At 38.4% G+C, this 144,179-nt stretch overlaps 3 protein-coding genes across 7 annotated transcripts in view; 2 read left to right on the forward strand and 1 right to left on the reverse strand.

Moving 5' to 3' along the window:
* Positions 1-5,507: 5,507 nt before the first annotated feature.
* Positions 5,508-37,365, forward strand: srek1 (splicing regulatory glutamine/lysine-rich protein 1). 3 transcript variants are annotated; one of them, XM_079814316.1, is made up of 12 exons: positions 5,508-5,800; positions 17,702-17,835; positions 22,580-22,695; positions 23,211-23,375; positions 24,092-24,270; positions 24,385-24,515; positions 24,612-24,717; positions 29,023-29,133; positions 29,231-29,362; positions 31,976-32,050; positions 32,137-32,251; positions 35,422-37,365. In XM_079814316.1, exons 1-12 carry the CDS (start codon positions 5,673-5,675, stop codon positions 35,575-35,577), a joined length of 1,548 nt encoding a protein of 515 aa, XP_079670442.1. In that variant the 5' UTR covers positions 5,508-5,672; the 3' UTR covers positions 35,578-37,365. The 3 variants fall into 3 exon arrangements, with proteins under 3 accessions (XP_079670442.1, XP_079670440.1, XP_079670441.1); XM_079814314.1 differs by lacking the exons at positions 5,508-5,800; positions 17,702-17,835 and adding exons at positions 20,399-20,650; positions 22,115-22,245; XM_079814315.1 differs by lacking the exons at positions 5,508-5,800; positions 17,702-17,835 and adding an exon at positions 20,521-20,650.
* Positions 37,366-40,642: 3,277 nt separating this feature from the next.
* LOC307124853 (interleukin-6 receptor subunit beta) lies at positions 40,643-71,161 on the reverse strand. 2 transcript variants are annotated; one of them, XM_079814313.1, is made up of 16 exons: positions 70,990-71,161; positions 70,836-70,871; positions 70,496-70,552; positions 69,894-70,002; positions 69,175-69,338; positions 68,785-68,942; positions 64,918-65,050; positions 64,488-64,585; positions 53,877-54,087; positions 53,532-53,708; positions 48,052-48,180; positions 47,351-47,497; positions 44,365-44,508; positions 44,084-44,177; positions 43,918-43,999; positions 40,643-42,211 (listed from the first exon to the last, which is right to left on the reverse strand). In XM_079814313.1, the coding sequence occupies exons 1-16, from the start codon at positions 71,024-71,026 to the stop codon at positions 41,615-41,617; spliced, it is 2,373 nt and encodes a 790-aa protein (XP_079670439.1). In that variant the 5' UTR covers positions 71,027-71,161; the 3' UTR covers positions 40,643-41,614. The 2 variants fall into 2 exon arrangements, with proteins under 2 accessions (XP_079670439.1, XP_079670438.1); XM_079814312.1 differs by having other exon boundaries at positions 69,894-70,023; positions 70,990-71,155.
* Positions 71,162-80,194: 9,033 nt separating this feature from the next.
* mast4 (microtubule associated serine/threonine kinase family member 4) overlaps positions 80,195-144,179 on the forward strand; it is a 170,279-nt gene continuing 106,294 nt past the window's right edge. For both annotated transcript variants that reach the window (XM_079814506.1, XM_079814507.1), the window contains exons 1-3: positions 80,195-80,686; positions 113,857-114,004; positions 123,833-123,960. In XM_079814506.1, coding sequence (XP_079670632.1) covers positions 80,423-80,686; positions 113,857-114,004; positions 123,833-123,960 — 540 coding nt within the window. In that variant the 5' untranslated portion in view covers positions 80,195-80,422. The remainder of the gene's footprint in view (positions 80,687-113,856; positions 114,005-123,832; positions 123,961-144,179) is intronic.

Consider the following 144,179-nt stretch of genomic DNA (forward strand, 5'->3'; position numbering starts at 1 on the left):
GTGGGCCGCGAGATAACTTAAAATTAATTTGAATATATTAATAGAATTAATAAATGTTATTATTGATACATTAAATAATAAAAGATAAATTATATAAATTAAAACTATAAATTACAACAAAGAACCACCTCGTACGTATTCATTGATTGTTTTGGATTCGGAGCTGCCCAAGGCATTTCTAATTGCGCTATGTAAAATGCAGACTGAACGGCGGCTCAAAACCAATACACCCAACTGCTTCATGAACACAGGATACGCAAACTACACATTTCAGTTGGATAAAGCAAACCAGTGTTGCTAAAAAGATTTGATGGATGACGGTTGTAATGAAGGTAAAGACGATTGCAGTGACATACTAGGCACCTGCATGTCCATTATAATTGATGCGCAAACCATGTATGTGCGCTTTCAAATGTATCCACTCTGGGACCCGGTTTCAAAAAATATCGGATTCATGCTCCCAAAACGCTGGATCCATGGGGACGAAACGCTGATACGGTACAAATTTTTTACGGATACAGCTAAACGCGTCTCTGTGTGGACGGGGCCTAAATCTCTCAAGATCTCTGCAGAGGAGGATTAAACAACTTCACAAACAGTATTGCCAGCTTCACTTATTACTAACCAGATCGACTTTATTTCTGTAATTTATGTTTTAAGGAAAATAATAGTTTTGTTTGAAGTCACCATGATGGTGATAAGTGTTTGCTTTAGTTGGCCTCTTGACCCGTGACTCTTAAATATTGTTTTTTCTCTAATTGCTTTCACCATGTGTTTATAAAACATATGTTTTATGGTAATGCTTTTTGAGAGAAAATGTGATTAGATTATGTTGGTTATTAATTGACAACATAATTATCATGTAGTGGCCTAAATCACTGATCTCTAGTGGTGCTAAGATGAAGTCTCATGAAGCATTGAAGGTTTTCAGTCAAATGGTTTACCAAAGGGTTTTTTTTTTTTTACTTAATTTGCTCACAATACCACCAGGTGGTCAAAGAGTGTAAAAAAGCAGGTACTTACAGATGACCCGATGTGATCTGTGATACACAGTATTTTAAGCCAGTTAAGGCTTAGATATAAGGGTGTAGAAAAAAATAATTTCCAGATAGACTAATCTATATTACACATAACTGTGTAATAAACATATTGTCTTGAAATGAATTGGGCTATCAAATGTGTGTAAATCAATTCTTAGTTCATAATAGGTAGGAGGGGCAATATTATTATTCTAAAATTGGAAATTGGCAGGGTTTAACTGGGCAGAGGGCAAGATGCGAACCGCTTCCTGAACCAGTTTGACTGAAGAGAGGCTTTGGACTTCATCAATGATGTCATTGGTCTAAAGCGATTCAAGCCTTGATAAGGGATTCACTGAAAGCTTCCGGGATTTCTCGACACAACGTAACATCACCACTGATCTCAGTCAGAGTCTAATACTCTGGATATAGAGGTAATTTGTTAGGCTATACATTTTTTATTATTCATAATGGTGGTTACGTGGTTCTTCAGCATGACTTTTATTTCTTTAAATCATTTATATTGTTCAATTACAAAAACCGATTAAATAAACCTGTTTCTGGCGTGATGACTCCGATCTTTCGAATATTCCTATTTAATAATTGTTTAATCGACACATCATCCTCAATAAACCCGTCTCTGGCGTGATGCCTCTGATCTTTCGAATATTCCGATCTAATATGACTTCTGACCTGTAAGGTTGCCAAAATAATAATCATACACTGTTTGTTAATTGGCCAGAGGAGAACTGGCACCCTGACTGAGCCTGGTTTCTCCCAAGGTTTATTTTTCTCCATTAGCTATGCCACCTGATGGAGTTTTGGTTCCTTGCCACTGTCGCCTTTGGCTTGGCTTGCTCAGTTGGGGACACTCAATTTTCAACTAAATATCCAAATAAATCTAATTACTAAACTAAATTAATTAATTACATCAACTAAATTACTGATCTGCCCACATTGTCACTATATGATAATTGAAATGAGCTAGATGACATCCCCGTTTTCTCCAGAGCGGCTGTACAGCCGAATCAAATTCTGTTGCATTATTTTCCTGTTTAACACTGTGAAGCTGCTTTGAAACAATCTGCATTGTAAAATGTGCTATATAAATAAAGGTGACTGACTTGACTTCAGTCAGATCAGATAAGGCCCACGCACACAGCCTCACGTGTGTGTGTGTGGGACAGGAAACCAGATGCCACCACCCGGCGGTGGTAAGGAGCTTATCAGGGGTGGTTCTCCCAGGTTTAGACTCTTTGCATAACTTCATCCTGCTGTACTGACCCGGTTCTTCTTCTAACTTTACCTCTTGCCACGTATGTTTTGTGTATGTATGTTTTATGTTAGTTTTAGTCTTGTCCGTGCTTTAGTTAATAAAGTTTGTGCACAATATATGTTTGGTCCTCACTGCCTGCAAACAAATTGTCCCTTAAATGATCGATCTTGTTATGCGCTCTAATCGCTTATGTAAATGCAAAGTAAGAATGATTTTTCTGTAGCCATGAATATGCAATGAATATCCTTTTCTTAGAATTAATTAATAATCAATACTGAACGTTCATAGGATGAACTGATTGATTGATTGTAGTGTATAATGTAGCCACATCAAGTTAATCTATTTAACTGATTCAAATATTCATAATTAATCATAATGAATAATCATAATGAGTTATGAATAATTATTCACATTTCCCCTCTGAGCTAATTCGCTACATAACCCCAGCAGGCACAGTATTTCAATGTGACGTCAGAAAGACGTTGGACTCCAACTAATCCAACGTCAGTCAGACATATTTTGGTTGAAAATTAAAATCAGGTTGATTTCTAAATCCAACGTTTGTTTGACGCCAAGCACCAACGTCAGAAAGACATTAATTTTGTGTTCAGATTATGTCAGATATTCAATGATGATAGAGATATGATCATCATGTAGTGTTTAATTCACTAATCACATTCTGGGTCTATTACTTTTTTAGATGTCATGTTATTAATATCCCATTATTGACTGTAATAGTCATGTGATTGTCCAGCAGTTTTCTAATATGAGAGATTATGCACTAGAAAAATACACACAGATATTAAAGAATCAGCGTATGAATCTCAATAACGGTGACATGCTTCATGCCGCAATGCATTCTGGGTGCTTCATACAAAACTAGTCTATGGCTCCCAGAATGCATTGTGGCATTAAGCATGTCACTATTGTTGAGATTCATATGCTGATTATTAATTATTACTTGCCATAACAAACACAGTTACAGCAGCCAGAGAAAAACTAATGTTAAAATGTCAAGTCAGACTACCCAACTGAAGGACACACTCTAAACAATTCTTTTCAATAAAATATCTTAACATCATAACCATAATTAATAACATCTGATCACATTTTTTCTTGGCTCTTTTTTTGCTACAACAAATGTGTCTTAGAAACACACGATTATAAAAGCCAAAGAAAAGCTATTGTTACAATGTCAAGGGTCAAGAGCCCAACTGAAGCAAACACTAATCACCATAATGGTGAACATTTTCAATTAAACATCAAAAGTTCATTTGATCTGTTAATTTTCAATAAGAGCTTCTGTAGATGTCTAACAGAAATAAAGTCAATCTGGTTAGTAATAAGTGAAGCTGGTAATGCTGTTTGTGGGGTTGTTGAATCCTCCTCTGCTGAGATCTTCAGAGATTTAACGTCTTCTTTTATTTTCAGTTGATTTCATCTAAGGCTGTGGCTGAAGTCAGTTGTAGTTCTTGTGTTTCTCTTTCCTTCAGTGGTTCTGCTTGTTAACAGCAGGTGCTCATCACTAATTCTCAATTATCACTTAATTAGTATCTTAATTATCTCATTAACTTCAACAATGCTTCAATTACTCTACATATACTCTACATTAAGTGTTCATTTAAAACTGAAATTTTGCTGTGGGGTTTAAAGGGTTAATGGGATTAGATGGAAAAAAAACTTAGTGAACCGTAAATTAACGGTAAGCAACTGTAAATTAATTTATGGGAAAAACAGCAATTTACTGGCAACCAGAGCTGCCAGTAGATTACCGTAAAATCAAAGAAAAAACAGTAATATACTGCAAAACGTAACAGTCAGATTTACCAGATGAATCAAGATTTTTACACTGAAATAGTAGTGAAACTTAATAGAAAAAAGTTGTCCGCAGTTAGTAACTTATAAGGAGAGTAAATATTAAAATGAACTGTTTTTATGTGTTGTTGAACAAGATGATATATAAGAGATCTTTTAGTTTAATTAATTAGTTTTGTAGGTTACCATTGTGCTGGAGAGTAGAGCCTGTGCTTCAGTCCAGGATGAGCAGAAAAACACTGATGAAATGCTGCCTGATGCTTTATTTAAAGTCAGTGACTGTGTTTGCTTATGCAGTTATTAGCTGTTTGTTGAGTAATTTATCACATACATGTGTGCTATTGCTAACAATGAACTGTACAAATTTAAGTTAAAGTCATGTTTTTAATTATTTCACTACTGCACATTATGCGTTCGCAGTTTATATTAAGAAATGTTCATTTTCAGTGGACTCAAATTAAATGTTTACAGTACAAACACCATATGCTTACTAGTTTTAAAATGAGAACTGTTTGAAGCAATCGTTTTTTCAAATGAAATTAGTTATCTTTCACGGTATTTTTACGGTAACATACTGTAAAAAAGGAGAGCTGTAAATAAACAGTACATTGCTGGCAACCACAGCTGCCAGTAGATTACCGTTATTTTACAGCACAATTTTTTACAGTGAGATCTTCATAGATTTAATGTCCTGCCACACATATTACCCTTTTTTACGATTTTTTTTTTGTTTTCTACAGTGCGGTGCTTATTCCAACCAAAATTAAATGTCTGGAGCTTGATGTCAAACAAACGTTGGGTTTAGACATCAACACGATTTAAATTTTCAACCAAAATATGACGTCTGACTGACGTTGTATAGTCCAACGTCCAATAGTCCAACGTCTTTCTGACGTCACATTGACATACTGTGCCTGCTGGGATAAAGCAGAAAGAGCCAAATGAGCAATTGCATCATGTCTAGAGACCGAAAGCAAATAAAGCCTTCATTCCAAAGTAAGATAACCAACTCATGCCAAATTTGATATTAGACAAGATCCCACACATCAATCCACAGCCAGGCCAATCAAGGTGTGGATGGAGGATGTCATAAAGGTGAGTAATTAATGACAGAATTTAAATTTTTGGGAGAACTATCCCTATAATAAAGCACATGCTACTACTTTGTTCTCTAGGCTCCTAACTGTTTGTTAGTAGATAACATACACATTAGCTGTTTAATATAGTAGTGTATAAAAATGAATGAATGAATACATCAATTAAATATGTTTAGTATCGTTATTAGCCCAAATATATTTCACCTCTAAACCAATTATTATCGAAATTATGTCATAATTTGGGCATCTGTACTATCCCTTTTACGCGTTCACTGGTTTTGTTCTGTAGCTTGAACCTCCAGACCAGCGGGCGGCGCTGTTGTGTAAGGAGAGCTCATTCCCTGGCTGCTGTCCGCAGCAGCGCTCCCTGCTAACGAGTTTTCCCGCAGGTCAGCGCCTATCCGAAAGCTGACCACTCTGGTGCATCGCTGTATTTCAGAGTATTGAACCTCAGTCTGTTGTGAAATGAACGGGATGCCTGGAACGAACGTGATTCAAATCACTAATCTGTCGTCGGCCGTGAGCAGTGATCAGATGAGAACTCTGTTCGGCTTCCTGGGGGACATCGAGGAGCTGCGACTCTACCCGCCTGAGTGAGTCACAACAACAACACCACATACGCATCACACACACACGCGCGTCTGAGAGAGTCAAAACAGCACATAATACTTCGTAGTGATGATAACACACACGCACACATTAAACATACTACTACATACATACGTATACATATCACATCACATTCGTACACACGCCATCGTACATACATATTAAAAACACCTGCACAACCAATATCATCACTAGAACACTTGCATAGATGCACTTCAAACACAGTTAATAACACACACACACACACACACTTTACATGCACATCAAACACCATGCATCCACACAGTATCAGAAGACAAGTATGACATCATACGAACGTCTCACACACAACAGTTTACATGGCAATAACTATGACTGGTGTGCACTACCATAAACCGTTACACATTGGTCAGTTACTCAACTACACGTATACTTACATACATAGATTTAAATATTTGTAGACGCACAGTTTTGTGACATAGTCAAAGTGATTTCATTATTTGTATCTTAATTCTAAGAGAGTTCAACAGTATGGTTCAGGAAGTAAAAATCCCATTGATTTTCTCCATATTTATGGGAATTGATTTTGAATGTTAACTTGGTATATGGTTTTGTTGAAGCCATCGGCCCACATTTTTCCAATTTTTTTTTAATATGAATGTTCAACAGTGGAATTCATGGTGAAAATCTACACGCTTTAGAAAAATGGTTACAGTGCCAGATTACAGGGTTCCTAATAGGGGTGGGAATCTTAAGGCACTTAACGATTCAATCCGATTCCGATTCTGGGAGTAACGATCCGATTCCCAAAGCAACTCTTAACATACATTTTTGTTAACTAATTATCCTCCTGTGCAAATACATGAGCTTTACATTTTAACCAAAATTTTAGCTAATATTTGTGTTTTGTTTTTAGTTAGAATATCTGTTTGACAGTATTGCCATATTAAAAATGATTATAAAGATTTCTTTCAATACTTTTATTTTATTAACAAAGTTATATTCAAGATTAACAAGCTCTAATGAAACATAGTAAGCCATATAATTGCAAAGAACAAATCTTTAAAACATAGGCTAATGCAGAAGAAAAACAACTTTAGCGCATGCTGAGAAGCCAAATTCAGTGTGTGCACATAACATCTCACATGAGAGAACTTGCCGAGTTGCAACAGTCATGTTAGAGACATTTATCGAATCACTCGCCAAAACGAAGTCTTTGTTCAGAGTTTTCCACTCGTTTGAAACATTGTGCAGTAGTTCAGCAATATTCGATAAGTCATTCCAAAAATTATGCAATGGATGCTGGTTTATGTCCCGGCCACCGCATTAGAGACATAGGAGTGTTATTAAGCATTAATGGCAAGGAAAGCGCCTTATAGCCTACTTGAGCACCACGTCGTTATTTTGGCTCAGAATTTCGTTTGTTGGAAATATGAACTTAATTCAGAAATGCTTTTGAAATTAAAAACTTTGCATTTAACAAGCAAAATACATTTTTGAAATGGGGAAGCAGCCGCAGCGAGCGCAGACACAGCGGCCAGAGAAACGGAGGAGCGACTGCTGTAAGGCGTTTGAGCGAAACTGCGGAAAAACTGCATAAAACGTGCGGGTGTTGAACCCTCTCACCGGGAAAAGTGTCCCCACGGGTGCGACGCCCCTGAGCAGGTCGTAGTGTGTCTTAAACTAAGCCAATTCACCAGCATACGAATGTTCGCCTAATCAACGTTTGGCCGGTGACCCCGTGCACGCTAGAATTGAACACAGAATCGATTCTGAATTTTTGAGAATCGATTCTGAATCGTTGGATAACGAATCGCGATGCATCAATGCATCAACCTTTTCTCCCACCCCTAGTTCCTAATAGCAGAAGCCTTTTTGGTGCTTAAAAGAACCCTTTTTAAGGTTCCACAGGGCACTACATAGCAACCATTTTGGGCGCATTTGCGCCTGAAAATTACTGCGTGCGACTGTGAAAAAATATTTAGGCACACCGGTGCGAGTGACCCAATCGATTCTCATGAATAGATGTACAATACAATCGGAATAATAACTACAAATGCCAAAGTGCATCAACACTGACTGAGCAACAGTTACGTTTCGTTCTGCGATCGACTGCTTGTCGTGCCTTCTGTCAGCAGAGCATGTGCAAAAAACGTGTGCAACGGACTACACTTCACAGATTGTTTAGATTGTGTGACGCAGCCATGCGCACTTACCAGACGCCTCACGCTGATGTTTATTTGCAGCCAAATCCAAATTAACTAGAAATACCACATTTGGATTATCACAAACAAGGTAGGAAGGGGGCTTGGGGCAAAAGTGCCACCAAAAATGAATTAATAAATAATAATTTAAAAAAGCCCCTGTATGAGTTCTAGATTTAATCTTCATCAGCTGCAGTCCACAACTTTTATCGTGTTTAAAAATTACTAGATGTATATATGAGAGAACATCATAAATCCATTTTCCAAACCGTGTTTTTATCTTACCCTGAATCACTACGGTACACATAAGTGTTTATATTCTGACTATTTTATTCCAGTTAGGTTCTTCCGCAAAACGCATGCAGTTCTGTATTAAGCGCCAAAAGTTACGGACTGCTATTGCTCCGAGTTGGCATGATTGCAAATGTGATACTTATCTTGTACAAAAGTCCAATAGACAAGATGATGTTAAGTAACAACGTTTTAGCCACTATACTGTTTATTTCGTGAAAATCAAAACTACACCAGAACTGTTGCGCATCTCCAAGCGGTTCGATTCAAATGAATCTGCGTTTGAACGATTGAATCAATGACTCACACATAGACTTGACGCCACCTACTGGCGGTTTTATTTTCATATACTTTGCATTAACTTTTTATTTAAAATATCAAACTTTTAAGTTTAACTTGTACATAGCCCATTTCTAAATTCAAAAATGTATATTTAAAACATTCATACAACATTATTTACCCATGAGCTGCGCGCGTCCCGTCATCTTAAACAGTCTAAACACCACTTCAGAGCTGCTGTGCCACTTCTACAGTGAAAAGATGGATCTTTTGATGCTGATTTAATTAGAATGGTAACAGTCTGATTGTGTCTTATTGCTCTAACTGAATTTATTGTTTAAATTAACATTTTAAAAACAACTTTCCTATTTTAATTGAAGAAATTGACAAGATGATCCATATATTTAATAAGATTAGAAAACATTGCTCTTATAATGGTAAAAATGCCCCTGGACATTAATTTAAAGGGACAAAGATAGTCCTGTAATGGGAAAGTTATAATTGGAATGCGTGTTATTGATCAGAAAGTGCTCCTAAATTTTTGACTGTGCTCCTAATTTTTTTAAATTAGGAGCACAAGTGCTCCTCAAGAAAAATGTTAGATGCGTAGAGCCCTGTTCCATGTTACACATATTAATATTATCACAGAAGTACATAAATAAAAGTAAAGTTTGGATAAAAACACCGATGTCTACTAGGGGTGGCAAGGTTCACAAAACCCACGGTTCAGTTCGTATCACGGTTTTAGGGTCACGGTTTTTGGCTCTGTACGGTTCTTGTTGTTTTTTTTTAATCGTTAACACTCCAGAAATTTACTTCAGCATATGATATATATGGCTTAATCATCCAAAATTTAGGATACAGTATTAAAAAATTGTTATATCAAGTTGTTTCCTAACTGGCTGTCTACCGAGTCCGACACATTGGCGTAACATTTTTCATGTTAATCATATCAATTTTGATCAGAACAATGCACTGTGGCTTTAATTCAGCTGACCTGATTAACAAATTTCACCATGAAGTGTTCCGTGTGTTTCACAATCACCATATGACATCCAGCGTTGTGAAAAAAAAAAGCACAAAAAAATACATGAAAACACAACACTGCCAGAAGTTTTTGCCCAAACTTCAAAGGCATGTTTAAATTATTAGAACTAGAAGCATATTTTAACTTTTAAATGTTACATTTATCATGTGAACTACTTATATACAACATGTTATATATGCATGTGTGTATGAGACAGAGGGGAACACGGTTGCATTTGCAGCAGATATATGCTGCCCATCATAAATTAAAGCATGAGACAGACAGGGATCGGAGGAGAACACTGAAAAATGTGACTGAATGGACAATATTTGTCTGTATTTGCAATACACGAGCCGCGGTTCAGCTGCGCGAGACAAACACTGCCAGTGTGTGAATGCACAACGGGCGCGCGCGGCTCCCGCTCTCCATCTGCCCTGCCTGCTATACGACGCTGGCGCATCCTCCAACTCCGGGCAGCCTTCCTTATCTCTCCCACTTGCATTTCTACACGTGACGTGACCTGCAGCACTCCACTTTTACTTTACTGTATGTCCACACACACACACCTCTTATTTCGCGCGAAAAGGACACCCACTGTCTGAGGTAACATACGGGCACGAGGATACATTGCGCATGCGTCAAACCGTGCCACGCACACGCTCCGAACCGAGACAAGCGAACCGAACGGTTCGTTTTTTTTCCATTTACCGTGCCACCCCTAATGTCTACGGAAGCAATCAAAATAGAGTAAAACAACTTTTGAAAGTAACATTTTCTCCAACTTCTCCATTGTTGTTCAGTCGTTGTACAAGTAGGATGATCGGTCAGTGTAGTATTTGTCCCGCCACCCCTCCAATGTGATTGGACGGCTGAGTAAAAAGTGACAGTGACAAGCGTTGCCTATTAAAAAAAGACAGGGCAAATCAACTTGTGAAATATTATCATGGTACATAGTGCATCGAATTAAGCGAGGTCGGTCATCGGTTTGCCTAAATTAGAACACAGAACGTTCAAATGTTTTACGCACCATTTACAAATGGTAGGGAGCAGAGCAGGTTCATGAATCGACAAACGATTTACACAAATTCCTTCTGCTCGTGTTTCTTGAATGAGGCCGATTGTTTATAACATTTATGACAGTATTTGTATTATTGTAAGTCATTGAATCGCTCAGTTAGTTGATTCATTCAAAAACATTCTCACAATTATGTTCTGAATATCTTCACGTGCTGTTATTCAGAACTACAGCACTCATGTGATACTACATAAATTATGGCGGCATTTTAATGCCATTAATAACCGAGTGCAGACGGCAGCCCGCAAGCTCCTTTTAAACCCGCACGCATGACATCTCCTGCGTGCAAATCAAGCCCTTGCAAGCTTGGACATGACTCGCAGCACATGCATCATTCCCCACACTCGCGCTCGAGCTTCTATTTTGCTCGCGCAAAATCTTTTTATTTTTGGCAGTCATGGGTTGGGACTTTACTTATTTTATTGTAACCTAAAATGTCATTGGTTAATTTCGTGTTTCCGGAAGTCAGTTGGGAATGGACGCCTGTTGTTAAACGATTAGACATGGCTTCATCAACGGACCAGATGCAAGTGAGTTAAACTTTATTTACTGACTGATTGCATTATTAATATAATATGTCCTTATCAGATACTATATAAACTTTATTTATTATTTTTATGTAGCTGTAGCTACTGGGGAAAATGAGAACACACGGATATATTTGCTGTAGTTCACCAGTTATGTATATCAGTTTTATATCATTATATCATTATATATCAGTTCTGAGAACCTCAGAAATGTGAAAAGTGTCCATTAAATAGTTGTAACTATGATTATTATTTTTTTTTTTAAATAATAATTTGTTCAGATGTGGCCAGGTGTACTCATACACATCTGAACATATTATTATAAAAAAGAAAAAAAAGAAATGTGTCCTATAAATAAAGATTAGTTTCTAAATTGGGTTTCAGAGGGGTATGATCATTCATGCTGTGTACTGTAACTGTAACTGCAACCTTTCAACGGGGTAAAGTGCTGAAACCCTTTTATACTGTATTTCATGGAAAATATATTAACCACTCAAAACTGACAAAGAATGATAACAAAAAGCTTACACAACAACTCTTGCTTAGAGTTCTGATATGAACAAGTGATTTATCTTTCATCCAAAGCCACATGAAGCAATTTTGAATTTAGAATCATAGTTACAACTATTTAATGGACACACTTCACATTTCTGAAGTTCTCAGAACTGATTTAATTGTGGCTGGGTAAACATAGATACTGTTTAGTGGAAGTATAGTGGTAATGTAGCGGTGAACTACAGCAAATATAACTGTGTTCTCGTTTTCCCCAGTAGCTACAGCTCCATAAAAATAATAAATAAAGTTAACATAGTATCTGGTAAGGACATATTATATTAATAATGCAATCAGTCAGTAAATAAAGTTTAACTCACTTGCATCTGGTCCGTTGATGAATCGTTTTACAACAGACGTCCATTCACAACTGAATTCCCGTATTAACTAGGGGTGCTCCGATTGATCGGCAACCGATCTCGATCGGCCGATAATCGCTTTGGGATGATTGATCGGCGGTCTCCAAAAAGGCCTATCTCATGAACCGATCGCATGCTGACGACACATAAACCCGCACCTGCCGTGAGAGCGAGGGCATGATATGCAGCGACACCGTCTCATTCTCTTTCCAGCGCGGGTAAAATAATTATAATGCTGAAGGTGAGGTACAATTCATATTTCTATATTAAATAACTTGCGCAGTCATTTGAAAACTTTCTGTGGCACGCAAGTTCACAAACAGCGCGCACGTGAATCACCGCGTACGCGCTCTCTCTCTCTCTCTCTCTCTCTCTCACTCTCTCTTTCCCTCTCAGAATGCTCAAATGGCTTCACATCAGCGCATCGCATCTGCACTAAAATCGAGCTGCACAGTTGACACAGGATTTGCCACTTTGCACAATCGAGGCAGTGTCGCATCGTCACTAAAGTTTATCATTTGCATTTATTTTTGAGTCTTGCCAGTGTTCAAACCGCTCAGCACTCGCGCGCACGGTCTGGAGAGACGAGTGAACGTTTGTGCAACTGCATGTATCCGTGTTCGCTCTTAAAGTGACAGCTGTCGAATAAACTGCTGCTTGATGAACCTTTATGACACTCGCTGCTCTTGAATGACTAACTTTTGCAACCTTAAGTGTAAGGATTAATCTAATTTAATTTATTCAGGGAAGACCAATATTAATTTACATTTGATTTCTTATTAAATGTCTTTAGTATTTCTTACCTCAATACTAATGTTAGACCTACCTGAAAAATTGTTTTTAAAAACAAAAATGCTCTGCATGATCAAATATTTAGGTGAGATAATTATATACATTTATTATATACATGTATTTGGGTAAGATGGCCTACAGTAGCCTTAAGTTATCTCATTTTCTAAAATTAACACTTTGTGGTTCTTCAAGATCTTGACTCAGTTAATTTAGAGTTAGTTTCATTTCTACAAATGGTGCAAACTCTGCAAGATTATAGATAAAAGATTGCCATTCTGTGATCGGCAGTGATCGGCAATCGGCAGATCATGATCTTGGTGATCGGTAATCGGTGATCGGCCCCAAAAATGCTGATCGGAGCATCTCTAGTATTAACCAATGACATTTCAGGTTACAATGAAATAAGTAAAGTCCCGCTCCACGACTGCTAAAAAGAAAAAGGTTTTGCGCAAGCAAAATAGAAGCTTGAGCGAGTCGTGTCCAAACTCGCAAGGACTTGATTTGCGCCCAGAGGAGTTTTCATGCGCGCGTGGGTATAAAAAGGTGCTTGCATCGCGTGTAGATCTGTTATTCTCTCGCAGGAGCGTTTTACTGTGCGTGAAAGCATCATTCGTGCGCTTGGTTAGTAATGGCATTAAAATGGCGCCATAATAAATATACTAAAAAGTAAACGGAAACTAGAAAAAACAGTCATAGAGTAACACCGTGTCCTAACTAGATGCGATAAGATTTCAGCCTCAAGCAATTTGTCCACACCAGACGCAATGCGACAATGAGAATGCGACAAATCAATCAAAAACCACAGCCAATCAGAACAGCGCGTGGGCGGGCTCTCGCGACAAGTGTATGGCACCAGAGATTAATCTTGACGGCGCTCGCAAGGAAATGGATAAGTACATAATCAAATTCACAAATATTACACCATTTAAACATTACAAAAAATACATAGAGTTACTTAAACAATCTTTGTCATAGAATATACTTGTTTGTTCACAGTTTGAACGTTCTTTTTCGATATCTGAGGTGAATTATCCATTTTTGCTTTTAGTTTGTCTGGCTATTACCAGACCAATCTCAATCTTTTAAGATTGAACATTGGTCTGGGAAGTCTGCTCTGTATTTTCTACTGCACAAGAGACGTGATCAACGGGCATAGTTCAAATGACTCTGTACGCAATTGGATAGTCCTTCAACCAATCGGACCACAAGAGACGTGATCAACGGGCATAATTCAAATGACTCTGTACGCAATTGGATAATCCTTCAACCAATCGGACCACAAGAGACGTGATCAACGGGCATAATTCAAATGACTCTGTACGCAATTGGATAGTACTTCAACCAATCAGACCAACGATCCATCGCTTCTCTATCCATCATCGTGTTAAACCCGCCAATAGCGCGTCAGGTGGATAAGCCGGTTTGTGATTGGTTCCTGCAAATTTGTAACAGAACCAGGATAAAAAGATGTACAGGTTTCCAGCCTGAGCTGCAGGGCGAAATCAAATCGCTGGCAGTCGGGCTGGGTTTACCCAGTCTAGCTTTTAGAATGACTACGTTACAAAGCTGGGAGCACTAAGTGATATCCAAAGTCACATTATACACATTATATAAAGCACGTAAACATTACCTGATATTATCATTTGCATGTTTTTTGTTGTTCCAACCGCGAGGTCGAAAAAAATAGAAAACGTTTCTACAATAGGATCATCGCGTGTCGCCTTCGGGGCTGGTTAGGACAAAAACTCAAATTATTAACATGGAAAAGATACCTTTTATAATTTACAAAACTAAATAAAATAAACTAGGGCTGGGTGATAAATCGATTTTATCAATTAACTCAAATGTGTAGTTTACGTCGACTTGTTTGAATGAAAATCGCGCAGATAGAGCAACCACATAGTATGTTTTTCCTTACTATGGTAGTCAATGGTTGCTTGGTTGCTGCTTGGTTACAAACATTCTTCAAAAAAAAATTTTTTTTTTCAGCAGAACAAAGAAACTCATACAGGTTTGGAACAACTTTCAGTCACAAATCATCAACATTCACCATGATTTACTGTAGTAACACCACATGATTTACTGTAGTAACACCACATGGATTTAATGTTGTTGTCATTATTCATCTCAGGGTTCGTACAACCTTTTGAGATTGAAATTCAAGCACTTTTCAAGGGTTTTCAAGTGCTTCACACTTTTTCCAGCACTTCAAAACTCTAAATATTATCCAATTTTAATATTTTTTAAAGGGGTGGTAAAACACATTCTTTTGAAGGCTTGATTGTGTTTGTGGGGTGCACTGTAACATGTGTTCATGCTTCGTTTTAAAAAAAATTGCCTTATTTTTCATATATTTGACCTTTATTCTACACTGCTCTGTCCCTCCTTGTAAAACGGTCTGATGCTTTCCGGGTTGTATGAAGCCAGTCCCTCAAAAATACGCAGTGGGCTCTGATTGGTTAGCTGGCCCAGTGTGTTGTGATTCGCTAACCGCAGTGCACGTCGGAAACGTCACGCCCCTTACCTTTACCGGAGGCTGTTCAGTATTAGAAACAACGGCGTCAATAAAACCATATGAGCCCGAATCAGACCCAGAACATTTGAGTGAAGATGATCGAGCAGAACCTGTTCAGTCCTCGAGAGTAAAGACTGCGGATCTATAATGATCGCTACTGAATGGCACTGTTACTTTTGTATTTTTAGAACGATTATAGCCAAATATCTGTCACAAGAACTAACCCAAAACAAACACTAAGCACTGGCTTTAACTAGTAAGTTAGCCAAATCACACACAGAACCATGTTTAGCATGCCTGTAGATAAACAATACATAAAAGCTCTACTCAAAGAATCATTTACAGTAATGCCAGGTTCGCTGTTGAGATTTTAACGTTAGTGTTTATAACGATAGGTGTTCGTCGGATAACGTTAAGTATGAATGAGCATTTAACAGACTGGTTTGCAGAACAGCGTTGTCATCTGTTTACTTCCTTGCTACAACCTATTACAGGAAAACACATCGATGAAAAATAAATCAGACTTACAGGTTGTGGCCCGTAAACAGCTTCTGTTTGTAAATCCAGCTTTCTGGACAAGCCGTTGTGCATATCCTGTATTGAACTCGCGAAGTTTGTGGAAGTTTGTGTTGTCCTCCGTGAAATGTGCAGCGTGCGCGTCGTACATCCACGCACCGGCAGTGTTTTTTTCACGCAGCTGACGTTGTGCAAATCTGGCATTGAAATCGCGAAGACGGTGGATGTTTTCCTCTGTTAGATGTGCTTAGATGTTAGATCTCCTCTGCAGGAAGCCCTGCGCGCGCCTGATTCCCCGCTGACTCAAACACACGTGCATATAACATGCTGTATGTTAAACGCTCTGCAACGCACCCCCGTCCCTATGAAGGCTGAACAGAGCAAGTACCCCAGACCTGCAATCCGGATGAAAATAACAGCGTTTCTTCGACATTGCGGCAAAAACACAGCCTACTAACGCTTCCCCGCGGCGATACAAAATTGCCTCGCCCCCCTTATTTCATATTCCCCGGAGGAGGGGTTTATGTAAATATTGGGCCTGGTGATGTCAGCAAAACCTGGGTGAATGTGTAGTAGTCCCTAGCGGCCGTTTGCTGTAGTCCTTAGAAACTGATTTCTTTAAAAGCAAATATCTCCCTTTGCTTTAAACTTTGAACGTTGTAACTTTGCAGATGTTGTTTATGCTCAAGCAGCAACATTACACGTTAGCTAAAGTTAGAATAGGGAAATCGTGGTTTACCACCCCTTTAAAATGTCATTTTGTAAAAACTAAAAGTTTAAAGGGGTATTGTGGAAGAAATAGTCAAAAAAAAATGTTTTATGTGTAGACCACTTTGTGGAAAACAAGCACTTTTATTTAAAAAAGATATGAAATTACCACTATAACCAGTAGATGGCAGCAGATGACCACTTATTGACTTATTAGTCATTTCCACTCCCTAATATATGGACTCCCTCTGTAGGAAAGACACAAAATCTCATGAAAAACAAAATTTTTGTTCAAATTGTGACTAAATTACCCGGAAAATAACGCTCCTTTAAAGGGATAGTTCACCCAAAAATGAAAATGCTGTCATCATTTACTCACCCTCAAGTTGTTCCAAACCTGTATGAGTTTCTTTTTTCTGCTGAACACAAAAGAAGATATTTTGAAGAATGTTTGTAACAAAGCAGATAGAGCAACCACATAGTATTTTTTTCCTTACTATGGTAGTCAATGGTTGCTCTATCTGCTTGGTTACAAACATTCTTCAAAATATTTTCTTTTGTGTTCAGCAGAACAAAGAAACTCATACAGGTTTGGAACAACTTGAGGGTGAGTAAATGATGACATAATTTTCATTCTTCAATCCTTCAATCTTTTCACTCCTTCAATCCCCCCATGTTAATAAATCAGATTTTTTTTTTTTTGGGCCATATCGCCCAGCCCTAAAATAAACCATAAATAACTCTGCATTTAAGAGGATTTCATTGCCTAAACACGTTTATGTGTATGCAAAAAATAAACTTCTTTGAGCTTAATTAAGAACATGTAGTTGCTTTGGACGGCAGCTGAACCACAGAGAAAACCCTCTACATTATTTTATTACTGCACCATTTTGGAAAGCATTTTAACTCCACTTACGATCAGCCTTCAAAACACAGTGCTGCTGACTTTACAAAGATTATATCTTCCTTTTCATAATTGACCAGAAAAAAAACAATCTTTTGTAACATATTATTCAACAACAACAAAGACAATTAAATCCCTTGTTTTTCTTTTCTTTCAGCAATGCACCTCTTTCCTTTTCATCCAAAGTTTGTTACATAAAGTATCGAGAGCCTTCCAGTGTTGGTGTGGCACAACATTTAACCAACACTGTTTTTATTGACCGAGCTTTGATTGTTGTGCCCTGCGCTGAAGGTTAGTACGTTTGCATGCGTGTTACATTCGTGTGCCTGATTGTAGAATAACACTGGCTATCTGACTGCAAATCAAACTTTTGAGAAGAACAAACCATAATTGGCTTCCTGACATTATTTTGTGTGTTTTTGTGTCCCAGATGTGTATGATAACCATGAGTCTGTGTGCTGAGGTATCACTGCTATCAGCTCTGTTTTATTTTGTGAGTTCAGTGGAGGTGGGTGGAGTGACACTAGCTCTCTTGTTTATCAGTTTTTGAGCTGTAGGATGTGGAAATGATGGAGGTGATTAAGATCATACATTGTGTTATGTAACAGCATCAGGACTTTGTGAGCAACACGCTTTCAGTGTTTTGCTAAACGTTTTTTCCCTTTTAAATAGGGGTTTAACAATGAACTGAAATGCAGAAAGGATGCCAGCATAGCACAAAGACAAAAAAAGTTGTACTATTTATATATATATATAAAAAAAAAAAATATATATATATATATATGTATGTGTATATATATGTATATATATATAAATATGTATATATAAATGTGTGTGTGTTGAAAAATCATGTCACTTTTAATCAATTTAATGCAGATCAGTTTTACTTTCTGGGGGAACCTTAAAGACCCCAAACTTTTCAACGTAAATATTAAAATATATAAATTAATAAATCAAATCAATTGAAAGTATGAATTCCCATTAAATGTTTGGACAGAACAAACTGTTTAAAATATGTGTATTAATTTGGCAGTTTAAAAATGTTTTTATTTACATTTTAATTAACATATTGATTATTTCTTTAAGTAGCTCTCCTGTCTAGGAGTGTGTGTGTTTTGTGTGTGACTAATAATTCATTGCATTCTACCAAAACTTGTTGACAAAGATTTTTTTAATTGTCATGATTTTGTTTATTCTATTTAATAAACTAACCAATGGTCAACTTAAAGATTTCAGGTTCTTAAGAGTGAATTGTTACACCCCATTATTTTAGTGGCCCTTGGTTTAGCAGTATGCGTTCAGGAAAATAATTATATTTAACTGCATAATTGTTTGACGCTATTATTGAAGAGACTTGCTTGCCATATTGGTGAATATAGCTTTGAATTTTGAATGTTAGTTGCTTGCTATATGTGAATTGTGAAGAGGTTTCGTTTGCTAAAGCAGATTTAACTCAATGTTTCTCAACTCCAGTACTAAGGACCCACCTGCCAGAATGTTTTAGATGTCTCGCTAGTTAAAACCTGATTCAACTCGTCAGATTCAGCTTATTAGTGTGTTGAATAGGGAGACATTTAAAGCATTCTGGAAGGTTGGTTCCCGGGGTTTTACCTCACAGGAACTCTGGCACTTAATTAATAGGGTACAGATTAGTGTCCCTTGACGTTTTTAACACTATAATGGCACAGTGTCCAGCACATCAAATGTCTGTACACAAGTTTTTACTCAAATTGTTGCCTTCATTAATTAAGCTTAAATGTTTAGTCTTGTTACTAATGTTAATGTTATTAAAACAATACAACACATTTGATTTATGGGTAATTTAATTATATATATTTGTATTAATAGTAATATAACTACTAGGGATGTAACGATACATTGTATATCGAGATATCGCAATATAAAAATGTGACTATATTATCGTTGATTTAAACGATATGATATGCGATATAGAGTTGGTTTTATCCAAGGCTCAGCTTACTGTATTTATAAGGTATAATTCCCTCAAAAATTTAAATTCTATCATCGTGTACTCACCCTCATAATGACAATAATAATAACAATATTATTATTTCAATATTAATAAAAAGACTTAAAATATTGCTATAAATACCGTATCGTGAGATTATTATCGTGATAGTATCGAATTGTGACATGAGTGTATCGTTACACCCCTAATAACTACAAAGTCATGTAATTTAGCATAAAATTACAGCTGTGTTGCTTATTCTTGCTTATTCAGTAAAAAAAGAGGTTGTATACATTTGATTTGCCTTTTTTGGGGGGGCTAATGACAGACATGTGCCACGACCACATATAAAGTAAATAGAAAATAAAACCTTCCTGAGGTAGATGGTTTTCTGAAGGTTAAGTGCCTAGTTTCACTGACCAAGACACATTCAATCACTTCAAGTAGGTTTAAGTCCCATTTTTTTGTACCCTTTCCATGCAAAGTGTAGATTATGAAAGCATTCGTAAGCAGAGTTAGGCTACTGGGTATGAGGTGAAAGGGTGAGGTCTTCTCAAGTCTACTGTGCAACCACTGGCTAACCACTTGTTTGTTTCACTGTAAACATCCGTATTCATGAAAACATGGTATCTAAGAAAGCTTCCCTCTTGCCTGAAATGCTTGTCCTCGTGACTTGGTTCTGGATGGCTTACTACGTTGATTAATTTGGTTTCTGTATGTTTTTTCTGTGTTGATTATGTGTGCATATCAGATGACTAGAGTGACCCAGGCTACACTACTACACTAGCCTGACTCAAGGCTTTGTTTTCCAAGCCACTATACCCGCCGGGGCCCACGCTGCCTTCAAGGGGGGAATGTGACCAGGAGCGTAGCCGCTGAACCTTCCGAGATGGACACCTTGTCTCTTTTTATTTTATTTTATTTTCATTTCCTTTTTTTTTTATTTCTCTCTCATGTTGTCCCTTTTTTGCCTCTTAGAAGAGTTGCATATTCATTGTGTTGTTTTTCTTTTTTCTTTTTTTTTTCTTTTCCTGTCCCCTTGTCCCTCGCCCCCAATCCCACAGTTGCACCCCTTTGCCTGTCTTTGAAAGCTGTCCAGGTTGACTTGACGCCCAGTATTGGAGGGAAGTTTGAACGGTACAAGGGCAGCTGTTACTGATTTCTAATGCATTAAGATCTCCTCCTCTCTCTCTTTCTCTCGCTCCTCTCCACTGATCTGCTCAGGGTTTTACTTTTGGAAAATCAAATAATATAACCACACAGTGCCTCACAAAAGTATTCAGTCATCGATTTTCTGTTTTTACTGAATTATATGTTCTTTGTATTTCAAAGCATTCAATTAATAAAATGACAAGTTAGAAAATACTCTTAAATGTACTTTTCTTATTATTCATAAAAGACTTGCAATGACAGCATTAAATGTCGTCTTTAGTTGGTCAATGCTCAAATATAGCTACATTGTCAATGTTGTATTGAGATCAGGACTTTTAACTGTTCTTCAGCCACTAAGATGTTAATTTGACCTTGGTTTTGGCATTGCTGTCCTGCCAAAATAAAAGCAAGCTTCAGGTTTTAAGCTAAAACAGGTTCTATTGCTGTATTATGCTTTTTTTTTCAATACATATTTTCTAGGGCTGCAGGATATATTGAAATAAAATTGACATCACGATGTGGCTTAATGCCAATATTAAATGGCAAAGGTTGTGATTTAATAAAATAAAATAATGTGCAATGAGTTTCAGAGTGAAGCGCAACACTGTTTACACATGCCGCTCATGTGAAAAAAAAAAAAATTATGAAATATTTATTTTACAGTATAATAGCATTATTGTAATATATTTCTTATTTTGTTTAAGATTTTTAATCATCACTAAAATCATTATTATGATCACTACCCTAAAAGCATGGTTCGTATAAAAAAAAAAAAAAAAAAAAAAAAAATGTAATACACTCCTCTAAAAAATAACCCCAATCATTGTTGAATTATAATTTTTTTAAATTGAGCTATTCAAGTCATCTGGTGAAAATACCTGCATTTTTCATATTGCAATAAAAACATTGCAATGTCATTTTTTTCCAATATCGTGCAGCCCTAATATTTTCTAACAGTGCCAGTATAGGATCTGTAATTCAGTAAAATAACAGAACTACTAGTAGTGAGTGTTTAGAATTCCTTATTTTTGCAAGGCACTGTTATTCAGGTTACTTTAATGACAAGGAATAGAACAATTCTTATTAAAAAGCTCGTACCATTGCACATGTTTAACTCCATTGCATGGTTTTGGGGAACATTGTCTTTAGAGTAATACTGAAGTGGCTGAACGTCATATTTGAGGTTTTAATTTAGTTCTTCACTCATTTAAAAGCACAGATATACAAATAGTCAGTTTACCCATGGGTACTATAATCACTGTGAGCACAGAGCATGCGTATATATATATATTTTACCAACACTGGCTGAAACGTATTTGGAAAAATGACATTTGTTGTTAACTTTATTGTAAAGGCAACACTTTTCAGGGGTGACAGTTTGAGGGGGGATTTCTCAAAGACACTTAAAATGTTCTTCTTTTCTGTATCTGATGTTCTATGTGCTATTAGTGTGATGCAGCCAACATGAACGGTTGTCTTGTGTTGCACACCCTTTCCAACACTGCGACACGATCGCCCCAGGGAGAAAAGCGCCCATGCTTGATATCGTATGGTTCATGACCAATATGTTTCCAGTACAGGTGACCCATACCATAAAGTGTTAACTCATTCTCTACATGTTCTGTTCTGATCTTTTTTTTTAAAAGAGAGAAAAGGACAAATCACAATGTTCTTTTCTCTGTTTTTTTGTGCAACAGTCATCCTGTTTACAGTATGTCTTTTGTTGATAGTAAAAGGAGAGTAGCTATGCTAGTTCAGTTCAGTTTTATTGTTCATGGTCGGGGTTGGAGATGCTCAGGGTGGGTGTTAGAGCACTAGGCTGTTGGAGGACTCTCCTCTGAATCTTGGGTCGTAGGAGAAGCAGCTGGAGACGTCTCCATTGGCCACCCTAATGCCAGTGTTCTTGTTCTTCAGGAAAAATCCCTGAAGAGGCAAAGGCGCTCTCGCTTTTGGCCCCTGCTGCACCCGTAGCCAGCCTGATGAGCGGAGGAGGACTTCTGCCCATTCCCAGCCCTGCTACGCTACAGAACGTAAAAACACACTCTCATAAATTAAGGCTGGAATACACTACACAACTTTTTCACAGATTTCGATGTCTGATTTGCGTTTGGATGAGTTGACACTAGATGCCAAAAGTCATAGCAATCTGCATATTTTGGCCAGTCAGAGTTGACAGATTTGACTTTTTTATATATATATATATATATATATATATATATATATATATATATATATATATATATATTGAGCTGATTTTAGAAAATATAGTTTTAATTTGTCATGCGTCTCCTAACAATGAGGTGCGTTTCTGTTTTTGTAAAGTCGTTTAGTGTATGAAGCCCAGTTTTTCTCTATAACCATTTACAAAGTCGACAATTGTATGATGCCTAGTGTTTTGAAATCCGCTCAGATAAAAAAAAAATCGTGTAGTGTATTCCGGCCTTTGCTCACCTACTTGCTCATCAACTGCATGCCACAGATGTACTATTTTTAATTCTAAATTGTCAATTGTCAAGACACTAATGTGTGTCGTATTTGGGGGCAGCGAGGTCTTCCTTTAGCTAATCTGGGAGTCCTGAAGTCTAGTTTGGACACGTCTGTGGCGGCTCTGAGTGCAATCGCTTCGCAACCTCCGCTCATGGGTAATGTTGATCCCTCTAAAATTGACGAGATCAGGAGGACGGTGTATGTCGGCAATTTGAATTCACAGGTATGTGATAATGAATTAGAATTTATGGCAGAGGCAAATAGTTCTTTACCCGAAGTGCAAGTAGCAAAAAACTAAGTGTAAATAGTTTTAGATGCTATTTATACTTGCATCATGTCTACGCCACAACAGCTAGAGGCTGTCTACACTGGATGCGACAAAGCAATTGTTGCATGTCCATTTGTTCCCTGTGTCAGAAATGGCAAAAGTTCTTGAAATACGTCAGAAATAGAATAGGACATTAGTTTACATCTGTCGGGGGTTCGTGTCGCACCGCATCCGGTGTTGACTAAATCAAATTTTATAAAGGATGTTGCCTTATTGGTTCCTTATTTGTTTCTATCCCTAATGCCCACCCCTAACCCTAATCATATTCAACCTGCTGATCAGTAAAAGTGTGTTTCAAGGTCCAGGAAAGGAGCCGTGATTACATGGTAACAATATGAGCTGCACGCATCAAAATGGTGTGCCAGCCATTCCGATCAACGCGAGAAAACTACATTCAATTTCAATTTGAACTACCCGTTCTACACTTTATTCGCACTATGAAATTCTCGTTAAGCTCTTTATTTCCAGTTTTTGAATATTTACTTATATTTGTACTTATATTTACTTATATGCAGTGAACTTGATGTAATTAAACTGGATATCGAAACTAACGCAAGATTCTCTTTTGTCTTTCAAGCACATGTTGTACTTGTTTTGTCCTTCTCCTGTAGAGCACCACAGCAGAGCAGCTCCTCGAGTTCTTCAAGCAGGTGGGAGATGTGAAGTTTGTTAGAATGGCAGGAGATGAAACACAACCTACACGTTTTGCTTTTGTGGAGTTTTCTGATCAGGATTCAGTGACACGAGCACTTACATTTAATGGAGTCATGTTTGGCGATAGGCCGCTCAAGTGAGTGTTCTCACAAAGACAACTACTTTCAGTGCATCCTATTTCACACATGTGCTAGCATTCAGTGATATGCATTTAAATAGTAATTAATCAACATAATGTCATCTTTTTCAGAATTAACCACTCCAATAATGCCATAGTGAAGCCTCCAGAGCTCACGCCACAAGCTGCAGCCAAAGAGCTGGAGGACGTCATGAAGAAAGTCCGAGAGGCTCAGTCAACCATTGCTGCTGCCATTGAGCCAGGTCTGCCCTCTCAAACATAGACACACGCACACACAGTAATACTTTCTCAAAATGTTTTTCTTTTTAATTGATGAGAGTTTTGAATGTTTCTTCCAGACAATACAAATCGCTCTTCCAGTAGATCCAGACATTCCAGAAGGTCAAGAACTCGCTCTCGCTCCCCGTCACACTCACGAAAAAAGCGATCCAGGTCGAGGCACAGGTAGGTTACACACATCCTTAAACATATTACTTACCTTGTTATCTCATTAAAGCGCTGCTAAGCTACAAGATGGGTTGCTAAGCAACAACCCTCATTGGTTATTGTGGAAGCTCAAACATAGAGACAGAGCGACACGCGTCATAATCTGAAGGCCACGCCCACCGGGGGGGAAAACAATCCAACGCTCTCCATTGACTTTGCATTGCGGGAGGCCGCCTTCTTGTCATTTCGGACTTATAACAAAAAACTGAACAATGTATAAAAGCTGATATGTGACAAAGTGTACAGCAAACAAGCTAAACAAAACCCAGAAGCAAAAACCCAGACGTTTTTATAAGCTGTTAACCCAAAAAACGAGCGTTTAAGGACAAAAAAGTGGAATCGGGCCATTGAGACAGAGCGCAACGGGTCATATTACACTGAGAACTACGGCGACTACAGGGGAACGTGATCAGCGACAGTAAATATAATATATAAAACGGACATTTGGATATTTGACTTAACAGTGACAAAATGTTTACTGCACACATAGACATAGTGAGGCATACAGAGTGTCAGGATCCCAAAATTGACCCATTCTTCCTGCTGAAGCTTCACTTCGTATTGCCTGAATCCACTTTTATCTTCTTAAACGCTCGTTTTTTTTTGGGTCGACAGCTTATAAAAACGTATTTCTGTGTTTTTTAGCTTGTTTGCCGTACACATTGTCACATATCAGCTTTTAGACATTGTTCAGCTTTTTGTTATAAGTCCGAAATGACAATGAGGCAGCCTCCCGCAATGCAAAGTCAATGGAGAGCGTTGGATTGTTTTCCCCCCCGGTGTGGGCGTGGCCTAAATATGCTCTGTCTCTATGCTGCGTTAAACCATAATGATCCTAATTGGTTCTTGTGGAAGCTCAAATGTGCTGCGTAACACACGAGAATGAACCCCATTGGTTCTTGCAGAAGCTCAAATGTGCTGCATAACACAATAATGAACCTCATTGGTTATTGTGGAAGCTCAAACGTGCTGCGTAACAAGGTTATTTTCGTAAACGAAAACTGAAACTAAGACTAAAACTATTGGTCAAAAATAATTTTCGTAAACTGAAATAAAATTTAAAAATCATAATAGATGAAAAACTAAAGCTAAACGAAACTAACAACAGTTACTGAAAAACGAACTGAAATAAAATAATAATTAGCAAAAATTAGGGGTGTAACGATTCGTTTTAACAACGATACGATTCATATCACGATTTGAGGTTGTCGATACGATTCAAGGACGATATTGGTTCATTTAGAACGATACGATCCGAAACGATTCAGTGACTTGAAATCGATTCAGTAACTTTTTAGCCAAAAATTGTGTGACTGAAATAAATATCTGGATACTGGTCAGTGCAGGTGAAGTTTCCTAGATTCCTGTTGTTTCTTGTAAGGGAATCCGGTATATCAATTAATTATGGATATAAACAAACAAGTAAACAACAATTAATGGCAAATGCATTCAAATTTTATTTGAATAAAGTGCAACCAACAGTTTAGGTTGAATTAACAGGAAGTTAACCTTTTGTGCTCTCATTTTCAATATTCAATACATTTTCAATAAAAGCACAGTAAGTGCAACCAACATTTCAACAGTAGGTTAACCTGCTACTTCTGCTTTTGTTTTCCAACGTAAAAATATTACAATATTAATATCAAAAATAAAGTGCAACTAACTTCTCTTCAGGTTTAATTAATAGTAGATTTACCTGCTACTTTTGCTGTTGTTTTTCAACATTAAAATAATACAAATACAATATTAATATCAAAAATAAAGTGCAACTAACTTCTCTTCAGATTTAATTAATAGTAGGTTTACCTTCTACTTTTGCTGTTGTTTTTCAACATTAAAATAATACAAATACAATATTAATATCAAAAATAAAGTGCAACCAACATTTCTTCAGGTTGAATAAACTGGCTGAACCTGCTACTACTCTCAGTTTAATAAACAAACAATATTTAACAAAAGATAAAATGTACCAACTACTCTTCAATGACTCTACAGATTTCTTCTTCAACAATATCAACATGATCTGACCGCAGAACACTTCTCTGTGCGTTCACTATGTCGCCAGCAGTACTAAAAACTCGCTCTGCTGGCACACTGGTGTCAGGAATGCACTATGCACAGGTAACAAGCAAGGGTTGAAAGTACAGGTAGCTCTTTCTCTTGGTGGCTTGATAATTTCTCGCTCGTTGGCTTCTCCTCTGCCATGCGCCATGCTATGTTTTGTTTTCTCAAGCCCCGTTCACACCGCCAGCGACACGCGACACAATCCCATTCATTTCAATGAGCGCTGCTGCTGGTGCGTTGCGATGATGTCACAGATAGGCAGACTGAATCGAGTAACGTTTAACGCCTTTATCATTAAAAGTGCTAAGAAAAAACATCCATATAAAGTCTGACGTGCTTAAATCCAATGCGTTATTTTCTATGATCGATACAGTCGATTGATTACCTTTTAAAACGATGTTAGATCGATATATGTCGTCCGGAAGGCCAACTTGCCGAGCACAGATCAATGTAGTTAGATCATAAGAAAATAAATAGATACATCGATGTAGTAGATGAATCGTTACACCCCTAGCAAAAATAAATATTCGTTTTTCGTAATGAATAAGCTCTTTATTGTGGCGGAAAATCTGACCTGTGGCCGTTTAGGGAAATATCTGTATATGGCGCTTCATGCACGTGAAGTTAGCTGAGGCGATTAACCGCTGTCACCTGAAGCACTCCATGAAGAACCGAAATGCAGAACACAACGCTATTCCTAAGCGGCTGTTTACAAAGAATGCGCTTGTGGCAATGAAATGGAAAATAACATAATGATACGCAAGTTGAACCACTTTTAACTTGAGTGCACTGCTTTTAGAAGGACGTTTCATGCGCGACGAGAGATGCGGGTGGAACTAATGTTACTAGTAGCAAGTAGCCTACTACTAGGCTACTGTATTTTTACTGGATACCTATGTCCTGGTATCCCCTACGTTGTTGGAAATGTCTCTACATGGATACACTGCATATAGGCTATACTTCACAGCAGGTTGTGTTGGCTGTAGTCAGATGACTTTAGCTCTATTTTCTATAGTGGTCACACTGCCAGCCACCATTGTACTGCTAAAAAAACAAAACAAAAAATAGGCCTGTTTAACAAGATTTCATCTTTAATATGAATGAGTTTTTCTGGTATTTTCATAATTTTGACTTGTATTAAGATATCTGCACAAGAGTTAACTCTAATCTGTGATTAAATGAAAAATCTTCCTTTGGTCTTCGTTCTGGTAACTGTGCTAAACTATAATTACTAAAACTAAACTGAAACGAAATATATAAAAACTAAATAGAAATGTGTTCTCAAAATAAAAACTAAACTAAAACTAGCAAAAAAAATTATGAAACAATCTAAAACTAAACTGAAATTTATAGCAAAATTGAAAACGATATTAAAATAAAAACTGATTTAAAAACGCAAAACTATAATAACCTTGCTGCGTAACACATGAGAATGAACCTCTTTGGTTCTCGCACGTCAAGCAAACATGCTTGGCCTTCCAGTTACCACACCTGATGTGCGAGTTGATTAATATTTATATGTGAATAAAACCCTAAATTCAATCTGTTCATCATATAAAGCAATCGTGTCTCTTAAAATAAATTGACTGAACCGCTTTTTACTTGCGTAGGGATAGGAAGTGCTCAGATTTCATTTAAAAAGATCTTCATTTGTGTTCTGAAGATAAAAGAAAGTCTTGCGGGTTTGGAACAACATCATAGTGAGTAAATAATGAATAATGAATTTTCATTTTTGGATGAACTATCCCTTTAAGACTTGCAGTGTAGATTGTACCTCTTTCAGCACAATAATCTGTTTGTTGTCTTTCTTTACACATTGTTATCATATCAGAAAATAATCTAATATCAATCTCTTGATGTACTGATTTAATGGTACCAATTTCAATATGTATAAATTGAATCAAACTTGTCTTGAGTATTTTAATATTGCAGTTACCCTGTTTTGCTGATATAAGCAATATTAAGTGTTCATTGAATAAGATACCCAGCATGTTGATTTAAGTGAAATAATCTGAGATGCATGATTTACTTTGAGATCGTATGGCTTTGTTCTGTATGGACATATGGTATTAATTGTATTTATTCTGCTTTTAAAAAGGCCTTGATGCCTTATATTTGATTTTAAAAACTGCAGATACCCTGCATTATGTATTGCTGTAACAATGGGAAAATAACTTATTTGATCAATGGTGTTTAAAGGGGACGCCCATCCCAGAGATCACGGCAGAGGGTGAACGCCTCACGTGGGTCCCATAAGAGGCGCTCACGTTCCAGAGAAAGGAAACACAGCCGAAGTCGATCTCATTCCAGGTTAACCTGCACCACCACACTGGCCACTTTATCTCAGATTTGATGTTGTCCTAAAAAAAAAAGAACATTTCAAACTAATGTTGTCTCCTAAACACAGGGACCGAAGGAAGGACAAGGACTGTAAAGTTAGGAAGGGCGATGAATGGGATGAAAAGAGGCCGCGGGACAAAAAAGGAAGGATGCTTTCCAAAGGCTACGTTGGTTCCAGACGTTCCCCCAGTACAAGCAGGTCAGAAGAAAATGTGTCTTTGTTAAACCTGCAATAAATCTGCTATGAGAAAATTTTTTATTTATAGGGCTCGAAATTAACATTTTTTTTATTTGGTAGCATTGGTGCTCCTAACTTCAAACACCATATGAGCACCAGCAAAAATGTAGGAGCACCACAACTACAATGGGTGGGTCACGGATTTCACAGTAAAACTTTTATTTTTTCTTTCAGTTTCAACGACAACATATAACTCTTCAGGGACAAACAATCAAGGAAAACATGAGCCCCTCCTAGTGGTCATTATATAAAACACAAAGGAAAAGACCTACATGAGATCTTGCTTAATAACTTAAAAATATACTCAATCGTAAACGGAAATTATATTGATAAAAGTGTTTTCCAACATTATGTTGGAAATATTAAAGTTTTTTTTGTCAGGCACTAATTTGCAGACTCATTAAACTATGCAGTTGCGGGGGTTCACTTGTTTGTGCAGCAATAGAGGCAAAACAGATCCAAGAGGAAATTCAAAAAAACAAAAGGAAAGAAAGAAAGGTATAGTGTGGGACCGTTTTAGTGAAGCAGGACGAATCAGGTGCTGGGTATGTGATATGTAACAGCTGTGAAGTGCTGTATGTAGGCGTTTATGATAGGGATGCACCGGTTAACCGGCCAAAAATCGGAACCGGCCGATTTTCTTTGTATTTTTCCGGAAGTGCACCCGCGTACACATACGCCTATATTGCAATCATTCGGGAACATGTCACTTGTGTGTTACAAACGGAAACTGGAGAACTGAGGGAAGAGATGAGATACCCTGAAGGGAATGAAGAGCCGCTTTCCTGCGCGAGCTGAAGTTGTGCGAGCTTACCGCTCCGCGCCCTGCACAAGCGTAGATAGTGAGCGTTTGTTCAGCTCAGCTTCTCACGTGTTGGATCAGATGAGAACGAAAATAACTTGTGACAAAGCCGAAATACTTATTTTTGTAGCCTAAAGAAGAACATGCATGCACTTTTGAAATGAAATACTATCAGTTCTATAGGATGATCATTTTTATTTTACCTTAAAATTACATTGACTTAATTTGATTTAAAAAGCACCTGCTGTAGCATCTGAGTTTTTTTCATTGCACTAAACATTTTGGAACAATTATATACTTTGGTTTTATTTAATTTCACTGGTAAAGAATTTTTTTTTTTTACACTGAATTTAAAAACAAATGCTGATTTAAGTAACATCTTTGTTTGGATTGCAGAATATGCAGTTGTTGCCTTTAATTTCACCTTTCAGCCTTTTCATTTCCAATTCAATTTCCCGTTAATTTCAGATTGCGGACTTGTTTTCATTAGCCAAAAGCCAATTTAGACTGTTAAATACCAAATAAACATTTTGTTCATGTATGCTTTCATTCTTTTATTGTGTAAAAAAAGGTAGTAAAAAAATCGGAAATCGGAATCGGCCAGTTATCTTGAAAAAAAAAAAACGGTATCGGAATCGGCCATGTAAAATCATGATCGGTCCATCACTAGTATATGACAAACTAATAAAGCCCATATCCAGACTTTGCTTGGGCTGAATGTATTTAATGTCTTGTGTGTGTTCTGGAAGTTGCAGGGACGGAAATAATGATAATTGATAATTTCAGTTGGAAAAGAGTAAATCCTGTGTTCAGGTTATTAAAGGGATGGTTCACCCAAAAATTAAAATTAGCCCATGATTCACTCACCCTCAAGCCATCCTAGGTGTATATGACGTTCTTCTTTCAGACGGATACAATCAGAGTTATATAAAACAATGTCCTGGCTCTTCCCAGCTTTTTAATGAATGGCAGCCCAAAATTTGAAGCCCAAAAAGTGCATCCATCCACACGGCTCCGGATGGTTAATAAAGACCTTCTGAAGTGAATCGATGGGTTTGTGTAAGAGAAATATCCATATTTTAAACTTTATAAGGTAAAATATCTAGCTTCCGCCAGACCGCCTTCCCTATTCAACTTACGAAAAAATTTGATGATTGATGGCTGATATTAACCAACCTAAAATCTGCTTTAAAGTTAAGAACGTAAACATGAAGTTTAATTGGTTTGTGATATCGAACGTTTTGTAGAGAAATGAAAACAGGTCGCACCTCAACAATCCGTTGCACTCGCACAAATGCTCCCAAATATATTTTGAGGTCGCACAGATTCAATTTCGGGAGCATATGCGACCAAAAATCGAGACTTGATTTACAGCAACAGTAAAAAAAAAGCACCTGCTCATTCTCAAATTTTTCAGATTTTAAAAAGAAAAAAACCCTCTTCATTCAATTATATAGTGACCAAAAATGGTATACAATATAGAGCTGTCTTATATTTGAGCTTCTTCAAAGCGGCCCTTATGGTTCAGCGGCTGAATGGTTTGGTTGCTATGATACATAATACAACACAGGCACCTCCCTCCTAATGAGTGTATATGCCCCTTACTGCTAATTGGCTACAAGTTTTGGTGCTCGGTCCGGTCTGCTTTTAACACAACTTTAATACAATTTTGTATCAATGTATAAATTTTTTAGGAAAGATGTTTAGATATTGTTACTGGAAAACAAGACCAAGTTTTTAACGATATTGCCAATTCCTTCTTTATCTTACAGAGGACATAAGAAAAGAAGTAGATCTCGATCCAGGTCACCAAAGCGGAGAGCCAGGTCACCATCACCATCAAAAAGGTTTACTGCGTGTGACAATTTGGGTCTGACACTATTGTTTTATCATGTTTATTATTAAAATCTTAATTTCTCCTGTCCATTTTCAGAGGCAAGAAAGATAAAAAGAGAGATAAAGGAAGGGACAGTAGCAGGGAAAGGATGGAGAGCTCAACGTCCTGGAGGAAAAGCAGGGATTCTGACCATAAACCTAAACCCTCACTGGTATGTCTGATTTTTATTTTAAACACGTAGCTCATTGACCTTCATTTATGTAGCACGAGCAGAGTACATTTTTATTTGTTGATTGTTGCAGAGCTTAAAGCCCTTAATACTAACGTTAAATTAACACCAACACATTTTACAGAGCTGTTCCTAGAAAATCTTTGTGACTTGTATTGTTATAGCACCATGGAAGTACAGTCACTTTATTCATGTTGTGAAACTGCATCATTAACAGATGCAACTAATATCTGGAGGCTGATGAACTAACGGTTAAACAGTGTGGTGGTAATCAAATAGTTGTGGGTTTGGTCGTGGGAGAATAGCTAATGTCAAATGTGTATTCTTTACACCACTGTCAATTTCTTCTGGATTCAACTCACTGGATCAATACCCAGTTTGCGTTGATGCTTTTGCAATCACATTAGTAATGTTTGAAAATTCTAATGCTCATAATGCAGGACTCCTTGCTCCCCACACACCTCAAAGAGCTCACTGTGCACGTTCAGATTAAATAATTTGCACAACATGTAGCTCAGCTGTATCACAGTGTGCTGCTCTAGTTTTCATAGATAAGAAACAGAGGATCACAGCTGATCCTTTCAAAGATTGACTTTTAAACACTTTTTCACGCCTGTCTGCCTCTGATAACAATCAATATGACTGTTTTTACCGTAAAGCTTTTGTTTCCTCTAAATGGGACATATTTTTGAAGTGTGAACCGTTCTTACATGATTTCTATTTTTGCCATCTGATGAAAACACTTCTGAAATGATTCATTAATACATCAAAGAATCAGTCTGACAAAGATTCAATGCATCAATTGCAGAACAAAAATAATTATTTTTCATCAAAAAATATTTTTGTAATACCTAGGGGGTAATAATTTCTGGATGCATTGATTTATATGCATTGTGATTTTAATAAATATGTGTTGGCTAATAGTTAATTTAAAAAAGACAGAAAATACGGTAAAAACTGTCATATTGTGAAATATTATCAAAATTTAAAATAACTGTTTTATTCTAATATACACTATATTGCCAAAAGTATTCCAGGTGTTCCAATCACTTCCATGGCCATAGGTGTATAAAATCAAGCACCTAGGCATGCAGACTGCTTCTACAAACATTTGTGAAAAAATGGTTTGCTCTCAGGAGCTCAGTGAATTTCCTCACTACTGAATGTTCCACGGTCAACTATTAGTGGTATTATAACAAAGTGGAAGCATTTGGGAACAACATCAACTCAGCCACGAAGTGGTAGGCCACGTAAAATCACAGAACGGGGTTAGTGCATGCTGAGGCACACAGTGCACAGAAGTCGCCAACTTTCTGCAGAGTCAATAGCTACTGACCTCCAAACTTTGTGTGGCCTTCAGATTAGCTCAAGAACAGTGCATAGAGAGCTTCATGGAATGGGTTTCTATGGCTGAGCAGCTGCATCCAAGCCTTACATCACCAAGTGCAATGCAAAGTGTAGACTTAAAAATTAAGCTTTGTCCCCGTTATGGTTGAATCACGGGACCAGACACCAGTTATTGTGCCAAGAGATCTCGTTTATTATTTTTATATGTCAGACATAGTAGAGACATTGAAAAGTTATAGTCTCACGCCAGTTGTATGTGTTTCTCCATTCCTCGGTTCCTCTACCCTCTCCCTTGCTCCATCCTTCCTCTCCCTCTCCCTCTGTCTTCCTATGCTGCTGTCTTCTGCTATCTTCTCTGGCAGTACACTAAAACTGGACATTATATACCTCTAAGGAAGAACCTATCTGAAATCTGACATCCTTGATATATATGCAGTGGAAAACATTCCTTTTCTTATATAGGATAGACTTACTGTACTACAGTCGACATACACATCTCAGCACACATGTACAGATAAATGATTATGAATATTAATAAAAAATAATAATACAGGAAAACCTAACACAACACAATAAACTAAAATTTTTAGTCTTCAAAAGCGTTGGATGCAGTGGTGTAAAGCGTGCCGTGAATCATGCTTCTCTGTCTGGCAATCCGATGAACGAGTCTGGTTTTGGCGGTTGCCAGGAGAACGGTACTTGCCTGACTGCATTGTGCCAAGTGTAAAGTTTGATGGAGGGGGGATTGTGGTGTGGGGTTGTTTTTCAGGGGTTGGGCTTGGCCGCTTAAATCCAGTGAAAGGAACTCTTGATGCTTCAGCATACCAAGACATTTTGGACAATTTCATGCTCCCAACTTTGTGGGAACAGTTTGGGGATGGCCCCTTTCTGTTCCAACATGACTGCGCACCAGTGCACAAAGCAAGGTCCATAAAGACATGGATGAGTGAGTTTGGTGTTAAGGAACCAAACACCTCATTTTTGCCGCGAGCACCCTCGCACTCTTGCGGACGCGTCGAGTATAAACAAGGCTTAACGCGATCATCCGCGCGCATCTTTGAAAGACGCGCGGACAGGGCTGCGCGTGTGATGCGTCCGGGCGCGGAAAGTGAAGTATACCCCGGGCTTAACTCTGGGGGATACGTTGAATAAGCTAAAGTCCCACAAAATGGCTTTTCTGAAAAAAATAAGAGTTTTTGGTGTAAATATAATTTATTTTCAAGCAATATTCTCATGTGTTCTATCAGCTATGACATACTTAAATCTAGCATATTTTGTGTGTATGAGCCCATACAGTAGCCTAGTGAAATAAAATAACAACTCAAATGAGAATATGTATATGTATTTTATTAAATATCAAGGTGTGCCTCATACCTGACACCTAGATGAACACTTTACAGTTGGTTTTATGACAGTAAGTCAACGTGTAGAAACGTGTATACCAATGTCGTATGTAACTATAAAGACGGTCCCTAAATTCACCGTCAAGCCAACTTTATGCCAGTCACATCAGATGCGCTATGGTTCTGCTGTGATCTTTGTTTGAAACTATTTTCGCTGCTGAAATAGAACAAAATCACTCAAACACTTTATGACGAATGAATCTCCTACGTAAATCGCACGTACATCTCTGCTTTGTTGTTTATGATGAGAGTGCAGATTTCAGTGAGTAAGAGCGTGTGATTGGTTATAATGTGCAACGCGATTATTACAGATGCCTTTTGAGGAGACTTTCTGGTTTCAGTCAGATTTACTGAATGGAAAGTGTTGTTTGCTCTTTTCTGAGTCATGGTTTGATTTTGCAGATGGAAAGGAGCTACGAGCAGGTGGACCAGGAGTATGACAGTGACGTGGATGGGTCGGGCTCTTTGGGTAGTGACGACAGATCTCCTCAAGCTCATCTCAACGGCAGCTACATGAGCACTTACGCTGAGGAGGATGATCTCTCTGCAGCTGAGTGATCCACATGTACCCATAATGCCAAGTACAGTGATGATGTGTCTGGAGAGCACAGCATCGTGTATCATACTGTAACAACGGTCTCGCTTTTTAAAGTGCTTTCTCTTGTGTCCATTGCTGTGTGATTGTAGGCTTTTGAAAACATTTTCTACTGCTGTGAATATGCTACCTGTCATATGATATTCATATGGATGAAAATGTAAAGTTTTGGATAGATCTAGACTTTGCGGAAAGATGCGGTATAGAACGGAGGTGCTTGTATTCAGGTCACTTTTTTAATCCGTTTTGCATTTGTTTTCTTTTGCATGTCTCTTTGTGTTTACACTCTTGTGGAAAGATATAATTTTATGCTTATTTTTGATCCATCTTACTAAAACAAAGCCATTATTATTAGTGTGCATCTCAAAAAAGTCATGTTTTACCTCAAAATCTAAATAATGTATTTTGCATAAAGACAATGAAGCCTATTTTTAGGATGTTTACTTGTGATTATTTTCATGACATTTAAGCCCAAATTCCCCACAATTCTAATTCATTGCTATAATGTAAAAACAAATTTTTGTTTAATTAAAAAAACATATATTTATAATATAGTTGTATATAGTACCGGTCAAAAGTTTGGAAACATCACTATTTTTAATGTTATGCTCATCAAGCCTGCATCTATTTGATCAAAAATACAGAAAAATTGTGAAATATTATTACAATTTAAAATAATGGTTTTCTATTTTAATACACTTTAAAATATAATTAAATTTTTTTATTTTCAAAGCTGAATTTTCATCAGCCATTACGCCAATCTTCTGTCACATGACCCTTCAGAAATCATTCTAATATGCTGATTTATTAATAAATTATAAAAAAGAAAGAAAAAGTAAAAAAAAAAACAGCATTTATTTAAAATAGAAATCTGTTGTTCCAATATAAAGTAGAAGTCAATAGAAGAAATACTTTTATTCATGTGTTAAATTCATAAAAAGTGATGGTAAAGATTCATCTTCTTAGAAAATATCTCTATTTTGAATAAATGCTGTTCTTTTTATTCATCAATGAAAGCTGAAAAAAGTATCACAGGATATAGAAAGGGGGTTGGTTGATTAATTGTCATGAAAATAATGTCAGAAGTTGATTTTGTGGTACCTGAAGATTCACCCTCTCTACCTGGTCTTTCCTATCATTTCTATTTACTAAAGTAAAAAACACAAACATGCAATTATTACATGTGTAGAATAACACTCCAGTGAACTGTGTAGAAGCACAGTGCATGTTGAAAGTGCCTAGACAGAGACTGTGGCAACAGAATATTTAACAACTTGAGTAAATCAAGTCAAAAGGGGTTATTTATCTAGCAAAGCTCATGTAAAATGCATAGTTTTATCTTTATTTTTAACAGTATTTTGTTTGAACCAGTGTATACAGAGACCTTGAGAAATCTCTTCATACAAGTATTGTTGTGTGGCATATTCAGATGTTTTAATAGGTTTTCTAAGAAGCCTTTACCTATTGATGAGCACAGTAAAATTATTAGCAGGGACTGCTGTCTCATTAACTACAATTTAAAGCTTCTGAATATTATTTATTTTTTATATTAAGTCTTTTTGTTAAGTCTAATTTTGTAAGTGGGTATATAGAATTATATACAGTACTTGTTAGCAGCAGAACTAATATGAATAAGAACAAAGTGACTTTTCAATTGATTGATTTGTGAGCGGTGTGTTTCTGTGTTTAGAGATACATGTATAAAAGATTTTCCCTAACATAACATTGACATTAAAGAGGGTATACTTCAATTTATCTATATTACTGAAGTATGTTTTTCTAAATGTGCAACTCTTTACATTGTGTGAAGACCATGCGAGTGGTTCTTGCGCATGTAAAACTCCTGTGACATGCCAGATTCCTAGTTGTAAGTATGTAAAACATGAAAAACTTGAATGCTAAAAAAAATTATAAATTGTAAAAATATGTTTATTATACAGTGAAAGTAAATGAGAACAGGTTTTTACGCACTAAAAGGTGGCATTAAAGTGGTCCAAATGACTTGTATGCTAAATTGCAAGTCTTGTAATAGTTTTGTGTGAGAAACAGACTAAACGTTGGCATGAAATGGAAATACAATCTATACTGTATAGCTACACTATGATGCGTCACAATACAGTACACAGAGAAAAAGGGTGTCAAAATTGTACCTTCAGGGGTGCAACAGCTTGTCACTGGGGCAGTACCCTTAAAATGACATATTTGTACCTTTTTTACTTCTAAAAGGTGCATATTAGTACCTAAGAGTAAAAAATACGTGCCTTAAGGTAAGACTATGAACCTTTTTTTTTTGTAATTTTGAAGAAAAAAAATAGTGTAGAACTATTGCCGCTTCCTTTACATTGCAACTTTAATCGCTGAAAATACACATCGCTGGTGTTTAAAACAAGGTCCAATGTTTGAATAACGCATCTACAAACACAGGATTTGAGAGGTATTGTGGAGGGAAAGTTTATTTTTTATTAACTGTTTCTTAAAAAAAAGCAATCATATAGCTTCAGAACACTTAAAATATAATGCACATGTAGCTACTGCAATATGAACTGGTTTTATGGTGCGTTTTGCTATTTTTGAAGTTTCACACTTTCAGGCCCCATTCATTTGCTCTGTATGGTTTCCGTATAGCTTTTCTGCTTATGTCACTTTCTCACGCCACGTAAAACCTAAATATGTCAGAAAACATGCTACAAGTCGTTGCCGAAACAGGGTTGTGTTGCTGTGAGGTGCACGTTGAGTTGGAAAATATAATATATAGACTACTGCTAGTCAGCGTGGTGTACACCTCTCTGAATTTTTAAACTGACGGAGACGGCAGCAGGAAATGAAGCCACTACATTTCTGCTGCTGCTTCATAAGACGTAGTAATTTAGCACTGCGGCTACACGTTGGCTGCGTCTGAAAACTTATCAGGCAATGACATTGCAGGCAGCGTTTGCGCACGAAGGTATACGCAAAACTGATTTCAGACAGACTTAGGGGCCTGGGGACCTTTGGGCTTGAGTTTATGTTTGGGCCCTAACTACGCTACAAATGACCTCAAGTCGAACATTATTATGGACTAGCACAAAATAATAATAATAATAATAATAACTTTAATTTATATAGCGCCTTTCACAAGACCCAAGGACGCTTAACAAATAGCAAGGGAAGGGATGGACAAGGAGGGGGGGGGGGGGAGTAAGGATAAGAAGGAGAGAAACCAGAGCATCTATGGCCCATAGGCCTCAGTGAAGAGGTGTGTTTTAAGCTGGTTTTTAAAGGTTGCTAAAGAGCGGATGGCATGAGGAAGCTTGTTCCAGAGTGATGGTGCACCCACACAGAAAGCTCTATCGCCAAATATCCGTAGCCTGGACTTAGGGACAGTGAGCAGGTCCTTGTCTGAGGACCGCAGGGACCGAGCTTGACAGTACGGATGGAGTAGATCCGTCAGATACTGAGGTGCAAGTCCATGTAGAGATTTGTACGTCAGTAGTAGGAATTTATATTTGATCCGTGATTTAACTGGCAGCCAATGAAGCTTCTTTAGGATTGGACTAATGTGAGAACGGAGTTTTGTGTAGGTTAGCATCCTAGCCGCAGAGTTCTGTACATACTGGAGTCTGTCAGTAGCTTTGCTGGGCAGACCAAACAGGATACCATTACAGTAATCAAGTCTGGAGGTGATGAAGGAGTGGATAAGGGTCTCAGCTACAGAGTCGGAGAGGCATGGTCGGAGTCTAGAGATGTTCTTGAGATGGTAAAACGCCGTTTTAGTAGTGTGTTTAATGTACACAAAGATTTGAATATGTTTTGATGTTCCTAGAACAATTAATATGCCTATATGCTTTAATGCCTAGCCTAGTCAGATTTTAGCAGTAATATTAAATAGTCATTATAATACAATAAAATGCAGGATGTGCACTCTCAGGTGAGAGAAGATCAAGACCCTGAAATAACATTGAGCAATAGATCCAGAGAACAGTATTTTTAAATGTATAGTCATATCTGCAGGCGGTTGATCCTTTTTATATTTAGCATCTAAACTCTGAAACAGTACACTTCCTAGTATTGTTCGGGGAACAGACACTCTTGTCATTTCAAATCTAGACTAAAAATGCATCTATTTTTACACATTCCAGGTCCACCATCTGATCTGGATATGGCCCGGATCCAAAATAGTGTTGTGTAACTAATGATTTAAACTTACTTTAGCTGGACAATAACTTTTTTCTAGAGGTGATGTACAGCCAAAACAATCTCTCTCACGTTAATTTCCTATTATCACTGTAAAACTGCTTTGAAAACATTATATAAATGAAAGTGACTTGACTTGAATTGATATGTGTCCTCTTATGCCCGTCTTAAATTTAATCAATAAATTCAATCATAATACAATGACACTGTATGGCTATTGTTACCAATAAAGTGAAGTCAGTCTTAATAAAATCCATCTTTGGATTATACTTAATGCAGCTCAGACGTCTGAGCTGCATTAAGTATAATACAAAAATTTATTTTATTGAGACTGACTGGAAAAGATGGATTTTATTTATGGATTTACACAGTTTATTATAATTGCATAAATTATATTGAGATTAAAGTTTTAAAATGTAACAGAAATATCAAATGATTGAAATAAATGAAAATAACAGAGGTTCTGTAGTTTGTTCTATTTTAAGGTAATTGCGACTTTTTAACTCACAATTGTTTGGCGCACCAAAAATATTTTTGTCGCTTTAATATTGAACCACTCTACTCACATGAACTGATTTAAATATGTTTTTAGTACATTAATGGATCTTGAGAAAGGAAATGTCATTGCTGGCTATGCAGGCCTCACTGAGCCATCGGATTTCAACAAAAATATCTTAACTTGTGTTCCGAAGGTCTTACAGGTGTGGAACGGCATGAGAGTGAGTAATAAATTGCAACATTTTAATTTTGGGGTGAACTAAGCCTTTAAATATTAGCGATTTTCTCAATATTTTTTTTTTTGCACCCACAGATTCCAGATTTTCCAAATATTGTCCTATCCTAACAAACCATACATCAATGGAAAGCATATTTATTCAACTTTATATGATGTATAAATCTCAATAAAAAAATAAAATAAAAAACCCTTATGACTGTTTTGTGGTCCAGGGTCACATTTTAGGTAATATCATCTGATTACTTTTAGATTTTTTTTACCTAACACGTTTATCACATTGATTTGAATAGGATAATCTTGTTCCATATAATTATAAAAATACAAAGAGAAAGAACATGTATTCCATTCTTTATCAACAATGTGAAAAGTATTAAATATCAGGGTTTTCCAAACTGGGGTGTGTGAGGAACTGCAGGGGGTTTGTAAGCTGATTAAAAAAATAATCATAAAAAAAAGCTAATTAAATTTAATATTTTTTAAATTAAAATAAATCATTTTAAAATCCAATCAAAATAAAACACTTACTAAAAATGATCAAATATTTTATTTGTTTATGCTGTGAGACCTCTCAATTTTGTGTGTAATTACAGCCAGCTGACTAGTGGCTGGCCTGTGTTCAATTCCTCAAAACTGGAATTTTGTAGAAAGGAAATATTTTTAGGGAGAATCAATAAATTATGTAAATATGTAAACGTGTAATCAATAAAAAAGTAACTGTAGTATCATAAGAATTTTAAAAAGTAATATAATCTGATTACGTAATCTAGATTCAGTCATATCAAACTCCAGATCAAACTCCAATCCAATACACAAATAAGTGGATTTGTACTGACAGTGTGAACCTAGCCTTCGATGGAACGTCCCTTTGAGGTACAGCTATAGGGCTGTGTCATTGATGTAAGAGTCTTGTCAGAATTCACTGCCATGAAAAAGTGATTTATTCCATCTTTAATGGGAGGTGTTGAGTAATGGCTAAAACTCAGTCGGAAACAGGACAATGAACGTTGATGCCCTTAAACAAGGCTCCTAACCTCGGGTTGCTCCAGAGTGATTGTCTTTGTAACTTCTGTAAATCACTGGATAAAAGCATTTCAGAGCACTGTGATTTCTGGGCTCAAAACTTCAGCACCATTACATGCCCCTGATGGGTTATTAGACTGTCGGTTACTTGCAAAATAGGACTGCCGAATGTAATCCTGCCCTGGATGTACAGGAACAAATTCTGCTTTCGCTGTTTGGATGGATGGACCCTGAATCCCACTCATAGTGACCTGCTGGAAAATCTCCATGGTGGTGTAATCACTCATGAAAACAACAGCTGGTTGGGATGCTGGGATGAAGTCCGATCGTGTCATGTTGGAGACGGTCTCTCCAGAGTCTTTGCTTTCTAAGTTTGTAATGTCATTGACAACAGAAGTGCTCGAAGTGGAGTCTGTCTTACCGAAGTCCATAGGCAAGTCTCTGGGGGGGACTTGAGTCGGGGTGTCTGGGGGTGTGATCTCCTCCAGGATGAATGGGCTGTCCTCATCTTCACTGAGGAGGAGGAAAGTGGACTTCACACCAGCCTTAAAAATGTGAGGGCTGCTGAGAGGAGTCACCTCCCTTTTGCGCTCAACGACATACACTGTACTGGAATCACATCCTTCACTCTCCTCTAACCTCTGTCTGTTCATTGGCTCCAGGATACCCTGCAGAACATTTTAGTAGTCATAAAAGATCTCAACTTACAGAAAAGTTCCATGGTGTGTCCATGGCTTTTTAGACATGGTACCATTGTAACAGTTTCATATAAATAACATAGGAACATGATAATGCATTATGATTAATGGTAATCTATGTATTAAAAAATGCAATTCATATACTACTTTTGAAAATCTTAATAATAATAATAATTAATTACATTTATATAGCGCTTTTCTAGGCACTCACTCAAAGCGCTTTTACATAGAAGGGGGAATCTCCTCAACCACCACCAATGTGCAGCATCCACCTGGATGATGCGACGGCAGCCATATTGCGCCAGTACGCCCACCACACACCAGCTGATTGGTGGAGAGGAGACAGGGATGATACCAATCGTATATATATATATGGGGATGATTAGGAGGCCATGATGGACAGGGGCCAATGGGCACAGTTTTTTTGGCCAGGATGCCGGGGTTACACCCCTACTATTTATCGAAGGACATCCTGGGATTTTTAATGACCACAGAGAGTCAGGACCTCGGTTTAACGTCTCATCCGAAGGACGGTGCTTGTTACAGTATAGTGTCCCCATCACTATACTGGGGCGTTAGGACCCACACAGACCACAGGGTGAGCACCCCCTGTTGGCCTCACTAACACCTCTACCAGCAGCTACCTAGTTTTCCCAATTTGGTCTCCCATCCAGGTACTAACCAGGCTCAGCCCTGCTTAGCTTCAGTGGGAAACCAGTCTCTGGATACAGGGTGATATGGCTGCTGGCTAGGGTCTTAGGGTCAGTAAGATTTTTTTTTTAAACAAAATTGATACATTTATTCAGAAATTTAGAAATGAATTCAGAAAAAAATTTGCGGTGTTTATCGCTTATATTTTTCTTTATTCTGATCCATTGTACAGCACTTTGGTCAGTTGTGTGGCTGTTTTATAAGTGCTATATAAATAAACGGAACTTGAACTTGAAATGATACATTCATTTGTTCAAAAGTGACAGTAAAATCTAACACTGTTACCAAAAAAAACAACAACCCTATTTCAAATAAACACTGTTCTTTTAAACTTTCACAGGTTCCACAAAACTATTAAGCATCACAAATCTTTTCAACATTGCTAAAACAAAATAAATGATTCCTAATAAATATGTATTTCAATCATTTCTGAAGGATCATGTGATACTGAAGACTGGAGTAACGGGTGCTGAAAATTCAACTTTGCCATCACATAAATATACAATACAAATATTAAATAGAAAACTGTTATTTTATTTTAATATTTCAAAATATTGCTGGTTTTACTGTATTTTTGACCAAATAAATGCAGCCTTGGTGAGCATAAAACTTGAATGAAATTTTTCCTCAAGTATTATTTCTTAGAAAAATATTTTAACAAAACTGCTTCACAGCACCGTTTGCACATTTTATGAAAAGGTTAATTTTATGATATAATAAACTATTACTTTTTTGAGTTTTTGAAAAGGAATCGTAAAACCTTTCTTGAAAGTAATCATTAGATCTGTTCACTCACATGCATTCAATGTGTATAAAAGGAAATATGTTATTACTGTTTTCTTTATGGTTACACCATTAAACTTTTCTTTTATAAAAGTTCTTCAAAACCATGAAACAACGTGAATACAATTTTGTATATCCTTATCAAAAAGTATTGTTTCATCATTATATTGTCTCTTGCTTACCAATTCATAGCCAATTTCAATTTTCTGAACAGCATTGCTATTCTCAGGATTTGGTATACTCGGCCACATCAGTTTCTTGGCTCTGTAAAAATGCACATTGAGTACTACATTAGTTATTGGTTATATATTGCCAGTCTTTCGGAAAGTGAAATGCATGTGTCTTTACCTGTGCAGAAGCCGACAGCTGATGTGAACCGCTAGTAAAAATATTATTATTCCCACAATCACCGCAGCTATAATGCTGCTCAAAGCTGTGAATTCTGTAAGAATAAACCATTTTCTCAATACATATGTGACTTTTTTTAATCCATGTAATTAGAAAACAAACCTCCTGACAGACAGACACATTCTCAGACACATTTACTGCGTATCATGAACAGCTGTAAGGCAGGTAAACTTCGAACAGCAATGACAGACACCAGCATTTTGTGAGAAATATGAATTTACCCGGTGGGTTTGTGACAAAGTGTTTGAAATCACTGCGCTCTCCTTCTCCAGCCGCTGTAAATGCAGAGAGCTGCACGTGATACGCACTGTTGCTTTCAAGATTCAGCAGCTCAAAACAGTTTATGCTGGGATCCACTTTAAAGGCTGTAAATGTCAGATTTAATAGAAAACAGCCCAAATAAAAAAAAAAAATCACATTTATAACCGTATTATCGAGCATTTCGCTGATTCTTGAGAACTGGGGCAAAAAAGGTTTCATTCATTTGACATTAATTTCATTCATTTTAATTTCTTTTTGCCCTAGCACTTGAAACTCTCTGAAAGCATGGACTAAAAGCCTCAATATACTTCAAGCGAAACCGAAGTTCATGGTGTGTTCACACTTGGCATGTTTGGTTAAATTAAAACGAACACTGGTGCGATTGCTTTGTTTAGTGTGCATCATTTGAATAAGTGTGAATGCTGCCATCCGAACCCTGGCGAGAACCAAACAAGCAGACAGATACCGCTTAAAAGATGGGTCTTGCTCTGCTAACAAACAAACTCTGGTCCGGTTTGAATGAAATATAAACGCGGACCAAAGACATGTAAACAAACCAAAAACAGGACATGATGTAACAAGATGTGACCCTAGAAATGTTTTTCTCGTAGTCACAATGCTGCCAATCACAGTTCGGTACAGGCATCAGAACCCCATCTCCTCGCAGCAGATCTTTGTGTGTGATGGAGGGATTCCTGCTGTTTTGACTGCATATTTTATAAGCATAGAGTTCTTAGCTGGTCAAAATACCATCATACACTGTTTTGCCAAAAGCATTGGGACACCCCCTCCAAATCATTGAATTCAGGTGTTCCAATAACTTCTATGGCCACAGGTGTATTAATCAAGCACCTAGACATGCAGACTGCTTCTACAAACATATGTGAAAGAATGGGTCGCTCTCAGGAACTCAAGTGAATTCAAGTGTGGTACCATGATTGGTTGCCACTTGCGCAATAAGTCCATTCATGAAATTTCCTATTAAACATTCCACGGTCAACTGTTAGTGGTATTATAACAAAGTGGAAGCAATTGGGAACAACAGCAACTCAGCCATGAAGTGGTCGGCAAACTAAAATCACTGAGCGGGGTCAGCGCATGCTGTGGCGCACAGTGAGCAGAAGTCGCTGACTTTCTGCAGAGTCAATAGCTACAGACCTCCAAACTTCGTGTGGCCTTCAGATTAGCTCAGGAATGGTGCATAGAGAGCTTCATGGAATGGGTTTCAATGGCCGAGCAGCTGCATCCAAGCCTTACATCACCAAGTACAATGCAAAGCGTCGGATGCAGTGGTGCTGCACTTGACTGGCCTGCACAGAGTCCTGACCTGGACCAAATGAACTAAGTGAACCGAACTACAATTGTACATACCCAAACAGTTTACGAAAAAAATCTTCTTTTGTGTGTCTTAGAAAAAATGAACTAGGTGCTGAATCCTGACACTTGGGACTCGGAGAATGTGTAACATTTTGACCAGTTTTCATCCATAATGTATTTTCCAGACAACTATTAAAATCCATATATTAATATAATGCATAATGTCATAAGACCATTGCCAGATCTGATTTGTCTTTTCTTGAAATAATTCTAGAAATTTCAAGAAATATGGTGTTTTAGAGCGCTGTTGAAATTAAATGTATGAAACTTAATTAAATCTTTTAATAAACTTTACACTTATAATTTTAAATCTACTGTAAAATCCAAAAGTTGTTCTTATTAAGACTTTTAAGTAAACTTTACTTAATGTCCAATAATTTGTTGAAACTATTTAGTAATCTGAACTATTTGCATGCTATGCCTTCATTACTTAGACCTTAAACCCAAGTAAACATTACTTGACTGGTTTGAGTACCACAAAAAATTTTTTTAAAAAAAACAAGCGGGCAGGCAAAGTGTTTTTGAGGCAGGGCAAAAACTAATTTCACTCATTTCCTCCACTTTCTCACCATAATTGTGATTAGTGTTCCCTTTGGTTGGGCAACTTCATTCATATTATTGAAATTATCTTCCTATTAATGCAGCGATGCAACAAGAAATCATAGATACCTGATTTCAAAAGAAGGGAAGTAATACATTTTATTTATATATATATATATATATATATATATATATATATATATATATATATATATATATATATATATATATATATATATATATATATATATATATATATATATATATATATATATATATATATACTGTATATATAATAGATGTGAATTAACTATATTTAATTTCAAGTAATGACCCTTTAAAAATGTTTTGCTAATATTTATGGCATAACCTTTTAATTGGGTTGATAAAATCCCTCTATATTTGTGACAATAGCAACTGCTTGAGTGAGTCACACAGACTTCCACATTCAGCATGCAAAACACAACAATGGTAACAAGGATTTTTTTAATTATTTTTTTTTTTTTTATTAATAAGACCTTTACAATTTTATTTGCTGTCGTTATTGGGGTTATTCTACACTGTAAAAAAAAAAATCAGGTCTCCAATTGAAAATGTTCTAGTGACCGATCACATTTACATTTTTCAGTTGGCCAAATTGAATTTCACTGCCGCAATGCACTCTGGGAGTACACTTCCTCAGATCACAGATAGAATTAAGTTGACAAAACTTAAACTTTTAAGTAAGAACAGCTTAATGCAATTAAGTAATATTTACTTAATTGAATTAAGGCCACGAGTTTGCACAATTGAATTAAGTAAACTGAACAAATTTGTTTTTAACTAACTTTATAATAAAACATTTTAAATAACTAATTAAACAGTTACATGCCACCTGACACAGCGCAGGTTTCCTGGTATACAGTTGAGAAAATGAATCACATAAAATGAAGAATTTCTCAACAAGCCTGTCATGCTTTGTCCCAGTTCTCAAGAATCTCTGATAAGCATTTTATGATGTTGAAATATATAAAGCTGACTTCTACTCACATATTTCATTATAGTCCTCTGTGTAGTAGATCTTGTAGCCTAATAAGAATCCACGTAAGTCTTCCTCAGACACGGGACTCCACGTGATCACTGAGGAATGCTGGGTAATATTCAAAATGCTCACATTCCTGGGAGCACTAATAGGACCTGCAAAGCCCAAAAGTGCTTCAATTCAGTCAGATATAAATAAACACTTTATTTTACAGTGTCCTTGTTACATATTTTACATGTACTTACCATAGTAACAACAGTACATTTTGCATAATTGCATGCAACTAAACCTCAAACCCTAACCCTATAGTAAGTACATGTTTTTAATTAATATTGCTTAATACTTAAATATATAATTACACTGTAACAATGACACCTTTAAAAAAGTGTAACTATTCTGACAGTATATGCTATATTTTCAGCGTTTTACCTTAATTTTAAGCTTGCACATATTTCGGTAGCACATAAGCATTTTAACTACAAATAAATGCTATTCAAATAAACAATTTAGCTTTTTAGATTTTAGTTTCTTAACTAGCTTAACCAGCACAACGTCCTTTGTCAATCAGCTTAATAGGGATGTTTTGCTAGCGAAAAGCACAGATATAGGCTACAGATCAATAAACTACACTCCCAGCACAAACCAATATATATCAGGTTGGAAATGTATTAGCAGTTCTATTAGTAGTTTAATGAATATTTGGACTCACTTCCTTCACTGAAATAAGCTTGGGCTGTGCCATATGTCATCTCACTGTTGTTCACATTCTTCAGGTTGCAGGTGTCCATGTATGTTCTGTTGTGCAGGAAGAAATAATATCTCGTATAGGGCTGAAAAACTAAATTCAAAGAAGACCAAAAAAAAGTGTAAAACACTGTTGCACTTCCTAATGCTGTTAAAGGGGTGGTAAACCACGATTTCACTATTCTATCTTTAGCTAACGTGTAATGTTGCTGCTTGAGCATAAACAACATCTGCAAAGTTACAACGTTCAAAGTTTAAAGCAAAGGGAGATATTTGCTTTTAAAGAAATCAGTTTCTAAGAACTACAGCAAACGGCCAGTAGGCGACTACACACATTCCTCCAGGGTTGGTGACATCAACAGGCTCAATATTTACATAAACCCCTCCTCCGAGAATATTAAATAAGGGGGGGTGAGGCCATTTTTTATCGCGGCGCTGTTGTGGTATAAGTTAGTTAGGCTGGAGTGTTGTTGCCGCGATGCCAAGGAAACGCTGTTATTTTCATCCGGATTGCAGGTCTGGGGTACTTGCTCTGTTCAGCCTTCCTTGGGACGGGGGTGCGTTGCAGAGCGTTTAACATACAACATGTTATATGCACGTGTGTTTGAGTCAGCGGGGAATCAGGCGCGCGCAGGGCTCCCTGCAGCACATCTAACAGAGGAAAACATCCACCGTCTTCGCGATTTCAATGCCAGATTTGCACAACATCAGCTGCGTGAAAAAAACACTGCCGGTGCGTGGATGCACGACTCGCGCGCTGCACATTTCACGGAGGACAACACAAACTTCCACAAACTTCGCGAGTTCAATACAGGATATGCACAACGGCTTGTCCTGAAAGCTGGATTTACAAACAGAAGCTGTTCACGGGCCACAACCTGTAAGTCTGATTTATTTTTCATCGATGCGTTTTCCTGTAATAGGTTGTAGCAAGGAAGTAAACAGATGACAACGCTGTTCTGCAAACCAGTCTGTTAAATGCTCATTCATACTTAACGTTATCCGACGAACACCTAACGTTACAAACACTAACGTTAAAATCTCAACAGCGAACCTGACATTAGTGTAAATGATTCTTTGATTAGAGCTTTTATGTATTGTTTATCTACAGGCATGCTAAACATAATTCTGTGTGTGATTTGGCTAACTTACTAGTTAAAGCCAGTGCTTAGTGTTCGTTTTGGGTTAGTTCTTGCAACAGATATTTGGCTATAATCGTTCTAAAAATACAAAAGTTAAAGTGCCATTCAGTAGCGATCATTATAGATCCGCAGTCTTTACTCTCGAGGACTGAACAGGTTCTGCTCGATCATCTTCACTCAAATGTTCTGGGTCTGATTCGGGCTCATATGGTTTTATTGACGCCGTTGTTTCTTATACTGACCAAAGCACAGTCTACCGGTAAGGGGCGTGACGTTTCCGACAAACGTGCACTAGGCGTTTAGCGAATCAGAACACACTGGGCCAGCTAACCAATCAGAGCCCATCGCGTATTTTTGAGGGACTGGCTTCATACAACCCGGAAAGCATCAGACCGTTTTACAAGGAGGGACAGAGCAGTGTAGAATAAAGGTCAAATATATGAAAAATAAGGCAATTTTTTTTTTAAACGAAGCATGAACACGTTACAGTGCAGCCCACAAACACAGTCAAGCCTTCAAAACAATGTGTTTTACCACCCCTTTAATAAATACAATTCTTAATCACCCTAATCAATGTAAAATAAATATGAAAGTATCTATGCTGATAGCAAAGAATTACATAATACACAATAGTGGCCAAAAGTTATGTCTAGCCAAGGAAAAAATTATTTATGAAAACATGCAAAAACAAGAGAGAACCAATTAAATATTTATAAATGATTATGTTTTAGTCAATGTATGGTTTTTTCTGTGAGCTTTCTGTTATTCTATGCCTTTTTTGGTATGCAAAAATCAGATACATATTTTAACCATGTTTAGTGTTTTGTTTTCCCCTTTACATTTAAAATATTTTAAAAATCTAGAATATTTTCATTGTTGTTGTTTTAAATAGTAACAAATCTATCTATTTCTATTTGATGTAATCAAACTGTGCGTGCTTCCTTCATATGACGCCGTGGAATCAAAAGCAGTAGGTCGACGCCGTGTGGTAGGGCTACTATCAGAGAACAACTTGGACTCTATGTCAGGATCTATCATAAAGCAACCCTCTAGCACTCTAAAACATTAGCTTTAGCCATAGCACGCGTAACAGTACACACGGGAAACAAAGGCGGGATTAAACTAATGCATTTATTAACATCAAAATCTGTCTCCTTCGTAACCAATTCACTGCTCAACTGCTCTAAGACGGACTGATTCATGTCTTCCTGTCTCTTCTATTTCAAATTTACGCAGCTCAAAATCATGCCCAAAATCAAAATTTTTGTACCTCTAAGTCAGGGGTAGGCAAGTTCGGTCCTAAAGAGCTGATGTGCTGGAGAGTTTAGCTCCAACCCTACTAAGCCACCACACTATAAAACTCATGACTCCCAGCATGCATTTCAGCATTAAGTATGTCACCATTGTTGAGATTCATATGCTGATTCTTGATATCTGAGTGCGTCTAAACTTTTTTCTCCCTAGAGAAAAGGGATTGTATTTAAAAATCAAAATTCAAAATGCCTGATCTGTGACAAGAAAGTATTTTTGGTGAATATTATTTATTGATATTTTTAGTCAGTGATGAGTTTAGTCAACCATTTTTCTTCATGACAATTTTTTTTATGATTTCTTTTGATTTGAACAGATTTTGTGTTTTGTTAACACTGTAACAAAAACCCCAAACTCGCATACAAATCTCAGAGTCAAACTGCCCAACTAAAGAAAACACTCATCACCACAATGTTGACCAAGTATTTTCAATAAAACCAACATCTAAACCTCTGTTAATTCTCAATAAGAGCTTCTATAGATGTCTTTCAGGGTTGGAGTCAAACTCTGCAGGACAGCAACTCACTAGGACCGAACTTGCCTGCCAATGGTTTAATTGTACCCTAAGGACCAAGGTACAGTTATACGTTTTGTTCTTCAAGGAACAAAATTGTACCTCCACTGTATCTTTTTTTCTGAGAGTGTAGCTGTGTCTGCCTTGATTGTCTAACTCAACCCCTAATCTTCATGCAGGTTCTGCGGGGGGTTCTTATGCACTGAAAACCAGTAGGTTTGTGAGGCAATCTGCAACAGACAACCACACAAGCTCCTACTGACGTGCTTCCAAGATAACTGCTTTCACAGCTAACAATAACTGCAACAACAATTCCCTGCGACACTATTAAAACAATAAAAATAGGTGAAACCCAAAGGGGAACACCTCTTCAGCCTACCAGGGGAGCAAAGGCCACTATCTATAAAACAACACAGTGCACGAGATAAAACACTTACCTGCATTTCCTGTGAGAACAATATAAAAGAGTTCCAAAAAAATATGAAATAGCCGTGTCCAATCACGCACATGCTTCCGCTTATAATGCGCCCTAGAGTTACGCACAAAATTCCCAAAAGCACAAACTGGAAAACCCCCTTTGGCAACTAGTCACTACCGTTCCGCTCGAAACAAAGCATGAACAGGAAACAAAGAAAGTGGCGGAAAATACACCAAAATCCAATTTAACCAAAACTTTTTGACCATATACAATGTAAATAATGAGTAGAGCTTTTTGATACTATAGCGCAAAGCGTGGCAGCTGGCAATTTAAACAATTCAAATCAGCTAAAACTGAAATCCGAAAAAGGTTCCCAACCATATAGTTTTGCTTCAACTTGTTTTGAGCGAGGCAAGCCCACAACCAGTTCTTATTGACCATTATGTGTGCTTCAATGCACTTTCCTGAAACTACCCATGCGTAAAATCACTACACCCGCTGTTGCAAAACCACTCATTAAGTTATTTTCACTGTTTGGACTCCCTAAGGTAAACCAACCCGGGGACAGTCTTTATGTCCCTGGGCTGAGAAGCATCACCCACTGCTTCTCAAGTGCTTACCACCCGGAAAGTCAAGGCACACTGGAAAGGTTTCATCAGACTCTCAAGTCGTTGGTCTGTGCCTACTGCCTTGAATTTGAAAAGGAGTGGGATGATGGTGATCTCAAGTCCAATGCTCACATCGCTTCCAAGTTCATTGTTCCTAAATACAGGATCTTCGACCTGGAACGCCCTGCCTGCCTTGTTATAGGCATTACTGAACTCCCTGCCTGTTTTGTCTCAGCTGGAGTGGTTGTTCTAAGCTCCCTTGCCTCAGCCAAGGAGGCCGCAATTGAATACTCTGCTTTCCTTGTCTCAGACATCACTCCTGAATGTCCTGCCTGCCCTGTTATGGAAACAGAGGCCATTACTGAACCCTCTGCCTATTTTTACATGGCTCCTAAGGGCAAACCCTTTCTTTTCTGTGCTTTTTGTAACAATTCCGCCTGACCTGCCCTGGTGGTCTTCAGCTATGCCATGGGGATCTTCAGTCCCGTCTGCTCTGCTGTGGTGGTCACCAGCTCCACCTGCTCCACCGTGGTGGTCCTCAGCTATGCTTTGGTGGTCTTCAGCCCTGCCAGCTCCACCGTTGTGGTCACTAGCTCTGTCTGTTCTGCTGTGGTGGTCTTCTGCTGTGCCGTGGGGATCTTCAGTCCCATCAGCTCTGCCCTGCTCACCTGCCCTGCCACTTCCACCTTGGCACCCCAATCCGCCTCAGCCTTAGAAACCCTATGGTTTCTTATGAGTTGATTGATCGGTTCCAACGCACAGTTGGAACCGATCAATCAAATTCTTGTTTTACCCCTCAATATCTTCTGTATTTATATTCCCCTGTTTGGTTCAGTTCTTTATCGTTTGTGTTTTTTGTCCCTGCCTGTATTCCTGAGTGCTTTTAGTCTTTTGTTTGGATTATTAAAGTACCATTTGCACTTAGATCCTCACCTTAACCAGCCATGACAGGTATAACCATAGATATGGGAATAACCAACAGAGTTTCAAAAAGAGAAATCCTGTAGATGATCATCAGTGTCAAAATCATCAAGTCTCTTACAAATGTAAAAATGTTACTGTAAGAAAGACCAGTTTAGGTCAGATTGTCAATGGATCTCATATTAATGATTAAAAATAATTACAAATAATTAAAATAATAGTATTTATTTGACTAAAATAAATAATTATAATTAAAAACAGTGAGAAATATGTTTGAAAACTTTCGAAAATAATGATTAAGAATAAACAGTCCCATTTATTAAAATATATTACTAAATATCTTATTTTTTGTAATAGTTTTTAGAGTTATGATATCAATAATTACAACATAAAAACTAAGATTACATTCTTAAGAACTTTTTTTTCTTTTCAACATTTTGTACATCTTTAGTGTCCATTTACCCATTATACGAATATACTGTTAAAGTTATTTAATCCTACTTATCATAGGAGAATAAAAGGGATCAGTACTTCTCTTAGTCTCAGTTATTTCTCTGTAAGCCTGCTTCGCGTAGAATGATTGGAAAGCTGGTATCTGTCCTTTGGCCCACCATTCAACAGCGTAACACACGCTAGAGACCGAGCTGTTCCATGACAGACTGAAACTGTTGTTTCTGGTTATGTTAACGCTGAACAGCCCAAACAGATCTAAAAAAGAAAAGAAAAAAGAAGTAAATAATGCACGCATTTTCAACAGCAGCTTAGCAATTTCCTCATTAAATGTTCAAATATTTAGTGTTCACTCATTAGACATACAGAAAAAGCTAAGCAGAGTACTCTGCATGTAGCATAAAACAAAATACGAAAGGAATGTACCTCTCCACTCGTCCATTTGCTCAATGGCTATACTGGAAACAGGAGACGATCCAACATTGTTCAAAGCCACGACGTTAATGTTGTATGCAGAGTAAGACAGGATCAGGGTGAGAGATAGATCTTTAGTTTTGAAACTGTCCTGAGTGCCGCGATCTCCAGATACTTTCCTCACGGTCACATTGTAGTCAGCCACAGCCTCACTGTTTGCATACTGGAAGAAAGGATGATCAAAAAATCCTGATGTGCACTCTCAGAAAAAATGGTACACAATTGGTCCTTAGGGTACAATTAAACCATTGGCAGGCAAGTTCAGTCCTAGTGAGTTGCTGTCCTGCAGAGTTTGACTCCAACCCTGAAAGACATCTAAAGAAGCTCTTATTGAGAATTAACAGAGGTTTAGATGTTGGTTTTATTGAAAATATTTGGTCACCATTATGTTTTCTTTAGTTGGGCAGTTTGACTCTTAGATTTTTATGCGAGTTTGTGGTTTTTGTTACAGTGTTAAAAAAAACACAAAATCTGTTCAAATCAAAAGAAGCCATAAACAAAAATTGTCATGAAGAAAAATGGTTGACTAAACTCATTACTGACTAAAAATATCAATAAATAATATTAGACTTTTAAATACATTCTAGGGGGAAAAAAGTTTAGATGCACACAGATATCAAGAATCAGCATATGAATCTCAACAATGGTGACATACTTAATGCTGAAATGCATGCTGGGAGTCATGAGTTTTATACTGTGGTGGCTTAGTAGGGTTGGAGCTAAACTCTGCAGGACATCAGCTCTCTAGGACCAAACTTGCCTACCCCTGACTTAGAGGTACAAAAATTTACCCTTAAGGGTACCACCCCAGTGAAGGCCACTTGTACCTTAAAAGGTACAATTTTGAACTCTTTTTTTTTGAGAGTGTGTTCAGGATTCCTATGGGAATTTCGGACCAATTTTATATTAGGTGACCTTAATACTATGTATTAACATTTTAATTAATCATTTGATACAATGCACATATTGTGTACATACATGTTTTTACATAGGACATACATTAAGTACATAGTAGTTAAGGCTACCTAATATAAAGTGGGACCGGAACTTCTTTTTTTTTTTTTTTTAATCAATCTCAAAAGATCTTGGTAATACTTTAGCATTTCCTTACACCATTAACGAGTAACTACACAGAAACAAATGTGTAATGCATTATCAGCATTCTAACAACTAATATTAGCTAACAAGAAACCCTGATTTGACACATTTCTCCATGCTTTGGCACAAAATGCATTCAACGACAACATTTTTCAAATTAATTTCTCACTCAGACACAAACACCTCCAAAACTCTCTTTAGCCCAGTTTTCTTTTAGCTTCATACATGTCTCAAATCAACTCTTCCATAACAATAGCAAAGGGTTTCACCCAACAAACACACTTTGTCACTAAAGACACTAAAAACACTAAAAACAGGTAGCAGGAATAATTTTGTACTGTAATGTTAATGTAACATACATTGAAGTGAATTCTAAACTGTAGAAAGGTGTATTTCTTGTTTTTGACATTTTACAAAATAAATAATTAGTGGTGCTTGTGAAGGGAAGAATTACTATTATTATCTTACATACATTTTTCTTCTTCTTCCTTACAAGTTTTGCAACCTAACTCATCCCGCAGCGCTTTGTCAAGAATAAGGTGTCAAATTGTGCAGCTTATTAAGGACAACACTGCTCTGACTTTTATAAGCCATCAGGTGTACAATGTTCATCCAGTGGGCAAAAAATCCCAGACTTAACATTGAACAGAAGTTTGTGACATCATAATTCCACATCAGAATGTCAGAGACTTGTGACTTGTCATTTGACTCTGCAGCCAATGAGTATTGACATAACAATGACAAAACCACACCCTAGGAACCAGTTACAGCACCATGGCAACCACATCATAGATATCCATTGAAAAAAAAGGTGAGAGGGTTATGGAGAAAACTGGGTGGCCTCTTTTGACTGACATGTAAAATACCCTAGTAACTTCCTTGTGCCGAGTTTTGCAAGCACCACTTCTTAAGAAAATGTACATGTCTGGTTGTGTAATGCTGTTGTTTTTTAGGTCATCGTTTTATGAGTGACAAAGTGTGTGTCATGTTTTGAGTTTCTTTGTTAAGCCCTGGACACACTGAATGATTTTCGGCTGTACCAGATGAAAGATTGCCATTGTGAAACAATCGTGGCGATTTCTGTGATCGTGGCTCCTAATCAGTGGTCCTATGTCATACAGTGAGATAAGTTCAAAGATGGCCATTTTCACAGTCTTTCAACCAGAGATAGCCTATGATAATTTTCCTCTCCAGTGTCGGCTCCAGCCCCTGAGTCTGCTTCAGTGTCGGCTCCAGGCCCAGAGAGTGCAGCGCTGACCACTATGGCTACGGCTATTTTATGGGGGCTGCACACACAGCTGTAGTTCCTCCCTGGATAGTGGGTTAGGCACGCCAGATCCAAAAAGTCCCGTGTGTGGTCCTCAGTGGGATTTTATAGCTTTCGTGGGGTGGGTGCTGGCAAATAATGAATCTCTGTTCACCATCTGCCTCACAGATGAGGCCAACTCCAGCCCCATTTCAAAGCCAGAGCCCAGACAGACACCAGCCACATCCACCATGGACCAAGAGCCTGAGCCCACCGCAGACTGGGAGTCTAGGCCTGCCACAAGAACAGAGCCAGAGACTACTGAGGCCATCTTTGTGCTGGAGCCCGTTTCTCATAGAGAGTTGGATCAGGGTGAGTCGGCACCAACGTCCATGGAAGCCGATATATTAGTGGGGGGGGTTGAACGTCGGGGGGGGGGGGGCAGTGCCATACTTGTACATTAATAATTAATGGATTGGAAAATTTGATTCCCCAAAGTCTCCTGTTGCCACTGGTCACGCTCAGCCCCAAGTCTTTTGTGTCTCCGATAGTCCTCGCCTGCTCAAAATCTCCTGGGTCCAGCCCACCTCCTCTACAGACAGTCCTTCGGCCCTGCCAACGCTGCCTCTTTTCAGTCCTTCGGCTCCCCCTTTAGTGACCCCACTCTGCTGTGTGGGTCTGCCTTGGGCCTTCCAGTCTCCAGATCCACCTTGGCAAGTAGATCCCCTGACTCCACCACCAGCTGCTGAGCCCATCACACCACCTCGTCCCATCGACCAGTCAGCTCCACCTTGGCTCCTCCTTCCCTGAGCTCCTGGAACCAACATCCTTACGGCTCCACCGAGCTCCCTTGTCCCTCTAGCTCTGCCTTGGTGAGTCGTTGCTCAGCCTGCACCACGTACTTCTGGGCCTTCAGCTGCGCTTTGTCCCTCCACACCTTTGGCACTGTCGGACTCCACCTTCCCTACGGTTCCACCTTGGTCCTTAATCACACCGGCTTCGCCACAGTCCTAAACCTCTACGCTCTGCACCACAGCTCCACCTTGGCCTCCAGGACCTATGGTGTAATTTGGTCTCATCGGCCTGGGTCTCCTCCATCTCAGTCTGTCGTACCCCTATTTTCGCCTACTAAGTCTGCACCGTGGCTCCTCCCTCCCTCGACTCCACTGTGGTCCTTCATCCTGGCTGTGCTCTTGGTTGGCATCTGGATCCTCCCTTCATCAGATCCTCTATGGCTCCTCCCTCCATAATCTCCTCCATGGTGATCAGTTCCTCCTTGGTCACATCACTCTCCAGCTCCTCGTCCTATTCCACATCTCCTCTATTTGACTTTGTTATTTAGTTACGGCATGAGGACGTGCCTTCCCGGTGGGGGGAGTAATGTCATGAATATGTTCGTTTCTTTCTGTTTTGGGTTGGTTCTGTTCTGTTCCTGTTAGTCTGTGTTCTCGATCCTTGTTTGATTCTGTGGTAACTGATTATGTTACACACCTGTCTCTTGTTCTTTTGATTAGCATCCTTGTGTATTTAAGCCCTGAGTTTTCTTTTGTCCATTGTCTAGTGTGAACATTATGTTATAGAGTGTAGTACCTTGTTTTCCTTGGTGTTCATTAAAAAGTCAGTTTGATAATTTTCTTGCATCCTCCCTTGGTTTAATACAGGTAACTTGTAACAGTTAATCTTGCATATTTATTCATTAATGACATAATAATGTATTCTAAAGAGTTACCAGTGTCCTAAAGAGATCAAATAATAAGAATCAAATAAGATTCTACAATAAACTAAAACATTTTTTGATTATCCAGTAGGATCTGATTCTTAGAGGATTATTATTGGATCCCATTAGGATACAAATATGCTCCAAATAAAATGGTTAAATAAAATTGCATTTAATACAAAAATATCTTTATTGAATCTTAATGAATTAATAAATGAAAAAAATAAAATAAAAAAATCTTGTCTGACCAGCACCTTAACCCATAAGAACCCGGGCCAATTTATCCTTTTAGGAAAATTATGGGGCATATAAAACAGGCTTAATGGACCACTTGTAACATGTTTCTGCAGTGGTTTTTGAAATACAACCCCTCCTTGTGAGAGATCTATAATGTTACACATATGTGACATTGGGCGTTTATGATACATTTTTTATGTTACATATATGTCACATTGGGCATTTATTTCTCAGTTTTTTTTGCTAAATAGCAGTTTTTTTTTCAGTTTCTTTTCTTTTCCACAACATTTATCAAAATTATGAATATTATTAAAAAATTATTAATAAAACATATCAAGCCATAGACGGATCTTCCAACACTTATCCCCTGCTTGCTGATTTTAAGAATCATTGTTGTCAGTGAAATGTAGAGATGCTAGTAGAGTCTGAAAACAGTTGCGTAACATTTTGTCAGCCACCATGGTATGTCATTTTGTCATTTTCCCAAGTATGCATGATTTCCTGGCATTTGGTGCAGATCATGCGCAGATCAATACCAATCAATATTTCAATTATATTAAACAGTGCTGTTAACATTTTTCTGAGTCCCAGATTTTATATAAAACATAGAGAAAATATTTAACACAAATTTTTTTTGAATCTGCTAAATTAATTGAGCAGCTCATTAATATTTTTCTTAATATGACAAATACATAACATAAAAATTCCACCAACTGTTGTAAGGTTAACAGCCCGATGTGACATATATGTCACCACTGTTTTAAGGTTAACAGCCCGATGTGACATATGTCACCACAATATTTTCGTAACTTGTTTTATATCAATTTGTTTAAGAAATGTATTAAAATCAGGTTAAGTGTAATCTATGATAAGTTATTAAAATGTTGTAAAATGTATAAAAAATTGTTGCATGGGTTGAAACATACCTTTAGTAACAAAAACAAGCGTATTAAAAAATTGCTCCCACTGCAACATGTGCTAACCAGACAGGCCACCATTTTGGAAATGTTGCCATGGCAACAAAAATTGCACAAATTGTCACATGACTGAACCTGGGTGTTCCTTATATGTCACTTAGGGTTCCCTTTCTAAAGGGAACTCTCGCTGCGTCTAGCTGACGCTATGGGGAACGCCCTCGGCGTGACTGGTGTCTGAAGCTACTATCGAATCACGGCAAAGTCTTTGACCGACGTCAGCCCATGACGTCATCAACGTGCGACCCGGAAGTATAAAAGGGCGCCGTGCCAACACATACACATCTTTCTCGTCTTCAGGGACTGTCTGTTTGAACTGCTATACGAGTTAAGGTAAAACAAATTCAATTATTAATACACACGAGTGTGTATTTACTGCCTGGGATCAAGAGCATGCACAGTCAAGTTTATTTGAAGTTGTTTGTGGGTGAGTGTGAGCGGTTTTCAATCTGAGATCGCTCCACTCTAGTCTGGCTTTTTTCCTGAGGGAAGAAAGTTTGGCATCTGGGACTGGATGATGCTGTCCCGCTCAAGCTGAGGCTGAGCGTTGGCATACATCATGGGTTCTCAGATGCAGCTCGCCGATCGTCGCGGCGATCTGGCGGCTAACGAGACTAAACAGCAAGTGCTCTTAGGGATGGCTGGTGAGAGTGGTATGAATCCTCTCAGCCACCTTGACCGTGTATGCTGAGCTGATGAATGTTATGGAACGTGCTGCGGGCAGGCTGCTGCTGCCATGTTGGCGCGTTAGAGGAGAGATCGCTCGTGATAAATTGCACGATCGATTTCTCCTTGGCCATAAACCATCAGCTCAGATGAGCCTTCCATTCCTTCTTGATCTTCTTACAGAAGAATCCATATTCTACCCAATGTTCATCAACATCAGCGTTTTAACTTCGCTGATGTCGAGGGGATAGGGGAATATGGATATGTGTTGGGGCTACCGACATTTCGTGGGCATCAACACTGAAGAGCTCAAACTCTGCCTTTCTAAATCACGTTGTGCTTTAATGGCAGGGGCATACACGGCAGCGGGTCAGGCTGGTGCTGCTTTTCACACCATGGCGGTGTTTCAGGCGTACCAGGCGGACCTGCTGGAGGATCTCGACCAGGGGGCCGGGCTGTCCCCTGAGGCGGTTGCTGAGCTGCGCCGCACCACAGATCTGTCTCTCCGGGCCACCAAGCAGACTGCTGCTGCTATCGGCCGCTCTATGGCGGCTATGGTGGTTACGGAGAGGCATCTGTGGTTGGGCCTGGCTGATATCGGGGAGAGGGAAAAGGAAAAGTTTTCTCTTCGATTCGCCGGTTTCGCCTACTGAACTTTTCGGCACCTCCGTGGAGGCGGTGATTGGAAAGTTCAGGGAGGCGAAGGCGCGCTTAGCGGCATTTAAGACATGCATACCGCTGAGATCCGCGCCCCCACCCAGGCAGGCGGGACCTGGTCCTTCACGGTCTGAGGACCGTAGGCAGGACCAGAGTGCTAGCGTCTCCTCTCGCCCCCCCCCCCCCCCCCTCCTTGGAGGAGCAGGGTACAGAGGAGACGGGATTCCCGCGGGAAAAAGTATCTAAGGGAGGTGATCCAGGACAAACGTTCTCAACGAAGGCGTTGGTGATGGATCACTTCCCTTGAGGGCGATTACATCATAGCCCTCTCCTTTTTCCTTTTTAATGTCTTTTTATGACTTTTACCCAGGCGCTTCTTACATCAGGCCTGAGGCGGGCCTATGGTGAGTAGAACTATGTTCTGATGGCCCGCCCGGACTTGCTTAGTGAGAACGCCCCTTTCAGGCATTCAAGGGCGGTAGAACATGGTGGTGAGAACCGCACAATGAGTCTTCGCTCAGCATGCCGCAGGTGAGAGTGGTCATATTTGTGTGTTATACTAAAAATATGTATTTCTTACAGACCCCAGGTTCCTGTATAGAGTTGGGTATTCATCAGAGAGAACTGTTTTTCCCCTGCTTAGTTAGGCTTTAAAACAGCACCATTCTCTGGGCTGTGTATGTGAGCGTGTGTTGGCTTTCCCTGGTTGGTCAAGATGGCGCCAGATAGGCCACCGCTTATGGTTATCAGAAGATGGGCCTCCTCTCATATTGAGGGTAGTGTTTAGGCCGCCGCTCTTTTCTTTGAAATGTTTGCGGATTACTAGGCGGTAGCACACTTTTCTGATAGAATGTAGTGTTTGTCTACCGCTTAGGGTTACTATTGTCTTCGGTTCCCTAAGCCACTGCAGGTTGGATTAGTTTGTCTCTGTTACAGCTGAGCGCTACGGCGTCAGTTGGTATGTGGATGAAGGAGGCGCGTTGCTGAGGCACCGTCACCTTTGGTTGTACACCACTTAGATCGGAGGCCTCCTCTCATTGAGAGTCATTGGTTTAAATAGCAGTCAGTTTGTTTGTCTGGCAGTTATTTCTCGCGAAACTCGTACAGCTTGTAGGCTTTTACAAGCCTCCCTGGAACGGGTCCCCATAGTAATGGGTAGCTATCATGTGTTAGGCCTCAGCAGGCCTCCATGAAAACGAGCCGTAGGATCTAATGTTACTACAACCCACATTTTGCAAATATGTCTGTCCCAGTTAGCAGGAAGGATTGCACCGTTTTCAAGATTAAACGGTGACAGTGGTAGGCCTTATCAGGCCTCTAGTAAGGCAGGTGACAATGCTTAAGCATCAAGGTACTACTAGCCTAGCTGGCTATCAGGTTAAAAAGGGGTAATTGCGCTCTCCTGAAGGTCGGCTGTCAATTGTAGGCCTCAGTAGGCCTCTTGAACAAGGCGCATTATCAGTTGGAAGGCCTCAAACCAGGCCTCACTGGAGGTATGTACCGATGTGCGCATCAGGACAGCTAGCCTGGAGGCTATCAGGTTGTAGGCCTCATCAGGCCTCCCCGAAGGCCCGCTGTTAGTTGTAAGGCCTTGCTAGGCCTCCCTGAGGGTGAGCTCTCAGGTTGTGATCACTACCAGAGACAGGTTGTAGGCCTCATCAGGCCTCCCTGAAAGCCTGCTGTTAATTCTAGGCCTTAATAGGCCTCCCTGACTCGAACAAGGTAGTAGGCCCCATCAGGCCTCCCTAAGGTGTTCCTGGGATCCAGTCATCTGATACAGTTAGCACGCATTGCAAACAGGTAGCAGGCCTCTCCAGGCCTCCCTAAAGGCTGGTTATCAGGTAGTAGGCCTTAATAGGCCTCCCTTGAGGGCGAGTTCCTTAATCAGGATGCTCGAAAAGCCTGCGTAGCTTGACTGTCGGGTAGTAGGCCTCAATAGGCCTCCCGGAGGGTGAGCTCCCAGATTGTGGTCACTCGAACAAGGTAGTAGGCCCCATCAGGCCTCCCTAAGGTGTTCCTGGGATCCAGTCATCTGATACAGTTAGCACGTATTGCAAACAGGTAGTAGGCCTCTCCAGGCCTCCCTAAAGGCTGGTTATCAGGTAGTAGGCCCTAATAGGCCTCCCTTGAGGACGGGCTCCTTAAACAGGATGCCCGACTAGCCTGCGTAGCTTGACTGTCAAGTAGTAGGCCTCCATTAGGCCTCCTTGAGAAAACAAGGGTAACCTCAGCAGGCGGTATTGCTGTCAGGTAGTAGGCCTCACTAAGGCCTCCCTGAGGACGGAGTCCCGAGCCTGGATGCTTGGGTTTCCAGCATGGCTTGCGGTTAGGTAGTAGGCCTCTATAGGCCTCCCTGGAATACCCGCTATCAAGTAGTAGGCCCACAGGGCCTCCTTGAAGTTGAAGTTCCTGAGCTAGGCACTTTGATTACCAGTTCTCTGTGAGAACTTGTGGTAGTTGGGCCTACAGCTGGAGGTTACTCGCCAGGCAGGCTCAGCTGCTCCCCTCAATGAGGGTCGTCTATGAGTGCTCAGCCGCCTGAGCCTGGTCAGACGGTTGTAGGCCTCTCATGAGGCCTCCCTGTTAGATCAGTCATTAGGCCCTTTCGGCCTCCCTACTGCTTTGAAACACAAGCACCTGGTAGATCCTTGATTTGAGCAGGCAGACTCCCCTCGATAGCAAGGGTTGAAAAGCACTACGCTGAGTATTGCTCTCTTGGATAACCCGTCTCTGAGTTCCGGGCTAAGTAAGACTGCCTGTGTTTCAGTCCCTTAGCTTGGACGCCCTTTGGGCACCATCCAGAGGCTCTGTTTTGAACAGACAGGGTTGGCTAAACCGAAGTGTCCATAACACTTAGGGCACCAGGTCAGGCCTCCCTGGTGGCACTCGGGAGAACTTTTTCCCGAGTAGTGACTGGCTGGGGTTCCTTCGGGTCCCCTAGCCACATTCCCTTGAAGGGACCCCTTCATTGGAAGTAGTGGTCCCGGGCCTTCGAGCTGTCTAGATGGAACTCCACGCAGTGCGTTAGGGTTCCGTTTAGTTGTATAGCTTGGGCTATGAACGTAGGGAGTGCTGTCACTGTCAGCCCAGGACCTGGGTGGGAATCGCTCAGGTTTTTCTATGAATTACTTGAGTTGACAGTTGTCACTGCCAATGGGCAGACACTCCCCTCAGCATGGCGGCGTTGGTATATCGTTCCCCATAGCGTCAGCTAGACGCAGCGAGAGTTCCCTTTCGAAAGGGAACGTCTAAGGTTACGTATGTAACCTCTGTTCCCTGAGAACAGGGAACGAGCGCTGTGTCGCGTTGCCATGCTTCAGGGCCTATCTGCCATACAGTCCCTTCAGACGAGAAGATGTGTATGTGTTGGCACGGCGCCCTTTTATAGGGGCGGCAGTGGTTCAGTGGTTCATGTAGGTTGTCTACAAACCGGAAGGTTGGTGGTTCGATCCCCGGTTCCACCTGACCAAGTGTCGAGGTGTCCATGAGCAAGACACCTAACCCCAGCTGCTCCCGACGAGCTGGATGGCGCCTTGCATGGCTGACACCGCCGTCGGTGTGTGAATGGGTGAATGTGAGGCAATGTGTAAAGCGCTTTGGATGGCCATTGGTCTGTTAAAAGCGCTATATAAATGCAGTCCATTTACCATTTACCATTCCGGGTCGCACGTTGATGACGTCATGGGCTGACGTCGGTCAAAGACTTTGCCGTGATTCGATAGTAGCTTCAGACACCAGTCACGCCGAGGGCGTTCCCCATAGCGTCAGCTAGACGCAGCGCTCGTTCCTTAGACGCTCGTTCCTTAGAACATACGTAACCTTAGACGACTTCCTGAGTTGAAATTTAGGGATATTGCTTTAAAAAGACCTTTCCAGATAATCACCAGTGTTTGTGACACCCGTGTCACTGTGGGTTCTTATATACATTGACACCACAGATGGCTTTGGGAAATAACATATCTTAGTACCTTCCACATCACGACCACTTTTCTTTGTCCAGCTGATATAACAGGATTTTGCATATGGTCTTGAATTTCCCACTGGATTGATGGTGCATCTGTGAGTTCTGGAGAAGTAAAATTTTGAAAATACAGTGGTCAATTAAATACTAAAGATAAAGTGTGTAATATTCCTGCCATCAGCAGCACAAGATAGAATTGTTTATTTGTGCGGAGCAGATGGGAACAACATTGGCTTAACTATTGCTGTGAGTTTGGTGTGACTCTACCCGTTTAATCAATCAATGGAAGATTTATGTTTGAAACAAAGAAGTGTTTATAACTTGAACTGTTTCATGACAGAAATTACACACTTCACTTAAAACAAAAAAGTATAGAGAAATCAGTAAATACCCACATTTGTGTTTAGCCACTTTGAAAACCCCTGTCGTCAACTCACCCTGTGGGACAGTGATGACCTCACTGAGCGGACACTGCATGCACTGTGCATTGCGAACACAATGTATTTGCAACTCGTAGGACAGAGAAGACGTCACATTCCACATAGCAAAACTGTTGTTTTTAGACTTTTGCTGCAGAGTAAAAGAGTACAGAATTAGAAGAAAAAAGTACATTTACATCTCTGGTGTCAGTTGGAAAAGGGCCAGTAGCTAATTTTACTATAAGTTTATGATTGAAATTTAAAAAAGTGTAAAAAGTTTGAGGGTTTAAAGGTCAGATTAGACAGATAGACAGATAGATAGACAGACAGACAGACAGATAGATAGATAGATAGATAGATAGATAGATAGATAGATAGATAGATAGATAGATAGATAGATAGATAGATAGATAGATAGATAGATAGATAGATAGATAGATAGATAGATAGATAGATAGATAGATAGATAGATAGATAGATAAAACCAAGAGATACATTTTCCAATTTTTTTTTAAGGAAACTTAAAGCTACACTGTGTAACTTTTTTAGTCTATTCTTAGCTAAAAACACTTAGTTCTTTCAAAAATATATGTGCTCATTAATGTATATTTACTTCTTTCAAGTAATAAAGTATTCTCGTAAGTTTATAATATGCCATTGAAAATACATAAGGTAATGGGATCTAACGGTGGTCGCCATGTTGCCCCCTCCATCTTGAAAGTACATTAGCCAAAGAGGGACATACCCGTAAATTCAAGCTTCGCCTTTGGCGTTTTAACCGGTTTTAACACTTGATGGCACTGTACAAAATTCTCTGCCTCGCGCATATGCGCGTCAACTTGTTCAGACTTGTCTGGTGCATGTGCAGAGAGTTTTCATCTCAGCAGCTCCAGTAACAGAGTTATATGGAGTTTTCCTGGCTTGTTTATTCCTCAAAAGTCTGTTTTTCCTTGTGTGGTATTTCTGTGCGTTCATAACTCCGTAAGTAATAATAGTTATTGTCTTTGTAGATGTGTTTCAGAGTGTGTCATCATGTAATTCAGTTGATGTCACCTCAGAAGTATTTTTGTACAATAGCGTAATGCTCACCTATTTGAATAGTCATTCAGTTATTAACAATGTTTATTCGTTTATAGAAAATATTTGCTTGTAATGTATGTTGATGGAAATATGTATCAGGTCTGATCGGCATATTAACACTTGTTATACAGAGCTAAACCTGCGCACACACTTTTGTAATCCGACACCGCTTGTTAGCAGCAGCGGCAGCTCCGCTCCTTTTAATGCAGCTGCATTTAGCGCCTATATATGGTACAATAAGCTCTGGTTTACGGTTACATTATACAAATGTAACTTATAAGTATAGTTATACAGTTCTTAACTGTGTATATTCTGTCATGTCATTATCATGTATATTTACCATCCTAATTTGTTCTCTCACAGAAACCACATTTATGTACATATCCATGCAAACCTGTTTATGCCTTGCAATTGGATGACTGAATAAACATTACTATCATCAAAGTTCACTCTGGATTAGCTGCAGTTCTTTCTAGCCGAATAATTAGGCCAGTTGAGTTCCAACCATCCCACTGCGCACAGAATATCCCACAGGCACCGTGTCGAATGTGGACGAGGTCGAACTGGAAGCCATATTAATCTTGGACTAAATCGGCCACCGTAGGAGTTAAAACGAAATCGGAATTGAACAGAACAGAAACTAAAATTCACTGGATGGTCATATACCAGTTCACCACTAGATGGGGGAAAATATCACACAGTGTAGCTTTAAGCAAGTTTGAGGCTTGAATTGAGGAACCGATTAAGCTGATTGTCACAGAGTCCCTCTCTCCCTGCACTCAACCATCTGTACCTGCCACGCCCCCTCGTTCTCAGTCACCGGGGTTCTGATCACCTGCACCGGTCCTTCCTCATCACCAGCACTATATAACCACGCTCTCTCCTCAGTCCCACGCCTGATCTCGTCTAGACTCTAGACAACACAGACCCAACCTGCTCACCCTGATCGTCTTTGTTTGTTCCCATCGTCAGTCCTTGGTCTTCATCGTCTCGTCAGCACTGTTCCCAGTCTCCATCTCAAGTCTGTCTACGTCAGCTAAGTTCAAGTTGTCTGTATCCACCCTGTGATTAATCCCTCTTGTGCCGTGTCTGCTCAATGCCTGCTCTGTTTAATAAACTTCACTGTTTTATCTCATCCACCATCTGTTCCTTCTGTGTGTTTGTGACACTGATACAATTTGTGAAAAAAGGCTACCTATTTATTTGAAGAGAATTTGTTCAATTATGCAGTTTTATTTAGAGACACCATTGTTATTTCCCAGCATGCTTTGCATATGGCTGGAAATGGAGCATTGACATTGAAATTAAGTGTTATTTTATGTGTTTTTGAGTGAAGGAAAACCTCTGTTAATGTTTAATGATCAGTTATGTTTGACTTTTGAAAGAGTTTCTGTTTTGTTGAAGTTTTGATCGTTACCATTGTGAAGAAGAGTAGATCTTATGGTTAGGTTGTAGATAACAGCATGATTAATATGTTGCATGTTCCTTTGTTCAATGAGCAAAAACTTTGTTTCTTACTACTTGTACTGTGCTAGCATCATACAGGCTATTTATTGTACATCATGACTCAAAGTTAAAAATAAACAGGTAGTTTCCATTCACTCTAATCCTCACCCCCTTTTTTTTTTGTTGAGTCAACTTAAAATCAAAAATATAAAAATAAAAAATTATTTGTTTCATAGACTAAATCATTTAAGACATTTTACATAAGTTATTCAGGTAGATTGCATTAAACAAATCAAGCCTTAAAAACTACTCAAAAATATTATGTGTAATATTGTTACCATAATTTAAATAAATAGCACATAACATTTTTTCAGTGTAGATAGATATACTTTCCCGCATACTTTTGGGGTTTAAACCCACATAAAGATTTGTAAACGAGGCCACAGATCTTTAACCACAAAGCCACACCACACCCTGGGTGGTGTTTTCTCAAATCTACACTGATCCACACTCTGTTACTGTAAACGCCTGGATCAGCACTTAACCAGTGCTTAGAACAAACACACCCAATATATTTATAATGGCAAGGGTAAAAAATGTCACCATTTTGCACTCATCTGACAGGACGGGTAAATTATTTAATGACCTAGCAAAGTGTAATTGATTTGATTGTATAGACATAATTATTCATAATGACAATTTATTTAAAAATGTGTGTATATAAGGAAATATGCGCTCATAAAGGTAATGTCTCTGAAAATCAATTCCACAGGGTGAATATTGTCCCAGAGCTTTACACCAGGGTTCCTTAGATCTGGTCCTGGAGGGCCACTGCCCTGCAGAGTTTAGTTCCAACCCTAATCAAACACATCTGAACAAGCCAGTCAAGGTCTACAGAGTTATTAGTAAATTGCGGGTAAGTGAGTTCAATCAAGGTTTGAACTAAACTCTGCAGGACAGTGGCCCTCCAGGACTGTATTTGAGGAACACTGCTTTACACTATTAAGTTGACAAAACAAGTTGCACATTATGATGTGTCTTATTTTACATATGTGGATATGTAGTATTTAAAAAAAAGTGTCAATGATTGTAGCAAGTGCATCCTGTGATACTCTGAAACTGCAGGGTGCAATTACCAACCCGATCTCAAAGGAGAACACAACTATTTTGTGAGGTGTCGATTTCGTATATGAATTTGTGTGAAACATACAAAAACATATCATTATTAGAAAAACTGTAAGCTTGAAGGCACACGGCTAATCCCACCTCTAAACATATCTGTATTTCACCACAATTTAAAATAGTTAAATTGCCATAAGATTGTGTTGGTTGTTACTGATTGTGTTGGTTGTTACTGACCTCTTTCCACATTGTAGTGTTGAGCTCTCTATACTTTACAGAGAAGGTTTTAATATGTTTTTTTTTTAATATTTCTTCTCTCCAGTCCACTTCAACAGACAAATGGCCTGAGCTTCTTTTAAAAGTTAGATCCTGTTCTGAAGGAGGACCGCACCGTGCTGAAATGAAAGAAAACATAAACATGCTAATGCAGAATCACATACTAACTTGCAGAAATTTCTGTCTGGTAACAGAATTGTCAAGCAACTTTTACTAATATTAGAATTTCTAGTATTTTTCAATTAACTGCAAGCAATAAATCAGTACATTTAGATTAAAGTCAGAGATTAGACACACTTAAAATTTTAATAAATAGAAAATTATTCATATTAATATTGTTGATTAACATACTTAACTGTGATGAATTTCCACTGAAATTTTTGTAGGTGCACCTGCTCTGATCTTCACTGGTTGCAATTACGTGAGCTGTCATAGTCAAACTTATCACTGAAAAGTCATTGGAAGCCCATCCAGTTGCATTGTCCTCATGTACGGGAACACAAGTGCATTTTCTCCTGCAGTAAACAAACAGTGTGGATTGTTTAATATAATTCTCAGTTATCAAGTGGATTAGTTGTACATTAACTTTTACACTTGATATTAGGAAACATTAACAATCAAATAAGGTACCAAGGTACCATTTATTGTCTCCCTTAGGAGAAATTTGTTTTGGATGAGAGAACTGCTGCACATCAACATACACAAACATACATTCCATACATACGTCAATTCATGAAAAGCTCTACTCTCCAAAAATGATCATTCTTATTAAAATACCTATAATAAAATAAAAAATATACACATAATTATATAATGTAAAAAAAAAAAGAATTTATTTAATACATGATTACCATAATTAGAGTAGCTCATTAAGCACTTTTATCGACAACGGGACAAATGAATGTTTATAGCGATTATGCTTGCATAGAGGGATCCTATATCTCCTTCCAGAGTTCATCAACGCATACTCAGAGTACAAATAGCAAACAATAGCAAGCAAGTGTGAAGCTCAGCCTCAGACTACAAATAGAATAAAGTTGAAATCGTCATTTTTCTAACTTCTTACTTACTGTTGTGCGTAGAGTGTGTATGAGGTTGATAAGTCTCCATTTTTCCATACACAGATGTACCCACGATTATTTTTCTTATATCTTATGAAGCATGTCAAATCATAGACTCCTAATAAATGAGAAATATCCACTGATGATAAACAAAAATGATTGTCACTTGTAGATACTGGTACAAATTAGGACTTGAAACTATTAATGAAACAAAGCACTTAATGTTTGGAAAATATTGTTCATCCAACTTAAGAGGTATGAGCGGATTTTTTAAAAATATTTTTTTTTTCCCTAAATAGCAAGACAGGCTATTTGCCCTTATCGTAAACAGACACTCTAAAGACAAAAACAGTAATCCTTAAATGGTATAGGGCAACTTAAACTAAGCCTCATCCAAAGAATAGCTGAATATGTTTTATTGAAACAGTGGCCTTAGATGTTTGCCTTGCCATGTCTTCAACAATTTAATAGGAATATAAAACCATAAGATGTGTCATTGTACACTTATTCCGAATACAAAAAAAGAGCACTGAGAGCAAGTATTCTAGTTTTATCCAATCGACCGAATAAAAAGACATAGCTTAGTATTTGTGGAAATGGTCATTTCTTACCTTCTGTGTTGTTACATTTATCTTTTAATAAGGCCAAGTTGTTACAGTTACAGGATCCTGTAAAGTTTAAATGATAAGCTGTGTTATTGCCTTCTATCTTGTGATCAACGACTACAGCATGATTTGAGAATGTATCAAAGAGCACATGGAGCAAAAAATGGAAACAAGGAACATGTTGTTGATTACTGACCTATTTACACAACAGAATCTATAGTAGCATTTTTTTACAGGTTTAAATACAAAAATAAAACTAATAAACACAAACAATATGTGAGATCAATGTGGACTCAGATTCAGACCCAATACACTCACACACAGCACTAATGTCCAACGCACTGACCTGTTGTCGCCTCGGTTGTACAGAGAGATATGAAACCTGAAATATTAATAAACCTACTGAAATGACATCACTTCAGCAATAATATCAATGAAATGCTATTCTATGACATATTTCCCTGTAAATACTTGCTTGAAAACACAGATAAAGCACATACCTAGAGTGAAGTAAAATGCAGCAGAGCACTTGCGCATTGTCGGATCCTCTTGACAGTCTGCTCATCGCATTCAAGCAGCCCACAAGCTAACGGAAGAGTGAGGGTATTCCCGTCACTCATAAAACTACAGCGCAACAGGTCCTCTTGAACTCTCATAGGCTGTCCTAGAAGTGAGAACCCAGTGAACTGCTGTGCCTATACCTAGACAGCATAGTTTAGACGCGCGCAGCATCATTTTGGCAATTATAGGCGTCAAGCAATGCTGGCACCTGGCAGAAACTCAGCTGATTGACGACAGCGTTCAGTTGCTTATGTGCTCGTGGGAAAGTGCTCTTTTATTTAGGCTATGTCTCAAAACCAGAATCCTTTTCATCACATTTTGTCGCATTTGAGAGATTAACACCAGATACATCATGTCAGAATACAAAAGAAAATATCTTGAACAATGTCTGTTTATGTAGGCCTATTTAAGAGAGAGAGAGTTCCATGGCAGAAATACATATTAATGAATCATCTTCATTATCAAATTGCAATGAAACTGACTTGTACACAGCGTGTGCAGAAAAACAGTTTCACTTCTGCAAACTCAGAATAGAAGTAACAAATTGTTGAACTCTGCAGGCTCTTGACACTTGAAATCACTTGAAAACTAATTTTCTCACTTAACTGTGGGTTTGTCAACCCTAAAACACGTTTTACAGCATTTTTATGATAAAAATATTGCCTGGTATAACTTGAAAGAATAAATTGTTCAGACTACTCTGGCGACCAAAATGTCCCCACATATTATCCGAAATCCTTGTGGGGACATTGTTTTGGTCCTCATGAGGAAAACAGCTATTAAATCATACTAATATTTTTTTGAAAATCTTATACTGTTTGTTCAGTATAAAAATCATTATGTCTATGTCCCCATAAAACATAAAACCCCAACATGCTTGATTTGTAGTGAAAAGAGATAAGAAACAATTCAGATGATCCAGTTGATCCATGATTATAGATTTAGGCAAAACATGAACCTATACTCTTTTTATATATATATATATATATTTATTTTATAGTTCCCCAGTAGTTTATAGTTCCCACCATTAAATGACTAATAAGTAGCAATATGTAAATATGCTATTTTTATCTCATGACAAAAATACAGTTGTTGTTTACTATGTTCACAGTTGTGAACATGCAGCATAACAAGTTCAAAATCTGTGATGGGAACTTGCTTTTAAGGGAACAAGCACTTTTCTTAGATTACTATAATGCCCTTGAAACTTATGAGAAATGAGTGAACGGTTTCACATGACTGATCTCAGAAAACCAAGAAGGAACTGTGAAGTAAATTCTTTGCTTCTGAAGAGCTCTCAAGGAAACATATTTTTAGCTTGATGTATGTACTAAAAAAAATCCTATGTTGACTAAATGATATGCCAATTGTTACCTTTCTCTATCTGAAAGGGAGTCGATGTTACTAATAAACTGCATACGGGAAGTGAACATAGACCTATTTTAAGCTTATAAATACCAGACAACCATATTCTTACACAAACAAGTCAAAATCAGGATGAACAAACAGTGCTAATATATTTGGCAGTTGTACAGTTACTAAATACTGTACTAGAGAACATGTGGTACGGGAACTGTGAGATGTTAAATATCTGTCTCTTTCTCCTATGTGCACACACATACATACAGGAAGAGACATGTTCACACTTCAGAGACTTCAACGTTGGGAGGCCCATAATAGGAAACACATTGCAGTGCATGTGACACTTAAAGTTTGTGACTCCTTAACAGCATCTACACATTTCAGTTAACAACGCAGAAGAGACATCCAGGCAAAACCTAGTCCGTGACATCTACACTGTTTCACAATTTGTATAAGATTCACTGTGTAATGTTGGAGACATCTAACCTGCAGCTATAGCTTTCAAGAGAGTTTTTACCCAGCTTGTTGCTAACAGCACATGGAACATGTGACAGCACGAACAACGCCAACCACACGATGATCAAGGAGTTTGATAAAATGTGTAGATGAACATCCTTTCATTTTGTTTACATTTTGATGCTCACATTTTGCTCGTTCTGAGAAATGAATGTGAGCAAGAATTAAATATTACATTTCCTTTGCATATTTCAAATTTCTTCCGACATTTTGGTATAGGCCTACAACTTCAAAATATGAGTCAGTCATTTGTGTAAGTCTGCTTGACAAAAACATATAGTGCCGTCAAAGGGGCATTTGCAGGAAACTGGTCATATATTGAGAGTGGTGTACAGCACAGTTTTAAAATCCCCCACCTGTATGTTTATCTATACTTTAACTACACATCGCTTTGATCACCTGACGAATGGAAGACGATGGTCTTGATCCCCGTCTTAGATAAGAGTGTGTGGGCTGATTTTCCTCTTGTGATGTGTTTAGCTGATTTCATGAGGGTTTTTTTTTTTTTTCTTTGTAAAGGTTGAGGCTGAATCAACATCTTTTCAGAATGGTAGAATGATAGTGTGATGATAATGAATGTGAGAAAGTATTCAGACCACTTCGGGTTTTTATTTTCTGTCACATTGTTATGTTACAGCTTTACGCTAAAATGCATTACATTATTTTTCCCCCCACATAAATTTTGCTCTGATATACATTTTCAGCTGTTTGACCTTATGTAGCAGGAGTGTGCAAATCATAGTTGAATTTGCCTCATGTGGATTCCAGTCAGTGTAGAAGCATCTTCAAAGATGACCTAGAGAAACAGAATGCTCATGAGCTCATGATGCTCATATTGCAATACCTATGCCAATGTGATATTTCACATGTTTTGCTTTTCAGTAAATTTCAAGTTATCACAAATTTGGTTTTTACTTTGTCATTATGGGGGATGGAGTGTAGATTGACGTACATTAAATCATTTAGCATGAGGCTGCAACAACAAAATGTGAAAAATTAAGGAGTCTGAATGCTTTCTGAAACCACTGTAAATATGCGGTGCAATTTGTGCTTAAAATAAATCTCTCATAAGTTAAATCATTTATTATTTAATAAACCCTAAACCACCAACCCTAACCCCACTGCAAAAATGCAAAAATGCAAAAAAAAAAAAAACGACATTATTTTATTTGCTCTGTATAAATTCAATATTTTTCCCCTGTGTTTTTATATTGTTGTCAAAAAATTGGACTTTAGATCACATTATTTGGTATAGCACAAGCCATTACAGTCATACAATCAAACTATTGTAGATGAGCGCCATCTGTTGTGAAGTAAGTGTACTATCTAACTTGAAGGCTACTGTTGTTGTTAAATATAACAGTATTTCATCCTTTGAATTCGATGTGTATAATGTTGGCAGTTGTTTTTGTTATATAATGTCCCTAAATTATAAATAATCTGATTTTAATTGTGATTCCAAATCAAGTATTTAAATGCGAGTGTTTATGTTTCTTGAAGTGTTTGACACAGCTACAGCGTGAATCTATAAATCCTTCACTGATTTATACGTTTTGGTTAGTTAGGTGTGGCACAGCTGTCAAAGTGCTGAATAATAGACCAAACACTTGCTGATTAATAGATGACAGAGCACCTCCCACTGATTTTTAAACTTATAAGAGACTTGGTTCTCTTAATACTGTGGGGATCTTAAATCAAAGAATATTATAAGAATCGTGGTTTGAGTTATAATCCCTTGAGTTATAACCACAAGAATGATCATCTGAGAGCACAAGACTCAATTTATAAAGTACAGTGACCACAAAATTGTGTATGATTTGAGCATGTACTGAAGATATACAGGTACTAATATGCCCATGGAGCCCAGGCTTATCCTTTGAATTACACAAAAGGAGGTTAATCTGAGGTTTGTATAGCTCTTCTAGCAGTCATAAAAATAAAATACACGTTGAGGTGGAAGGATTCTGAGCCTCCTGTCATCTCTATGTGAACTATAAGGAAGAAGGGGTGAGCGGGGTATACAACCTAACGCAGGGTTGTAACACACATGGTTTAAAACTTTCCACATGCCAGCATCACGAAACTTAGTGTATTTACTAGTTGCCATATCAATACTATAGAGGAAAAATTGCATCAAAAATCTTATCACTGAACATTGATTTTACCATTGCAAAAGTACATTTCCGAAGTTTTTTGTGTTTATTAGAGAAATCTGATTGTAATCTTATATCTGTTGTTGTAGATCGGGCTGGTTATTTACCTGTTTAGATTGTTCTTTAATGCTGATCTAACCAGCAGAAGACACAAGCCGGATTTAAATCCCAGTTGTGCAGGTGGGGCATGTTGTCAAACTGCGTTACAATGAGCCCCTATTAGAACTATGCTATTCTATTCCATATGAATTCTATTGAGAAACCACGAGAAAAGGGTGAATAAAGACTGAGAATCAATGTTCAGAAATTATTCATTATTATTATGCTTTGAATATGTATTACTGTGTTTTGCGGTGTGTTTGTTGTCAAATTCAAACATTAGTTTATTTTGAATTATTAAAATAAAATACATATTTATTATTTTATTTGGAAAAAGTTAATAATTGTATTTTATTGACGAAATATTTTAGTTTGTCTTGTATATTTTTTTTTTTATTAGATCAGATAACATTTTAAGCTGTCATATGTTCATGTTACAATGTACCCCTGTGGGGCATGTTGTCATATTTCACTTCCATTCTTTCGGGGGAAATCAAGAAAAAAGTAGGCTATACACTGTATTAATGAAACAAAACCATATAATTGTACTAGACGTGTGAAATCAATGGGGGAAAAATAAATACTCTGAGTCTGAACCCCAAGTGGATTTACACAAACTGAGAAAGTCAAAAAGCGCTGTGCCCCGCTCTCCCCTATCATCTTATATAGCTCTAAAAAAATATGTTGCTTGAAGAAAAGTCAGTATATGATTGTAAAACACTGGGCAATGAGCTAAATTATGCAAAAACATACTAGCAATGTGCTAATCATGCTGGAAACATGCTAGCAACTTGCTAAAACAGGTTAGCAATATACTAGAACATGTTAAAAAACTTTCTATTGACTTCTTTGAGTAAAATCTTTAAAGTTCAAGCTCAAAGTTATTTAAAAACTTTCAGACAACAAGGCTTTGTCAAGCCCTCTTGACAAACTCATCTAGTTTAAATGGATGGCCCCAGGGCCGTGCAGAGAGTTCGTCAGGGGCTCAAATGTAAAAAAGGGGCAATATGTAAATACATACATAACATACATACACATATACACATACATATATATATATATATATATATATACATACATACACATATACACATACATATATATATATATATATATATATATATATATATACACATATACACATACATATATATATATATATATATATATATATATATATATATATATACACACACACACACATATATATAGATATGTGTACATGTATATGTATATATATGTATATGTATCCTTATGCTCATCAAGCCTGCATTTATTTAATCAAAAATACAGAAAAAAAAGAAAAAAAAGAGTATCACAGTTTCCATCATGGACATTAAATCCTCATATTAGAATGATTTCTGAATGATCATGTGTAATGATGTAATGATGCTGAAAATACAGCTGTGATCACAGGAATAAATTATATTTTAAATTATTTTAAAATAGAAAACCATTATTTTAATATATTTCGTAATATTTCTGTTTTTTATCAAATAAATGTAGGCTTGATGAACATAAGAGACTTATTTCATAATGCTGCATAATATTCAAAAATAGTATAATAAAGTCCTTTCACGTAACCATTTCGCCAGCCTACACTTCACATAATAGGCCTGTAGGTGCCGATGGCACTTTGGTTTTGTTAACTTTGATAGTTTCATGAAATAGTAAACGGTGTATCAATATAGGATACATAAATACAAGTGAATTTAACACTACTTACCATTTATGCAACTTTTGCTGCTGTGGTTTTGTGCAGGGATTTGTTTGTTGTCTGTTAAAATCCATTTTGTCAGTGATGCAATTTATAAAATGAGCCAAACCGCAGGAAATTGTTCCACAAACGTTAGTTCGTCTGTCCATGTAATTTTCAACCGATTTATGAATAATAACAGAAAATTACCGCTTCACATCGCCCAATGGAATTTGAACTTGCTTTGCCCGATCACGATTGGTTGGTGTATAGTCTATACATGACAAACGGGCATTGGTGAATTGTGTAATACTTTAAAATATATAGCTAATATATAGCTTTGTAATTAAATCAACACATTAGCTCTGATTATGGATGAACAAAAAAAATATTGGTTTACTTATTTCCCGTAAGGCCACACACTCTCTGAAAGGACCATATTTGGCTCCAGAGCCGTTTCCGAACAGTGGAAAATCAGCAGTCAATCAAAACGCACGCGACCCATAGCAACGCGTTATGACAACGCCTCAACAGAAATCGTCTCGGTTACGTATGTAACCCTCGTTCCCTGAGGAGGGAACGGAGACGTACGTTAGTGACTAACGAATGGGGGTTTCGCTTAGAAGCCAATCATCTTCGAGTATTCAACAGCGCCCAATGGCAGTGCCAATGCCATGGGCATGCGGAATTTGCCTGCGTAACTCCGCCCCACCTCATGGGTATATCAGGAAGTACGCTGGCAACATCGCATTATGTTACTGCTGCAGGAGCCAAGACTGAACTCCGCGTTCCAGGCAGCACAGCTGACGTGGCAAAGGAAACGTACGTCTCCGTTCCCTCCTCAGGGAACGAGGGTTACATACGTAACCAAAACGTTCCCTTTCGTTCAGTCACTACGACGTACGTTAGTGACTAACGAATGGGGGTTCCAATACAACAACGCCACTCAGCTGTCGTCCAGTGCCCTGCGTAAGTGTGAGTACCCTGTCGTAAGACTAGTACGGACGAAGGACTCCCACTTATCACAGGATTACCAAGGTACACTGGGAAGCATATCCCAGTGAGGGAATGCCAAGATGCCTACCGTAGGGAGGGCTTAGAGAATACACATATGACCCGCTGAGGGCTGCATATGGAAGATCACTAGGGTACCAGCCGAAGGTGGATTTTTAACCCTAGGGGTGGCAGGGACTTGCCAAGGGAAAGACACCTGCTCACTGAGGAGGCTTACGGTGGAAATACTCGTGTGGGGGTCGCCGGAGGGAACCATGCACACGGAGCACCTGGCCGGACATGAGGGTCTGGGCTCGAAAGGGCAGACTGAACTGATGTCGGCGTAAGCAGTGCTGGAGGAGCTCAGGGCTCTCGGGGTGCTCACCTGAGGAAAATATCGCACGTATCCAGTCCTAGGAGTGGAATGGCGAGCAAGCGAAGACACCTGAGCCTGGCCTATTACCGGCCACCCGTAGGGGCGAGTACATAGTCGGACACTGGCTCCACTCGGAGATTGTAGAATCTGGCGAAGGTGTTGGGTGTCGCCCAGCCTGCAGCTCTGCAGATGTCTGTTAGCGAGGCGCCATGCGCTAGAGCCCAAGAGGAGGCCACACTCCGGGTGGAGTGTGCCCTCACACCAAGGGGACATGGTCGGCCTTGCTGCTGGTACGCCAAAACAATGGTGTCCACTATCCAGTGAGTTACGCATGCAAATTCCGCATGCCCATGGCATTGGCACTGCCATTGGGCGCTGTTGAATACTCGAAGATGATTGGCTTCTAAGCGAAACCCCCATTCGTTAGTCACTAACGTACGTCGTAGTGACTGAACGAAAGGGAATGTCCGACTTTTGAGCCGTTCGTTACTATTGTATGCATTGTCATGTTATAATAATCACATTTATTTAGTTTTATTGACCACAATATTATCATTGATATTTGCACTTTTGATTCATTTTGAAAAAGGGCAGGGGCTCGAGCACCCAAAGCCCTACCCCCGTCCCCCCACCCCCTGCACGTGCCTGGATGGCACTGTGGAATGAAGGATTGGGATGTGTGGGGTTTCCTGTAGCTCAAACAGTAGAGCATGGCGCAAGTAACGCTAAGGAAAGCAAGAACTGACAAAATGTAAAATGTGTACTTTGAATGCAATGTAAGTCGCTTTGGATAAAAGCGTCAGCCAAATGCATACATGTAAATGTGTTATAGGGTTGTGTGTAATGATCTGTTCTGACTCATATACTGATATCTTATAAAGCTCAATTAATATAATGTTAAAAAACGATTGTAGGTTGTTAGGTTGTAGATCATCATATAAACTATAAACATGATATACATTTGTTTGTGAACCAGAAAACACGTTTGTCAAATTTTTTAACAATGAATCAATTTTTACTATTTAAAAACCTAACAATTCTTCCATTATTTTTTTTCTTGACAAGAGAGACTGATCTTTCTTTACAATAAATGCTAATTGGTTTGATATTATGTAATCAAAGTAAAATAGCCTACATCTAAATTTAAAATCATGTATTTAAATTCAAGGAAAAATAAATACAGCGCTATATTCAAAAAAGAATAAACAGTTAAAAGTAAGAAAGGTCAACTCTCAGCATTTCCTTCAATTTTAATTTTTTTATTTTCCCCAAGATTTGTTTTATTTATCTAATTATTTATCTCCTCGCACATTTAACTATCTATATATTTATTTGTGTAGGAATAGGCCTACACTGTAAAATTTTTTTAAAAAAAATTTAAAAGTAAGTTACCTGGTTGCCTTAAAAATTTGAGTTCATTGAAATTGAAAAATTAGTTAATAGTCAATAATATTCAAACATTATTAAAAGATTTTGTAAGCATATTTCGTAATTGTGTTTTATTTGTAATAATGCAGTGAAACATGCAAAATTGTGCTATTTTCATGATTTATCACAAAAAAAATAATTTATGTGGTTCAGATACAATAATATTTTTGAGTTTCTATTTATTAAACCAATTTCCTTCATTGTATTAACTCAAAATTTTAATTTCAATGAACTCAAAATTTTAAGGCAACCAGGTTACTTACTTTTTTAAGTTAAACCAACAATGTTTTTTTTTACAGTGTATGTGGATGTATATATGTATTTATGTATTTATTTGCACATTTATTTCTATATTTATGTAGAATTTTGTGGATTTATTTGTTTATTTATTTATTGTTTTGCAGGTTTCTACACCTGTCGGTGACGGTGCTATTTGGATAAACCTTTTTCTAGCTCAGAAGTAATATTTTAAAAGGACTTGACCAGCGCGCTCTTTTCTCATTGGCTGATGGGCGGGATTTGCTTGACCAATGAGCGCAGAATTCAGTTAAAGACACTGCAGCGATGAGTTGAGCAAGACGCGCTACGGTGCTGCACTACAAACTTCACTTTCAATGGCTGATTAACACTTATGTTTGTTAAAATTACAGCAGCACAGTGAGGGAAGTTCTCTCGGGCGCTTAGCTGGAGCTCAAGTTGTCCTTCAGCATGTCATTAGTTTAAGAAAATTATCGAGATGTTTTAGAGCAATGGAGAGTGAGCAGTCAGAAACATTTGAAGGCGGCGGTGGAGACAATTCATCAGGCTCCGACACGCTGTCAGAGGGCGAGACGCGAGCCGAGGCGTATGAACCCGAATTACAATTTGAGGAATTTAAATGTCACTCCTCAGATTTTGTAGGTCTTGACGGAAAAGTGAAGGGAAATGATTTTGATGAATGCAGCGACGAGATAAAAGCGAGAAAAGAGGATGACCAAGATGAAGGAGAAAATGAAGGGGACGAGGACGAAATGGTAAAGTACACTGATTATAATAGCACTTCTAAACACTCATGAGATATTCAGGTTGTGTATGTTTGATCACCGCTGTTAGCGCGCGACTGCAGGTGTTTGTTTGAATGGAAACGCTCCGCAAAGCTGCCGTTGACACTTTGACAATTATTGCCCTTATTGTTACTGTAGGTAGGACGGGTTTAAGTTAGTTTTGGAGTCTGTTTGGGAGATACTACATGTGCATTTGTTTCCCACTCGTTTGTCAGAACGTGCATAATGAATTGCGATTGTTAGGCTGTTGGTCACATATATTGAGGTTTTGTTTTCGTTTTTTGAATTATTTGCATATTACATTTACATTGCTGTTGATTTTTCTTCTACATGTATAACTATCTACAAAGATAAAGTTGCTCCACAAATGCATCCACAAACCAAAAACCAGCACAAACCAGTTTACTTTATTAATACATGTACCTGGTCTTATTGTGAAAATGGCGCATTGGGGCATATTATTCTAATTTTTCATCAATGTAATTACTTGCATCTTTTCTTTCTGTCTCCATCCATCCATCCATCCAGCCGTCCATCCATCTGTCCATCACTTTTCACAATTAATTCTTATTGGATAAAAGTCTCACCCTAAACTATTTCTTGTTGATTATCTTGTTTCATATGGAAACATGCCACATTATAGAAATAAAATGACTTGTGAATTTCATGTTGTTATTAGTCTTTATACAGTAGGGTATCCCAATGCTTGCAGACTCTTTGAGGGAGTTTCTAACATTCAGCTGTAATTTGTGGCTGCTTGTTTACACAAACTTTCTCACATGTAGTTTCATCTTTGTTTCATTCAGCTGTATATGTGGTGTTTGTTTCATAAAAACAAAAGCTCTTTTTGCTTGTTTCATACAATAGGTTATTAAAATCAAAGAGGGATGGTCTAACTTGAAAAGTAGGTTAGTCATTGTCAAACTCTTTCTGACTGGTTTTTCCAGCATTACGTCAGACCTTTCGCTGGGAGTGACGTCTAATTGCCTTGCCTGTGGATTAGATGGCTTTGTTACTCCAAATCAGATACCTGAGATTCTTGTCGTTTTCACAGCCATGTCGTCTAATGTGAGTGGGAACGAGTGGTTGGAGAGACAGATACCCTTTTGCCACCGTGTTAGGAGACTTAAAGGGATAGTTCACTTTCAGATGAATACAATCAGAGTTATATTAAAAAATGTCCCAGTGAATGGTTGTTTCTGTTTTGAAGTCCATAAAAGTGCACCATTCATCATAAAAGTAATCTATATGAGGCACTTTTATGGACTTCAAAACAGAAATAGACCATTCACTGCCATTATAAAGCTTGGATTAGCTAGGACATTTTTTTTATTTAACTCTGGTTGTATTATTCTGAAAGAAGAATGTCATATACACCTAGGATGACTGGAGGATGAGTAAATCATGGGCTAATTTTCATTTTTGGGTGAACTATCCCTTTAAACTTGCAGAAGACAGACTTCTGAAGAACAGCGCGACTTACCTTCCCCCGCTCCTATTTGTTTACATAAAGGCATTCCAACTACTGCGTATTTATACACTCTTCATATTAACAATCATTAAATTTTCTCGATCTGCATGTACTATGATGTTGTAGCCAGCAGAACTTAGGACATTTTAAGTATCTGTATTTTTGACCGTATATTGTTGTTTTAAAGGATATCAATAATGTACTTTGTACTACCTTCGAAATGGACATTATAGACTTCTTGTTTGAAGTACCATAGAGTAACATTTTAAAATGCATTAATATAGTAATCGTTCAGTACTATGTGTATATACCATCACAATACTTACTCTTATGGGTAAAAAGAATGTTGCATGCACCAGTCACACATGTTTTACCATGCAAATAGGGTGCATGTTGCTAAATTTGTCTAAAACAAGCGGGTTCTCATGAAAAACTGCGTTTTATCCTAAAAGTATGTTCATGCACAAACAGCAGATTTTTGCATGCATAAAGATGTCTAAACCAAAGGTTTGGTTCAATTTTTATTTTAATTGTTACTGTTTTGACAGTATGCGTCTGGGTACACAGAAGAAACAAATTCTGAATTTATATTGAATGATGGCACCACTTTTAGCATGAGAGAAGAATTATTTACTGTTCTTCAAAGAATATAATTCACTGCACAAAATGACCCTACTTCTCCAATTTGACAGATCATTGTAATATTTACTATTGTGAACCGCATAGAATAGTTGTGGTGGTCGGTCTCAGCCATGTGCATAGCAAAGCTGTCTTGCGCAGTTACAGTAGTTTGACCCAAACCTGAACGCTTTCACTCATCAACCCCATTTCAGGTCTCTTAAATAGCCTCTTTCTCTTTTCACCCTTCCCTCATGAATACTGCCCCAGAAAAGTAAAGGCTGTGAATGCAAAGACAGCAACACTGCAACACTGTCCTGAACGTGTCTTTGATGCCTAAAGGTGCGACTGGCAGCTTTCTGGGACTGTGGTTGTGGTGATCAGGGTTTTGGTTTTAGCCACACTGTAAAAAAAATCTCAACTCATTATATTTTGCTTCTTTTTTGCATGGGCTTTGTGTTTTACTTCCTCTCTATACTTTTTATTTTTTAAATGTATTTATTTATTTTAAAATGAAATGGACATTGGACAAATAAATTGGATAAACATGGTAAATTAAGTTTATTTACTAAAATAAAATAAAACAATTAGTGCAAGTGTCACTGATTTTTAAAAGCTTTCTCCTTTCCAGTCTTAAAGGTGCGGTAAGCAATTTCTGAGAAACACGGTGGCTATTTGAAATCAACCCAAACAAACACAACCCTCCCTTCATAGCTCTGCTCCTAAAATGCACGAGCATGCAATTCAAGTCATGTCTCTTTATCATAACTGAAGCGAGGCAAAAAAATAATGCTAACTGAAAAATAAAGCAAAGATGACAAACGAACGACAAGGGAGAACAAAAAAACAACAACGTTTCTTGCATATGGCGCAGAAACAACACAACCTCTGCATCTATTTTCAGGCCTTCCTGCTCGGGTCGTTCTAGCACTGGAAAGGTTTTCCAGTATTAACGTGGGTCCTAAAGTTCTTGCCTGATCATATCACCAACCAATTATTTTTTCATTGATTATTCATTAGGGATGCTCATATTGACCTTTTAACCGTTAACCGAAAGTAAGAATTTTGACCGATTAATACAGTTAAATGGTTTAAAAGGTATATATATATTACACGCATACACACACACACACACACACACGTTGTGTTTTCATGTTTTATGGGGACTTTCCATAGGCATAATGGTTTTTATTCCATAAAAAACGTATTTTCTATCCCCCTACACTACCCCTACCCCTAAGCCTACCCATCACAGGAAACATTCTGCATTTTTACATTTTCAAAAAACATCACTTAGTCTGATTTATGTTTTCCTCATGGGGACCAAAAAATGTCCCCAAAAAGACAAGGATTTCGGATATTGCCATCTTTGTAGGGACCTTTTGTCCCCGTAACGTAGGGTTTACCAGCCCCCCCCCCCCCCCCCCCCCCAACACATACAGGTGCTGGTCATATAATTAGAATATCATCAAAAAGTTGATTTATTTTGCTAATTCCATTCAAAAAGTGAAACTTTTATATTATATTCATTCATTACACACTCTGATATATTTCAAATGTTTATTTCTTTTAATTTTGATGATTATAACTGACAACAAAGAAAAATCCCAAATTCAGTATGTCAGAAAATTAGAATATTGTAAAAAGGTTAAATATTGAAGACACCTGGTGCCACACTCTAATCAGCTAATTTACTCAAAACACCTGCAAAGGCCTTTTAAATGGTCTGTCAGTCTAGTTCTGTAGGCTACACAATCATGGGGAAGACTGCTGACTTGACAGTTGTCCAAAAGACGACCATTAATGCCTTGCACAAGGAGGGCAAGACACAAAAGGTCATTGAGCTCTGTGCCCAAGCACATTAATAGAGAGGCGAAGGGAAGGAAAAGATGTGGTAGAAAAAAAGTGTACACGCAATAGGGATAACCGCACCCTGGAGAGGATTGTGAAACAAAACCCATTCAAAAATGTGGGGGAGATTCACAAAGAGTGGACTGCAGCTGGAGTCAGTGCTTCAAGAACCACTACGTATAGAAGTATGCAAGACATGGGTTTCAGCTGTCGCATTCCTTGTGTCAAGCCACTCTTGAACAACAGACAGCATCAGAAGCGTCTCGCCTGGGCTAAAGACAAAATGGACTGGACTGCTGCTGAGTGGTGCAAAATTATGTTCTCTGATGAAAGTACATTTTGCATTTCCTTTGGGAATCATTGTCTGGAGGAAGAGAGGAGAGGCACACAATCCTCGTTGGTTGATGTCCAGTGTAAAGTTTCCACAGTCAGTGATGGTTTGGGGTGCCATGTCATCTGCTGGTGTTGGTCCACTGTGTTTTCTGAGGTCCAAGGTCAACGCAGCCGTATACCAGTAAGTTTTAGAGCACTTCATGCTTCCTGCTGCTGACCAACTTTATGGAGATGCAGATTTCATTTTCCAACAGGACTTGGCACCTGCACACAGTGCCAAAGCAACCAGTACCTGGTTTAAGGACCATGGTATCCCTGTTCTTAATTGGCTAGCAAACACGCCTGATCTTAACCCCCTAGACAATCTATAGGGTATTGTGAAGAGGAGATGCGATATGCCAGACCCAACAATGCAGAAGAGCTGAAGGCCACTATCAGAGCAACCTGGGCTCTCATAACACCTGAGCAGTGCCACAGACTGATCGACTCCATGCCACGCCGCATTGCTGCAGTAATTCAGGCAAAAGGAGCCCTAACTAAATATTGAGTGCTGTACATGCTCATACTTTTCAGTTGGCCAAGATTTCTAAAAATCCTTTCTTTGTATTGGTCTTAAGTAATATTCTAATTTTCTGACATACTGAATTTGGGATTTTCCTTAGTTGTCAGTTATAATTATGAAAATTAAAAGAAATAAACATTTAAAATATATCAGTCTGTGTGTAATGAATGAATATAATATACAAGTTTCATTTTTGAATGGAATTAGTGAAATAAATCAACTTTTTGATGATATTCTAATTATATGACCAGCACCTGTATATATTATATCAACCCTCTACAATGCGAGTAAAACACTCGCATATGCAAGTAAATTATCACTGTGGGCGATTAAATAATATCTATCATTAGCCATTGGCTAATAAATTCTCAGATTTTACTCGCCAGTGCGTGTGTGATGCTAAGGATAAGTTTAGCATAAATATATTTTTACTCGCTGAACACTCTGAATGAGCGCTTGAGAGTTTTGCTTGCGTAAACACGTGCAACCACATGTGCCTACACAGACATATTTCGCAAAATGAAGCGAGTGAAAAGAACTAGGCCTACTGTGTGGGACCATTTCAACAGAAAGGGCGATGAAGTTACTTGCAATATGCTACGCGGTATTAAAATACAGCAGTAGTACAAGCTCTTGACTGGTGGAAAGCAAATGAAAGGCGCTTATTTCCGGGACGTCAGTGCCATCTGAGGGTGTTTTCTGCCGCGGGTCTAACTGTTAACAGGCTGCGTTCCAGACTAACCCCATATCACGTAGACCTGTTACTAAAAAAAAAAAAAAAACATTGTACTAACGCGATCGATCATCTCTTCCTAAAGAATAATTGTGAATGAACATCTGAAGGTATGTTGAGGATACATTACAACTTACTGTCATCTACCATATGTGGTGTAATCGCTCAATCAGTGTTTCAACGGCGGAAAGACCTCAATATAACTGCTTGTAAACTAAACAATGTCAAGTAGCATTACATTTACCTCAGGCGGTCATTTAATGTCCACAGAATTTTATTCACTAGAGAAATCAACTCTTTCAATAAATATATGCTCTATATTAGCCTATTCATATTCTTCTTAACCTGTTAACGATGTAACTTGTTACGTCTTGATTATTTCATGTATGTTTAAATAAACCTGTCATGAAAATGACAGACACTGTGTAATAAATCATTATATTTCAACATCGAATTGGAGAACTATTTTATAATTTAGAAGTTATTGCAAAAACTGCCTTATGTGAAGCTTTAATTTTTGCATACAATGTTATTTGAGCGTTGATTATTATACCTAAAAATAAATAGCAACTGAATTTAGGCTAATAGTTTGGGCTCTGTTGTTAACCTTTAATATTAATGTGCACGTAAGGGCTCCCTATATAGTTTACAGTAATATCTTCAAGAAACTTTTAGTTATAATTTAATTAATTTAAGGACAGACTTTTTCAGTAAACCACTGTTTTAATAAAAAAATAAATAAAAAGCAATTTTGTAAAACTGCTGTACCGAACCTGTACCGTGACTTCAAAACCGAGGTATGTACCGAACTGTCAGTTTTGTGTACCTTTACACCTCTATATAACACGTATCTGAATACCTCTTAAGCAAACTAATACTAACTTAATACTGCTCCGGAGCAGGTTATGTTCAGAGAGTTACCTCTGTTTTTGGAACCATAAGTGGAAGTTTTCCGCTTACTTGCCCTTAAAAAAATCCCAGGTATGTCACATAACCTGCTTTCTGGAATACCCCCCTGGTGTTTTTTCTTTTCATCTTTTGAAGAAATATCGGCTGCAGTGCACATTTGGTCAGTTGCACAGATCTGTCTTACATGCGTTTTTAAAGCCTTGCCAGTTAAACATTGTTTGCACTCTATTCTGAGCATGTACATCCGAAGCGTGCGCACACTAAAAGCCTGTCAAACAGCGCTTGACTACTAAAAGTTCTCTTTTGCATCTTATTGCACATTAACTGTCAAATACATACATGGTTCACATAAACGCAATCTATGTCTTAAGTGAACATAAACAGTCAGGAGAAAATCGGATGTGTGTCTTTATATTAGAGCCGTGCATGAGGTCATAGTGACAGCAGCCAAATATACCTGCTGCCGCTTGTCATTAATGTTAATAAAAAAACAGAGAATATCACTGCTTTTCACTGAATAACTTCCTTATAGCTTTAATAAGAATCAATGTATAAATACAGTGAAGACTGTCTTTTTTTTGTTTTGTTTTTGTTTATTCAATTTCTTACTTGAATGCAAGTTGAAAAATGTAAAGCGATGTTTATTTATTATATTGTGTTTGTCCTATTATTTGTAATTTGCTTCTTTTGTTATTTTTGTTATCTCCCCTACTTTGGTCTAAATGGTCTGTCTTTTTTTTATTTATTTTTTTTATTTTATTTTTCTTTACCTTGTAAACCTACATTTTGAAAATAGGCAGTACTGCTCAGTGACAATAAAACCAATATGAAAAAGAATTGTGATAATCATGATTTTCCTAAAAAAAAAAAAAAAAGGTTATATACAGTGGGGCAAAAAAGTATTTAGTCAGCCACCAATTGTGCAAATTCTCCCACTTCAAAAAATGAGAGAGGCTTGTAATTTTCATTATAGGTACACTTCAACTATGAGAGACAGAATGAGAAAAAAATCCAGAAAATCACATTATCTGATTTTTAAAGAATTTATTTGCAAATTAGGGTGGAAAATGAGTATTTGGTCAATAACAAAAGTTCATCTCAATACTTTGTTATATACCCTTTTTTGGCAATGACAGAGGTCAGATGTTTTCTGTAAGTCTCCACAAGGTTTTTACACACTGTTGCTGGTAGTTTGGCCCATTCCTCCATGCAGATCTCCTCTAGAGTAGTGATGTTTTGGGGCTATCGCTGGGCAACACGGGTTTTCAACTGCCTCCAAAGATTTTCTATGGGGTTGAGATCTGGAGACTGGCTAGGCCACTCCAGGACCTTGAAATGCTTCTTACGAAGCCACTCCTTCGTTGCCTGGGTGGTGTGTTTGGGATCACTGTCATGCTGAAAGACCCAGCCACGTTTTATCTTCAATGCCCTTGCTGATGGAAGGTTTTTACTCAAAATCTCACGATACATGGCCCCATTCATTCTTTCCTTTCCTTTAATTTTTGCTCTCTCTTTCTTTGAATGTGTGAACGAGCAGTTTTGATTATGCACTAGAAAGCATTATGCTGATGCTTGCGTCATTTCTTTAGCAATATTTTGATTGCGCTGTCTGAATGAAGTGGTCTGATTTAATCACTTGCAAAATATACAAAAAAAGCTTTGTACTAAAGTCTCAGAGACACTGGCAGTTCCGCACTATCCTCAAAATGATATTACATTAGCAAGCCTAAAAGAATTATTTATCCTTCCTTGATTATTGTTGTAATCTGTTTTTAATCTTTTCTAGTCGTATTTTGACCAGTGAATCATTCATGACCTCATGACGGTACATTGCTCTCAGAATTATGAGTACTGTTCTGTGTGTGTGTGTGTGTGTGTGTGTGTTTTTTTTTTTTTTTTTTTTAATCAGTCTGAATTATCTGTTGAGGAGCTCTCGATAGGACTCAGCAAGTGAAAGTCCATTTCCGGGGTTATAAATAACCATCCATTTATTTTAACAGGGTTTCTCGGACCTGTAAAGAGGATGTAGAGTGTTGGTGAATGGCTTACTTGCTAAGAGGATTTGCCTTTGATCTGTTTAGGGTTTCTCCTTTGTCCATTATGGGTGATGTCATCCTCAGCATGCCTGTCTGTTTGCTGTTGATTTATTGGTTTTGTTTGGTCCACTGTTGATGAGACTGATATCATTGGCTTTTGGGGGAACCTTTTAATGGAACACCAATGGCATTGAGAAGGAATTTCACATCACCTTCTGATGGGTGTAGGGTAAGAAATCCTTAAACATTAACTTTAAGAGAACTGAATAGAGTAATCATATAACTTTGGATATTGGCAGTTAATGTATTAATGTTATTGTCCATACCTTTGCTTAGGGTTACATCAATATTGCAGGTTTTGCATTTAGTTACTTTATGGCTAAATCAGGGCTCGACATTAAGCCGGTTCATGTACTTGTAAATCTATCACTCACTTGTCCGAGTAAAAAATTTGCTTGTCTGGAATTTAAATTTTTTTTTGTGTTGTAAATATAATTTTATTCTTAAGCAATATTCTCACCAATGTTCAATCAGCTTTGACATATTTAAATCTGCATATTTGTGGCATTTTTTTCCATAATCTTATTAAATATAGGCAATGCTTCAGCTTTCATTATTTATTTATTTTATTTGATCTAGAAATTAAATTAGAATAAGACACTATAGGGCTGTTGCTAATCAAATTAAATAATTTACACACAAAAAATTACAACTGCTTTAAATAATGTTATGAGATTGTTTTAAATATGTTTGAATATACAAATAAGAAATGTTGGAAAGATGAAAATAAAACACTAGTAGGTGGCAGCAGGTGACCGTCTTAATGAGTGAGTCATTGAGTCATTCATTCAGACGGATGATTCATTCAAGAATGAGGCAGTCTTTTACAAATAGGTCATTGAATCTTTGATTCAACTGATTCATTCAAAACGCTGAATCATTCATAACACACTGTTGCTGTGAGATGCACTTGTCCTGGACAAGCATTAATGTCGAGCCCTGACTAAATCAAAATGATCTAAACCCCTAAAACTCAAACAATAATTTAACATATTCACAATTGTGCTTATAGGTTTTACAGTATGGGTTTGTTCTAGAACGTGTTGTCTACAAAATACTAGTAAACTAAAGTGGTTTTGAATTTGAAGCTGCTGATTATATAATAGCAGACAAACAAAGTTGTTTGATTGGTGCTATTATAAGGGTACTGCTTAATGTTATGCCAGCATAGTTTTTTTTTTTTTTTTAAGTGCCAGCCTATTATCCCCTGAAACTTGGCTGCAGTAAACCATTTTGTAATGTATCTAATTTAAACTATGGTGTCTGCTCTTCATCTGTATCCGTATTCAATCTTGTGATGTTATAGCGCTGTTGGTGACAGATTCTGGTTAGGATACTGGATAATAAAAAGCTAAGCTTGAGGATCCAGGGAAAGTGGAAGGCTTGGCAAACACATCCGTTTTTTAAGGAAGTGTGTCCTGGTTGCTCAACACTCTCTTGTGCACTGTCTGCAGTTTGTGCTTTGATGTCCATTGTGCTTGTAAGGTACAATGCTTATTATAATATAAATTTTGTTGGAATTTGCATATTTATACCATGGTATTGGTGATGATTTGGTTGTGTAGTAACTAGGCCATATCAATGAATTGCATCAAAAAACAGACCCCTTTGTTGCATAGTGCTGCAACAACTATTGATAATGAATAATCACATTTAATGTATTAATTTGCTGGCTGAGCAATGTGAGCATATGCAATGAGAATGCTAACGGATATCTTTAATAGACCTTCATGATTCTCATTGTAATTCACAAATACCTGCTTAATTCATAATTAGTTTGAATTGAATCACATTCTTAATTTGTTATATATTGATTAGGTGTTCTACTCCTTGTCCCATGGTTTGCATGTTAATGTAATTGTCTAATTAACAATAATTGAAAAAAGTATGCAAGGATGGATGCATTAAAAGTATCAAGGCATCTATGGATTAATATTTTCAGTCTGTACTATGATTTGGGAAGCACTAATCTTATTTTGCATACTATTTTATACAGATATACTGCCTAGTTTAACTGCGAGCAAACAAACATCTTGACAACTTGATCCTATTATATATCCCCATTATAACCACAAAGCTGTCTACACTGCAAGTGTGATCTAGTTTTGACACATTGTGCAACAGCTTTGTTGATTTTATAACGGGAATGATCCAGTTTTATCCTGCTGCCTGCTTTCTCTATATACGGTACACACTTTGTCTCAATTCAAAAAACAAGGTTATGTTGAACTTTCAATGGAAATGACTGGAGTTTTAAAAACAGAAATGTGATGCTTGTAATTTTATATAAGTTTTTTTAGTCTAGTTAGATTGTTTTCTAAGCTAAACTTTTGGCCTCATTCACTTCAACCTTTTTGTTTTAATAAGAAAGGAAAATATTTTTTATTATAAGATTGAGCTTAACTCTTACTAAACCCAGAATATTCCTTTAAAAGTTACATTGTAACCATGGAGTCTGCATGGTGTGTTTTAGCAGACACACTGACATCTGGCATACATTTTTGGGAGTTCCTTCTTGAATGAACATGTCCAAATAAAGACGGAGCAATATCCTTTTCCTCCACACACAAGAAATGTGCAAAAACGTGTACTCTATCATGTTTCTAAACCACACATCTGTTTATGTCCAGAGGGAGGCTTTGTCAACACAGGAAACATGACTTTGCTACTGAGATTTTGCAAGGCTATTGACACCATTTTTTTTTGTGGGGGACATGCCTCTTTTAGGACAGTGGGAACTTCTGTGACACCGGGACATTTTGGTGAGGCTGACCTCAGCAGCACAGCTCAGTTAAGTAACGTGAGCTGTTTAACCTCCAGAGGAACATGATTTAGTTGGAAATGGAGCAGGGGAAATGTTAAGGTCAGGCAGATGTACAGTGATGACGTTCGCTTTTGCACTAAAGAGCTGCAAGATTTTCATTATAGGGAGTATAAATATTTTTTTTCTTTAGGGTGAATTTTGCCATTTCTTGTAGTTGTCTCTACTCTATAAACTGGGATAATTGAAGAAATGTCAGATGTCACAGTTACAGTTGAGCTTTACTTTTGGCTTTTTTGTCATTTTATTAAAAGAATGGGTATGCTCTTCCTAATTTTGTTTTTGAAATATTAATATTTTTGTGAATATTTGTGTTTTAGTCATTTGAAACCGTTTTGTAATTAATTGATCTAATTTGTGTCTGGAAAATTGTTATCTATGACGTTTATATATATTGTTGATTTTCAAGTTTGTTTGTGCCTATTTCTTAGGTGAGGGATTTGTGGATTGTTACAGTTTAGAGTTAGGGTAAACAAACATACACTGTTTAAAAAAACCCTGCTACTAAAATCTCTTTTGTATCTTTAACATATACTGACAATAGTGTTGGGTATCGTTTAAATTTTAAAGAGTCCAATTCTGCTAATCAATTCCGATTCATAATGATTCCCAGTTTCGATTCCAATAAGAAAAAAAATACATAATTGATACAAACAAAAAGCTAAGAAGCCAACAAAAACTAAGGGTGTGTTCATACTTGGCAGGTTTGATTAGATTAAAACAACTCTGGTGTGATTACTCTGTTGGTGTGGCTCATTTGAATGAGTGTGAACACTGCCATCCGAACCCTGGTATGCACCAAACAAGCTCTGGTGTGGTTTGACTGAAATATGAATGGAACATGGACCAAAGACATCTAAACAAACCAAAAACAGGATGTTATGTGAAAAGATGCATCCCTAAAAAGGACCGAATGTTCAAGCATACCTGTTTTTTCTTGTCATAGTCGTGATGCTGCCCATTATAGTTCAGTATAGGCATTAGAACCGCATCTTGTTGCAGCAGATCTTTGTGTGTGTGACAGAGAAATTCCTGCCACTGTTTTGCTATTTGTGTTACTCTCATCCTTCCCTGAGGATGGTACTCCTCTGGTAGTTCTTGTAGACTTCCAACATCCAACTAGAAAAACTTCAGACTGCTGACTTCCACACACTGCTTGCCTTGTTTGACCTCAAACGAGTGTCTTCTGCGGCTACTCACAAATTCGGTATCCAATTGGACCTTATTTACACATGCTACTGCTCCACTGACCATACGCTGATTACTCCACTGCACACCGCAGATCACTTCCTCCTCACTCTTAACCTCAGCCTGGCGTATGACACAGCACACACTCTTCCACAGGTCACTTTTTGGCATTATCTACACTCACTCTCACCCTCCCGTCTATCGTCTTTGGGCTCATCCACACTTCCTCCCCCTAATCAGCTCTCATCTCTAGATACTAACAGTGCTAATGATGCTCTTTTCTCCACTCTAGCATCTTGTTTAGACAACTTTTGCCCCTGTTACATCCAGGCCAGCCCACACCACCCCCTCTTCCCCCTGGCTATCTGATGTTCTCAGCGAGCATCGTTCTAAACTCAGGGCTGCAGAGAGGAAGTGGCACAAATCAAAAGATCCCACTGACCTTGGTTTGTATCAATCCCTCCCTCTCTTCCTTCTCTTCTAATGTCTTGTCTGCTAAAATCACACTACCACAACAAAATTAACAATTCTTCTGACTCGCACCAATTTTCAAAACCTTCTCTCTTTTAATCCTCCTCCTTCATCAACTCTAACAGCTTACAACTTTGCCATATTCTTCATAAAACAACAATCATCAGCAGCCAATTTTCCACACCAAAAACTGACATGTCTTAAAGGGATAGTTCACCCAAAAATGAATATTCCGTCATAATTTACTCACCGTCAAGTTGTTCCAAACCTGTATGAGTTTCCTTGTTCTGATGAACACAAAAGAAGATATTTAGAAGAATGTTTGTAACCAAGCAGAGAGAGCAACCATTGACTACCAAAGTAGGGAAAAAAATACTATGGTAGTCAATGGCTGTCTTAGCACACGATGTAACTGTAGAATAGGAAACTGTAAATAGGAAAAATATTGAAAGTGTCATTTTTTGAATGAGATGCTAATGGACTGTTTAGAATCAATGATGTATGCTAAGCTATGCTAAAAGTGCTACCGCCAGATACGAAGATCGGCTGAATGGATTCAAAAACGGTAACTCAACTATTTAACTCTAGGGGACTTGTAAAATGAGCCTATTTTCAAAAAAAGTGGAGTGTTCCTTTAATCTAGCGGTTTCTGAACTGTTGTACTCGCTACCGGGTGACAACACAAAGACTATTAATTAGCATCACACGCACAATAACTGGAATTTAAAACTGTGAAGAAACAAATAATCAGTAAACTGTTGGACCGATATACATTATAGACTAGGATTTGTGCGCTCAACATCTCTTCTCTTTGTGCCGTGAACTTTTCAATGCGCACTCGCGCTGCACTGCGCGCTCTGACTCCATGTTGCATTTAAGCGCATCATTCTGCACCAGGGATGCGCATAAGCACATTGTGCCGCAATGTTTTGAAGCGTTTCATATATTTTCATAGTTTTGTGCGCTGAAAGATTATTAAAAGCCTTAAAATCTTGTTCTCTCGTATCTATCATATCTTTGCTGCCCCATTACAAAGCTGCACATTACGTTTTCAATAAACATCTTGTAATTTGATATTATTTGTGTAATCCATTATAATTATCTACATTCATATATAAATATAAATCTAATATAAATTGTTTTTCATAAATGTATTTTATAAGAACGCAAAGTAATTTGTACCTTTTTATTAACATGTTTAGATTTTATAAAATTAGCCCAAATATTTTTGTAATTGCAATTTTGCATACCTTATGATTATATATTTTTATTCATTTATTGTTTTCTCTATAATGAAGTAGTGTGTACTTATTGGATTCTGGATTGTGTTTAACAAATAAAAGAGTGACCATTAGTTCCACAAACACAGATGTAGATATTCTATAGAGATAGGGTGGGGGTGGGGGTGGACTGGTAATCCCTACGTTATGGGGACAAAATGTACCCACAAAGATGGCAATATCCTCGTCCTTGTGGGGACATTTTTTGGTCCCTATGAGGAAAACATCTTATAAATCAGACTAAGTGATGTTTTTTGAAAATGTGAAAATGCAGAATGTCTCCTGTGATGGGTAGGTTTAGGGGAAGGGGCAGTGTAGGGGGATAGAATATACGGTTTGTAAGGTATAAAAAACATTACGTCTATGGAAAGTCCCCATAAAACATGAAAACTCAACGTGTGTGTGTAATAATTTTTACAGTGATGTTATTTGTATATGCCATTATTGGACCTTGAGAACCTCTGGTTGATATGAACTGTTGGAAAAAATCTTCATGGAAATTCTTATTCCCCATTTGTGTTCCAGAGGGGGGGGGAAAGCATGCACTTTAGAATGATATGAAGGCCAGTAAATAATGACAGAATCATCTTCTTTTTAAAGTAATTATTCCTTTTAATAATGTCTATAATGCACAATTATAAAAATGACCTCCCATCGCTTGTGAACATTTTACGTGTAAAACATGCACTAACTACTAGCCCGAGGCTCTAAAAGTTAATGCAGTTAATTCTTAATGTGAAAAATAAATAAATAAATCTACTCACATCGTTTCTGTGTGGCACTTTGGTGTTAGCTTTTACCTTGAGTGAACTTATTATATAAGGGGATTGATGAACCCCACTCATTATTTTCTTGCCAGCAGACTCTGAAGAATAGTTTGAACCCACAATGTCTTAATAGCTTGAAATTGTATGAGCAGCCTCCTCAATATTATGATGTTGTTTCAGGCACTGCCAGACTGAAATACTGTGAAAAACTGTAGCTTTTGCTTTGTGCCAAATATCTTTAAGGTTTTAAGGCTAAATAGACAGGCATACTAATCAATAACAGTGAGAGGAAACCTGTTTACATATGGACAGCAAATGAGATCTAACCAGTAGGGTAAGTTCATCGTTGCAGTGTAAATCAAGGGTTCAAGGTTTGGCTAGTTAGCGTGGCCTCATTACTCTTTACTCATGCCCTTCTTATGTATCCATTTTTATTTTTTTTTGCTTTTGCTAGCAACATTTACATTTGTAAATATCTAATTTAGTCATTTCACCACTAGCCACAAAACACTAGCATTGTAGGACAGAGTTCAATTTATTTCAATTCACATTTATTTGTATGGCACTCGATACATATGGTTTCAAATCAACTTTACAAAAAATGCATTTCTACATAACAATTTAGAGTGATCTGTTATCAGAGGTGACTGTGTCCAAGTAATATATTTCAGAAATGTATATACACAAATCACACAGTTAGCTAACATCATGTATTATTAATTTAAGGCAGAAACAATGAACTAATTGAAGTAATTATTACAAGTTGTAAACATAATGATTACAACATATAGAAAATGTAGCATTGGTGCATGTTAAAGGCAAAGTCTCTTCACAGGTATTGGGTCATCTGAAGTATTCTTAAGAGGCTGGATCCAAACTGGAGGTGGCGTAGTCTCTAGTTACCTCGGGATGGGCATCCTAAGATAAAACCGAAAAGCAAATGGAAAATAATTTGCTTAGCTCCTGTTCATAACATTTCAAGCAACAATAATCATGTTGAAGTGATCTGATATAACTGGAGTACAAGGGTATGAGGTGTGTTATGTGAATGCTTGTCTAAAGATATGTGTCTTTAGTCTAGATTTAAATTAGGATAGTGTCTCTGAGCCCTGGACATCCTCAGGAAGGCTATTCCAATGAAGGTGCTACCAAAAGAGTTTTGTGACCTTAAAGAGCGTGGTAGATTTTAGGGAGATCAGTTAACACAGGAGCTAAACCATTTAGGGCCTAGTTTACCATTTAGTTGCTGTCAAATTTAAAACCCAGGTCTTTCATTCTAGAAGATGAAGTAACAGTACACCCTTCTAAATGCAAATTGTGTTCTGCATTGAGAGATTCTGTGTACGGGTTTTTGGTCCAGTAAGAAATAGAGATTTCATCTGGTCATGATGAAATGAGTAACTCCTCATCGGCATAAGAGTGGAAACTAATTCAGTGCTTTCTTATAATATTCCAAAGTGGCAGCATATATATTGAAAATAACAGAGGGCCTAACACAGATCCTTGCGGCACTCCGTAATTTACTGGCATTATCTTAGATTTTTACCTATTTAATAAGGCAAAATGGTAACGGTCTGATTGGTACGATCTAAACCACCTTAATGCCTGTCCCTAGATAACCTACTATTTGCAACTATTGTGTTTTATTGAATTTTTACACATTTTGTGGAAGTCTTCAAAATTCCACCATGCATCAGGTGTACCAAGTAATTTTATTTATTTATTTGTTTGGTTGTTGTTGTGCTTGAATGCAATGTATGCATGAGAACTGTATTATGTCTTGTATATGCCTATTTTAGCTTTGTGAGGAACAGACCAAAACTGACCAAGTCAGTGTTCACTGATAATCATCAGCTGCTGCTCAAATAACGACAGATTATTCTTCTTTTGAGAGGATCTACTTCATTCAGGGGTGTTTCCTCTGAGGAGGCTACCTCGAAACCAGGGCCATGGAAATTGAGGGGGTCAAACCAAAGGCGGTGGGGCTTACTGCTAGTGCGAATTAATGCGACACTTTAGTTATAGCAGTGAAAGAGTGCGTTCAGGGACCAACAGTAAAAAAAAAGTGATGCAAACGACTTAAAAAAAAAATCTAATTTCACCATTTTGAATTGAAAATGACATTATTTATGTAAATCATAACTAAATTTGAAATGACAAAACGTTTCGCATTTTTACATATTAGGCAAATTAAATCCCTTTTAATCCTTTAATAATTTAATTCCTGATACGAAAAAAAGCGTGTCGATCGCGCCAGCGCGACCGCCAACTCGAGCGGGTTAAATAAACCAATAAAATCAAAATAAGATTAAAATTTACAACAAGTGTGGGATTTGACGTTTACAGTCGCTGCTGAGAATGGAGATGAAGATTGCTGAATAAAGGCCTGAATTTTAAGTATTTTCTTCGCAGTCATATGGATCCTAAAGATTTTAAAACTATACATAGATCATGTTTCAACATTTGTCAAAAGTATTTTTTAAAACCATTAAGTAAAAAAATAAACAAAGTTGTACACCTTTAAGCAAAACGTAACCAAATAAGAGCTCCTCAGTTCCCCATGTTTCATGTGTCACGTCTGTTGTGGCTGGTGGTTATGGTTTACGCGTCTGGTGTTAGAATATTAGCCTTGGCTATTTTGGGCACATGGGCCACTGTGGGGTTCGCAGTTTCTCCTATCATGTGAGGTTGACCTTTTGCATATGATATAGGTCTTCATGTTGATTCATTTCTGACAGTGAAATATGAGATGTCGCTGGTCAGATGTTCAGACAACTTGTAGTAATGGAAAATGAGTTGCTAATCACATTAGCAGCACTGATTGGGGATTGGAGTTCAGAAGATCTGTTTTCTCGACCATGTAATGCAAAAGTGAAGTAATCTGATACACAAAGACGACCAGCAGGTCCTATGACATCATCATGTAAACAAACACTGCTGTTTACAGTATAAGTTGATAGCAAGGGTAAATGACCTAGATCTATTGTGTGTATTTAGACAGAGGCTGTACTATTTTCTAGCTCAACAACAAAGCAACTGAAGCCCATATTTGTCTCCATAAGCATCACAACTAAAAGACTCATGTCGGAGATGTATCTACTTTTGAGGAAACATCTCCACTTGTTTAAATTTTTCCCATGTGTGTTATAATGAGTGCAGGAACTATAATTTGTGATCTGTAATGGTTTTTGAGTGTTCTGTGCTTTTCCGCAGCTTGCTACTAATTCTGTGAAATCAAAAAAGCAAAAATAAAAAAAATACACCACAAAGGTTTAGAACCTTGAACCAACAAGTCATATTTGGTACTGAATTTGTTTACTGATCAACATGAAAAAAACGGATGTAGAGATAAACCACTTATAATAAAGGGAGAACCAAAGGGAATATGCAAATGCTTTAACTTTCACCCATTCCTTGGAGTAAGTCTTTTACTTACTCAACTTACAGTGGCAAGAAAAAGTATGTGAACCTCATGAACAACCATCACAAAACAAAAAAACAGCCGTGGATCATCCAGGGAACGACACACAGTATTGAGAAGTAATGGTTCATAAACTTTTGAACGGGGGTAATTTTTAATAAATTCCGCTATTCTTTTATTTTATTTTTTTGTCTTGTGGACTATATTTAAACATTTTTATGTAAAATATCTTGTTCAAGCATCATGCATTTTGTGTGATCTCTTTTATTTAGTTAAAATTATTCACATTTTCACAGATTCTGCAAGTGGTTCACATACTTTTTCTTGCCACTGTAATTGCTAAAATTATGAGCAGGGGTCAAGCTTCCAGTGGACTCCTGCTCTGTTTCAAGCACAGGAAGTAACTCTACCCTGAATTCTCACATTACCCAGTGGAGAAGTCTGCTGAAGTTCACTGATTAATCAGTGAAGGTTCTCCTCCTCCATCAGATTATGTTTGTTGGAACAACACTGAGTAACGGTTATGTAGAATCTGAGACTAGAATTGGTTCATCTTGAATCATAGCACCTATTTTGCATTGAAAATATTATGCTGAAATGTGTCTGGAAGACATACATTTCTTATTAATTTTCTAAGCGCTTTAATTATGTAATTTATTTATTTATTTTTAATCTACTCACATTTTTATTTGTTTTATTTATTTATTTTTGTGATTTTTATTAATTATTTTTAATATTTACTTTTATTTAAATATTAACTTTTACATTTATTTAAAATTTTTGTCATTTAAAAATACATTGTTTGTTTAATAATTGGTTTTTAATAATTAATTAATCTATAAATTTTTTTTCATTTTTTTATATAATTTGTATTAATTAATTAATTTATTTATTGTTTACCATTACTTTTACTTACCACACTATGTGGTATAGTCTTTCGCATTGCCAGCGAGATGCATATAAAAAGGCAGATTGTGATGCAGCCTAATGTGTTTACATGCTGTGGATTTGAGTGTTTTCAATTCAACAAAGCTTGTATTTGTACAACTCTAATGAATAATGGCGTGTTCAAATGTCACTGTGTGAGCGTGAAGCTTGCCTTCCATTTGTAACTGTAAAATATTGCATATTGAAAAGAGAACTGATGCTTTGTCAGGCTTGGGCATTCATGACTTCTATTACCTGGGAAATTTACATTCATATCTCCCACTGTTGCTCTGTAATTTTAAATAGCTAAACTAACTGTGAAATGTACCTCTGATGTAAAATTGATAAAGTGCTCTTATATAATTATGTAAAAGCGTGCAATTTCACTTTGACCCTGCCTCAGAGAGAGCGATAGTATGAGAAAAACAAATAGTCAAACAGAAAATGTTTCTGGGTTTGTTTTCTCTCTCTGTGATTGATTCAGTTTTGTTTTTGGCAATCAGCATGTACATAACCGTGTCTAAGAAACAAGTACTTCAGATAAAATGGTTTGATATCAGAAGTATCTCTTCTGATAAGATACTCGTTAGTTTCCAGGCGATGGCAACACAACAACATCCCTGTCAAGTATTACTGAATGAATTAATGACGGGCACTGGGAGATGTCATATAGTGTTACTAATCTGGTCAGGTCCTTCAGTTAGAAATTCATTTCCATCTGAAAACCGATTGCTACCCTTCTGATAATAGAGAAATGGACGTCATATGCTATAAAGCTCTTTACATGACTACATCCTCTTCTCTGGGTTCAGAAACAGTGGTGATGGTTAATTTTCTCCCCAGGAGAGTTTTATAAAAGTGAGGTATATACATACAGTGAGGAAAATAAGTATTTGAACAACCTGCTATTTTGCAAGTTCTCCGACTTGGAAATCATGGAGGGGTCTGAAATTGTCATCGTAGGTGCATGTCCATTGTGAGAGACATAATCTAATAAAAAAATCCAGAAATCACAATATATGATTTTTTAATTATTTATTTGTATGATACAGCTGCAAATAAGTATTTGAACACCTGTCTATCAGCTAGAATTCTGACCCTCAAAGACCTGTTAGTCTGCCTTTAAAATGTCCACCTCCACTCCATTTATTATCCTAAATTAGATGCACCTGTTTGAGGTGGTTAGCTGCATAAAGACACCTGTCCACCCCATACAATCAGTAAGAATCCAACTACTAACATGGCCAAGACCAAAGAGCTGTCCAAAGACACTAGAGACAAAATTGTACACCTCCACATGGCTGGAAAGGGCTACGGGGAAATTGCCAAGCAGCTTGGTGAAAAAAGGTCCACTGTTGGAGCAATCATTAGAAAATGGAAGAAGATAAACATGACTGTCAATCTCCCTCGGACTGGGGGTCCATGCAAGATCTCACCTCATGGGGTCTCAATGATCCTAAGGAAGGTGAGAAATCAGCCCAAAAATACACGGGAGGAGCTGGTCAATGACCTGAAAAGAGCTGGGACCACCGTTTCCAAGGTTACTGTTGGTAATACACTAAGACGTCATGGTTTGAAATCATGCATGGCACGGAAGGTTCCCCTGCTTAAACCAGCACATGTCCAGGCCCGTCTTAAGTTTGCCAATGACCATTTGGATGATCCAGAGGAGTCATGGGAGAAAGTCATGGGGTCAGATGAGACCAAAATATAACTTTTTGGTCATAATTCCACTAAACGTGTTTGGAGGAAGAAGAATGATGAGTACCATCCCAAGAACACCATCCCTACTGTGAAGCATGGGGGTGGTAGCATCATGCTTTGGGGGTGTTTTTCTGCACATGGGACAGGGCGACTGCACTGTATTAAGGAGAGGATGACCAGGGCCATGTATTGCGAGATTTTGGGGAACAACCTCCTTCCCTCAGTTAGAGCATTGAAGATGGGTCGAGGCTGGGTCTTCCAACATGACAATGACCCGCAGCACACAGCCAGGATAACCAAGTTGCGAGTACCGAGTGGCTCTATAAGAAGCATATCAAGGTTCTGGCGTGGCCTAGCCAGTCTCCAGACCTAAACCCAATAGAGAATCTTTGGAGGGAGCTCAAACTCCGTGTTTCTCAGCGACAGGCCAGAAACCTGACTGATCTAGAGAAGATCTGTGTGGAGGAGTGGGCCAAAATCCCTCCAGTGTGTGCAAACCTGGTGAAAAACTACAGGAAACGTTTGACCTCTGTAATTGCAAACAAAGGCTACTGTACCAAATATTAACATTGATTTTCTCAGGTGTTCAAATACTTATTTGCAGCTGTATCATACAAATAAATAGTTAAAAAATCATACATTGTGATTTCTGGATTTTTTTTTTTGATTATGTCTCACAGTGGACATGCACCTACGATGACAATTTCAGACGTTTTCAAAGTGGGAGAACTTGCAAAATAGCAGGGTGTTCAAATACTTATTTTCCTCACTATATATATATATATTTTTTTTTTTTATTTATTTATTTATTTTTTTTGGGTGAGGTGATGAAATCATGAAACGATACACTTACAAAACTGCTTACAATGTGGCACTACCATGATTCAGTGATTACATCAGATGGTAATTCCATGGTATTTTTGAGATAAACCATGGTACTATATACTATGGTATAGGAATACTTTACCTTATTCTTATACCATGGTATTTATATGGTACTCCAAGATACCTCAGATACACTTAGTATTACCATGGTACATATCCAAAAAAGAAAAAGATGGTAATACCATAGTACTTTTTGATTATTTTGCTTAGTGTGTACATAACATCTCCGGTTACCTCGGTACCCTCGGTTCCCTTTCGAGTCGGTCTCTCGACACTGCGTCACTGATGGATTTTTTTTTCGTCAAATTTGATGGAAAAGCATGAAAGAGGCAAAGTCCCATGGGATTACCATGAAGTTTGAGGTCAATAGGATTTTTTTTTTTTGTCTCTTCTGCTTACCAAGGCTGCATTTATTTGATCAAAAATACAGTGAAAACTGTAAAATTGTGTAATGTTATCTTTAATAATATTATTACTATTAAATTTTTCTAAATGTTAATTATTTCTGTGATGGCAGAGCTACATTTTAATCACCCATTACGGTCTTTAGTGCCATATGATCCTCGATTTGTGTGAAATAGAAAAGTTTTTACTATCACTTGATTTATTGCTTCCTTTCTGAATAAAAGTAGATCTGGCCTCAAACTTTTGGATGGTAATGTACAGTAAATATGGTTATCAGTACCTTGTTATTTGCCTACCAGTTGATGCGTCACTTATTCGTGGTACGCCACTGCATTTCTTGTAAAGAGTTTTTGGATTTGTCTGCTATATAGGTGCTTGTGTGTTTGCGGTTGGATGGTCTTATTTTCTTAGCACAATGCGGAGTAAATTCTGCCTTTTCGCTTCTTTATCATTTGTGATGCAGTTATTTTCCACACTGATGGATTCAGACAGAGAAGTGACTGCTTCCACAGTCTGTTTCTCCTGTATACGCTTTCCTGATGTTATGCTGGACTGCCTCAAAATGAGAAACACCTGCATCAAAACACTTTAGCTTCAGTTATATCATCATTTTCCCATGTGTGCTATGAGTTGTCTAATTGAAGAATTCATTTCAACCATTCTCACAGCACATCCCACAAAAGGCCATGCGTTAAGTGTGTTGTTATTGTTATTATTTTTATTATTTTTTTGTACACCATTGAAGAGCTGTTGATGGACACAAGAAACAGCTGCAACCAGTTTTATAAAATACACCTATTTAATGAATTATTTTGTATATAATTATCATCACTTTAAACTCTAATTTGGAAAGTTAAATTCATTATGGTTTTTAGGGGTGTTCATTTCATTTCATTAACTAAAACTATGACGAAAAGAACTAAGAACATGACTAAGAACGATAACCGGGATGAAAAAAAGACGAAACTAAAATGTAGTTAAAAAATAAAAACGTTAACAAAATCTCTCTTTATTTTTATTGAACAAAAAAGAGGAGAAAAAATATTACAAGCCTGTAAAAGCTTTCGTGTTTGTGGTTGCCAGATGTCAAGTTTAAATCTAAGGATCTAAATATTATCTAAATAAATCTAAAATATAAGGATATATTTTTATGCCTGGTGTTTTAATTAAAGGTGCAGTGTGTAATATTTATGAGGATATTGACAGAAATGCAATATAATATACATATACTATATTGTCAAAAGTATTGGTACGCCCCTCCAAATCATCGGAATTCAGGTGTTCCGGTCACTTCCATGGCCAAAGGTGTATAAAATCAAGCACCTAGTTATGCAGACTGCTTCTACAAACATTTGTGTAAGAAGGGGACGCTCTCAGGAGCTCATCCAAGTCCATTCGTGAAATTTCTTCATTACTAAATATTCCACGGTCAACTGTTAATGGTATTATAACAAAGTGGAAGCATGTGGGAACAACAGCAACTCAGCCACGAAGTGGTAGGCCACGTCAAATCACAGAGCGGGGTCAGCGCATGCTGAGGCGCACAGTATGCAGAAGTCGCCAACTTTCTGCAGAGTCAATAGCTACAGACATCCAAACGTTGTGTGGCCTTCAGATTAGCTCAAGAACAGTGCATAGAGAGCTTCATGGAATTTCCATGGCCGAGCAGCTGCATCCAGACCTTACCAAGTGCCATGCAAAGCGTCGGATGCAGTGGTGTAAAGCATGCCGCCACTGGACTCTAGAGTAGTGGAGACGTGTTCTCTGGAGTGACGAATCACGCTTCTCTGTCTGGCAATCCGATGGACGAGTCTGGGTTTGGTGGTTACCAGGAGAACAGTACTTGCCTGACTGCATTGTGCCAAGTGTAAAGTTTGGTGAAGGGGGGATTATGGTGTGGGGTTGTTTTTCAGGGGTTTTGCTTGGCCCCTTAGTTCCAGTAAAAGGAACTCTTAATGCTTCAGCATACCAAGACATTTTGGCCGAGTAAAACAAAACCAATCAATTGCTTTGTAATTGCATTTAAAACACACGTGCACACAAACTCTCTCACTCTCTCACACTCACACACAGACACAGACACACCAATAGATCGGCACACACACGCTCAATCAGCTGTAATGTTATATGAGGTTGAGGTTGACTTGCCTAGTTTGTCAACTGGTTCCGATTCGGAAGGCCAGCTCTCCCTGGCTGAATCCGAAATTGCCCCCTAAACCCTCAAATAGGGCATTATTTGAGGGCACAGCCATTTGTAGTGGTGTCCAAAACCATAGTGGACGTTACTGAGTGCACTCATTCAATCCCACATTGCACCCCAATAATGAGTGTACAGCTGATGTACACACAACAGCTGTCCGAATTCAGTCACTCGTTTTCATTCACTCATCAAGTGAACTATTAGTGGATAACGGAGTGAATATTGAATGAAGTTTTAGGGGGCAATTTCAGATTCAGCCCCTGTCGTGGAGACGGACGAGGGCAGCCCATAACACATCTCGATTGAGACGGAGCAGTGTGTGAGTGTGTTTTAAATGCAATTACAAAGCAATTGATTGGTTTTGTTTAACTCTGAAACATTTTTCGAGTTGTGTTGTGGTAAGAATAGCTACGGGTAGCGCCAGTTGATTGCCGAGTGCAAACATTCTACATCATCAACCTTGAACGCAAACAAAATGGCGCCACGCATTGTCCAAATATATAGTGGATTTTTTAAATAACGTGGATCTTTCATGGGTTTTCTACTACATATTTCAGTAAGAGACATAATTTGTGTTATATTAAGCCATACAAGTCTTAACACCATGGGATCCCTTTAATATGAAAATACATCTGCCAGTAGGTGGCGGCAAGTGTTCATTCATTCAAACAATAGTTCAAAACGTAGATTCATTCAGGAATCACTGTTGCTTGGAGATGTGCAACAGTGGCTTCGTTTGAAACTATTTTCACGAAATAGAGCAAAAATAGACAAAGTTTTTTGAGGAAAACATTTCAGTAGGGGTGCACAAAAATTTCGGCCGCCGAAAATGTTCGGCCGAAAATGGCATTATCGGTTTCGGGCAAAAAAAAAAAAAACCCAGCCGAAATTGTAAGCCGAAAATGAATGTCACTCGCTCCTCCCATCCAAAAACGCAGACTAATGCCGCGTTCCAGGCAACCCGTAACCCGGGTTTTTCCAACCTTCTACCCGTGAAAGTGAACTGAAACGGCAGTCAATCCCGTGACTTCCCACCCGTGAACTCGTACTAGATCGATATACTCCCAGTTACGAGATCTGACGTCACATAGCCACATACGGATGCAGTGTTTATTAAACAAATATACAATTAACGTTAAATAAAAGGTATAACAGCTTCTCTTGCCTTATGCGCAGTTTTTCCCCCTCTGTTTCCCTCAAATAAGCAAGTAAGCACCTTTGGCGATAGAAATGACTGTAAATTTGGCATAAGCCTCATATGGGCCATGCTTTGTTTACATCTAGCTACCACACGATTCCTTGCGCTCAGGCAGTTTGGCGTGACTTTGCCTGGAACGCTACAAAGTCGTGAGTCGTGGTTTGAAGTTGTAACTCACGGGCTCAAACCTGCCTGGAACGCAGCATAAGACTAAATTAACATGTATTATTGTTGACGAAAAAGAACGAGACTAATGTTTTGCATAAAATAAAAATTAAGATAAATTCGTCTCGTCTCTACTTTGTCATCATGAGATAGAATATTCAGCTGTTCAAAATATTCCGAAAGAGTTTGCGCTGTTGCTCAAGTACAGGTCTCAGACTCCTGTTGCTGCCAGCCAGTCATCTCCCGGTGGTGCGCACGGTCACGTGGTTCATGGAGCTCTCAATACTTCCAGTGCTGTGTCAATACATTTGGCACAAGACTAAGACTAAATTAAAAATAGGTGACAAAATTAACACTAGTAGACACCAAAATTGCAATATGTTGTTTTGCACCGCAATTTAAAATGTAAGTAAGTAAAACATTTTTTACATGCAGCAGCAGAATAGAGGCCCACTGCCATTCTGTGATTTTTGTGTGCAGTTATTCATATTATTGTGGATCTTTTTTTGCACAACTGTTAAAAACTATTTTATTTGATGGAGCATAAAACTTGAAGAATAATATTATTTGATAGTATTATTTATATTTATTGTTAATTTTTATATAATTTTTTGAAAAAGAAGCTATTTTTGGCTTCAGTTTCGGTTTTCGGCCAAGTGCATCCTAAATTTTCGGTTTCGGCCCAGAATTTTCATTTTGGTGCATCACTACATTTCAGTTTGCTTTTTATAAATACCAATTATTGCGTAGAGAGCGGCGTACGCCTTCTTTTGTGCGTACGCAACGTTTATAAATGAGGCCCCAGGAGATTGTCTTGACCAGGACCACAACCCTAAATGCATTGAAGCAACTGCCATGTGATTGGTTGATTAGATAATTGCATTAATGAGAAATTGAACAGGTGTTCCTAATAATCCTTTAGGTGAGTGTATGTATATAATGTATATCATGTATATGGGGAAGAAATTAATCAGTTCACATTGTTTAATATGCATTAACTTAATATTTACTGTCTTTATAGCAAGTGTTATAGGACATTTTCGCCATTTACTGTCTATAGAATTAAAGCTTGAAAGTGTTGTGTAACTCACTTATCTGTCCTTCATAGGCAGCCAGACCGCTAGGAAAGATGGTTTATGTGGATGTTTTACTGATGCACACCTTTAATCTTCTTAGAGAGTTCAGGACCGATTTATCTACTTGAGTTATGCTGTAATTATATAACCTTTCATATCTGTTTATTTGAAATCCTGCTAAACAAAGGTGTAAATCCCACATAATCTTGTTCTAAAGTTTATAAAGAAGGTTGGGTCAAAGAGAGATGTATTAAAGCTTTAAATTTCACACAGTCCCAAAATGAACTCTGTGCTGGTATATGATCTCATGCTTTTGAAATTTTTATCTCTGAGAAATGACCTTGTTTACAATTTACAAACTTGTTTACAACAGGGAACTGAGACATATTACAGTGTTAAAATAAAGTTACTCTTGCTTCAACCTCTGTCCCACGGAAATGATTATTCTGTAAGTTATAAATCATAGGGTGTGTCTCAATCAGCTCCCTAGTTAACTAGTTAGGGCACTGATCAGGGAGTCAGCCCATTGACTGTTTCCCTGATCAGTGCCCTGACTACTGAACTAGGGAGCTGATTGAGACGTACCCATAGTTTGAACTGTAAGCACAACCAAAATGCATCATGGGTGTTTTACAACATAATTTGTTTTTATAATAGAGGTACAGTTGAGATATGTAAAGAAACGTTTTGGCAAATGACCAGTTATGAGGTCATATTTATATCTATGGTCAGTCATAAAGCGATGTTATCTTATGTGTACAGCAGGCTTGGGTTAAAAATTACCGCCTCATGAAAACAGACTGTTTGCTGTAGGCGTTGCACTTTAGGTTTTGAAGTCACTTTACTAAATCAACAAGAAATACTTAATAAACTAGTTTAGTTAACCTGTACTTTAAATTTGTATAGACTATGTAAGTTTATATTCAACCAATCAGAATTCTATTGTCAACCTTATTGGCAAATAATAATAATAATAGGGTCTTGTTTATTTGTTTCATTTATTTATTACCAGACAATACCAGCAATTTATGCCAAACTAGTTTTCTTTAAAAACATCTTAATGTTAATCTTAAATTTGAATGGGGATTGTTTCCCCAAAATATCTAAATTAATTTATAAATTAAAAACATGCTAACCATAGAGATGTAATCCTGTCATTTTATGCATGAAGTTCATTATTAAAGTATTTTTCAAAGATTTTGATAAATTAATATATCTGAATGAAAAAAGAGCATTGTCATTGACCTGGCATAACTATTTTAGTTATTCTGTCCTTCTTCTGTAGTTGATATAAAAGGATCCAAACTTTTCCCTTTAGGGAAAACATTGTATTGTTTTGAACATACACAAGCCTTTTGCTTACTATGCATGATTATATCTCATCTCACTGATTTGGCTGAGGAGCACATCATTTTGTGATGGTAGTGCATTGGTCAGTGGGGCAAAAAACTGAATTTTTAAAACAGTATAACCTTAGGGCAGGGGTTTTCAAACTGGGGTCCGGGGACCCCCAGGGGTCCTCTAGAAGGTTCTAAGGGGTCCCCAGAACATTTCAGAGAGTAAAAAGACAAAGCAAAAATGGATAAAGTCTACCGAACATTCAAACTGTTTAATTTCTGAATATTTCTCTCTTTTCTTGCCGTATACATATTTGACAGAATTTGATGTTTGTTTTGTTTGCTTTTCTAGTGAGTTTTTCCTCACTATAGTCCCCTTTATCTTGCTCACTGGGGTTGTAAGGCAGTATTCTTAACACAGTACATAAGCTTCTTACATACATTTATTATGAAAGTTGCTTAGACAAATAATTTTCAATTGAAAATGTTCTTCTTCGGGTTTATACATCCAACATTAAGAATAGCCAATATAAGTTTGGAAACGATATGTTGTATTTATAATGTCACTTGCTATTTATCTAACAGTTTAAATGTTTTTTTATATATATTTATATATACTTTGTATACATGGACATACTTTGTATACATGGATATGAAACATCTAAATAAATGTTTTACTTGTTGAAACGGCAGCCTTTATTTATTAGACCTCTGGGTTGATAATCTGAATGTGTTTTGGAAGGGTGATCAATAAACTGGAGAGATGGAGCGATGACTGGGTTCTGCTATCAGCATTGGGCATAAAGCCAGATTGCTCCAGGTGGTTGATTTTTAATGAATCATAACAAGTAGCTTTTGCTTTTTGATGCCTCACAGCTCTTCATCAGAATTCAGAATAGTTTAGCTTTTCATAAACATGACACAGTTACATTTTTGCAGGTTGTAATGGAAATAGTATAGGTTTTGTGGAAACTTGGCTGTGAGGCACATTTCCTCCTGCAGCTCACCTTGTCTTGTCTTCCTGAGGATTTTGGCAAACGGGTCATTACGCGTCAACTCAACCAAAGGTCCCTGGCTAAATTTTGTTTATAATTTTATTGTCTGATGAAAGAAATGCATAAATGATGAACAAGGCAAAAATATTAAATGTCATGGATGTATATTTACTGTAAATATATATATTTTTTCGTCTGATGACAGAAATGCATAAATGAACAAAGGAAAAATATTTAATGTCATGGATGTATTTACTCTAAATAAAAAATAAGTCTAGGGAAAGAAATACATAAATGATGAATAAAACCAAAATATTAAATGTCATGGATGTATATTTACTGTAAATAAATCCACCTGTAAGTTGGCTCCAAATCTCAGGTGAAAATGTTAATTTTGACCCCCCCCCCCCTCCCTCTACAAAATACTCAGTAAATATACATCTGTGACATTTAATATTTTGGCTTTGTTCATCATTTATACATGTATGCATTTCAAAATACATATACAAATACATACAATTATGTATTTCATTCAGCGTTCATCACTATTTATCTTTGTCTTTCTTTCCTCAATCCATACTTGATTAACTTTACACAGTTATTGAGTGATTTCAGCTGAATAATGACATTTGTCTTTTTAGGGCTGTTTTACATGTTTGCATCATTGAATCATTTCCTGTTTATCACTGTAAAGCTGCCTTGAAACAAACGGTATTGTATAAAGCTCTATATAAATAAAGGTGACTTGGCTTGACTACAGTCAGATGTGTAAACCTGAAGAAAGAGAGAGAGAAAATAAATCCGTTAAATGCCTGTTCCTGTAGCTTAAACTGTGGAGAAACACAAGGTCATGTAGTCATGTAGAAGCATAAATATTGTTGCAAAGTAACTCTGGGGAGTACTTTTTTTAAGAAAAAGTGCCATTTTAAAATCTTTTAATTCCAGTATTACCAGCACTTTGTATGGAAATGTGATATACCACATGAATTTTACTGATCCCAGGTGGAGGTGACCTCATGTTTTATGCCCATAGGTCCCCTAAAGATCTGGGTCTTCTCACATGGTTTTGGTTTTCATCCGTGTAGATCATTGCAGCTCTTTTCAGCAACTCCACAGAAGAGTGTGTAGTATCATGAATCAGTTTCCTCAAAGCAGAGGGAGTTCCCTTCCAGTTAGAGAACACACTAGGCCTCCATTTGTTTATATTCGCGGGGAGGAACCTCTTCCTCTACTCTTACATTGTTTCGCAGTTTGGTGCTAACTCAGCTCCTCATGAGCCTTTTCAACTCTGTTTGACAATGGTATAAAAGGACGTTTATGTCATACAGCATGGTGTTTATGATGCCAACAATGGCAAAGTCTTTCTTCAAGGCCAGATGTTAACTGTATTTGAACTCCCAATTTCCCTTACAGTATAAGTGGATCAAATTCACACACATACTATAACCTGTGCTGGTTATGCATTGAAAATCTGGCTGCTATAAAATTATTTTTTTTAATTTCCAGGTGCTTTTTTTTTTTTTTAAGTTTATTTTTATTTTTATTCTATTGTAGATTGTTACTTCATAGTGATAAACCTGATGCTTTTCGGGGGTAAAAATGTGTTTTACTAATTGTTACTTATGTTTTCTTTCCCCTTAAAAAATTGAGATAGCTATTTATATATATATATATATACATATACATATACATATATATATATATATATATATAATATAATATAATATAATATAATATAATATAATATAATATAATATAATATAATATAATATAATATAATATAATATAATATAATATAATATAATATAATATAATATAATATAATATAATATAATATAATATAATATAATATAACTGTAAAATAAATGAAAAAAAAAACAATACAAATATTTATCTTAATAATTTATTTTTTAAAACCACTGGTTTATCAACTCTTATTAAAAGTTTGAAGATGGTTAGCCCATGTTGCATTGCCAAATGCACATTTATAAGCAGTGCTTAATTTGAGGTAGATCCTGTTCCGGAAAATGTCTTTTTTTTTTTTTTACATGGTGACAGTAAGTTTGAGAGAGACCAAGCGAGACAGAGCGAGCTTAGGGTTATGCAGATGTATTTGGAGGTTCTATTTTGTTGTTTGCTCTTTGCCTGCCTTTACATTCACATTAACTTTAATGACATCCCATTCTTAATCTGTAGGGTTTAATAGGGCCCATCCTTTGCAGCTTTAACAGCTTCAACTTCTGGGAAAGCTTTCCACATCTCCACTGCTCTAAAGTCTAAAGCTTTACACCTCTGCATCCGACCCTTTGCACTTGCTCATGTAAGGTTTGGATGCAGCTGCTCAGCCATGGAAACCCATTCCTTGAAGCTCTCTACACACTGTTCTTGAGCTAATCTGATGGTCACACAAAGTTTGGAAGTCTGTAGCTATTGACGTTGCAGAAACTTGGCGACATGCCAAAAAAACTTTTTTTTTTTTATTATTGTTAATTATCAAAATAATTATTATTTGCAGCCCTAAGTTAAACATATTTTAATTTAAAGATTATGAAGCATATGGTGTTTCTGATCAATAGAGATCCAGAGAAGATGGAACTGCAGTCCTGTATAATTCTGCTAGTACTAATCAGGATAGCAGGTGATACAATCAACAGAAGTTAGATCAATCAGAATCAGAAATCAATGTAATGGAAGAGGCAATGACATCATCGGTGAGGGAGAATAGCACTGATCAACTGAATATTTGGTTTCAACGTAGCTATAATACACTAGGGTGTAGTTAGGGCTGTGCAAAAACTTGTGAATATAATGTGCCATCACTGTTTAGTGACGTCATTGTATGTTCCGTGAAACTGAAGTTTGGTCAGTGTCTGTCACAATTTCTGTAATCCGACAATTATTCATTTACACATTAAGTACTGGTTATAAGCAACCCAAACTCAGGGCAAATGCAGAGATGAGTTTGTGTAAAGCAGCATTTACTGAGTCGGATCATGAGCTACTTGTGTGTAAATGAACAGTGCCACGCATATATTTAATTAAATCACAGCCTTTGCTTGATATGAGCACTACACCATATTCCGATTTCAAAATAATCAGTTTTATTTTGATGTAATCGTGCTACTCTACTTGTTGCTTTGGTAATAAACTGTTTGTTATCTTGGATTTCACCAATAATGTTTTCCACTAATGCGTTTATCATTTGAGGTGGAAAGAGCCCTCAGATGTGTTTGCTTGTCTAGAAAGATTCTATCTGTACGAGAAAAAGGCTTGTTTTGTTTGTTGATTAGTGGAGAGGGTGAAAGAGTATCCTCAAATGAACTGAAAGTGGAGGAAATTGTTGGTTATATAACACATAGCATTTAGAAAATTAAAATGACAATTATGATGATGATAATAACACAATGGGTTTTTTTGCCAGTATCAAATGCAACAATAGTAATTGATTCATGCTGAGATTGAAAATTTAGTCCACATGAAATTATTTTCACAGTATTTAACTTTTAATGGGGTTGAAAAATAAGAGTGACGTCAGCCAAAAAAGGAAATGTGGTTTAGAGGTTATTACATTATAATGAATGTAATGCATTGTCAGTATTGTCAGTAATGGATATGCTATGTTAAATATGTTGTGTATTTCTGTAACCACTGCAGTGGTATTTCTGATGTGATCTTCCCTGTAATAGTTCCCAGATTGAACTCCATGTTGATTTCATCTCTCTTCCAGCCGGATAACATCCTCTACCCCCCCTCCATGCACTTCCGCAAGTCCAGCAATCCAGAGGTTTCTCACGGTCTAGCGCTGAAATTTAAACGACAACTCAGCGAAGATGGTAAACAGCTCCGGAGAGGAAGCCTAGGGGGCGCTCTTACAGGTAAAACCCTGACCTTTGTGAACAGTCAGATGTAAATAGGGTTATATTGCAAAACATCATATTTTTATGATTGCTTGCTCATTTTAATTGAAAAACAAAAAACAAAATGATGAGCCATTCACAACAGAAAACATTTACCACATATTTTGGGTAATACGTCGTAGCTGACTTTTTTTTTTTTACTAAAGGTACTTAAGTCAGGTATTTAAATATTTTTTTGTTTTATAGACCCATGATACTTGAGTTTAAAAGTCACATTTTATTAATTTCAAAAATACCGGTAAATAAGCTACTTTTACCAACAGTATTTTAGTTCCCTTCACTTCACAACAAATCCTTTTAAATTTAACATTTACATTTTATTCAGAACAGAACAGGAATGAAAATAGTTTAAAACAAATGATAGTGGCATTCATGACAAAAAACATGTATTTTAAAAGCCAAGCCTAAACTAACTTACTCTTACTAAACTTACTAAACTTTACTCAAACATCCACATGCAGCCAGATTTTTGCATGTACAACAGCCCATGTATGCGCAAGGTGAACGTTGAAACAAAAGTACACTAAGGTGGCGACACGTAGTTGTGATGTATTGCGCAGAAGTTGAAGAAGGGTGCAGGAAGAGTGATACAAAACAACACGCTGTTCCAAGAAACCATAAACAAAGCAGCATGTTATTCTCAATTTTTGTTATGGTTCTTGCATTAAACTTTGCATTCCATGATGGATCAACAGACCACTGGGGATCCGCAAAATAAATTTAGGGTCCTATGATTTTTGCAGTGTGGAAAACGCGGACGGAATCGTGGAATCCTGTCATAAAAATAATCTATTGATTACATTTTAAAAGATTATATGTTTTAAAAGAATAGCCTTCATTTAATCGATGCCTTTTTGATCATAAATATGTAGCCTATTAAAACACATCAGCGTTTTCACGAAATGGGCACTTTTCTTTGTGTGTGCAAGACACCTTGATTGTTTATTTGTGTGTGCAAGACACCTTGATTGTTTATAAGTTGACCTCAGAGGAAAAAATATAATAAATTTGAATTTATAATATGACTCCTTTTAAACATTGAATGTGTTACAGTCCCAGATAGTCAAAATGAGACCTGTTATAGAACTAATCACAACCAGTCGATCTCATTTAAACTCTTCAAGCCATTGTAAAAACTAAGTAAAGTCAGTCAGAACTTTATAATGCAGAAAGTTACAATTTAATAATTTAATTATTTTCTGTTTTGGACTTTGGTCCCTTAGAGCTTCATAATGCTATTTTCATTAGACGTGGAGCAGTTTGACCTTTGCCACACTCCAGTGACATGCCTATAGATGCTGTCATGTGGGTCATGTTGAACATTGCATTTGATTGCATTAAATTATTACCACCATATTTGACTACATCGTTTCAATTTCAATTGGTGTTTGTCTTGCTGTTCCTCATGGTCTGATGTGTTGAATCAGGTATATAGGGCACAGTGCTGAAATGTGCTTAGGGTGTCTTGCTTGCATTTCCTCAGTCATGGACGATGACTTTATGGAAGCGGTTTTGCAGTGAACAGGAATCGCAGTTTTCCTCCTACGTATCCTGTTTTTTGACCTGGTTCTGTGACCATATAAGAGCCCACAAACACATAAATACGGGTTAGCAATAGGTTACCTGGGATACGATGCTATAGCTGAACTAAAAGTCTGTTTCTAGGAGAAGAAAATATGAAAGGTCTTATTATTTTAAAAGAATCCTCTCTCACCTCTCCTAAACTGAAAAATGTCAATCTTTTCTGTTTGTTTCAATCTGATTCAGTTCAGTATTCTAGTCTATGTAGTTCAGAACACTTTTTTTAAAGGCATTTTTCTCTTACAGCAGTGAGGTTTTGCTAGTTGCCAGGGAGAATATTGTTCTGTATTTAGCTTGAGAGGACAAACAGCTGCTGATTCATATGTAAAGGACGTCAGAAATCAAGAAACACTTTAACTTGAAGAACACTCAACACACAAAACAAATTGAAGAGCAGGACTGATATGCATGGACAAACACATAATACAAATGATCAGATAAATCCATTTTAATCACACAGAGAAGTTCCATTTAATACATTCGATTGCGTTTTATATTTGTAGTAATCAGCTTTCATATTGTCCTGAAGCAAATTAATTGAAATGAGCACTGCGATGATGCTTTTGTCATGGCCTGCCATTATTTATTTACCTTGATTTTACCATTTGTTTGACCAAAAGAGACACAAGCTCCTTGCTAATGCATTATTTGCAATATAAGCTGTTATTTGGAAATAACACATCAAATATTTGCTTCTCTCAGTCTACAAAACCATTTAAAATAACAAGCCACAGTTTTACGCAGCACCTAATGCACCATGAAAACAATTCCTGAAATATAGGATCACAAAAGCGTAAGTTTATTATATTAAACTGTAAACAATTTGGGTCTAACAGATTTAATTTAGTCTGACATGACTCCTCAACCAACAAATTGCATTTCGTATGGCAGCTCAGTGTTATGAAGGTATATTAGATTATCAATCTAAACTATCAACTGATCGACGGGGGGGCTGGAAAAGGATCAGTCAAGGTGAAGAGGCCGTCCAGAGTGCTGTAGTGTACTGTGACAGTGTGAAGGGCTAGAATACTTGAATTAAGCTAAACAATGGTATAAACTTCTGTCACACTAGCAGTCATTCAAAACTAACTATTCTGAGCCATTTTTGCAATGATTATCAGCCTAGGGTGTGTGTGTGTGTGTGTATATATATACACACACACATACACACTCACCTAAAGGATTATTAGGAACACCTGTTCAATTTCTCATTAATGCAATTATCTAATCAACCAATCACATGGCAGTTGCTTCAATGCATTTAGGGGTGTGGTCCTGGTCAAGACAATCTCCTGAACTCCAAACTGAATGTCAGAATTGGAAAGAAAGGTGATTTAAGCAATTTTGAGCGTGGCATGGTTGTTGGTGCCAGACGGGCCGGTCTGAGTATTTCACAATCTGCTCAGTTACTGGGATTTTCACGCACAACCATTTCTAGGGTTTACAAAGAATGGTGTGAAAAGGGAAAAACATCCAGTACGCGGCAGTCCGGTGGGCGAAAATGCCTTGCTGATGCTAGAGGTCAGAGGAGAATGGGCCGACCGATTCAAGCTGAAAGTAGAGCAACTTTGACTGAAATAACCACTCGTTACAACCGAGGTATGCAGCAAAGCATTTGTGAAGCCACAACACGCACAACCTTGAGGCGGATGGGCTACAACAGCAGAAGACCCCACCGGGTACCACTCATCTCCACTACAAATAGGAAAAAGAGGCTACAATTTGCACGAGCTCACCAAAATTGGACAGTTGAAGACTGGAAAAATGTTGCCTGGTCTGATGGGTCTCGATTTCTGTTGACACATTCAGACCGTAGAGTCAGAATTTCGCGTAAACAGAATGAGAACATGGATCCATCATGCCTTGTTACCACTGTGCAGGCTGTGGTGGTGGTGTAATGGTGTGGGGGATGTTTTCTTGGCACACTTTAGGCCCCTTTGTGCCAATTGGGCATCGTTACACATGCATATAACATGTTGTATATAAGTAGTTCACATGATAAATGTTTTAATAATTTATTAATAAATGTTTTAATAATTTAAACATGCCTTTGTCAGAAGTTTTTGCCCAAACTTCAGTGTTGTGTTTTCGTGTATTTTTTTTTTTCACAGCGCTGGATGTCATATGGTGATTGTGAAACACACGGAACACTTCATGGTGAAATGTGTTAATCAGGTCAGCGAAATTAAAGCCACAGTGCATTGTTCTGATCAAAATTGACATGATTAACATGAAAAATGTTATGCCATTGTGTCGGACTCGGTAGACAGCCAGTTAGGAAACAACTTCTACATGATATAAAAAAATGTAAATACTGTATCCTAAATTGTGGATGATTAAGCTATATATCGTACGCTGAAGTAAATTTTTGGAGTGTTAATGATTAAAAAAAACAACAACAAGAACCGCACAGAACCGAAAACCGTGACCCTAAAACCGTGATACGAACCGAACCGTGGGTTTTGTGAACCGTGCCACCCCTAATAAATATATATATTTTTTATACTTTGGGTATCTCTCCTCGTTCTTTTGCCACCATTCCAGTGGTCCTGTACTGCTTTTTGTAGTGTCCTTTAAATAAGCCCTCATCTCACTGTCCCCTGGCTGTTGCTCCTCTTCATCACTGGACAACAGCATCGACATCACTTGGTCTTTTTCTTGTCTTGAAGGGCCTGCAGTATCACGCTCCTCCACCAATTCACTCTCATCACCTACCTCCTGTACAGGCCTGGCAGCTAAACTCTCAGCCAGATTTTTCACCACAGTATACGCCTCATTCCTTTGCTCATCATCAGTGAAAAAAGAAAGCTTCTTAAAACGTGGGTCAAGAATTGCAGCCTTGATATAAATACTGCTCTCCAAAAGACGGCCTTTTAAGCTCCCATCGTCTGTCAATCTCCTCGGTCAGGGTAATCTTGAGGGTCTTCGTAACAGCGTTGTCGTCTTCATGTACCACCAAGTGTCGTTTCTTAATGTTCATAAGCATCGGAGCTGTGGCAGATAGAGACGTGTTCATATCTTGTGACAAAAGCTCAGTCAATTTTCTCAAGCCAATGATCAAACTGACAATGTCCTCTGCCATTCTCCACTGGGATGTTGTGAGTTCTAGATCACGGTCGGACCGTTTGTTGACACTTGAATCCATCAGCACAGCTGAAACTGCACCCCTTTGTTCTAACAGGCGATCGAGCATAAGATAGACAGAATTCCATCGAGTGGCAACATCTTGCACAAGTTTATGCTCTGCAACATTCAGTTCTCTTTGTTTTTCTGCAAGTGCTGTGGTGGCATTTGCACTTTTTTTGAAGTGTGAAACAAGGCGCCTTGCAGCAGCAACAGCGGGACACGGGATGCGGGACACGGGATCTTTCTTTAAAGCGCTGTTAATGCACAATTGCAGTGTATGCCCCGCACAACGGACTCCCTGTACAGTTCCCCACGATGAGTCCTGGGCCAGTTGATTTGTGCATGCAACCATATTCGTTGCATTGTCATGGACAACAGAAACGATCTTAGTACCTGGAATGTCCCAATCAGAAATGACTTCTTTCAGTGTTTGTGAAATATGTTCTGATGACTTTCCTCCATTTTTTTTTTTGTTGCCAACACAAAATTTTCCAGTCGCCAGGCTTCAGTAATAAAGTGGGCTGTAACTAAGATATGCCGCCATTTGCAGCGAGGTCCAAATATCTGTGGTGAGGCTGACTGCTTTGCAATTGTTTATTAACATGTAAACCTCTGCGCGTATGGACGCGTATTTCGCATCCACCGCATGCATAACCGTCTCTCTTTTGGGAACTGTGTATTCTGGCTCAAGTGTGCGCATTAATTCTTTAAAACCTTCACCGTCCACAACATTCACTGGCCTCATGTCGAGCGCAACAAACTCCGCAATTTTGTCCGTGATTTCTCTTTTCCTTTTCTCGGACAATGGCGGTCTCAAATCTAGCTTTCTTTGAGTTAGTTTTGGCGCAGCTCCGGTACTACTACTAGATGAACTGCCGTCGTCAATCTGATACTGTGGGGGGATCTAGAAAAAAGACTAACATATTTTAAGTCCCAACACATGATATTGCTATTCGTAAATTAAAAGCGCCATATGAAAGAGTGAACCGTCTTTATTGGTAATAAACTTAGCCTACCCGTTTTAAGTGGAAAGCCATGTTTGTTGTTGACGAGTGGTATGCCATGAGCTGTTGGCACAACTTGCATTTGACTTTTTTTTAATCATCTTTAACTATTTCAAAGTGCATCCACACTTTAGATTTTCTAATTCCAGACATTGTTAATCCCTGCCGCCAAGATGCTCCTCGTCTATCACGGATCAGGGAAAGTGAAACTTAAATCTGTCACAGGGGTGGTTGGATTTATTCACACACACATTAAAAATATTTATTGAACGCTTCTTTCTTTTCACGTTTTTTTTTTTTTTTTTTTTACAGCATTATCATAATTAAAGGCCGTATATATCTTAATATAACCGTACAAAACCAGTAGTTTTCTGTGAAATTAGACATTGAGCACCCCCATATTGCCAAAATGGTATGATCCTTCTCGTTTCATAACACGCGCGAAGATTCGACTGTGAGATCGGTGGTCGAATCAGGCTCTGCATATCGATGCATCGAATCTTCGACTATTCGGGGTCACCCCTAGTGTCAATAAAAGCTTTTCTTTGACTAACAAGGAAGTTTTCAGCTCCGAAACTTACAGGATATTCCTATATCACGATGAACTTTTATATATCAAAGGCTCAAAGGAAAGTTGATTTCTCAATTCATCACCCCTTTAAGATTCCAAAGCTGTGTGATGTCCTTTCTCCTGCAGAACATAAAAAGATATTTTGTGATACCTCAAATAGAAATGGGTAATCCAAAACAACACTGGACCCCATTGACTTTAATTGACAAATAACACGCATGAAGAAATCATACAGGTTTGGAATGACATGAGTGAATGATTTTCAAGTTTGGGTGAACCACCATGACTGTGGTTTAAGGGCCATGCACACAGATCACATTTTTGTGTTTTAAAAATGTGAGATGCAGGGTAGTGCAAAACTACCCTGAAACATGTGTCATAGTACGAGATGCTTCAAAAGACCCAAGACACAAGCACAACAGTCAAACACGTCCGTCTGGCACATTGTTTACATTGAAAATTAATGAAAAAGCAGCACAGTAGAATGCAAGAAACAGTCCATAAGTGGGCTTGCTACGCCGAAAATATATATTTGTGTATTTACACAAATCGTATACCTAGCCCACTGGGAAGTTTGACCCTTGATGCTGTCATGTGGGTCATGTTGAACGGCATATGTTTGTTGTGACATGTCCGTTATGGTGAGTCACTGAGTCATAGCCTGTGAAATGGTAAGACACTCCCATAATCCTTTAAGATCTTGTCTAAACATATTAGATTATTATTTAGCACATTACCTTTGTCCAGTCTGTGCTGTATTTTTTTTCTAAGTATGTATTTTTTATACTGTGTGTGTGTGTGTGTGTGTGTGTGTGTGTGTGTGTGTGTGTGTGTGTGTGTGTGTGTGTGTGTGTGTGTGTGTGTGTGTGTGTGTGTGTGTGTGTGTGTGTGTGTGTGTGTGTGTGTGTGTGTGTGTGTGTGTGTGTGTGTGTGTGTGTGTGTGTGTGTGTGTGTGTGTGTGTGTGTGTGTGTGTGTGTGTGTGTGTGTGTGTGTGTGTGTGTGTGTGTGTGTGTGTGTGTGTGTGTGTGTGTGTGTGTGTGTGTGTGTGTGTGTGTGTGTGTGTGTGTGTGTGTGTGTGTGTGTGTGTGTGTGTGTGTGTGTGTATTTATTTATGAGTTGCACAATGAAACTAAAACAATGGCCAATATAGTTTTGGAGGTTTCACGCCTATATATCCGCTGTCTGGTGGACAGTCTTTACTGATTGCACATTCCATCATTAAAAGCTGAGTGTGAAGGTTGAATTAGCAGAGCAATAGCACAGATGTGCATGCAATATTGCAACCCACACAAAATAATTGGAGACAAGTCAGAGTTCAAAAGCGTCTCGGTAACACTTTACAATAAGGTTCATTAGTTAACATCTGTTAACTACATTGGTTAGCATTAAACTAATATTGAACTGCACTTAAAAAACATTTATTAATCTTTGTTAATGTTATTTTCAACATTTACTAAAACTTTATTAAAATCTTGTTAACATTAGTTAACCACTTCAACTCTGCACCCCACCGACCCACCCGTGGGTCCAATATTGCAGTGTAGCACAAAACTAGACATATATGGTATCGTTTGAAAGTTTAGAACCACAGCTTTCTTGATAAACCCAATCACTTGCATTTATGTTACATAGAAAAAGATAATAAGGTCTGAATTTGACCCCCCCCCCCTTAAGAAAATATATGAATAATATTACATTTAATATTTATATCACAAACTCACCAAAAATAGACAAGTCATATATCAAATGAAAGCTCTCACCCTCAAGAATATCATTTTATTTAACTGATCCAACACTTTACAGTAACGTTATTATCAAAAGAATCACGAATATGAAAAATGACCCCTTTGAACAAGCAAACACATGAGTCATATTCCTGTTCAGATCACTACCTCCTTGTGTAGCTACCACCCTAAATGCTATATCAGCTCGTTCCTAAGGTTGTTTTCTTCAAAATGAGACCATTTTCACATGTCTTTGAGCATGCATGGCCAAACCACACTGTAATATGTCACCGATGTCCAGATCAAAACATGTGATGCAGACAAATACTCTTATTATCCTTATTTTTGATCGTCTTTGTTAGACGTGATTTTTGATGACGTTATCACGTATTGCGTAATACGTCAAAAAAGCTGAGTATCTCAGCCCTTTATAGACATGTCGATCATGCTTCTAGATCAATCAGAGCCCGAGATCTCCCTTTACAAAGTTGAGGAGGCGGAGCCTTCTTTTCAATTTCCCAGCGGCAGACTGAAATCAATGCAGATGAGTAGGAGTTCTTAGATAGTTTGGACAGATTAATCTCAATAACTTTTTTTGGAAGGAGATATCAAAATTCTTTTTTCCCCTGTTTCCACCACTGTGTTAACATTTTAGTGTTTTCTGTCAAATGAGACCATTTTTTTCAATTTACTCCAATGTATGTGGGTAGGGCACTCTTTTAAATTCAGATATGCCTATTCTCTAAAAAATTGTAAATATGCTGCAGAGCTGTGAACTAACATGAACAAACCATGAACAGCTGTATTTTTTATTAACTAACGTTAACAAAGATGAACAAATACATTAACTAATGAAACCTTATTGTAAGGTGTTGCCAGCGACTCGTTGGCTCATCTTTGACCAGGACAGCAAGACTATGTGATGTTTCGAGAGCCATGGTATCCAGGGTAATGTCGGCATAAACTACATAGGACGAACCGCATCCAAATCGAGTAACTGTCGGCGTAAAGGGAAGCTGTCTGAAGGGATGTCCAGGTATAACCCAGATTGTATCCGAAAAACATAAAAAATACATCTGCCCAACTCACTGCAGAATTAAATGTGCTCTCCTGTTTCCACCAAAAGTGTTCATCAGGAGCTCCACAGAGTCAATATTCATGGTTGGGTTGCTACAGTATAGCCAAACCTTTGGTCATTCGTGCCAATGCCAAATGTCGGTTTCAATGGTGCAAACTGTGCAAATATTGGGCTGTGGACAATGTGAAACTGTATTGTTGTCTGAGTCCACCACTTTTTTTTACCACAACCGTGAGTTAGGGTGTGGAGAATCCCGAAAAAGGCTTAACACCCGGACTGTTGCATGCCCAGAGTGAAGCACGGGCTGGGTCAGTGATGGTTTGGGCTGCAATATTATGCTATTTCCTACTGTGCTTGATGGGCACTGCCGAGGACTACCAGACCATTCAGGAGGACCATGTGCACTTAATGGTTCAAACATTGTACCCTGAAGGGTTAAGTTGAACATCTCCAATGGCCTGCACCAGAGCCACTTTGGGGTATTTGAGCAAGTCAGAAAACTTTTCCTCCACCACCATCACACAGTGACCTAGCCACTGTTCTAGAAGAGGAATGGCTCAAAATCCGTCTGCCATTGTGCAGGACTTGTATCTGTCATTCCCAAGCTAAAATGATAAATGAATGTGGTCTAAAACCAGGATTCAGTTTCATTGTCCTACCCCTGTGTGTGTTTTACTCACAAAAATCTTTTTTTTTTTCAGGGAAGTACCTGCTGCCATATGCTTCAGCCCAGCAGGCATGGTCAGGCACAGGCTCAGAGACCACCAACCTGGTGCGCATGCGCTCCCAGACCCTAGGCAAATCTGCGCCCTCTCTCACTGCCAGCCTGGTCAGTATACCACAAACAAATTAAATTTAACCTGATATCATGTGGTGGATTCCTTGCTCAAACACTAGGGAGCGCTACTGTATCACTGGCACAAAATAATAACATTGATTTGGTCTGTTCTGATGGAGTCCATTGTGATTTAAAGAACCTTCTCATTTCCGTATACTAGACTTGCAGGATGTTTACATGTTAGCATGTTGCACTTGGAAACATTTTGGTCTTTTATCAAAGACACAACACACACAAAAAAGGAACCAGGAATTTGGTTTGAAATTGGAATAACGTCTTATGGACTGAGGATGATTAACATGTACAGACTAAGTGAAAGAAGAATAAGAAAAATAGAGCAAGGAATGAGTGAGATTTTTTTTTTTTTTTACTGATTTTTGTATGGGGTGGGTTAAATCCAAACAAATTGAATGACACTTTGTGGTTCCAAACATATTTCCAGCTTTTATGAATTTACATCACACCTCTGTTGCCATGAAAAATCATCTCTTATTCTTTATGGTCTGCATCATTGTTGAAACCATCGGATGGTGGCATAGTACTAAATATGAAGACACAAAAATGTACACAAAAATGAAAATTCTGGAGTTATTCCTCGGAATGTCCAGGCTTCTCTATTCCGTAAAATGAAAGCATTGACTGGAGGCTGTCAAACCAGTACCATAAAAGTACACTCTATACGACTCTATGCAAAGAGCAATATTGCGTACTGCAAAGAAATTCAGGATTGTAGCAATTTGGAGAAGTAGTCTTCCTGCTGGATGAGTAAAATTGTTGGTAACACTTTAGAATATTGTTCGGTCATTAATGAATACCTACATAGGAACAGTTGAGTAACACAATATTAACATTCTAGTAACTACTATTAACTAACAGGAAACTCTGGTAAGCAATAGCGCTTGGTCGATTGAGGTACAGTAGTTCACATTTAGCGAATCAACAACGTTGTGTTTTTTTATTTTTAATTTTTTTATTACTATTTTACCATATTGTAAAGTTTACATATATTTTGTCTGCTTTTACTGCTTGGATTATTTAAATGGAAAGTTTACCCAAAAATTGACACACTGCCATCATTACTCACCCATCATTTACGCAACCAAAAAGGCTTCCTTGGTGCATGAGAACCAATAATGTCTGTCAAGCATTCATGTTGAGCTTCTGTTTATTTGTTCATCATATAAAGGGATTTTATTATTATCTCTTCAGAAGACTTGATTATATAATATATTGATTGATAATAAATTGATTACTTCTATAATTAACTTTTTTTGAAAATGTTGGTTCCATGGATTTTCAATAGATGGACAACAATGAAAGCATATTAAAATATCTTAATTTGTGTTCTGAAGATGGACAAAAGTCTTATAGAGTTTGAATGATATGAATGGAATGACATGAGGGTCATAGTTTTTTGCGTGAAATAAACCTTTAAAAATCATGTACAGTCTACTCACACTCATTCAATGAGAACCAATTTTCCCCCTTTTCCGGTAAATCATTTTTTCATAACACCATTTTTGTTGACCTAGTAGTAAAAAATATACAAGACCTTGCATTGTCTATGAGTAACCATGTTGACCGCAAGAAAATTGTAGTATGGCTGCATTGTGTATATTGGACCAAATATATTCAGGAATAGTTTTCTTTCTTTCTCATTACTTTCGCCTGTGCTGAGCTGGATGCTGTGATGTTATCCTGAGAACCTGCCATGTCTTATTTGCCTCTCCTGAGCCGTGGCAAACAGAGGTCCAGGTTCCATGTTGGGCGCCTGATTGAAATTAATGACCACAGAGAGCAGGGTCAATGCTGCAACGAACAGAATGTCATTTACTTAGCGGCTGTATCCGATCTGCTTTCATTAGAGCCTCCTGGGTCTCTCTCTCCCCCCTGCTGAAATAAACAGCCTTTGACCAGCTTAGATAACCAGTTAAAACCATATTGCTTGTTCCCTGTACTGGGTATGCTGCTTAGGTTTGGAAAACGAGGACCAACTTTTTTCAGAAACACTTATGTAAAAAAAAGAAAAAGAAAATAGAAGCAGAACGAATGCTTCTAATGACATTTGTTCCCATTACTGATTCTTGTATGTCTTCAATTAATTACATTTTTTTCCTCCTATTTGGACAGAACACTGTACTAAAGTACACTGCTTCCGTTTACAGCATAGCACAGAAGTAATAGTCTTATCCAAGATGTGAGCTTTGCAGTATGAATTTAATATGACTCTTGAATGTAATTTAATTAATCAGTCAAAAAGGCTCTGAATGAGTCTAATGGATCACAAAGTCACTAAACTGACTGTTTTTTAACTCACTGAACTGCAGCAATTATTATAATCATGTCTTGAAGTAATGCAAGAACCGTTATCGTGTTGAGAGACTGAAGTGTAATTACTGACTGGTTGTTTGTGGGTATTTCTGCAACTATGCTCTGGGGATTGATTTTTATTAAACTGTCTTGGAAACATTTCACCATGCGGTGCCTTTTTTTTTGTTTGTTTTTTTCATAGATTTGATGGTTTTACCCCTTTCCAAGTTCATACTGAGTAATGAATTGCATTTTTAATAGTGTGATAATTTAAAGAAAGATTAAAATAATCAAACTTAACCACTTAAATATGAATTGTGTGAAAAATTATATTTATACAAAGTACTTTCCCGCAGTTGTGGTGTTATTTCCATCACAACCAACAATTTTCCACTTATGTTATATGTAAAAAAAAAGGAAATTATTATATAATTTCCAATTAAATGGCAGAATTATCCTGTGATTTGTGTGTATACGCTGTTGCTTTTTCAAAACTACTAAAATAATTGTTAATGGAATTGTGTGTGTCTCTCTCTGTCTTTTGTATCATCTCAGCTGCTTTGGCTTTATCAGGCCGTTTACATGACCCTGCTTCTAAATCAGTCTCCATGAAAATCAATGATGGCTGGGCCTTCCCGCTTTGCGTCGACTCCCATTGAATTGCTAATAGCCTTTTCCCCCGTACCATTCCAGTGCTATCTTTTTGGATGTTCCCCCTCCTGCAAAATACAAAGGGAAGGAGTATGTCTTAGGAATGTTAACGCTGTTTAGTGAAAATGAGTGCCTGTGGAGTAGGCCGAGGATTCGTATGTGACCTTGGAAAGATATTCCTCACACACAGAGGGAGCTTATCTTTTTTCCCTTTGTAAACCTCATGTGGAGGGTATATGGATTTTTGCTTTGCTCTGTTTGGATATTCAGAAACTTTGTAAACTGTATGTGTTGTTGGAGTCAGTTGAGATGAGATAAAATGTTTTTTTTTCTTCTTTTTTTTCTTTCTGTAATGATCATGGTGGATATCTCCATTTATATCAAGGGGATTTTGTGTTTACTATGCTTTCTACTTTTTATCGAGTCCTCTTCACAGGAACTCTGAGAAGAAACATGTAATAGAGAAAACAAGAAAAAATGGGTTGTGCTTCAGCTGAATTATATTTGTCTAGAGGTATTGTGGTGGTGCTTGTTTATATGATCTCTACAGGAAACACTTAACCTGACAATCCTCCAGAAGAACTGTTAATCAAATACTTCCTGCTGTCATGATTGTAATGGTATTTAAAGGAATCAATAAGTCTCATGCTGCTTGCTAATTTTGTTTTTATAACAATCCAGGGTTTTTCCTGCATTGAAAATATTTTGACAGCCGCCAAAATTAATCCTTGGCCCGCTGAAGACATATTTGATAATATAATGTGATTGTATTTGTCGTTCCCTTGAGTGTTTAAGCGCTCTGTGAAGAGCATCAGAGGTTTCTATATACAGCGCGTTTTGCAGCGTTGAGCTTTGTAGCCAAGCACAGATGTATCTGTTGAGCGTGTTAACACAATGGCCAATCAGATGTGCTTAATTTCAGAATTCGTAGTTTTCTTTCAGCGCGAGTTCTGCATGCTCGCAAATCCTTTCATTATAACCAACAAAGTATAAACACAACATCAATGAAAGATTTGTTGCACAGCTTCGGTAGCTTCATTGATTATAACTGGAGTTTTCGCAAGAGTGCAGCTTTGTGTACCTCACTTTGAATGGAAGTATTTGACAGCGTCATTGAGAATATAATGGCAGAGATCTTTACTCTCTTTCTGTATATAGCCTAATATATATTTTCATTCTAAACTACACTGCAAAGTTTCTTGATTTACAGCTGTCTTTAAATGCACGATTGAATATGATTGACAGTGATAACCATAGCAATAGATGGAACAAAAGATGGAACAGACTTGCACTTGGAGTCTTGGAGTGTAAATGCAAAATAATAAACCTTCCACTTTTTTTGTAATATGTGTGGTGTTTGTTGTTAATTTTATTACTAACTTTTCAAATCAGTAAATTTACAGATTTTTAAATGTTAAATACTTCTAAGCACTTTGTTTTAGTTTAGTTTAGTTTCCATGCTTATTCATTAATTTGTTGACCTGTTTGTATTCAGATTATCATGTCAGGTCACCTTCATTTACATAGAGCTTTTTACAGCACAGATTGCTTCAAAGCAGCTTCATATTGATAATAGGAAATTAATTGTGTTTTTGAATAAAAGTTTTCGATTCATTTCTGTTGTAAAAAAACTGATTAGTTATTTAATTTGGTGCCATTTAAACAACACCATCTTCAAATAAAACCGAAAACCCCCAATGTGTTCCGGACCCCATCCGCACGGCAACAGCTTCTGGTAGCCTGAGAATGCAAACCATGAAATAGGTTTGAAATAGTTTTGAAACTACACTATCATCATCCCTGCGCAAACCCCTTAAAAGTTGAATCAGTGAAAACGGCGACGGCATATACACAAGCATTACGTGTTCAGCCTATAGGCAAGTGTGTTTTAACACATATGTGTGCATATGTGTTTTTATCTGTATAGAGGGGAAGGGAAGTGAATGAGGCCTTCACAGGGGAGAGTCTAGTTGACACGGTCTCTGCTGACACTTCAGGGATGTTATGTGGTCGTGTCTAGGCGTGGGTCCACCATCTGATCTGGATCCGGCAGACTACAGTAAACCTCGGGATAAACAGAGAGACTAACATTAGCGTAGATGCCATTCTTTTTATGATGTAAAGAGTACATCAGGTTTTATGGGAAGTGTTCCCAGTTCCGCCTGACCTAGTTAATGCAGCCCCATCATTTAACTGATTTGAATAATAGAAATTGATAATGTGTGTATTTGTACCCTTCAGTTCAGAGTTTTAGTAATCACTGTTATGTTGCTTTATCGTGCCTGGATATGTGCTTTTGTTTATTTTTATTTAAAGTATTACCTTATTTGTACTTTCATCGTTGTGGTCCTATTATGTCATGAATCAATAGGATAAGTTAATATTACAAACTGTTTCTTTTGAAAAAAAATTTGTGGGGATTTATTACTTTGTACTGTGTGTGTGTGGATGACTGTTCATCTGCCACCAGTGAAAACTATTTTTGACCCAACCCTACAATTTTATTTTATCACATTAGTATGTCATTATGGTTAATATTGGTGGAAATGGAATGTCTTTTAATTAATTAATAAATAATAATAATAATAATAATAATAATAATAAAATTACATATTAATGATAATCTGGCATCAGTATAGAAATACATGTAGCTTCAATTTTAATTTCACTAATAGCTTCACATTGCTTAACACTTGAGTGAACAGCCATTTCTATGCATTTTTTATGTGAATGGATGAATATACAGTTGAATACAAGTGTGCTGAGTAGCATCATGGTTTAGCAAACTTAAACGACCTTCAGTCACGCAGTATTTACACTAGACAATAAGCGTGTGTCATATCAAAATGAATTCACTCCCATTACAGTTAACATTTCTGTCTGGAAGAGCCCATCTACAGCACAGTTTGCAAAGTAGACTATAGTTTGTTTAGTTCAGGAGTGCCCAATCCGGTAGATCTCCAGGAAGAGGATTGGGCACCCCTGGTCTAGTTAGTCTGTTTGCTGTTGGGATTTTAAATCATGTAGTGGCTATACAGTGGTATAAATTGTACAACAAAATCTCTGCGGGTTGACATTTTTGTGATGGGCGTAACTTTTTCCTTTTGTGGAATACATAAATGTAGAAAAGAGAAATGTTGAATGATGAAGAAATGTTGAACTGGTCAGTGACCAGTAACCGTCAATATGATTAATGCATTTTAGGCTCCTAAAGCAAAAGTTATGTTGTTATTTACACAAATCTTGCCTTCCACTCTAGCTCTGAAATATGAAATTTATCAGCATGTTGCTGAATGTATAAATCAGTGTTCAAGCTGCTAAGACAGCTTTTCAGATACGACCACCACCTTTTTTCTCTTCATTTTCTTAGTAAGGGGGTTTGTGCTCCATAAATCAAATCGTCCCATCAGACCTTACACTGTCATATCTGAAGCTGATGAATTATGCAATTTATTAGAAAGATTTTGAATCGACTCTGTGTTCTATTGGCAGGTCTGCTCAGGGCGATTGCAGTTTTTATTAGTATCCAGCGGTAGTCGCACAGGGTAGAATACAAATGACGACTACAAAGGGATTATTTATTCATTATGACACTGCGGGAGTCACAGTGAGTCACCGGAGTTAAAGTTCCCCCCAGAGGACATTTTCATCAGTTCCAATAAGTCCTGTCTGAGCTTTAAAGAGATGTTTGGATGGAAGTATATTCATCTAACCTTACACAAATTTGTTGAAATATAATTGTTAAATATATTGTTAAATATTTTCAACCAAAAGTGACTACACTTATTATTACATAATTACTCTTATTATACTGTAAAACTATACAAAATAAATAAAGGATCTCCTTCAAGGTTTCCATTGTTTTAGTGCTTTGCTAGAAACACCAGGTGCACCAGTATTAAAATTCTAATTCAGACTTATAAGCCCATAATTTGTTTTCATGTAATGGCTAATAACAAATGAGACTATATTACAATTCTATACCATTTAGTGAATTTAGTCATCACAACACTATATAATGTATCACAACGCCTGTTAGTGTGTGGGATATATTAGGCAGCAAGTGAACGTTTTGTCCTCAAAGTTTATGTGTTAGAAGCAGGAAAAATGGGCAAGTGTAAGGATTTGAGCTAGTTTGACAAGGGCCAAATTGTGATGGCTAGACGACTGTGTCAGAGCATCTCAAGAACTGCAGTTCTTGTGGGGCGTTCCCAGTCTGCAGTGTTCCGTATCTATCAAAAGTGGTCCAAGGAAGGAACAGTGGTGAACAGGAGACAGGGTCATGGAATGCTCATTGATGCACGTGGGGAGCGAAGGCTGGTCTGTGTGGTCCTATCAAACAGACGAGCTACTGTAGCTCAAATTGCTCAAGAAGTTAATGCTGGTTCTCATAGAAAGTGTCAGAATACACAGTGTATCGCAGTTTGTTGCGTATGGGGCTGCATAGCCGTCAGGGTGCTCATGCTGACCCCTGTCCACTGACGAAAGCGGCAACAGTGGGCATGTGAGCATCAGAACTGGACCACGGAGTAATGGAGAAGGTGGCCTGGTCGCGTTTCTTTTACATCATGTGGATGCCTGGGTGCATCGCTTACCTGGGGAACACATAGCACCGGGATGCACTATGGGAAGAAGGCAAGCTGGCGGAGGCAGTGTGATGCTTTGGGCAATGTTCTCTTGGGAAACCTTGAGTTCTGCCATCCATGTGGATGTTACTTTGACACGTACCACCTACCTAAGCATTGTTGCAGACCACATACAACCTTTAATGAAAATGGTATTCCCTGCTGGCTGTGGCCTCTTTCAGCAGGATAATGCGCTCTGCCACAAAGCAAAAATTATTCAGGAATGGTTTGAGGAGCCCAACGAGTTTGAGGTGTTGACTTGGCCTCCAAATTCCCCAGATCTCAATCCAATCGAGTATCTGTGGGATGTGCTGAACAAACATGTCCGATCCATGGAGGCCCCACCTCACAACTTACAAGACTTAAAGGTTCTGCTGCTAACATCTTGATGCCAGATACCACAGCACACCTTCAGGGGTCTAGTGGAGTTCATGCCTCAACACGTCAGGGCTCTTTTGTACTGTATGTGTATATATAATTTTTGGGACGCCTGCCTTTACATGCACATGAACTTTAATGACATCCCATTCTTTATCCGTAGGGTTTAATATGAAGTTGGCCCACCCTTTGCAGCTATAACAGCTTCACCTCTTTTGGGAAGGTTTTGCACAAGGTTTAGGATTGTGTTTATGGGAATTTTTGACCATTTTTCTAGAAGGGCATTTGTGAGGTCAGGCACTGATTTTGGACGAGAAGACCTGGCTCGCAGTCTCCGCTCTAATTCATCCCAAAGGTGTTCTTTTGGGTTGAGGACAGGGCTCTGTGCAGACCCGTCAAGTTCCTCCACACCAAACCCGCTCATCCATGTCTTAATGGACCTGGCTTTTTGCACTGGTGTGCAGTCATGTTGGAACAGAAAGGGGCCATCCCCAAACTGTTCCCACAAAGCTGGTAGTATGAAATTGTTCAGAATGTCTTTGTATGCTGAAGTATTAAGAGTTCCTTTTACTGGAACTAAGGGGCCAAACCCAACCCCTGAAAAACAACCCACACCATAATCCCACCTCCACCAAACTTTACACTTGGCACAATGCAGTCAGCTACCTCGGAACTAGTCTTAGCCTCAGATTTCGAAGTCATCATCTGATTGGTTGAATTCTACAGGATGTTGTCCGCTAGACGTGTGTGTTGCGTTCTTTAACGGTCCGCTTGGAAACAAATGCTGTGACGCCAAGCTCCATCGTAGAAAAATGGGGTTTGTGTTTACAAATGTGACAATGAGCGCTTACCATGATCAACTAAACGCTGGATTTTCAAAAGTATGTGACGTTTGCGGCTCCATTGTTGCAGTTAACTTGCATAACGTTCTTGAATGGATAATTTATAGATGCACACCGGTTTGTTATTGCAGGGACATTTTCATGCCCCTAAACATGATGCGGAACAAAACTAACTCTGATTTGTTGCGTTACATGCAAGTCAAATCTTCTCTTGGGCGGTCCTTGACCAATGAAAGCTGCGATAGAGTCCAGACCTTCTTCCATCAATCTGAAGAGTCTATTCTAGAGAGAAATTCCAGTGTCCGCTCCAGCCCATGAGCCCGTTCCAGAGATAGAAATTCCACAGTCCTTTCCCAAGGATGAAATTCCACAGTCCTTTCCCAAGGATGAAATTCCACAGTCCGTTTCCAAGGATGAAATTCCACAGTCCGTTCCCAAGGATGAAATTCCACAGTCCATTCCCAATGATGAAATTCCAGAGTCCGTTCCAGAGAGAGAAATTCCAGAGTCCGTTCCAGAGAAATAAATTCCAGAGTCCGTTCCAGTGAGAGAAATTCCAGAGTCTGTTCTAGAGAAATTCCAGAGTCCGCTCCAGCCCATGAGTCCGCCCCAGAGCTCAGTCAGGAGCTAGTTCAAGCCACTGGGCCAAGCTGCGGCTATTGTGTGTTTGGGCAGCACACACCCCTGTTCTTTCCTTCTTGCTTCCTCAATACAGCCACGTGGACCGCCCTTGAACTGTCAAAGTACCCAGTGCAACCGGCGCCACCCTGGCACCTCCCAGTACTGCCAGCACCTCCCTGGTTTCCTGTACTGCTGGCACCTCCCTGGCTCCCTGTGGCGCTAGCATCGCCCTGGTGGCTTCCTGTCCTGCCAAAGCCACCTTGATAACCTACCTACATTATTCCTGGATTTCAGTTGGTGGATTTAAATAAAAGTTTCCTTGGATTTCTGCACCTTCGTCTTGTGCGTTGAAACTACACCACAATGTAAAAGCGGGAAATGCGCTTTACAAATAAACTTGGATGTGCTTAAACTTGTTTTGCATGCTTGCCGTTAATTGCATTATATAAGTCCCTTTTGGAAAATGTGACAGCACGTTTCAGATGATAACATTTTTAAATAAATAATAAATTAAAATGATATCTGTAACCAATATCAAATATGTTTAGGCTATGGTGCATATCTGTAGAAATTACAAATACAGTTGTTATGGTAAGAGGACTTGAAATGTCTACAGTTGTCTTACAAAAAATTGCTTTTGCTGATTTTGTATAGCTTTTGGTGTGTTTTTTGGCATAAATCTAAGAGGAGCTGGTCATAGTGGATGTTTGCTGAGACACAGCCAGTACTTTCAAGCATTTTCTAGCACTTTAATTGTTTATCTGTTTGCAAAAGGACTAGTGCAAAGTCCTCAAAAAGGCAGCAGACCCTGACTTCATGTGGGTTCATCCTCTCCTCCACCTCAGTATATTTCTCCCTTCAGCAAGCATTACAGCTTGTCATGCTGTACAATGAAGCGCTTGAGTTTTCATGCTGATTTTGGATCCGTTGAGCCAAACAAATCTTAGCCATGTCCGCTGTGAGAGAGCCAAAATTCTGATCTAAGATCAGCGTGAAGATTGAACCTGCTTCTGTCATGGCATCTTGTCTGTCCTGAGCATGATTAACTTTGACAGGAAATCAATACAGCTCCTACTGGCCAGATATGGAGATAAGACATCATAATCCTGATGTTGAGGCTTTGTGGCCGCGAGACCCTCTTCATTATTTTGGCCAGAGATGTCCTTTACTGATAACAGTGTCTTTTGTCTTAGCTTGTTTTCTAGAGCCAGAACCGCAAGGCAGGAAGAATAACGTCACTCGAACAACGATTTTTCAGGTTTTACATTTGTGCTTTAAAGTTGTTGTGAGGTATTATTTTAAATTATTGTTTCACGTGATCCTTCAGAAATCATTCTAATATGCTGATTTGCTGCTCAAGAAACATTTCTTATCAATGTTGAAAACAGTTTTTGCTGATTAAGGGATTAATTAAATTGATCGTACGATTGATTGACTGTAAATACTGGGCCTGTCGGTTTAACGCGTTAATTTAATTGATTAGTTAAGAAAAATCATGCGTTTTTTTTTTTTTTTTTTTTAATTAATTTATTTATTTTTTAATTATTTAACACCATTAACACACCAGACCTATGTAGGTCATCTTACATTACGTATAGTTGATCGATGATGAATATGATGCTGGGCAACAACTCAGTGTGATGTAGCCTATAGAATGCAGTTAGAATTTACCTAAAATTAAAGATAGCAGCGCAAAAATATAGTTAAGCAATTCACACAAGCAACAACTGCAATACCACGAGTGCTGTTTTTGTTCCGAATAGCACAATTGCAAATGTGATATTGATTTACAACAGTTCAATAAAAAAGAAGTATATACTGTGGTATATTTTAGACACAATATTGTCTGTTTTTGCTTACATTTTGCCAATGAAAATATTAGCCTACCAATGAATCCACAGCAACTGTTGTTCTGTTGTACCGTGTAACACAGTAGGTGTGTTTGACTTGAAGCGGCGCTGTGCTGACGATCAGTGTATGACATTAAAGTACCATGAGAACAGTTAGAGAGCAGATGGCTCTGTATGCTTTCGAATTGTTCTTGTGCAGCGGTACATTTATGTCAGATACTGATCGATCTGCGCAGTACTGCTTAAAGATGAACACACCTGTTGTTTAGTTTCTGAATTAATTTGCATATTGAGCGAATTAATCGGGTGAACCAGGAGCTCTGGGGCCTTAAAATGCGTCCAGCATTTTCCAGGCAATGAAGGATAACACGGATAGATCCTTCGTGGCCTTGCCAACCCCTGAATTCATTGAGCGCCGGTGACAACAGGATTTTTATTACAGAAATCGCAGAATTACACTTTTAAATGCTAGTATTGGGGTTTAAAGGTCCCATGACATGAACATTTCACTTTGGTTTTTTTTAAACATTAATATGAGTTCCCCTAGCCTGCCTATGGTCCCCCAGTGTCTAGAAATGAAGATAGGTGTAAACCAAGCCCTGGGTATCCTGCTCTGCCTTTGAGAAAATGAAAGCTCAGATGGGCCAATCTGGAATCTTCCCTATATGTCGTCATATGGGGAAGGTTTCCTCCCCTTTCTCTGCTTTGCCCGCCCAGAGAATTTAAAGAAAGTGGATTCAGTTTAAATTTTACATTTAATTCAGTCACAATGTCAGCACAGACTTTACGAACAGACTTTTACGATATGGATTAGGGCTGCGCGATTAATCGAAATCGAACGACAATCGCGTTTTGGGTTATGTGCGATTATGAAAGCGCAAAGGCTGCGGATTTTAATTAAATAATACATGCCCAGCGTGTCAGTGAAGAGCGGTTCTGTGATCAGTAGCAAAGTCTGAAAGACTGCGAGTTTGAGTCGCTTATAACGTGCGTTTGAAAAAGCAACACATGTCAAACATCTTCACAAACTAGCAGTGTGAAGTGTTCATAAACCTGTTGTCCAACAAAATACGTTTAATAACACGTTTTAACTCACTTCATATAGTCAGTCGAGCTGTTGTGGCTTCTTATCACAGAATGTCAATCAGCACTGAATACTTTATTATTATGAAAATACCCGAGAAGGCTTGAACTCAAAAACACCATATCTTGTCGCAGAAGTATTATCTTCATGTTTATTATTAATCAGTCAAAGCATTTCTATCTTCGTTTTATTCAGAATACAGCGCAAGCTTCACTTTAGGGATTTCCCATAGGGAAGGAATTTCCTGAAAACAAACGATTATTATTTCTAAGGCAAATGTGGAGTTTCTGCTCGAGGCGCCCTCTGGCTTCCAGTATGAATTATACATTTATTTAGAAGTATTTCTTCTTTATATTTATTTTCTACCCAAAAGTTTGACAATTGATACGTTTTTCTTCAATGTACAGGAGTTTTAAAGGTCCCCTTCTTCGCGATTCCATTGTTCAAACTTTAGTTAGTGTTGATGTTGCTGTTAGAGCATAAATAATACCTGTAAAATTATAAAGCTCAAAGTTCAATGCCAAGCGAGATATTTTATTTAACAGAAGTTCCCTTTCAAAGCCTACAGCAAACGGCTGGCTTGGACTACATCCTGGTACTTCCTTCTTTAATTACGTCAGTAGAGCAGTAGAACAGACTAACCTCCGCCCACAAAGAAACGCGAAAAAGGGGGCGCGGTCTTGTTGCTGTCCCACGTGGAGAAGCGGACGGTCGCGTGGAGAAAAGGAACTGTTGCGTTGAGTGTGTTTATCGCCATGTCATCGAGACGCTGTTATTTTCATCCAGGAGTCAAATCACCTTTGTTTGGCTTTCCCAGGGACGCTGTAGAGATTATTGAACGCATACATCTCTCCGTTAAGAGGCGTGACCTTTCCAACGTGCGCTAAGCTGCTGTCAAATTACAACACAGGAACCGCTTTCACGTGCGCTAAGCTGTGGTCGAATCACAGCACAGGAACCGCTTGCACAATCAGAACTCGTTACGTGTTTCTGAAGGAGGGACTTTATAGAACAAGGAAATCACCAGCCGTTTTTAGGACAGTGGAAACAGCGGTATACAGATAAGTAAATAGTGTGAAAAATACTGTGTTTTTTTACACGCGAAACATGAACACATCTTATATTGCACACTGTAAACACAATCAAAGCTTCAAAAAAACACGAAGAACGGGACCTTTAATCCCCACAGTGGATGCATAAGAGGCTCATATTTCATATTAAAGGCATAGACTTTAAGACATTGATATCACAGATAAAAAGCACAGATTTTTATAATATATTTTTTACAATAAATCCTTAGACCTTTCTAAGGATTTTTAGTCATAGGCTGTCTGCATATTAACAGGTAACCCATAATTTTTTTTGTAAAATAAGTTCTCTTTCATAGGTTCACTCGACGCTGCGTCACTTTGTGACGTAATGGGAAGGCCCTCTGGGTGTGCCGATTGTCTGAAGCCCTTATAGAATCACGCCAATTCATTGGCTGATGGCGCAGGCGCCGCCCCGATGCTCTGACGTCGCCACATTATACTGGCGTGCGCCATCCGCTCCTCAGATTTCTCTGCCTTCACGAAGCGGCCATTTCATGCCCTTCGGTTTTGGTTTTTCTGGCCCAAATATCTTGGATTTCATTCGACTTTTATCACCAGCACTTCAGTGACTGCGGATAGTGGAACATTGTTCTCCTTGCGGTGAAGAGCAATGGATTTTCGTCGTTCTCCGCCGCCGTGCACTCGCTTCATCGCGAACGACGACCCCCACAGTAAGTGTGTTAAATGTTTGGGGTTTTCACACGCGCAAGGTGGTTCAGGGGTTTTCAAAATGCAAATTTTGTGATAATCTCCTTCTCAAAACCCTCCGCTCGAGGCTTGCGGTTTTTGAGAAGGAGTCATCCGTTTTTCCCTGTCGCGCTCCCTAGGCCGCGCAAGCCTCTTTTGGATCCGCGACCTGGGGTTCGATATAGAGCTCGAGGATGTGGAGTGCGAGCAGACGGGCCTCGCCCTTTCTCTCCCTCTCTCCCCCGAGCACGTGCGTGGGACTCTGCCCGTCGAGTTTTCTCACGACTACTTGTGTTCCAGCCCGGAGGCACGCAACACTGTTTTCCTACTGGACGCTCCGGTTTCACAGTCTGGGTTGTTTGGGGAGGCGGTCAACACGGTAGTTGAGAAGTTAAGAGCTGCTAAATCTCAGTCTGCCACTTTTAATTAGTTCATGCCTAGGAGAGCAAAGGATTCTCCTAGCCCCTCCTCCTCTCAGTCCAGAGAACGCCCTTCTTATAGAAGGGAGTTTACCAGTAGGAGGAGCGACCAGGGTCATCCCCCACCCTCCACAATCTGGGGAGCTCGTGGTCGCCCGTTTCCCCCACCAACGTACAGACGCATCGACCCAAAGCGGCCCAGCAAACCTTCTGCTCCGGCCACTTCGAGTCGCTCCTGACCCTCCGGTTAAAAAAAAAAAGAAAAAAGGAGAGCTTCAGCACATGTCCGAGGCTGGGTCAGACCGCGCAAGCGTCTCTGCCCGCCTCTCACCAGCTCTCCTTATCCAGCTCTGTTACTTTCGCCGCCCAGCACGCTTCGAAGTACAGAACTGGCCCGACCCACGCCTTTTCCGGCGCTGAAGGAAAGAGACGCCTCTTGCTTTCTCCCCTCGCGTCTGATTGGCTCACCATCCGCCGCTCGTTCAGATGGAGACACATTCGGTCTTCTCCGGGAAACAGAGTGACTCAGTAGTCCCACTCTGTCTGTGACATCTCCCACTCCGTGCAAGGACGCCACGTTCTCTCCTTCGCGGATGGCCACGCCTTCCTTCGAGGTTCAGCTCGACACCCTATCTCAGGTATGTCCAACGCACCTCAACACCCCACTCCCTCTGTCACATTTCTCCCACGAGTGGAAGCTTCTGCCAGGGATATCATCCTGGGTCCTCCGCACAATTCAGTCCGGATACACACTTCAGTTCTGTCGCAACCCCCCTCGCTTCGGCGGGGTCATTCAAACTGTAGTAAACAGCGCCTCAGAGGCAACAGGAACTTACTTCTCTCCTCCTAAAGGGGACGATAGAGGAGGTTCCGTTAGCAGAAGAGAAATGTGGCTTCTTCAGCCGCTATTTCCTGGTTCCGAAGAAGGACGGCGGATTGCGTCCCATTTTGGACCTTCGTCGTCTAAACTTCGCCCTCTACAGAGGGAAGTTCAAGATGCTAACACTCAAGGCTATTTTGTAACCGATACGTGCGGAGGACTGGTTCGTTACGATAGACCTGAAAGATGCATACTTCCATATTCAGGTCATCAGACAAGACAGGAAGTTCCTCAGATTCGCCTTCAAGGGGAGGGCTTATCAATACAAAGTCCTTCCCCTCTGCCTCGCCCTGGCACGAGGACGTTCATGAAGTGTATGGATGCTGAGGCTCCAGGGCATCCGTATTCTCAATTACCTGGACGATTGGCTCATTCTGGCCCACTCCAGGGAGTTGGTGACTCACCACAGAGATGTCGTTCTTCGGCACGTTCAGTCTCTTGGTTTGAAAGTGAACACCGGCAAGAGTGTTCTCACCCCAGCTCAGCAGACCACCTTCTTAGGAGTTCATCTGGATTCCGTTCCGATGCAGGCTCGCTTGGCCCCTGCTCGGATTTCCAGTATTGTAACATGCTTGGCCCGCTTCAGGCTCGGTCATCATGTTTCTGTGGGTACATGTCGCAGGCTCCTGGGTCTCATGGCCGCAGCTTCCCCGGTGCTTCCCCTGGGACTGCTCTACATGAGACCCTTCCTTTGGTGGATGAAACGCTCAGGGGCTCGGTCAATAGGATCGGCCCTTCGCCTATTGAAGGTGTCGCGCGGCTGCTTCCGCGCCCTATCAGTATGGCGGGACCCTATCTTTCTTCGGAAGGAGGTCAGTATAGGGGCTGTTTTCCGTCGCCAAATGGTCACGACGGACGCCTCTCTAACCGGCTGGGGTGCGGTATTCGAGGGCAGACCGGTATGCGGGGTCTGGGAAGGGGAAGTTCTCTCTTGGCACTTAAACTGCCTAGAGCTGGCCCTTCAGCACTTTCTCCCCTCCCTCATGGGACATTGTCATTGTCAGGACGGACAACATGGCGGTGGGGTCTCATGTGAATCGCCAAAGGGGATCACGGTCACGCACCCTGGACAGGCATGCGCGCCGTATCCTCCTGTGGGCTCAGGACAAACTTCTGTCCCTGAGAGCAGTCCATGTACCCGGAGTCTTGAACCTCGCAGCGGACTACCTGTCGAGGCAGAAGCTCAGGTCAGGAGAATGGATGCTGAACCCTCAAACTGTATCTCAGATTTGGGAAGTGTTCGGCAAAGCGGAGGTGGACCTCTTTGCCTCGAAAGAGTCGTCCCAGTGCCGACTCTGGTTCTCTCTGAGTTCCCCAGCCCCATTGGGGATAGATGCGTTGGCGTATCCATGGTCCAATCTGAAACTCTATGCGTTCCCGCCCATCAAACTGATTCCGGCGGTTCTGTGCAGGGTGAGAGAGAGTGGGGTCAGCCTCCTGCTGGTGGCTCCACGCTGGCCGTCCCAGGCTTGGTTCTCAGATATGGTTCTCCTCCTGGATTCTCCCCCCCTGGGAGATCCCGATCAGAGAGGACCTATTGTCCCAGCTTCAGGGCAGGATTTGGCATCCTCACATGGAAATTTGGAAGTTGTGGGTATGGCCCATCAAGGGCCAGTAGCGCTGGACACTGGTCTTCCTGCCAATGTTCAGGAGACCATTGCGAGTACTAGAGCTCCCTCCACTAGGAGGCTCTATTCCTCCAAGTGGAGGGTCTTTGAGTCATGGTGCTCGTCCCATGCGGTGGACCCAGTTAACTGCCTGGTGGGTCCAGTTCTGGAGTTCCTGCAGGAAAAGTTTGCCGTTGGAGCAGCGGCTACCACCCTTAGGGTTTATGTTGCAGCTATCGCTGCTCATAGAGTGTTGGACAAAGTTCAACCGGCCAGCACGCCCCCCTGGTATTCCTTCTTGGGACCTCTCAGTTGTCCTTGAGGGTCTAATAAAAATCTCCCTTTGAGCCCTTGGAGTCAGCCCCAGAGCGGATTCTGACTCTCAAGGTTGCTCTTTTGCTAGCATTATCCTCCCTGAAGCGAGTGGGCGACCTACAGGCTCTCTCTGTTAATGGGGCCTGTATGGATTTTGCTCCTGGCCTAGTCAAGGTTACTTTAAGACCTAGGCCAGGTTATGTGCCCAAGGTTTTGTCCTCTTCTTTCCGCTCTCAGGTTATCACCCTTCACTCTTTTCACCCACCTCGTTTAGACTCGGAGGAGGACGAGAAGCTTTATTTGCTCTGCCCTGTTTCGAGCATTTGAAGTGCCATGTAGACTGGTCTTACGGTTGGAGGAAATCTAACCAGCTCTTGGTGTGCTTCGGTGCTGGCCGCCGCAGGCTTGCCGCGTCGAGGCAAAGGTTTTCCCATTGGGTGAAGGAGGCTATTTCGCTGTCTTATGAGGTGCGCGGTATACCTTCACCTCTTAGTATTAGGGCGCATTCTACCAGAAGTGCATTCTACCTCTCAAGCGCTTTTTAGAGAGGCTCTTCTGGAGGATATTTGTGTAGCGGCAGGTTGGTCCTCCCCGCACACTTTTGTGAGGTTCTATAGCTTGGATCTCGACATGGCTCCGGGTTCGCATGTTTTATCTGCTTAACCTGGCCATGCAGGTTATCTGGTATTCTTTGAGCCAGATATGGCAGCGCTTTAGCTTGGCGTGTGTGGTATATCGTTCCCATTACGTCATAAAGTGACGCAGCGTCAAGTGAACCTATGAAAGAGAACGTCTCTGGTTACTTGCGTAACCTATGTTCTCTGAGTAGGGAACGAGACGCTGCGTTCGCTGCCAAGCTCCTTGCGCTGCTGAAAGGCCTTCCTTTTTGGCAGAGAAATCTGAGGAGCGGATGGCGCGCGCGCCAGTATAATGTGGCGACGTCAGAGCATCGGGGCGACGCCTGCACCATCAGCCAATGAATTGCCGTGATTTAATAAGGGCTTCAGACAATCGGCACACCCAGAGGGCGTTCCCATTATGTCAGAAAGTGACGCAGCGTCTCGTTCCCTACTCAGAGAACATAGGTTACGCAAGTAACCTGAGACGTTTCCTAGTAAAATATAATTATAATTATTATTATACTGTTATATTTATTCTTAAATGCTATTTTACAATTTTAATAATGAAAATGTTATTGTAATAACAACCCTTTTAGACTGTTTTTTTCCATCATTTAACTTGTAAAAGTGGATTCGTACTAAGTGCACCTGCGCCATGCACTTCAGACCATGCGCTCAGATCGTTAAAATGGGGCCCAATGACTCAATGTCATACTTGTTTAGACATTTACCTGGTAATTTTAGTTTCTTATTTTAGTATCACTTCATAAAAAAAGTTTCATATTTTGGGTATAGTTTGCCCAAAAGTATAAATTCTGTTTATTTACATTTACTCATCATGTCGTTTCAACATTTTGCGTAACATAAATGAAGATATTTTAACCTCTTAACAAGCGCCCCATTTTTTAGGAATTCTTTGAAAACGATATACCCAAATGAAAATGTCTGCAGCTCTTAAACCCTATGGTCTATATTCATAAACCTGGTCTTATTTTAAACTAGACACTTGAAATATTGCTACCCAAGAGTCATAATAACTCAAAGTAATATGGGAACAGAGTAATATACATGTAAATATACATGTAAGTGACTCACGTTTTTTGTTTTCACTTAGGGAAAAAAATATTATAATTTAATGTTAAGAGCCTGAAAATAACTTAAATATAAAACTGAATGTCTAATCATGTCATGATTCAAATATGAGGATGATTCTCTCAGTAATGTAACTTCTGTGAGCTTTTATGTCAAGAAAAGTCTAGGCGTCATTTCAAAAAGGCCATTTATTTCAGAACATTTGCTATTGTAAAGTAGTTTTTCATTCAAATAAATCTGCAATAAACTGCAATATACTACTAATTATAATGGATAAACAGTTACTGAAAAACTAAAGCAACTATTTACAGAGATTACAAAGTGTAAAAAACTCATTTAGCTGATGGGAAGCGTCAGTAAGAGACAGCGCGCTCCACTGCAGTTGCGCCATGGAGAACGCGCAGCCAGCGCACAAACAGTATTCATCAAAGCCTACTTACGTCCATCAATCAAACCTTTGTTGGAAAGGCATTGGCTGGGCACCGAGTGCCTTTATCCAACGAAAACCATGGGCGCAATGATTGACAGCTCACCAAGCCTGTAAGGCACTTCCTCTATATGATGCATCCCAGAAGAGTCTCTGATTGGAGGAGAGAGACGAGGGTTGAACCATTGCACGTGGGAGAAGCTATTCTAGCAGGGGGAGTTTGCCAGACACGGAATAGAATCGATATTTCATTGAAAATGGACATGATTGATCACGCTAACTCAAAACTCTCTTGCAAACAACGGAGGATTTTTAGTTTTTTCCCTATTTTTTCGTTGTTTTGGATTAAAAAGTGGGATGCATTTTGAAGAATGGAGTCTTACACAGAGATGTATGCGGGTGTTTATTGGATTCGTCCGATCTGATCTGAACGACAGGAGATGAAAGATGAGTAACGCTGATATTATGCTAATGTTTACATGGACGGTCCTTTAGCATTTCATTTAACCCTTTCCTCTCTGGTGTATTTATTGCAAAAACAAGTTCAGAACATGAATCTTGAGTGTTTTAGCTTTCAAATGATGCATAGTTTGTGATAGTTGATTGAATATTTTGTATAAAACAAAAGTAAATAAAAGTACACACCCCCCCACTTCCGTCAACCCCCCCCGTCCACTAGTGATGGAAATTTCGATTCTTTCAAGAGATTCG

The sequence above is a fragment of the Gobio gobio genome (assembly GCF_949357685.1).
Source record: "Gobio gobio genome assembly, chromosome: 4".
Taxonomy (NCBI): Eukaryota; Metazoa; Chordata; class Actinopteri; order Cypriniformes; family Gobionidae; genus Gobio; species Gobio gobio.

Bases quoted from the DNA above. Each gene is read 5' to 3' on its own strand.
- LOC307124853 (XM_079814312.1), bottom strand. From the start codon at position 71,026: ATGCGCAAGTGCTCTGCTGCATTTTACTTCACTCTAG. The intron at 70,553-70,835 runs GTCAGTGCGTTG...TAAACTTTACAG, and splicing joins TACAACCGAGGCGACAACAG to GATCCTGTAACTGTAACAAC. The intron at 53,709-53,876 runs GTACATTCCTTT...TTTCTTTTTTAG, and splicing joins GCAAATGGACGAGTGGAGAG to ATCTGTTTGGGCTGTTCAGC.
- srek1 (XM_079814316.1), top strand. From the start codon at position 5,673: ATGAACGGGATGCCTGGAACGAACGTGATTCAAATCACTAATCTGTCG. The intron at 17,836-22,579 runs GTTAGTACGTTT...CTTGTTCTTCAG, and splicing joins TGTTGTGCCCTGCGCTGAAG to GAAAAATCCCTGAAGAGGCA. The intron at 29,363-31,975 runs GTCAGAAGAAAA...TTTATCTTACAG, and splicing joins CGTTCCCCCAGTACAAGCAG to AGGACATAAGAAAAGAAGTA.